This window comes from Papio anubis, chromosome 6, assembly GCF_008728515.1.
Source record: "Papio anubis isolate 15944 chromosome 6, Panubis1.0, whole genome shotgun sequence".
NCBI classification, from domain to species: domain Eukaryota; kingdom Metazoa; phylum Chordata; class Mammalia; order Primates; family Cercopithecidae; genus Papio; species Papio anubis.
Genome location: NC_044981.1, coordinates 13895533 through 14009942, shown reverse-complemented (window position 1 = coordinate 14009942; position 114410 = coordinate 13895533). Strand labels below are relative to the sequence as shown.

At 40.1% G+C, this 114410-nt stretch overlaps 2 protein-coding genes and 1 pseudogene across 5 annotated transcripts; all 3 read right to left on the bottom strand.

Annotated features, from left to right (window-relative positions):
• Positions 1 to 43197: 43197 nt before the first annotated feature.
• On the bottom strand, positions 43198 to 98016 carry RNF182 (ring finger protein 182). Of its 4 annotated transcripts, XM_031666926.1 has the most exons (3): positions 97643 to 98016; positions 48846 to 49000; positions 43198 to 46315 (listed from the first exon to the last, which is right to left on the bottom strand). In XM_031666926.1, the coding sequence occupies exon 3, from the start codon at positions 46102 to 46104 to the stop codon at positions 45361 to 45363; it is 744 nt and encodes a 247-aa protein (XP_031522786.1). In that variant the 5' UTR covers positions 46105 to 46315; positions 48846 to 49000; positions 97643 to 98016; the 3' UTR covers positions 43198 to 45360. The 4 variants fall into 4 exon arrangements, with proteins under 4 accessions (XP_031522786.1, XP_017813080.1, XP_031522787.1 ...); XM_017957591.3 differs by lacking the exon at positions 48846 to 49000; XM_031666927.1 differs by lacking the exons at positions 48846 to 49000; positions 97643 to 98016 and adding an exon at positions 97175 to 97254.
• LOC116275347 (skin secretory protein xP2-like) lies at positions 48842 to 97804 on the bottom strand. Its single transcript, XM_031667366.1, has 3 exons — positions 97643 to 97804; positions 97176 to 97566; positions 48842 to 49002 (listed from the first exon to the last, which is right to left on the bottom strand). The coding sequence occupies exons 1-3, from the start codon at positions 97802 to 97804 to the stop codon at positions 48842 to 48844; spliced, it is 714 nt and encodes a 237-aa protein (XP_031523226.1).
• On the bottom strand, positions 73216 to 76824 carry LOC108585361 (annotated as a pseudogene).
• Positions 98017 to 114410: the final 16394 nt, after the last annotated feature.

Genomic DNA, 114410 nt, shown 5'->3' with positions numbered 1-114410 from the left:
ACACTGCTGTACAGATACTACCTGAGACTGGGTGGTTTATAAACAGAAGAGATTTAATTGACTTACAGTTCTGCATGGCCGGGGAGGCCTCAGGAAACGTAAAATCATAACAGAAGGTGAAGGGGAAGCAAGGCACGTCTTACATGGTGGCAGGAGACAGACAGCATAGGGGAAGCTGCCACTTTTAAACCATCAGATCTCGTGAGAACTCCCTTACTATCACAAGAACAGCATGGGGGAAACTGCCCCCATGACCCAATCACCTCCCACCAGGTCCCTCCCTCCAAACGTGGGGATTCCAATTCGAAATGAGATTTGGGTGGGAACACAGCGTCAAACCATATCAATGATTATCTCCATTCTTCAGATAAGAAAACAGAAGTCCAGAGAGGTTAAGTAACCTGTCCAAGCTCACACAGCTAGTATAATTTGAAGTCAGGCTTGTCTGAGACCAAGACTTGAGGCTCTGACCTCAAGCCCTGCCAGTTGCTCACTTCAGGGTGAGGGACCAAGGGGAGGAATATCAAAAGCCAGAGCCTAAGTATTGGGGGAAAGCATGGACACAACCCATATCCTACCCACCGTTCCAGAGACATCCCAACCCTAACCTCACCTCTCCCAGAACTCCCAGGAATGATCCCACATCCTATAGATCCATCCAGCCATGGATGAACTTTTGCCCCAATATTCTGGATTATTACAAATATAAAAGAGAAACATCAGGCCTCATAAATAGCAGCTAAGACAACCAAATTAATCTTCATGGTTTCTTCCTTTCCCTCCTTTTTGGTCTGTATTAGAACGGGCAGGAGGAAAGGCAAGCATTATTTACCAACGATGGTGTGTTTCTTCACCTACTCTATTATCCTGTATTCAGCTACCTGGAAGGTTAAAAGGGTGGGAAATGTCAGGGACAAAGTAAGTATAAGAGGATGGCAATTTCAAATGTCTAATCATTTTTGAAAACCAGTTGCCATGTCCAGTGCATAGACCTACATGCCTTTGCTACACTGCACCACACGCTCCATTCCTGGTAACCTCTACCCAGAGAGTGGCAAAGCTTGGTCTCAGCTTGGTGACCTACTGGGCTGCCCCAAGAGGGAGAGACATCTTCTCCCACATTGCACAAAATACTCACTGTCAATGGGGTGCCCAATTTGACACAAAAGATTTATGTAAGAAATCAGGCTTAATGGCTGGGTGTGGTGGCTTACACCTGTAATACCTGCAGTTTGGGAGGCTGAGGTGGGCAGATTTCTTGAGCGTAGGAGTTCAAGACCAGCCTGGGCAACATAGCGAAACCCCATCTTTACAAAAAAAATACAAAATATTAACTGGGTGTGATGGTGTGTGCCTGTGGTCCCAGCTACTTGGGAGGCTGAGATAGGAGGATCACTGAAGCCCAGGAAGTGGAGGCTACAGTGAGCTGTGATTGTGCCACTGTACTCCAGCCTGAGTGACAGAGTGAGAAAGGAAGGAAGGAAGGAAGGGAGGGAGGGAGGGAGGGAGGGAGGGAGGGAGGGGAAGGGAGGGTTAACTAACACAAGGTCTCACACTTAGCATTTTTTTTTCATTCGTCGAAGGAGTAATGAAACACTATTTCCTCATTTGTGTGATTAAACCCTAGCAAGACTTCTTTGTAATCTGTCTCTTGTATGACTTCCCAAAAGCTTTGAGAGAAGGCTCCAGTGAAGCCAAACCTTTCATCAACTGTCTCGGGCATTGGTTATACAGATTGGTTATACAGTGCTTGGCAGGCTTCGTGCGGCAGGGTGGGTGGGAAGACAAACAGTGGCTTCTCCTTCCTGGGGCCAGTGGAGTGTCAGGATGGTTCAGTAGCTGGCTGTACTTCCACCAAAGACCAAAGCCATAAAAAGTCACCTTGCCTCTATATGCCATTGACCTCAAATGAGGAAACATAGGCTCTGGGAAAACCAACTGCAGAAAAGCCCTCTGAATGCACAGAACCAAGCAAGATACCTCCTTCTGAGCAGCCATGTCTTATCTGGTGGTAAACTCAGCTGCTCCTGCAGTCCTGCACGCTGCCTCTGCTTCTTTCCAGTGAAAACATACTAGGACACAGTGATGCTCTCTCCCTGCTATACATTCAAAAAATTAAAAGAGCACCAAAGAAAGGAGAATTTTGGAAAGGAAGTAAGCAGCTGTCAGAATAAATTTATATGAGACAAACACTCAAATATTGATCTACTCCCAAGATTTCCAAAACCTATCTATAAGCCCACAGTTGAATTGCTTGTGAAAGCTTTTTGCACAAATAAGCGCTGAGTAGGAATGTCAGTTGGCAGTAGAAAAAGATTCTTAAGAGACAAATGATGATCTACAGATAGACAGAAATAATTCACAGCACTATTTTTATTAGAACTTACCCTACGCAGCCCTCCTTGAGTCGGTTTGTGAGGAAGTGGATTGCAGTATTTATTTGTAGCAGACATGCACTTTTGGATTGTACTGCATGACCTTGTTTTTGGGACATGCCCCTCTCCACCCTCTGTGATTTCCTGGAGCTGTTATTCCTGGGACTTTACCCTCTATGTCCAGCAGTGAGCACAGACTGCGTCCTTGTTGTCTAAGGGAGGCAGCTTCTGAGAGTGCCCCACAGGGGTCCTGCCTCCTCGCATTCACACCCTTGTGGAGCCCTTGCCTACAGTTGACCACAGCTGCTCTAATGTGACCAATAATGGCAGAAAGGATGGTATGCCATTTTCAAGGTTAGGTTTTACAAGACTGCAGCTTCTATAATGGGTTCTCCTTGTCCCTTCTTTTCTTTTCTCTTTCTCTCTTGGATGTGTCATTCTGGAAAAAGCCAGTTGCCATTTGAAGAGGACACTGAAACAGCCTGTGAAGAGGCCACATGGCAAGGTGCCCAACAGCCAGTGAGGAACTGAGGCCTGAAAGCAGCCATGTGGGTGAGTATGGACGAGATCCTCCAGCCCCCATTGAGCCTTGAGAAGAAGCCCTGGCCAACAGTTTGACTGCAGCCTCATGAGAGGCCCTGAGCCAGAACCACCCAACTAAGCTGCTCACAAATTCCCGACCAGAGAAATTGGTTTAGGTAATACATATTTTAAGTTGCTAAGTTTTGGAGTAATTCGTTCAGTAGCAATAACTATACATTGACCAATCAGACTCTGGCAAAGCCCTAAACACATTAAAGACTGTGATTGGCCCAGGGGTGGAAACATAAGCCAAGCAGAGCTCATCAGAATCCTTTTCAGGAACTGATATGGATAGTAGGTGATAGAGAATCAGGCCATCTTCTCTGGGATTATGACCGTGGGTACAAAGTCAGCCTAGATTTGTGGTTCTCAATCAGAGGCCATACTGCCTCCCTAAGGGGCATTTGGAAATGTAGGGGGATGTATTTAGTAGTCACAATGTATGGAGGCACTGCTGGCATTTGATAACTTGAAGCCAGGGATGCTAAATATCCTGCAATGTATGGGACAGTCCCGCAAAACAAAGAACTATCCATTCCACGTTGTCACTAGCACTCACAATGAGAAACCCTGGTGTAGGACCCTCTGTGGCTTTATTATTATTATTATTCCATATGGAGAGAGTTTTCATGAGAATGACACAAGTCTAGGTGACAGAAGAACCGAGACACACTGAAAGAGAAAGAAAGATCAAGTCCCAGTGATAGAATTTCAATCCCTGCATATATATCCCAGGCATATAGGAAAACAGAGGGAAAGGGACACAGTCCTTGTTCTCAAGGAAGCTACAGTCTAATTAAGGAGACACTCAAGAAGTGACAAGAATTCACTGTCAGAGAGCTGGCTGAACTGCAACAGAAAACTGAACAGGAGGCGGTTCACAGATGCCTGCCTGGGCCCTGCACTGGGCCTGCAGAATGGGTAGTGTTTGATCAAGAAGAGAGAAGGAAGAATGTTTTCCTTAATGGAAGTGAATAGAATTCCTTAATAGAATGAGCAGATAGATAGAATCTCAATCTAGCTTCATGCCTGAAGCTAGAAGAACCCTTAGAATGTCCCAATTACATGAGCCCATGTATTTTCTCTTATGCTTAAAACCAGTTAAACTGGTGCAGTGGACTGAATATTTATTCCTTCCCAAATTCATATGTTGAAATCCTAATGCCCATGGTAATGGCGTTAGAAGGGTCTTTGGGAGGTGATTAGGTCATGAGATTGGAGCTCTCAGGAATGGGATACATGCTCTTATAAAAGAGGCTGCAGAGAGTTCCTTGCCTCTTCCACCACATGAGGGTATGGTGGAGAAGAAGGTCATCTATGAACCGAGGAGGTGGCCTTCCCTAGACGCCAAACCTGCTGGCACTTTGACCTTGGACTCCTAAGCTTCCAGAACTGTGAGGAATAAATTTGCATTGTTGATAAGCCACCCAGTCTATGTGATTTTGCTATAGTAGCCCAAACAGACTAAGACACTTGGGTTATTGATGTTTGCCACCCAAAGAACCATGACTATTTATTTCATCATCCAACCATCCATCCATTCAAACAATGTTTATTGAGCCTTGACTATGTGTAAGGCACTAGTTTAAATCCTGAGAATACATGGTTAAAAAGGAACAGTCCAGAATGACAAAGAGTTAACTAGCAATTACAATACAAGATACATACTCTCCCTGCTGCCCTTTCATGCTTTGGAAATACAAAAGAGGAACATCAGCTCAGTCTAATGGTAGGAGGTAGTCAGGGCAGATCTCACTCAGATAAAAAAAAAAAAAAAGGAAATATGTAACTCATAAAAGATTGTCCAGAAATGCCAGCAAAAAGAGTAGAGGAGCCTTGTTTGATAAGTGACTCACTGACCAGGCCAAAGCTTTTAATATATCCTACTTCTGGCTATTGAGACTGAGATCACAGTGATTCAAGAATCACTTAGAGGCCATTTGGGAAAACACAAATTAATAAGACAAAGAGGCATTGATTCAATAAACTGTCCCTTATAAAGCACTAGGGTCATTTTCCTTCTCTACTTCCTTACGATGTCTGGTATTTCATCACAAGAAATAAGTCTCTATTATGAAAGGAACTCTGCTTTTTAAAAGTGATGAGAGAGGAAGATATTTTTCCCCAACCAGACTCAGGTCAGCGCAGTTAAAATCATTTTAATTTGCTCCTAAAATTTTTACATCTCCTTCACCAGTACACAGAGTTACAGGAGGGAACTCCACACTATTAATTAGTGCTATTGCAATCACACTATTTCATAGCACCAGAAAGGATATAAACAGTCCTCTGTGTCAGGGAGGCTCTCAGTCTCCAGTGAGCACTGGGGTCTAGGGTATATGTGGAGAAAGGAGTAGCCACCGAATTTCTTTCCAGATATCTGTAAACATTCCCCAACTAGCTCCCCTAACCCTGAAATTCACACGCCATCAATCAATCACATTGTAATATCGACTGGAGGTCCACGGAGAATAAGGCATGATTCCAGGCATGTACGAAAACAGAGGGAAAGGGACACAGTCCTTGTTCTCAAGGAAGCTACAATCTAATTAAGGAGACACTCAAGAAGTGACAAGAATTCACTGTCATAGAGCTGGCTGAACTGCAACAGAAGACTGAACAGGAGGCGGTTCCCAGATGTCTGCCTGGGCCCTGCACTGGGCCTGCAGAATGGGTAGTGTTTGATCAAGAAGAGAGAAGAAAGAATGCTTTCCTTAATGGAAGTGAATAGAATTCCTTAATAGAATGAGCAGAGCCTGGAGGGAGCCAGCCGAAGCAGCCAGACTGACAGGCCAGAGGGCGAGTGCTGGAAAACAGAATCCAGGAGGTGGGGTAAGCCAGACTGGGGACACAGGGAAAGGCCGGTGTCCAGCTAGCAATCCATTTATCCCTTGCCTCTCAGCCCCAAACCTTTCCCTCTGCACCTGCTCTGTGACAAGGGAGTTCAGGCGTTTCTCCTTTGCACCAAACAATATTCAGCTTTGTCAGTAGCGTGCTCTGAGTCAATGCAGGAGGAAGGGGCTTCTCCTCCTGGGTCTGTCTTGCTGCTGTCTTCTTCTGCCTCCAGCTGCATGGCTCTTATCACTGCCCCAGCTGTGTGTCGAGTGTGCAGTCTTCAGGCTCATGGCCCGGCCCCACCTCTTGGCCACTCATGGTGACCACCTTACCACGATGTTCCTAATGCAGGTCTGGCATGTCCCAGTCTTCACTACGCTGCTGGAGAGCAGGCCCCTGACACCCGTAGCCCTCCATGCACTCTTGCACCAGCCTTAACCTCTATCCAAGACTGTTGTTTTCTCCTTGCCCAGCAACCATGGGCAACCCAGGGAGCCTTTCTGCCACCCAGTGGGCTACAAGCACACCTCTGATGCAGTCCAAATCTCAGCCTTGAAGAGGGGTCTTCTTTAAGCTCATCCTTCCCCAGGTGCTCTCCATCAGCCTCAGGGTCACCTTCAGAGTTTTCCTTACATCTTCTCATTACTTCCCTGTTACAGTTAACTAAGCCTTATATTAAACATCCCACATTCAAATTATTGTGTGGTTTCTGTTTCCTGATTGGACCCTGAATGACACAGCCAGGTAGAGAAATCCAGATGATGTGGTAAAGGGGCCAGGCAAGTGGAAGTGTGGATGTGTGTGCTAAAGGCTGGAGTGGAGGTGCTGGACTAGGAGAGCAACAGCTGTCAGAGCTGTTTTGTTCCTGGTCTATCTGATAATCTCAGGAAAATGAAGAAGAGTGGGAGGGATGAGAAAAGAAGAGGAGGAGAGAGAGCAGAGGAGCAGAGGAAGAGCTAGAACCATAGTAGTGGAGATCTCCTCCATCCAGCATCCCAGGCACCCGTCTCGGTAGATGTCCCCGATCCTGCTGACTCCCAGCCTGAGAGCCAGCACAGTGATGTGTTTGAGAATGATGAGCCTGGGAGGAGCTTGGGGAATGGACTGGAGTGGGTGGCTGATATGGTCTGAATGTGTTTCCCAAAGTTTATGTGTTGGAAACTTAATCCCCAATGCAACAATGACAGGAGGTGGGGCCTAATGGAGGTTGTGAGGGTTCCACCCTCATGACTGGATCAACGCTGCTATAAAAAGAGCTTGGAGGAGTGGGTTCACTCACTCTTCTACCATGTGAGGACACATTTGTCCCCTGTTACTCTTCCACCTTCCACTATGTGAGGACACAGCAAAATGGTCCCCACCAGATGTCAACACCTTGATCTTGGATTTATCCCATCCTCCAGAACTGTGGGTATATAAATTCCTGTTCTTTATAAATTAGTCAGTCTGTGATGGTTTATGATAGCAACACAAAATGGACTAAGATCGTGGCAAAGAGGGTGGAGGAAAAAATACAGAAGTGAGGTTGACTGTCTGTGGGAACGGACAGTCCAAAAGAATGGACGGGGATTGGTAACAGGCTAGGTCTAAGTAACAAAGGATTCTGGAAACAAATAAGCAAAACAAAGCAGCAGTTATTTCCAGGAAACCTCCCTTAAGAAAAGAAGAAAGGAGAAGATTGGCCTCTTCCATGTGTGCATTCCTTGGCCAAGTCATTGGCGTTTCTCATCTCAGCTTCCTACATACACAGTAGGGATACTAACACCTGTGGCAAAGGATGGTCTTGGGATTAAATGGAATGCACTTGGTACTACATCTGGAACGTGGAAATTCTCATCGTGTTGGAAAGTGGAGAGCGAGGGCTGGGAGTCCCAATGGGTGAGCTTAGATCCCAGTGTGGGGCATGTGAAGTTGGGAGGGGCTGCTTACATGAACAGGGACCCTCACATTCTGGAAGATGAGGGAGCAGCAGGAAAGCATCTGGCTCCTAACACAGGGCAGGAGAATTCCCTGAGTGAAGAGAAGAATTCAAAAAGAAAGAGGGAGAAAATCACACCTTCTCACAACTTTGCTGGAACTGGGGCTTTTAAATTTTCAACTAATCATTCTGTCACATTTATTGATGTTCCTCACTGGTTTCAGCAGGACAGATATGTATTGGGCCATTTAAAGTGTATGAGTAGGCTGGGCACAGTGGCTCACACCTGTAATCCCAGCACTTTGGGAGGCCAAGGCAGGCAGATCACCTGAGGTCAGGAGTTCAAGATCAGCCTGGCCAACATGGTGAAACCCCATCTCTACTAAAAATACAAAAATTAGCCAGGTGTGGTGGTGGCCACCTGTAATCCCAGCCACTTGGGAGGCTGAAGCAGGAGAATCACCTGAACCCAGAAGGCAGATGTTGCAGTGAGCTAAGATGGCCCCACTGCACTCCAGCCTGGGTGACAAGAGCAAGACTCCATCTCAAAAAATAATAAATAAATAAATAAATAAATAATAAAATAAAATGTATGAGTACATTTTTTTCTTGGAACTGACATTCCCTGAATACATTTTTAAATGGATAATCTACTGCCTTATGCAGGTACATCAGCGGGGCCTTGCTCTGTGGGCACATCAAAAAGTCAGGAGAAAATGCATGTATTACCTTTGTCAGGGACCTTCCCACCTCTAATTTTTTTAAACCTCTGATCTTAGAAAATCCTCTAAAGGTTAATTAAAAGCTTTACTTTCCAGCCTCTGATGTATTATGCTAAATTTATTTGTTGGTGCGGATGTCAACAGCAACTGATATTTGTGAATAGCTTATGCAATATCAAAGAGTTCAGTAAAAGAAGAGAAGAAACCCACAAGTACTGTATGTCAGAGCTGAATAATTGTCTCACCTTCAATTCTTATTAAAATCATCTAATTCGACATAAGAAGTACTTTATTAGAAGGCTGTAGGTAAATAAACACATTCAAATGATGTAAAATTTCCATTTAAATCACCCACTCCAGTATTATTTATATTTATTAGAATATGATTGTGAATCGGTTGGGTCAAGAGTAATTGACAAATGTAATGGGATAAAAATGGTTTTATCTTAAAAGTCTGATGAAACCTCTCTCTCACACACACACACATACACACACATACACACAAACACACACACCCCATCACCACCACCACCACCTGCCTTCAGATGGGAGGCAGAGCGGACTCATTCATCATACTCCATTATATACATTAACAAAAATGGCCAAGGTATTGGTCAAGAGCTTTAATCTCTTGAACCAGAATTCTGACCTTTATTCAGATTCTAGATCCAATGATGAAGACGAGGAAAAGGATGATAATGATAATAATTTTTCAAAGGTTTAAAAACAAAACCAGGAATTTTTGGAAAAATGCACTCTTAGAATGATTTTCCCTTTGAGAGATAGCCCAATTCAAATTTATTCTAAAAAGAACACCTAATTTCTCAGGAAGAGGTTTATACTAACTAGAGTCAACACCTTTGGATTATCCATAATCCGTTACCATTAAAAGCAAATTTCATTAAATTCCTTCTCCATCGTTCTGAACTCTCTGCTTCTATTAATTACTTAACGATTGTGCAGTGTATTAGAGACCCACTTGGAAACAACAGAAGGAATGCAAGAGCCATTTAGCACTTGCTTGCTTGGCTTCTAAGCAGTAGATGAAGTACTTCCCTACAGCAGCATGGGGAAGTAGAACTCAGCTTAGTGGTGGTGTTGGGAAATCAGGGCTAGGCATCTCTTGTAGGTAACTCTTTCAAAGGCACCTTGATCCACTGATTCCACCATCCCTGCCCAGTCTCCACTTTGGGCCCTGGAGTCTGCTCTGTCAAACTCCATCTGTAATCACCATGTCCTGAGGCTGTGTCACCCCTGTTCCCAGGTTGGGATTTGTTCTGTGCACTCAGCCTAGGCCCTGGACCCATGTAGCAAACCACAGCAGGCTGAATGCATGCCCGATAAACATGCTTGCTTTCAAACTGGTCCAATGGCTAATTTAATGTGTCAGCTTGATTGGGCTAAGGGATGCCCAGATAGCTGGTCAAACATTCTTTCTGGGTATGACTGTGAGGGTTTCCAGCAGAGATTAGCATTTGAATCAGCAGACTGAGCAAAGAAGATCACCCTCCTCAATGTGGAAGGGCATTATCCAATCCTTTGAGGGTCTGCACAGAACAAAAAGACAGAGGAGAGGCTAACTCACTTTCTCCTTTTGAGCTGGGACATCCGTCTTCTCCTGTCCTCTGACACAGGCACTCAGATAGGCCTTCAGAGTCTATCTGAGATTTATACTATTAGGCTCCCACACCACTCCTGTTTCTCAGCTCTTTGGACTTGGACCAGGACTGATATGCTTTCGCTGTGTCCTCACCCAAATCTCATCTTGAACTGTAGCTCCCATAATTCCCACTTGTTGTGGGAGGGACCCAGTGGGAGATAATTGAACCATGGAGGTGGTTTCCCCCATACTGTTCTCATGGGAGTGAATAAGTCTCATGAGATCTGATGGTTTGAGAAGAGGTTTCTGCTTTCACTTGCCTCTCATTCTCTCTTGTCTGCTGCCACATTAAACATGTCTTTCACCTTCTGCCATGATTGTGAGGTCTCCCAAGCCACGTGGAACTGTGAGTCGATTAAACCTCTTTTTCTTTATAATTTACCCAGTCTCAGGTATGTCTTTATCAGCAGCGTGAAAACAGACGAATACAAGGACTTACATCACCAGCTTCCCTGGTTCTCAGACTTACAGACTGAGACTGAAGTACCCCACTGGCTTTTCTGGTTCTCCAGCTTGCAGATAGCACATCATGGAACTTCTTGGCTTCCACGGTCCCATGGGACAATTCCCATGATAAATCTCTCTCTCTCTCTCTCTCTGTGTGTGTGTGTGTGTCTGTGTGTGTGTGTGTGTGTCTGTGTCCTATTGGTTCTGTTTCTCTGAAGAACCTTGACTCCCTGACTAATATAGCTGGGTAACTGGATAGGCTAAACCCACCATTAGCCACCTCCCTGTCCATAAGTGAATCTGAGGCTTTATAAAAATGGAAAGGGGGTAAACAGATACCCTGTGGAGAGAGAAGAGGAGAAAAACAAAAGAAGAACCAACTATAAGCGGGGAGAAAGTCAAAGGGAATCATAACTGAGTCTTGTCTGTCAAGATTTATCACCTTAAGGCATAGTGGCTCACACTTGCAATTCCCATACTTTGGGAGGCTGAGGAGGGAGGATCACTTGAACCCAGGAGTTGGAGACCAGCCTGGGCAACATAGTGAGACTCTGTCTCTACGAAATATATATATTTTTAAAAGCTGGGTGTGGTGGCACATTCCTATAGGCCCAGCTACTTGGGAGGCTGAGGTGGGAGGATCATTTCAGCATGGAAGGTCAAGGATGCAGTGAGCACTGCACCCCAGCCTGGGTAACACAGAAAAAACTCATCTTAAAAAAAGAAAGAAAGAAACAGATTTATAATCCTAGACTCTGCTTGGATGGAACCTTAAAGGTTACTGTATTAGCTGAGGTAACTGCTAGCTGCTAAAACAAGTAAATACAGAAAGCTCTGTGACTTCACAAAATAAGAGTTTAAAACTGCAAGGGAGTTTGGGAACGGTGATCGAGTTGATGCCCAAGAAGAAAAGAAAACAGCAACGAGCCAAGTTTAACCACAGTTTCCCAGTACAACCTTTTACACTTCCCCTTAACATCTACACAAGCATTACATACCTACCCTTGAACACCCCCAGTGATGGGCACCTCATCCCCAGTTGGCCACCCTGGAGCATATTCAGGGCCCAAACAAATGAGCCAGTGGAAAATCTGACACTTGGGCAGGTCCCACCAGGTCCTAAATGGCTCTATTCATCCTGTATTAGAAGAGACACACCAACTAGGGCTTAATTCTAAACTGATTCCAGTATTATTGGAAATGCAGGCTCTATAACCATAAGACAACTGGAAACTTTGAAAGCCTGCCCAACAAGCTTCTGAAATAGTTAGAGCAACAGAGATTCAACAGTGATAAAAAAAAAAAAATGACTTAGAATGTTTGTTGAGTATCTAAGACTGAGTAAATAGTGGCAGGTCATTGTTAAAAATCATCGCATAATCAGTTATTCTCTACTCATTTGGTTGACAGGGGTGTTGGGATGTTTTGTAACCTCTGAAACTCTATATACAGGTAAGAAATTGTTACTGCTCATTCGCACTAACAGGTATGTATTAATTCAAATATTTTGCACAACAAGTTAGTAGTGTCATCACTATTCCTTGAGAACACTGAAGAAAGAAGTGCAACACACACATACACAAACACTCTGTGTGTCCTATTTATTACCACTTCTGTGGACATGTATTTCTGCCCCTTTAGGTGTTTTGCATGCTATACATCAGTCTTAAGCACATATACACAAATGCTGATTCCTCATACAGGTCACAATAGTTCAGTGTGATTGTACTGTTGTGCCTTGTTCAGAGCCGGGTTGATCTGTAATAGAAGATGTGGTAATTCCTGATGACATCTGCAGTTTGTCAAACACTAGCAAATAGTAAAACACTGTGAAAGGACACGAGGAGAAATTTTTAACCATCAATAATCGGTTGTGGGCAGCAAGAAATAAAAATGGAATAAAGGGCTTTGGTGTAAAGAGGGCAGAGTGTACTAGCCAGAATCTATTCTCATAAGATGCTTTTTTCTGTCCTAAATTCAGGGTAGTCTCTAAACCTTGCTCTGCAGAGCCCCATTTTCTAGAGGACATTCAAAGACGGTCAGTGTTTGTGAGAGGGCAACAGCAATGCTTGTATTTGAGTGGACTCTCTGTCCCTGAAGTCTCTGCATGTTTCCATTGTGTGCAGGAGCTTAACCGAGAAAGGCCCAGCAGGAGCTTTGGAAATGAAGCTGATGGCATCTGTGGGGTGGAGACAGCAAACTCATACAAGCCCTAAGAAGGGAACAGCAATGAGAGGAGTTGGGATTGGACATGTTGCTGGCGGGGAACTGTGTCTTCCAGAAGCAGCCGATAGGAATGACGGCAGCCCTGCCAGCAGATGCAGGAAAAGAGCTGAGACCGTCACACTCAAAATTAGCCCATGCTATCTTCTGTAGCACTTAGCAGGTTGCAGAGAGGCAATGGTCTTAAGAGTAATGTCATCGTGAACATCTCTCGGTGTTACTGATAGATTTTTCTCTCCTCAAAAAATAGATTCCAGCATTTATTTCTCTAGCTTGCAATGCGGTATATTCCATGAAACCAGAAGTGTCTTTAGCATGCTATTTAGGCTGATGGCTACTTCAAAGATCTCGTTAATGCCAGTGTTGTAAGATTCATATTGAGTGCAGAGGCATAAGGGAATGCATTTGTTCTTATCAGATCCACAAGAATTTGTAAAATAGGAAAACAGAAAATTTGTTTCCTCTAATGAGCTCAGAGCATTTTAAAGCACTCCCAGGTAGCCTAATAACAGATTCATAAGGCAAGGGAGGTAGAAATTAACATGTACAATTTATAAATGGTGAAAGGGGTACTCACAAGGGAGTTGTGCAATAACATAAAGCTTGCAATTTATAATAGCATACAACATGTGCAATTTATAACATACATAATGTGCAATTTATAATAACATGTTTATAACATATAATCCATAACATGTATAATTTATAACATAACATACAACATGTGCAATTTATAACATACGACATGTGCAATTTATAATAACATATGACATATGCAATGCATTATAACATATAACATGTGCAATTTATAATAACATATAACATGTGCAATTTATAAATGGTGAAAGAGAAACCCATAAAAGACTTCCTAAAGCCCTAGAGAAATGGGGACAGTAGCCCAGGGTCCACCACAAATGAGTCCCTAACAAATGTTTGTGAGTGATGATGGAAAATCAGGCCTCTGACACAAGGCGGAGACAGTTAACATCCCTAATTTTCTTTTCGACTCCCTAACTTTATCTGACTATCTCAGAGAGATGATTGAAGGAGCTTGCTATTAAGTAAAAAATGGGCATGGAGCAAACATCCTGTTAGAAAAGGACCTTAATGAGTATTTTACAGGCAGGGAAACTGAGATAGAGAAGGCCAAGGGCTTCCTCTGAACACAGAAGTCGTAAGTGACAGTGCCGGATAAGAGCTCAGACCTAATACCTCTGCCATGCTATGCCCCGGTAGAGACTTAAAGCTTAAGCCATCTTTTAAGTCCCCTTTCCACAGAAAACAGACAGGCAAGACTAATCGCTATTTTGGTAAAGTCTGTGTAATAACTGATCCAACTCCGCCAGGAGATCATCTCAGTGACATTTCGATTTCTAGAACGTCAAAACATATAAAGGATCATGAAGTTAAAATTAGATCTCAGGTGGGTTGGAGAAAATTGTCAGATTTTTAAAAAGAATATAGAAGAAAGAAAGAGAAAAAAAAAAACAACTTCATCTCTCTCCCATAACAGTAGGAATCACAGTCAGCAGTATACTGTTTTCAATGAGAAGATCAACGGAGCCACCCTGAAAAAGCTTCCGCTGGCTTTCCAGCCACCAACAAAGCATCAGCGTTCTGTGAGGAAAGTTACCAGCGACAGGCTCTGAAAAATGTCTGCAGAGGATGCAGAGAGAGAGGAAGAGTCCTCGAAATGAAACTTTTTTGTCTTTTTTTTTTAAGATGCGACTCACTTTGTTGCCCAAGCTGGAGTGCAGGGGCGGGATCTCGGTTCAATGCAACATCTGCCTCCTGGGTTCAAGCAATTCTCCTGTCCCAGCCTCCTGAGCAGCTGGGGCTACAGTCACATGCCACCATGCCTGGCTAATTTTGGTATTTTTAGTAGAGACGGGGTTTCACCATATTTGTCAGGCTGGTCTCGAATTCCTGATCTCAGGTGATCTGCCTCGGCCTCCAAGAGTGCTGGGATTATAGGCATGAGCCACCTCGCCCAGCCAAAAAGAAACTTCTACATTGGGAAAATTCAAATGAGAGTACAGACAAGATAAGGATAAATCTATAGAAATTCAAGCTCAGTACAGTAGCTCATACCTGTAACCCCAGCACTGTGGGAGGCCAAGGCAGGAGGACCACTTGAGCCCAGGAGTTCAAGACCAGCCTGGGCAACATAGGGAGACCCCCATCTCTACAAAAAAATTAAAAATTAGCTGGGTGTGATGGCACATGCTTGTACTCCTAGTTACTTGGGAGGCTGAGGTGGGAGGTTCACTTGGGCCTAGGAGGCTGAGGGTGCAGTGAGCTATGATCATGCCACTGCACTCCAGCCTGGGCAACATAAGGAGACCCCATCTCTACAAAAAATTTAAAAATTAGCTGGGTGTGATGGCACATGCTTATAGCCCTAGTTACTTGGGAGGCTGAAGTGGGAGGTTACTTGGGCCTGGGAGGCTGAGGGTGCAGTGAGCTATGATCACACCACTGCACTTCAGCCTGGGCAACAGAGCAAGACCCTGTCTCAAAAAAAAAAAAAGAGAGAGAGAGAAAGAGAAAAGAAATGTATTCCCTCCATCCTAAGGGAGCCATGAATTCTGAGAAGTAGTTATTACTTGGAAGAAAGGAAGAAAGAGAGTGAAGTAGGGAGTGGGGGAAGGGAAAAAAGAGAAAGGGGAGGGATGCAGAGGGATGGGATGAGAATTCACTCTAAATGATAGACTCGATATTTTGCTAGAAGCACCTTCCCAAGGTAACTGCCACACCTGTTCTTTTTTTTTTTTTGAGATGGAGTCTCGCTTTGTCACCAAGGCTGGAGTGCAGTGGCACGATCTCGGCTCACTGCAAGCTCCACCTCCCGGGTTTACGCCATTCTCCTGCCTCAGCCTCCCAAGTAGCTGGGACTACAGGTGCCCGCCACCACATCCAGCTAATTTTTTTGTATTTTTTTTTTTTAATAGAGACTGGGTTTCACTATGTTAGCCAGGATGGTCTCGATTTTCTGACCTCGTGATCTCCCCGCCTTGGCCTCCCAAAGTGCTGGGATTACAGGCGTGAGTCACTGCACCCAGCCCCTGTTCCGACTTTAAAATGTGGCTTAGACACAGGTGTAATAATCCCAAAGAACAAATCAGCAAATCTTTTTGTATTAGAAGAAAAACAATAGACAAGCAAAACGAATTTTGACAACCTGTTAACAAGGTGTGAGTTCTGAACTCTGTTTCAGTAGGGAGCAAACATCCTCACTGTCAGAAGAGCACATGAGGCATATTTGGGTGTGGAAATGCCCATGTCAAGTTGATAGCAGGACAAGTGAAAGGGGGTGTGCAAAGGAGGGTATCAATGTGCGGCAGGTCCAGAAGGCGCCTCTTCTGAAACTACATGCAGGACCAGTGTTGACTTCCACTCTGGTCCTAAATTTTCGGATCAGTTTAAAGATAGAAATGGATATTTTCCTGTGTGAGAAAAGTAAATGGTATTATTCAATAAAATCTCAACGCTAAGGTGCAAATTACCTCCTCTACTCTAGGCTTTAACTCCTTGACTGTGTAGTCAAAGTGGGATACACCCCTCACTTGGGACGAAAAAAGTCAATTCTGTGACATTCTGTGTTCTACAGAAAAGTCCTCATTGGAGTGATTCAAGAGAAGAACCCAGCCGGGCGCAGTGGCTCACGCCTGTAATCCCAGCACTTTGCGAGCCCGAGGTGGGCGGATCACGAGGTCAGAAGATCGAGACCATCCTGGCCAACATGGTGAAACACCGTCTCTACTAAAAATACAAAAATTAGTTGGGTGTTGTGACGTGTTCCTGTAGTCTCAGCTACTCGGCAGGCTGAGGCAGGAGAATCACTTGAACCCAGGAGGCGGAGGTTGCAGTGAGCCAAGATTGTGCCACTGCACTCCAGCCTGGGCAACAGAGCGAGACTCCGTCTCAAAAAAAAAAAAGAGAAGAATCCAATTCTCTACTGGAAATGCTTTCCTCAAATTTAGGGCAGCAGATGTGTGTGGTCCTTATTTTTATGCTGTGTAAAAGGATGCATTCAAGTAGAACGAGGAGCATGGCCACGTGCCCATCATCATTAATGGAAACACCTGCGTCTCTCTTAGCTCTACTCTGAGACTTCATCACTAGAAAGCTCTTGGCTACCCATCTAGATGCATTCTTGGAAGTAGCCTGGGGTCCTCTGTTTAGGTCATAAAACAAAAATCTTGAGAAGATGAATTTCCATTTTCCTTGTGTTCAGAACAGTTTACTGTGGAGTTCCTCGCTGAGGGCAGGAACAGAAGGTTTTTCTGAGAAAAGTCGTGGCAGCTGGGTAGTGTCTTAATGCCCTCAATGGCTCTTCATCATTCACACCGGGGAGGCCCACCTATTTCTCTTGCTATGAAGATTTGCAGTGGGTTGAAGGAATGCATTGTCTCTTGTTTTTCTGCTGGAATTTGAAATAATAAAATGTATTCCAATCTGGGCCTTAGTTATCACACAGCTCTACATAAATCAAGCAAGAGGGCTGGTCAGGCAACTAGGCTCAGTCCTCACATCTCCCTCCGTTCATGTTCCCCCAGTTTGTTGGTTTCCGGTACCCAAATTCACAAGTTTCTTTTATTGAGACAATTTAGAAGACTGCAGCTGTGCAACTGGCTTCCATCACTAGCAGCTTTCTGGCCCTCACCTAAACTCCCATTTTCATCTAACCTTGGGCTCCTGAGCACAACGGCATCATGATGTATGGCATATGACATGCATCGGAAGTGTAATTAGATGAGAAAATGAAATAAATGGCCATTCTACATTATTTCTCATACGAAACTCCACAGCTCAAACCATCTTTGTTCTACAGCTATTCAACCAGTATTGAGAGAACATCGTCAGTTATTGGAGAGCTGAGCCTGACAGGTTATATGACACACAGCTCTGCCTTGGAGGGGCAGAAACTTCTATCCTTGTGCCTTCATCAACAAAAGAAAGAGAAAGGATAAAAGAAACACAGGCAATGGAAAGACATCTGGAAAATACTGTCAAGTAGAAAGAAAAAAATTAAAATCACCTGCATTCTGAGATCCGCTGTTCACATGTTCCTTGGAGTCACTACAGCCCTTTTTATGTTTTGTCCCCACGGTTGAAATTATACTGGATATATGAATTTTCCTTGTAACATGATAAGAATATTTCCATTACTACCAGAGAAACTCCGTGGACAAGATTTTTTCCTAATTAGCTGTCTTGCCTTTGTTCTCCTGTGATGGAATCATTCATCGCATTTGAAAAGCTTTTGTTTCAAAATTTCATTACGTTCTGATTAAGGAGGGATTGGAAAGCGATGTTCTAGTGTTGCTGAGGTTTGTGGGGGTTTGTTTTAAATCCTGAGGGATCATCCACACACACTCGAGGTTCAAAGGAAAAAAAGTGAATGTTGACGGGGGAAGCATCCTCCCTTCAGATGGGAAAAAGTCAGCTCTAGACCCAGCTGGCAAATGCAGAGACAGAGAGCAAAGGGATTACTGGGAAAATCAAATGAACGGGTGATCTGAAGGCCAGATAATACTTCTATTAAGTGCAATCAAGGCAAGGAATCTCTTATGGGAGGCAAGCAGAGGCTGCAGGCAGTGAGTCCTCCATGGAGCTAATGGAACATAGACAGTGAAGGCTCTTCTGAAAGGAATTCAGGATAAGAAAAAACACATGTTCTCTTTCAGACCAGACATGTGAATGCCAAGTTTAGATGCGCAATAACTAAAAACGGTTACGAATAGTGTAAATGGGTGCTTATTTTAGTTATATTTGTGTATGTCTTTAATCTGGTCAATCAAATTGCAGAGTTGGAAGGTGTTATGGGTTAAACTGTGTCCCCTGAAAATTCGTATGTTCAAGTCCTAACCCCTAGTACCTCAGGATGTGGCCTTATTTGAAAATAGGGTTGTTGGAGATGTAATTAGTTAAGATGAGGTCACACCAGAGGAAAGCTAATCCGACAGGACTTGTGTCCTTGTAAGCAGAAATTTGGACCCAGACACGCATGCAGGGAGAAGGCTACGTGAAGGCTGGAGTGACACCACCACAAGCCACGGAACTAGCAGAAGCTGGGAGAGAGGGTGGAGCAGAGCCTTCCTTGGGGCCATCAGAGGGAACTTGTCCCTGCCAAAAGGTTAATTTCAGCCCTCGAGACTCCAGAAGTGAGAGAAAATAAATTTCTGTTGTTTAAGCCCTGGGTTTATGGTACTTTGTTACAGCAACTTCAGGAAACCAATATAGAAGGGGTCCTGGACGCTATTTGGTCCAACTTCCTCCGTAACACAGATCTCCTTCCCAACGTGGATAGATGCTCCCTTCAGCCAGCCTCCGTGGGACACTTCCAGTGATGGGAGCTCACTGTTCTCGGGGCAACACCCTCTGTTACTGAATAGCTCCAATTATTACATTGCATGGAGTACCAAGCTTTTGTAATATAATTATTAGTAAAACTGACTAACGTTAAACTTCACCATTTTTGTTTTTTTCTTTAAAGCTCCACTTTACATTCAATAAAAGGGTGCTGTGTGGAAAAGCATGCAAGCATCTGCCTCTTAGCGCATAATCAAGGCACCATCGTTCACCCAGAGGCAGCAAAAGCATGAGGCACTTGGATGGAAATAAACAGCCTGTGAGTTCTGACCTTGCTGATAGAAAAGTGAACGCACACTTCACCCTCACGTCTGTAGTTAGCAGGGCCTTCTGCCCAACGGTGCCCACCAAGAACAAATCAATGCTAAAAGGCTGGCCGACTGAGTCATAAGAAGCACAATTCACGAGTGAGAAGCACAGCATCTTCCCTTCCTGTCACAAAGGGTGGGGAAGGAAGCGGAGCTGTGAGTCATACAGCAGCGCTGGTCATGGGAAGATCCCACCAGTCGTCAAGCGGCCGGGAGAGACATCTTTGATATGTTCCCTTACATTCCTTTTTCTCCAACCAGCCATATTTGAGGAGAAATTGACAGCTAGACTCCCTTCAGTCCAATTCAACAAGCATTTGTTGCGTATACACTGACCATTTTCCCCGAAGGGAATGACTACAGTGATAAAGCTGATTAATTCTTATGAGCCAGCTGGGAGGAGGTGCTTGGGGGCTAATGACTCATGATCAGAGATCAATGCTTTGGGGAGAGGTGGCAAACAGACCTCATTTCTAGAATGCCTGGCTCCGGATGTGGATGAGAAATTCAGTCTCTGCACTGTAACGTGGCCTCCTTCCAATATTTAGTGACGAGATCAGGCCACTTCATTGGAGGAAGCAGATTCTGTGTTTCCACCCAGCGGGGCTATTAATATTCTGAGACCCTCTCTGCTGGGTGCCTCTAGACTTCTTGTCTCACACATTCACATTTAGTTAAGCCCAATAAATGTCTACCAAGTGCTGCTTCCTCTGGGCAGCCCCATGCTAGGAGCTGTAGAAGTTACAAAAGGAAGACCCAATGCACTAAAGGAGCTTGGGGAGAACACAAGACAATCACGCTCTCCTGGCTTGCTGGCAGCAGCTCAGAGGCAATGCTGCTGCTTTTCCCCATGGGAATCTGTATCCTAGGCTCGTATCTTGGCACTGGTAAGTGCTTGCTGTGGAGCACTAGACCAACTTCTAAGATGGACTTCATAAAACTCGACAAATTGATTTAGAAATTCATAGCAAAAGCAAAAATTTGGGATGAGCAGAGACAAATTTACTCTTTGCAGTTTTGTCTTGTTTTTTGAGACAGGGTCTTATGATGTTGCTCAGAACTCCGGGGCTCAAGCGATTCTCCCATCTCAGCCTCCTGAATAGCTGGGACTACAGGAGCATGCCACCAAGCCCAGGTAACATCGTTTTAAAGGAGACAGTCAGGTTAGGGGTCTCTTACTGCAAGATATCAGATTAATAGCTGCACGAAGCTCCTGTGATTAAAACTGGGGAGTCATCACGGAACTGAATGAGTAGAACAATGACACAGAAGAGAAAGCCAGAAAAAAACTCACACCAACTTGAAAACTTGGTGACAGGTGATGTTACAAACCAAGAAGTAGGAGATTCCAAAAATAGCTGACACTATTGATTATTTCCATGAAAATTAATTTCTGACTTCAAAGTTATGAGTCATCATTAGGGCTGTTCACCAAATGCACCAACTGTATCTGCCTTCTGGGCCCAGGATGGGGTTGTACCTCTTTGTCCCCTCTGAAGCTAGACCTGGTCCCATGACTTGCTTTGGCTGCTGAAACTGATCTGAAGAAATGTGTGTTACCTGCAAGCAGAACCAAAGCGCCATGTATGACTCTCCACATCCCCTCCTTGCTGCAGGCATTTCAGATGCCCCTGTCTAGAAAAGCATCCTTCAACCTGCATCCCTCAGGGACTCTGATGAGCAGAGACCCATGCAAACCCACAGTGGATATGCAGTTTGTGTAAATGAGACACAACTTGGGGTTAAACCTCTGCAATTTGGGGTTGTTTCTTTGGTATAACCTAGCCTCTCTACCTAATACAAAATAAACAACCCCAGGTGATTAAAGACCTGCATATAGAAATGTTTAAAATTTGAGGAAATGATAGAGGCAAATTTGATAATCTCAGAGTATAGCAGGATTTCTTTTAAAGTTTTTAAAATTATAAACCATGGCCGGGCGCGGTGGCTCAAGCCTGTAATCCCAGCACTTTGGGAGGCCGAGACGGGCGGATCACGAGGTCAGGAGATCGAGACCATCCTGGCTAACACGGTGAAACCCCGTCTCTACTAAAAAATACAAAAAACTAGCCGGGCGAGGTTGCGGGCGCCTGTAGTCCCAGCTACTCGGGAGGCTGAGGCAGGAGAATGGTCTAAACCCGGGAGGCGGAGCTTGCAGTGAGCTGAGATCCGGCCACTGCACCCCAGCCTGGGCGACAGAGCAAGACTCTGTCTCAAAAAAAAAAAAAAAAAAAAAAAAAAAAAATTATAAACCATGAAGGAAAAGATGAATGCATTTGACTATGTCAAATTTGAAGTCTTCATTTCACCAATAAACACTACAAATTGAAAAGATAAGCCACAAGCTGGAAATGATATTTGCAGTGTGTCTAACTGACAAAAGATGAGCAAATAGCTTACACAACAATACCCTAAAGACCAATAAGGAAAAGACAAACAAGCCAAAAGAAAAATGAGCAAATTACATGAAAAGACAAGAAACATACGGAAAAGCTGCTGAAACCACTTAATAATTGGGGAAATGCAAATTAAAGCAATTTAAACCATTCCACACTCATCAGTTTGGTAAAAATTTAAAATTTGATAATACCCAGGATTGTCAAGAACATAAAGAAACAGAAACTGGTTTTGGGTGTTTGTTTGAGACAGGATCTCGCTCTGTCACCAGGGCTGATGATCTTGGCTCACTGCAGCCTTAACATCCCAGGCTCAGGCCATCCCCATGCCTCAGCCCCCTGAGTAGCTGGGACTACAGGTGTGAGCCACCACACCAGGCTAATTTTTGTATTTTTTGTAGAGCCAGGATTTTGGCATGTTTCCAAGACTGGTCTTAAACTCCTGGGCTCAAGCAATCATCCCACTTGGGCCTCCAAAAGTGCTGGGATTACAGGTGTGAACTGCCGCACCTGGCCCGGAAACTCTTTTGATAACATTAGTGGAAGTGAAAGGTTGGAAAAACCACATTTGTGGTATATGCAATGGAATACTACACAGTTACTTGTGTCAACATGGATAAATCTCAAAAACATAACATAACATGAAACAACAACAAACACAATCATGTTACAGAAAGTTGTGTGGTATATGTACCATTTACACAAAGTTAGAAATCATCTACACTTTAGTAAATACATACATAGTAAGGCAATACAGTGCACAGAAGAATGATAAACAACTCTGAAGAGAGAGGATAACAGGGTCAGAAAGGGGTACAAAGTTAATTATTAAGAAAAACAAACTAATATAGCACAACTTTGGACTGAGATTGGATATAGCTGGGAGGTAAACTCATTATGCTGTTTTCTGTAATTTTCCATTTATATAGTTTTTTCATTTATGATTTCCCAAGTCCTCTGGTATATTAATAGTTTGGGTATTTGTCCCCTCCAAGCCTCATATTGAAATCTGAGCCCTGATATTGGAGGTGGAGCGCTGTAGGAGGTAGTTGGGTCATGAGATGGATCCTTATAATGGCTTCATGCCACTCTTGTGGCATTGAGTGAGCTCTCACTCTTAGTTCCTGTGAGATCTGGACGTTGAAGAGTCTGGCACCTCCCTCCCCTATCTCTTTTCCTTCCTCTCTTGACACGTGATGCCCGCCCCCTTTCTTCTCTGTCAGAGTGGAAGCTCCCTGAAGCCCTCCCCAGAAGCCAATGCCGGCAAAATGCTTCTTGTACAGCCTGCAGAACTATGAGCCAAATAAACCTCTTTTCTTTATAAATTATCCAGCCTCAGGTATTTCCCTTATAGCAACAAAAACAAACTAAGCTTCATAATGAGCAAATTGCAAGATGAACCCCAGATATTCTAATTAAATTGGTCTAGTGTGTGGCCTGGGTAGGAAGAGTATTTAAAGCTTCTAAGTGATTCTTGTCTGCAGCCAAGGCGAAAAACCACTGCATTAGGAGAAACGCAGGGAAGAACCCAGGTTTTAGAATCTGCCAGCCGTGGGGAAAAAATCCCAGGTCGGCCACTGTTTTGTAACCCTGGCCAATTGCACAATGTTTCCATCAGTACAATGGGGTAATAATACCTATTTTGTTGGATTGCTAGAAGAATTACAAAATAATGATGTGTATGAATTACCCAGCGTAGTATCTGACTTATCACACTAACAAGTAATTTTTCTCCGTGGGGTTGATGTATACAATTCTGATGTCTTTTCTTGAAGTAAAACTTCATTATTCTATGGTATGATCTTAAAAGAAATGAACAACAAGCAGATTGCTTAGGCCCTAGGAGTGGGTTGAACATCTCAACACCGTCTCCCACCCGATGTCCCAGTCTCCCTTCTCTCTTCTTCTCCAACCTACTTACTATGCTCTAGATCTAACAGTTTATAATCCTGCTGCTTTCCCAGTCCATCTTATTGAAATGTGTGCTTGTTATTTTGAAAGCCATAATTGCATGTTTACACCCAAAACATAGCTCTTCATCCAACGATTTGGTCTGTTGGATTCTCAATATTTCTTTTTAACTGATATCATTATCTCAATGTGTCAAATAATACCACTGAAGTGATGAATGGAAAATGCTTTCTTTTTATTTTTTTAATTCTTCACAATAGAAGGAAAGATGCCATATTACCAAGCCACAGTCTTTTAAATTACTTTGCTCATAAATTAGACTTCTCTTAACCTCAGAAGAACAGATTCTGTTTTCAAAGTCTACTGATGTTGCATATCATGTATTACAAAAATAATTTTAGGCTGGGAGTGGTGGCTCACGCCTGTAATCCCAGCACGTTGGGAGGCTAAGATGGGCAGATCATGAGGTCAGGAGTTCGAGACCAGCCTGGCCAACATAATGAAACTCCATCTCTACTAAAAATACAAAAAAATTAGCTGGGCACAGTGGTGGGCACTGCAATCCCAGCTACTCAGGAGGCTGAGGCAGGAGAATCGCCTGAACCCAGGAGGCGGAGGTTGCTGTGAGCTGAGATAGCACCACTGCACTCCAGCCCAGGTGACAGTGCAAGGATCCGTCTCAAAAACTAATAATAAATAACTAAATAAAAATAATTTTAAATATTCATCATTTTCAAAACAACCTACTAATTGTTCATATCTCCCCTTTATGTGTTTGAGAAAAGGGGTGATGAGGAGTTTAGGTATCTGAGAGAGAGAGGACTGTAACCATATAGCCTATCGGGGGACTGTGCTGACCAGGTGCCATTCTGTGTCTTAAGCAAACATTCACTGTGTGTCTACCTTATACTAGATGTGAGAGACAAGCAATGCATAAGACATAGCTTCTACACACAAGACACGCGCAATAGATTGCTGATGAAAAAATACAGGCTTGAAAACTCATAAGACAGTAAATTATTTAAGGCTAGTAAATCATTTACAATTTACAAATCATTACATAGAGGCAATTCCTGTGGGAATTCTGTGGAGAGAGAGACCACGGCAGTTGGTGTGGTGAGGAGAGAGCTGGGGCAGGGGATGGTGCCTGATCTGAGCATCGAAGGATGAATGGTCTGCGCTGTGGTTTGAGTGCTTGTCCTCTCTCAAACTACTGTTGAAACTTAATCCCCAGTGTGGCCGTATTGAGAGGTGGGGCCTTTAAGAGGTAATTGGGTCATGAGGGCTCAGCCCTTATGAATAGATTGATCCATTCATGGACTAACGGGTTAATGAATGAATGGGTTATCATGGGAGTGGGACTGGTGGCTTTAAAGAAGAGGAAGACAGACCTGAGCCAGTACGCTCAGCACCCCCACCATGTGATGCTCTGCACCATCTTGGGACTCTGGAGAGAGTGCCCACCAGCAAGAAGGTCCTAGCCAAATATGGCACCTTGACCTTGGACTCAGCCCTCATAATGTAAGAAATAAATTCCTTTTCTTTACAAATTACCCAGTTTCTAACACAGGAACAGGAAACCAAACACTACATGTTCTCACTCTTAAGTGGGAGTTGAACAATGAGAACACATGGACACAGAGAGGGGAACGACATACACCGGGGTCTGTCGGGGGACGGGGAGGGGAGAGACAGCATCAGGACAAACAGCTAATGCATACAAGGCTTAAAACCTAGATGACGGGTTGATGGGTGCAGCAAACCACCATGGCACACGTATGCCTACGTAACAAACCTGCACGTTCTGCACATGTATCCCGGAACTAAAAGTAAAATAAAAATAAAAATAAATTTAAAAAACACAAATTACCCAGTTTCAGGTATTATGTTATAAGGAACAAAAAACAAAGTCTGGCAGACCCTGAAGTTTCCCCCCAAAATCATTCCCCCATTCCTGACTGCTTTCAGATCCCCAATTTTGTTTAGACATCAATGTGCCCACTTCTGGAAATAAAGCATGTCTATAGCAACCCCGATGCCTGCAACTGATGGACCTGGGGATGGGTTTAAGGTCTACTTTTGCCCACTTGAATTCTGGGAAATATTTTCTTGCCTTTTGCTCCCACTCCCTTTCTTTCTGCCTGGATTCCTGTCCTCTGAAGACACAACTTTTTTTTTTGAGACGGAGTCTCGCTCTATTGCCAGGCTGGAGTGCAGTGGCACCATCTCAGTTCACTGCAACATCCGACTCCCTGGTTCAAGCGATTCTCCTGCCTCAGTCTCCTATGTAGCTGGAATTACAGGCACACGCCACCACGCTCAGCTAATTTTTGTATTTTTAGGAGAGACGGGGTTTCACCATGTTGGCCAGGGTGGTCTCAATCTCCTGACCTTCTGATCCACCCGCCTCAGCCTCCCAAAGTACTGAGGTTACAGGTGTAAGCTACCTTGCCCGGCCAAGACATGACTCTTAAAGCTGAATCAGCCTTCTAGTGAACATATGGGAGATATCATCAAAACTATGAAGATGACAGAATACAAAAAGGAACAAGTGTGGGCCGTTGGTAACACTGAAGAGCCATTCTGTCCATCCTACGACTGTCCACTACCAAATTTTCTGTTATGTGAAATAACTATGTCTTTAAGTTGCTTTAGTTGGCTATTTCGTTATTAATGCAGGTGAGTCAGGCATTCCAAGGATAACAGCGAAAGCTGGTAGCATGTTTGGGGGACAATGAATAGACAAATTTGACTGGGCTGGAATACAGGGCTTGATAAAGGAAATATACATTAATCTAAGGAATAAAGCAGTCAACCAGACAGACCTGGGATCCAATCCTGGCTTAGTCATTTCTTATCTGTGTGATTGTGGGCAAGTTACTCCAGTTCTCCACATCTAGTATTCACATCTGAAAAAATGGAGAAACCTCTACCTTGTATTGTTATTGTCACACACTTGTAAATAGTAGGTGCTCAATAAATGATAGCACTATTATTTGAAGAGAAAGCTAAGAAGTTAGGTTGAAGCCAAAATCTGGAGGCCTTTGTCTACCAGGCTAAAGAGCTCAAACTCAATCTTATTGATAATAGGAAGTCCCTGAAGGTTTGCATTTTGCAGCTTTTAATATTATATATATGTTTATTTTAAAATTATTAATGTTCACTAGATTAACACAAATTCCCACACTAAAGGCCTATTTAGCCCAGTTCTTATCACATAATATAAAATGTCCAGCTTCCAACTGAACTACCAAAATTCACTTGAGAAAACCTAGATAACCTGAATAACTCTATATCTACTAAAGAAATTGTATCAATAATGATAGCCTCCCAATAAAGAAAGCACTAGGTTCAGATGGTTTTCTGGTTAATTCTACAAAACATTTAAAGAAGAAATTATACCAGTTATCTACAATCTCCAGCAGAGAACAGAAGCAGAGGGAACACTTCCTAAGTCATTCAGTGAGGCCAGTATTACCCAAATAACAGAACCAGATAAAGATGTTACAAGAAAGAAAAACTACAGACCAATATCTCTCATGAACATAGATGGAAAAACCCTCAACAAAATATTAGCAGATCAAATCCAACAATACATAAAAATTATATACCATAACCAAGTGGGATTCACTCCAGGTATACAAGACTGGTTCAGCATTTGGAAATCAATCAATGTAATCCGCTATATTAACAGGCAAGAGAAAGAAAATCATATGATACTATCAATTGAATTGGAAAAAGCATTTGACAAAATCCAACACTCATTTATGATAAAAACTCAGGAAATAAGGAAAAAGGGGAATTACCTTAGCTTGATAATGAGCGTTATAAGGCAAAATCCTATGGAGCATCACACCTGATGCTGAAAGCCTGAATGCTTTCTCCTGCAAACAAAGGTAACAAATACAGACAACCAATCTTTCACAAAGGAACAGAGGCAATTCAGTGGAGAAAAGGATAGTCTCCTCCATGATGTTGGAACAATTGGATGTCCATATATCAAAAACTGAACCTATATACAGACCTCAAACTTCTCCCAATAATTAACTTAAAATGGATCATAGACTTAACTGTAAAGAAAGGGAAGAGAACAAAGGAGAAAGAAAGAAAGAAAGAAAGAAAGAAAGAAAGAAAGAAAGAAAGAAAGAAAGAAAGAAAGAAAGAAAGAAAGAAAGAAAGAAAGAAAGAAAGAAAGAAAAGAAAGAAAGGAGAGAGAGAGAGAAAGAGAAAGAAAGAGAAAGAAAGAGAAAGAGAGAAGGAGAGAGAGAAAGAAAGAAGAGAGAAAGAGAGAGAAAGGAAGGAAAGAAGGAAGGGAGGAAGGAAGGAAGAAAAGAAGGAAGGAAGTAAGGGAGGGTGGGAGGAAGGAAGGAAAGAAGGAAGGAAGGAAGGAAGGAAGGAAGGAAGGAAGGAAGGAAGGAAGGAAGGAAGGAAGGAAGGAAGGAAGAAAACAAGAGCGAAAACCTAGGCGACCTTAAGTTTGGTGATAAATTTCAGATACAACACAAAAACCAAAATCCACAAAAAACGTTGATAAATTTGATTTCATTAAAAAATTGATAAATTGGACTTTGATCTTTTCTTCTCTGAAAAATACATTGTTAAGTAAATGAAATGATCAGCCACGGTCTAGGAGAAGATACTTGCAAAACATATCTCTGATAAAAGGCTTGCATCTAGAATATATAAAGAACTCTTAAAACTCAATAAAAATCAAACAACCTGATAACAAATAGGCAAAATATCTGAACAGACACCTCACCAAAGGAGATCTTTATCTCTGTCTGTCTATCTATCTATCTATCTATCTATCTATCTATCTATCTATCTATCTATAACTTCTTGTAGTTCTTTCTATCTATCTATCTATCTATCTATCTATCTATCTATCTATCTATCTATCTATCTATAACTTCTTGTAGTTCCCAAAGTAAGAAAGTGCTCAAAAAGAAAAACAATATAAAAATCCACCATAATTAGCACATGTCAAAAGGAAATACAAGCCAACTGAAAAACTTCTCAATGGCCAAAGCTGGAAGAATTTCAGCAACAAAATAAATAAAGTAGTACTGGATTATATCCCAAAGTATAAAATGTGTACCCATGAGTCCATGTTGAAATAACTAAAGATTGAAAACATGAATAAATGAAGGAGAAGAGACAAATATCCCATATGGAAATATTCCAAATAATTGACTAGATGCTCTATGCTCAAGAAAATGGAGCACAACCCACACTCCTTAAGTGCGGGCTGCTCATAGCGACTTCCTTCCAAAGAGTACAGTGCAAAAAGTGGGAAAAGAGTAGCCTCACAGAGGAGAAACATGATAAACACTGTGTCAGCCAGATGACCCAGGCCATCAACCATGATGACTCATGTTGATAGTCTGTATCATGATATAATGCAAGAAAATGGCACTTAATCTCTGTGGTCTTGCTCACCAAAACCCATAGGCCCTGTCTAATGATGAGAAAAACATCAGACAAGTTGAGAGACATTTTGTAAAATACCTGACCAAATCTGTCAAAGTCATCAAAAACAAGAAAAACTGGCTGGGCATGATGACTCACACTTGTAGTCCCAGCACTTTGGGAGGCCAAGGTGGGTGGATCACTTGAGGTCAGGAGTTTTGGGACCAGCCTGGTCAACATGGTGAAACCCTGTCTCTACTAAAAATACAAAAACTAGCCAGGTGTAGTGGTACTCGCCTGTAATCCCAGCTACTTGTAAGGCTGAGGCAGGAGAATTGCTTGAACCCAGGAAGCGGAGGTTGCAGTGAGGCAGAGGTTGCAGTAAGCCAAGATTGCACCATTGCACTCCAGCCTGGGCAACAAGAGCGAAATTCCAACTAAAACAAAACAAAACAAAACAAAAAAAACAAGAAAAGAAAAGTCTAACAAACTGTCACAGCCAACAGGTACCTAAGGAGACAGGACAACTAAATGTAATGTAATTTCCTAGATGGGATCCCGGGACATAAAAAAGACATTAGAACAAAACTAAGGAAATCCAAATAGAGTATGAACTTGACTCGATAATAATTTATTAATTCAGGTTCATTAATTGTAACAAGCATACCCCATCAATATGAGATGCTAAGAAGAAGAGAAACTGGGTATAGGGTATATGAGGATTCTCTCTACTGTCTTCTGAATTTTTCTGTAAGTGTAAAGCTTTTTTTAAATAAAAAAGTTTATTTAAAAAATATTTACTTCAGGCTGCTCACAAACATAGCATTTGGCCTTTTTCGGAGTTTCCATCCCAAATCAAAAAAAAGCTGAGATCTCAGAATCAGAGTTTAGGGAACAAAGAGAGGCATCCAACCATGGAGAAATTAGATCAAAGTTGAAGCATATGACCTATTTGGTAGAATTACAGAAAACGTAATCGACAAAATTTAAGAGAAGAGAAAGTGGAAAGTAATGTGAGTTAAGTACCTCCACTCTCAAAGAGGGGAATCTACAGGTACTATGTAAAGCAGATACCTTTTGATAATAATAATAAACAGCTTGAAGGAAAGAGCTGTGTTTGGGAAAAGACAACTTTTCTTTTTCACCTGGTAGCATCCTGAATTTAGTCTCTAGATGAGCACAACAGGGTTGCTCTGGTGATTGACTGAAATAATGCATTTTAAGACAGTTACCCCAGGCCGGGTGTGGTGGCTGTAATCCCAGCACTTTGGGAGGCAGAGGCAGGTGGATCATTTGAGGTCAGGAGTTTGACACCAGTCTGGCCGACATGGTGAAACCCTGTCTCCACTAACGGGCACCTGTAATCCCAGCTACTAGAGGAGGCTGAAGCAAGAGCATCACTTGAAACCGGGAGGTGGAGGTTGCAGTGAGCTGAGATCGCACCACTGCACTCCAACTTGGGCGATAAGAGTGAGACTCCATCTCAAAAAAAAAAAAAAAAAAAAGGCAGTTAGCCCAGAACCAAATATATGTAAGTGCTCAGTAATTTGACAGTGCTATCATTTGCAAGTCTCCCATGCTACAGATGCTACAGGAAGAGGGAACAAGGCCTTACATTTCTCAGAGGACTTATAATTCATAACCACAATGTAACTTTAAAAGTTCAGAAAAATACTTTGTTGCTCAGCAGAGTACATCACTTCAGGTTTGTTACTTCTTAATATATAGCGTGTTATAATTTCACAACCCAAAGTTATGTAGTTGTCTGATGTACCAATGTCAGATGCTTGTACAGACACAACAGACTCTAGTCCCACATTTACCTGCACAATTGAAAACAAATGATGCCTGACAAATGTTTAATTATTTCTGAATTTTATATTAGAACAATGTCAGCATGTTGCAAAATAGATTTTGATGAATAACTTGGCCACAATAAACCTTTTCAAAGAAAAACGCTGGCTTTTATGATCTGAGATTTTCAGATTATGAGATCATTAATCACTCCAAGTGTTATGTCTCATTTCTACCCGAGAGTTATTTTATACCCGTAGGACCATGACATGTTTATTAGACTGAAGTTAAAAAAGAGAATGATTTCTGCTCATGGTTATTCAAATTCTATTAAAAATAACTTCTAAGTCAGTGACCATTTTTCCATGTCTCCATTAAATATAGGGAATGTTGGAGTGAGTTGGAAAACAAAGCTACCAGACTCCTCTGTGCATTTTTCACACCCTAATGCAGTGAGATGATATTAACACCCATTGATAAAGAAGCTTTCTCTTTGGTAAGATTGCTACTGAGGATGTGTATCTCTTTTGCAATTCTGAACTCCAAGTGAACCCATCCATGCTCCAAGTAGAATGGGTATGCAGCATTGTATGTGCTTTGGGAACATTTTTAACCCTCACTGCTTTGTGTGTATACATTATAAGAAAAAGTTCCAACATTTCTGGAACCCATGGGAGCTCATTTTGAATCACTACAGCCAGTAAAGGTAGTAAGCATACATTTTACTGAAAGTTGCCCCCAAGCCTGCAGCAGGAGCAAGTGGAAAAGTACGGAGGAGAGGAAGGATACCAGAAAGAGGTAAGCTAATTCTTGCAGAAGAACCTTGGAAAAGCTGGAGAATTAAAGACACCAGCTACCTGTGAACCTGGAGAGGACCGGGCTATTGAGAGTTGGCACCCAGAAAATTCACCTTGCAGATCCCCTTATCTACTCCTCCATGAAGCCTGGCAACTGCTCCTCCCCTGCCCTCCTGAAGACCAGAGAATGTCTGTCCTCAGAGACACCAGATGCACCTGAGGGTGGAATGAGCCCTGCTGAAAACAAAGGTATTCAACGACAGGCTGCCTATTGAGACGGGAGTCTGACACCCTCCTTCCTTCAGCTTCCAAGACACTGGCAGCCAGGATTATCCTCTGTGGGGAGACGCGTCAATTTAAAAGAAAGATCTACATGGATTGAGAATTGGGCATCTGCCAATAAAACGAAGACACCTCCCAGGAGGCCCATCAGTTGACAAGCCCCAGCCATGCATACACAGCTTCCAACTAGTTTGTTTAGCTCCTCACTAAACTGAAAAGACAGCTAAAGATCAGATACTTGAGGGATTGTCTCCATGAAAAATAGAGACCAAAATAAACAGACAATATGAGGAAATAGCGCAGGGAGCAAAAGAACACGTAAAAACTCTAAAATTAATATTGTCACAAAAGAATGAGAAGAAACAAGAAGAGAGTATCACTCAAAAAAAAAACAAAAAACAAAAAACAAAAAAAACAAAAGAAACATTCAGAGGACAAGAAAGCACTCTAAGAAATTAAAAATGATGGCAAGCATGATAAAATTAAAGACAAATGCTGAAGATAAATTTGAGGTAAATTCTCTGAAATTAGATTAAACATGAAAGAGATGAGAAACAGGATAAGAAAATCAGAGGATCAACTCAGAAGGTTCAGAAGCTGACCGGCAGGAGTTCCAGAAACAAGAAGAAAGAAAACATAAAGAAAGCTATTTTGGGGCCGGGCGCGGTGGATCAAGCCTGTAATCCCAGCACTTTGGGAGGCCGAGACGGGTGGATCACGAGGTCAGGAGATCGAGACCATCCTGGCTAACACGGTGAAACCCCGTCTCTACTAAAAAATACAACAAAAAACTAGCTGGGCGAGGTGGCTGGCGCTTGTAGTCCCAGCTACTCGGGAGGCTGAGGCAGGAGAATGGCGTGAACCCGGGAGGCGGAGTTTGCAGTGAGCTGAGATCTCGCCACTGCACTCCAGCCTGGGCAACAGAGCCAGACTCCGTCTCAAAAAAAAAAAAAAAGCTATTTTGTAAAAAAAATTAAAATTTTTTGAAACTGCAAGAACATTTCTAGAACTGAGGGACATGAGCTTTCCAATGGAAAGGGCCTACTGAGTCCCTAGTAAAAGAAATGGGGGAAAGCAGCTGCACAGTAATTTTTTTATTGTGACATTGTGGAACACTGTGGATAAAAAAGAAGACCCTAATGGTTTTCAAAATGGAAAAGAAAATGACATATGAAGAATCAGAGATGAGAATGTTAAATCACTCCTCCGCAGCAAAGTGGGGACTGAAAGGCAACAGAGCAATGAGGAAAGATCATTTCTAACCAAATCATCGATCAAGCTTAGGGCTATAGGAAAAACGTTTTCAGACGAGATCAGGCACGTTCAGATTGGTATGGCTGTAGACGGAAAGATATTTTCAGACACGCAGGGTCTTAGCATTGTTACCTCCATGCATCTTTTTCTCCCAGCAAGCTAGTAGAGAATGTGCTTTGTTGTCAAAAAGTGAATAAACCTAGCAAAAGACGGCAAGGGACTCAAGAAAAGGGGATCAGAGAATTCTCACGATGCCTGGCTGGCAGCTGTGCAGAAAGTAACTAATCTGGATTAAATCAAGAGAGGGAAGGGCTCCAGGAGGGCTGTCCCATGAGGGTAAACTGGCACATTATCTATCATGTTTGACAGAAAGGAAAGGTTTTTTCAATAATCATAGACTCTGGGGATGCTTCAGTTATACATACAAAGAAAACTAAGCAAATTCTAAAATGAGGCAATTAATTCCAGGGAAAACAAAAAGTTGTATATGAAAGAAAATGTATTCACAATACACTAGAACCTCAGCTATGAGTGATGTTACATAGTCATAACAATCTAAGCACCAAATGTTGATTTTACCACAAATTGTGATATAATTATATTGGGAAGATGTAAGAAGCGAAAAAGTGTGTGTGTGTGTGTGTGTGTGTGTGTGTAGGGAAGATCATAAGAAAATTAAGTCATTTTCCACAATAGAATATCAATAGATAATGGCTAAAACTGAAAAAGAAATTAAGAAATTATCATATAAGTACAATTTTCAGAAATATGGAAGTAAAGAGAAAAAAATATTTAAGAGTAGAAAGTGGTTGCCCTTAGGAGGACAGGGAAGGATGTTCAGAGGCACCTGGTTTTCATTAAAAGTGCTTAATACTATGTAACTTTTAATACCATGAACATGTATAATTTTAATAAAAATAGACGTTACTTTTTAAAAGAGCTATCAGTCCCTCTGAGAAAGCAGTTTCAGTGCAGTTGTAGTGGTAAAAGCCAAAACGCAAGCCACTCGAGAGCATGCATGGGTGATGAGAGCGAGAGCGTGAGAGGATGGCATCGGGACCCATCACCAGAGTGGAGGTCCGCGCACTGAGGGAGCAGAGCATGCGCACAGCATCTTCCCAGGTCTGATCATGATCCCGGGTACCGAGGAGGTCAGAATGGCATAGGTTGCTCTTTACACGATGCAGTAAAATTGCCTCAAAGATGATTGCAACTATACAGGTAAGGGTCTAGATTAGGGAGGTGCACAGGGTAAGGAAAGATTACGCGAAAGCTTCCTGGTTCTGATCATTTGTCACTCACATACTGACCTCTCACCTCAACGCTCTTCCTTTCTCTAATGACTACAGCTGTCTGCTTGTATATGATAAAGCTCTGTGTCTGTTTATGAATAAGTTTTCTGTTCTCACATGCTTTGACCTTACTTCTCGAGAACAAAATGAAGAAGGTAGGTGATTATTTCATATCTTCATGACATATTTTTGTAGCTAGACATAGCTTCTAGGCATAAAATAATCTCTGTCCCGCTGCATATTTTGTCCATAATTCAGTAATCCACGTGGAAAAAATAAATTGACGGCTAACGACAAAGAGGGGAATGTAGGGTAGAAAGCAGACTGGGACTTCAGTGGCCCTTATTAGAACCTATCTCTCGCCTTTGTGAGAGGGATCATTTCTAAGTGTTGGTTTTGTCATTTAAAACAAGGCAGTTCTATGTGTTGGTTTTATAACGTAAAACAAGGCAGTTGGACTCTGACATATAAAACCTTTCCAGCCCTAACATTCAATGATCAAAACTTTAAAAATCTGGTACACGTTTTCCAACAGTTGGAATATTAGGTCTACTCTGAGAATTAGCTGTGGAAGTTTCATAGGCTCAAAAAATAACTAGCACTTAATTATTCCACTTGAAATCCCCTTCCACATATATTTAGATATTTAGTAGGGGCTAGAGACAAAGTTTGAATATGTCATTCCATGAAAGTCTGACAAAAATTGTTCATTGTAAATTGTTTTATGTTGGGAACAAGTGAAGTGATCAACATTCCTTCACTATCCATGCTCCTGGTGGTCCGTTCCTTTGCCCCTTTGCACTTTGCCACTCTACTGGGAGGCACTGCCTAATTGTGACTTTTTGACTGCCTTTTAGATTCATGCACTGGTTTAGTGATTTATGTCTGCTGTCAGATTCTATATTATGACAGTTTTATCAATTCTCGATTTCACAAAATATGCTCCACAGAACACTAATTCCACAAAATATTAATAGATGTTTTGAGAAAGATTTCCATGGTTACATAAGTTTGGGGAAACATTAATCGATTAGACTGCTAACTAAGTTTCTTTAACCAAATTACTTCTCAGGCCCTTTCCTGTAGCAACACTCATGAGAACCTCTAAAAGAAAGATGCATAGGCACACCTTCTGAGCAGGCACAGCCAGGAAGTCCTCCCTTCCTGGGCCAGCTACTGAGACATGTTTTATGTCATATATTTTGAAACTACTGCTTTAATGAGATACACCTTGGAAACATTATAATTGTCTTTATATCCTTCCAATGCATTGTGACATGTATGGATATCTTGTCAAAGAATCAAGAAATATTTGTATGCTATGTATCATAAGTAGTCAATAGTTTGAATTAAAATAATGAAAGTTTAGGTTTTGTATCAAAAACTCTGGCAAGGTTCCCATTTGGGATATAAAGCTGTAAGTAGGCAAGAGGGTTGTCTTCATCCATTTTTGCATTACTATAAAGGAATACATGAGGCTGGGTAATGTATAAGGAAAAGAGATGTGTTTGGCTCACAGTTCTGTAGGCTGTACAAGAAGAATGGCACCAGTGTTTGCTCAGCTACTGGTGAAGTCCTCAGGCTGCTTCCACTCATGACAGAAGGCAAAGGGGAGCCTGCGTGTGCAGAGATCACATGGCCAGAGAGGAAGCAAGGGAGAGAGGGGAAGTGCCAGACTCCTTTAACAACCAGCTCTGGGGGAACCTAACAGAGCAAGAACTCACTCTCTAGCAGGTGAAGGACTGCACCAAACCATTCATGAAGAATCCACCCCATGACTCCAGCCTTTTGTTAGGCTCCACCTCCAACATTGGGATCAAATTTTAACATGAGGTTTCAGGGGACAAGTAAGTATCCAAACTATATCAAAAGTTAGGTAATTAGCAGTGCCACCTTCCTCCCCAGTTTCAAGGACAGAATTTAATATTCTTTGGTCTCCCGATGACCACTTCTCCATTCTCCACTCTAGCAGCAGAAAAATCCCACAAAATTAGGGCATGTTGTTTACTCCCTCTTAACTGGTGATTAAGAGTTGGTCAAATTATAGGCTAGAAATAATTTCATAATTTATAAAACTCTAACCAACAATAAAATTTGTAATGACAGTAAATTTAATCATAGAAGCATATAGTTCAAACTGGAATCTCTTGAAAAAAAAAAAATCGTATCAGGCTGGGCGCAGTGGCTCACACCTGTAGTCCCAGCACTTTGGGAGGCCAAGGCAGGCGGATCATGAGGTCAGGGGATTGAGACCATCCTGGCTAACACGATGAAACCCTGTCTCTACCAAAAATATAAAAATTAGCTGGATGTAGTGGCGCATGCCTGTAGTCCCAGCTACTCAGGAGGCTGAGGCAAGAGAATTGCTTGAACCCAGGTGGCAGAGGTTGCAGTGAGCCTAGATCGCACCACTGTGCTCCAGCCTGGTGACAGAGTGAAACTCCGTCTCAAAAAAAAAAAAAAAAAAAAAATCAAATGGAAGCAGTGTCAACAACCATTCCATCATTTAGCTAGGAATAATCTCCATTGCTCAGCTATGGTGAATATTGCAAAAGAGGGCATAATTACCTCTGAGACAAGCAGCTGAATCCATTGTTCTACAAGAATTCATAAATGTAGTTGTTAGTCATCACAACAATATTTTAAAATAGTACTTAAATGGATAATCCCCAGCTAGTGGAAGACTAATGTGGTTCTCTTTCACAGAGCTTTGTTTCCTGAAATATAAAGCGTGTGTGCACAGGAGGTGTGGAGGAAGGTGGCAGTGACTGTGCTAGGTCACTAATGTCCTAAATGACATTAAAGAAATCAGAGGAAATGGGGGAAAAAGCAAAGAGCGCAGGAGGTTTTGGCTCAGCACATAGCAAAAACAGATGTTCATTTATTGACTAATGATGTTATGTGGCATTAAAAATAACATTTCATAGCTAAAGTGTTACTTTAACTCTTTTGAAACTCTATGTTAAAAGATGAGCTCTCTTATTTGTAGGCATGGAACAATAAAAAGTTTAACTTATTCTTAACTACTGAGAAGGATTTACCATTAAGCCAACTCAGAATTATCTGACTTTAGTCCAGTATACATCTGTTAACCAAGAGCTGCTAGAGTGGAGAATGGAGAAGTGGTCATCGGGAGACCAAAGAATATTAAATTCTGTCCTTGAAACTGGGGAGGAAGGTGGCGCTGCTCATTACTTAACTTTTGATATAGTTTGGATACTTACTTGTCATGTTAAAATTTGATCCCAATGTTGGAGGTGGAGCCTAACAAAAGGTTTGAGTCATAGGGTGGATCCCTCATTTGTGATTGGCTCAACCAAATTGGGACTGTATTAGCAAGAATTAGGGGCAAATGTTAAGTTTAGAATTACACAGCATATATGTACTAAAAAATAATGCTTACTAAAAGTTTGAAAACATTATCTAAAGACTACAGTATTGTGTGACTTGATAGGCGTCCTGCACGCATTCTACTTGCTGCTAGAAAGAATGAAAAAGGGCCGGGAGCGGTGGCTCACGCTTGTAATCCCAGCACTTTGGGAGGCCGAGGCGGGCGGATCACGAGGTCAGGCGATCTAGACCACGGTGAAACTCCGTCTCTACTAAAAATACAAAAAATTAGACGGGCCCGGTGGCGGGTGCCTGTAGTCCCAGCTACTCAGGAGGCTGAGGCAGGAGAAGGCGTGAACCTGGGAGGCGGAGCTTGGAGTGAGCCGCGGTCGACTCCAGCCTGGGCTACAGAGCGAGACTCTGTCTCAAAAAAAAAAAAAGAAAAAGATCTAAAAAGAGGGAGTACATATACAGAAAAGTTCCAGGATAGTATAACACACAGTGGATGCTGCGGAGGAACCCACTGCCTGGCAGGGATTTTAAGAAGAGATGAAATGGTCAGACAATAGGCAAGAGGTTACTCTGTGCAAACAGGATCACTCTGAGAAACAGAATAAGGAGTGAACTAATTACTACAGTAACAAGGAAAAAGAGCTGTCTAAAGCAAAGAATTTAAATTTGACAAAGACTGAGAATAAGGAGTACATAGTCTTCAAGGAAGTAATGATTCAGCAGATGACCAGAGAGCTGCTTATGAAATGTCAACAAGAGAGTGGTTGAGAGCGGACAGTTCAAGGCTAGAGTTCAGTGAATTATTTAAAGGTTAAAAAAAAAGTTACTTCACAGATGATTTGGGCTTCTTTCTCCTCTGAGATCATAGAAAGTACATTGGAAGATAAAAGTGATTTTCATTCCAGTTCATTAACTAGAACGATGCATTCAAACCTTAAGATTTACTGAAGCTTTAGACAGGGGTTGGTTTCTATGGTCCCATTTCCTCCACTACACAGCTGACGGTCAGTAACTGGATCACCCTTACTTAAAACCCTCCAGTGAGGCAGGAGTTAGTTCTCACCAGAATAACACTCCAAATCTTTGGAAAATGAAGTACCTGTAGTTGATTCATGCAAGGATCATAATAGGCTGTTAAATCCATCGGGTGAAAATTGTTAGGGAAGAGAATACTGGCATGGATCCAAAGTGTCATCTCATGGATTTTTTTTTCACAGTTGCACAGGGGCAGTAGAGAGACCACCTTAACTGAGGGCTCAAACTGAGTTTTGATCAGTTTCAATGGGAGGACAACCTTTCATTTTATGCCTCCAAATGTGATGCGATACAAAGGTGACTAAGACAACTTGTTGCCCAAAATCTGAGTCCAATCAAGCTTCTAGATTTTCGGCTTACAGAAAATACAGGTAACAGAAATTAAACACCACCAAACACAGAATGTGGGACATTGCACAAGGTAACTGGCTTACTTTCTTCAAGAAGTCAAGGTCATGGGGAAAACAAGGTGGGGTGACTATTCCAGAATAAGAGAATAAAGATATAAAACAACCAAAGGCAACGTGCCAGACTTGACCAGATCCTGGTATTTTAAAAAAATTTTTGTTGGTTGGTTTTTTTTTTTCAGTTACAAAACATATTTGAGAATAGAAAATTTTGAGAAAAATGCATATTAAATATTAGAAAAGTATTTTAATTGTCTGAGATAATATAATGTTTTAGTCAAATTAGAGGGAAGTTCTTTATTTTTAAGGGCGACAGAAAACAATATTGCAAAAGATTAACTGTTGACTCTAAGTGGTACGTGTACAGGTGATAATTATTCTATTTTCTCAACTTTTCTGTATCTTTGCAAATCTTCATGAAATAAGCCTGAAGAACCTTTCTTTCACCAACCTGAATCTGCTTGTTGTGTTCACCTGATCATCCTAACTCCACGCCCTATCCTTGCCCCCATCACCACTGCGTCTGGTGTCCATTCCCCCCTCTGGCTGCACCATGACAGGGGCTGTGCCCACTGCCCTACTAAGCATTCAGAGTTATAGCCTGGAGAGCTCAGCCTCTCAGTCCTCTCTGGGCCTCACCATTTCTCTACCCCCTCACCTTCCACTGCTATTGAAATACACTGTTGGTGGAAATATAAACTAGTACAGTCACAAGGGAGAATAGTACAGTCACTATGGAGAATAGGGTCCTCAAAAAACTAATAAGAACTGTGATCCAGCAATCCAGAGCATTTATCCAAAGGAATCAGTGTATGGAAGAGACATCTGCACCCCATGTTTACTGCAGCACTGTTCACAATAGCCAAGATATGGAATCAGCCTAGGTATCTAAGAACAAATGAATGGATAAAGAAAATGTGGTATAGTACACAATGGAATACTATTCAGACATAAAACATAATGAAATCCTATCATTTGTGGCAACATGGATGGAACTGGAGGACCTTATGTTAAATGAAATAAACCAGGAACAGAAAGTTAAATACCATGTGTTCTCACTCATATATAGAAGCTAAAAAAAACGTTGATCTCATAGAAGTAAAAAGTAGAACAGAATACTAGAGGCTAGGCAGGGTAGAGAAAAGGGAGAGATGCAGAGAAATTTGTTAAAGGATACAGAATTACAGCTCGATGGGAGGAGTAAGTTCTAGTGTTCTATAACACTGTAGGATGACCCTAGTTAATAATAGAGTATATAGATTTAAATAGCTAGAAGGAGGATAGTGAATGTTCCCAACAAAGAAACGAAAAATGTGTGAGATGGTTATCCTAATTGCCCGGATCTGATCACTATATATTATTATGTATCAAAACACTACTATGTACAACATATATACAATTGTATTTCAATTTAAAAAATTTTTTAAATACAGACTATAAAAAAGAAGAAAGAATTGCTAAAGACTCCCAAAGCTGTCTTCAGGCCCGATCTCTTATCTGAGGTAATAAGAATGTAAATATAATGTGAATGTGAATGTTTCTTAAAACTTTCCTTGGCCGGGCGCGGTGGCTCAAGCCTGTAATCCCAGCACTTTGGGAGGCCGAGACGGGCGGATCACGAGGTCAGAAGATCGAGACCATCCTGGCTAACACGGTGAAACCCCGTCTCTACTAAAAAATACAAAACATTAGCCGGGCGAGGTGGCGGGTGCCTGTAGTCCCATCTACTCGGGAGGCTGAGGCAGGAGAATGGCGTAAACCCGGGAGGCGGAGCTTGCAGTGAGCTGAGACCCGGCCACTGCACCCCACCCGAAAAAACAAACAAAAACACCCAAAAAAAAAAAAAAAAAAAAAAAAAAAAAAAAAAAAAAAACTTTCCTTACACTTAATGGGAAAAACAAGATCTAAAATCACCTACAATCAGAGCATATTCTTTTCTCCTATGAAATTCCAACCCTCTCAATTTAAAGTGTTAATATGTTACAAATCTAATAAACTCAATTAAAATGCTTGTGACTTTTCGGTTAATTGATGTTGTAATTAAATCAAGGTTTAACCACTTTTAAAAATACATTAGCACAGATCCGTACTTAGTATACACAGTACTCAGGATGTAATTTAATTTTTGATTCTTTTATTCATAAGCTTAAAGCACCTTCATGTCAGAACCATAAATGTACACTGAGTATATGCAGATTTGGAGTCTACCACAGTATGAAATAATATCAGGAACTGGGCTGAATCTGTTTTACCTCCGGGACTCATTTGGAATTTACTCAAATTTCAACATTTATTCACATTTTTTAAATCTCTTTTACACAAAAGTAAACGTGTAAGGAAAGACCCAATACTAAGCCTATAGCTCCTCACAAAGGAGTAAAAATTCATGAAGGGTACTGAAGTAGAGAGAATAATTTAATAAAAGGGCAAAGATGTAGAAAGCACCCCAAACTCTAACTTGGAGAGCAAATGGTTAAACTCTTTCAGGGACCTCACCAAGACTCTCACAGGTTTTGAGTAAAGCTCTGGAATAATATGTGGTGTTTCTGTGGCATTTCCAAGGAATCAAAGCAAGTGGAGGTATTTTTTACCAAGAAGAGTAGACAAAAAGAGCAAGTGTCAAAAAATGCAGAAACACATAAAATCATAGTTTGCTTGCATTATACTCTCAAGTTAACTCAATTGCAGCTCATCTGTATCCCATGAACTATAAATATGACCTACTGCAGAGCTCATACTTACAATGGCTATATCAGTTCGCCTATCAATACCAGGATTCATTTGGCTTTGGGACTACTTGGTTGACATATTAAGAAATTTCTGGCCGGGCGCGGTGGCTCAAGCCTGTAATCCCAGCACTTTGGGAGGCCGAGGCGGGTGGATCACGAGGTCAGGAGATCGAGACTATCCTGGCTAACATGGTGAAACCCCGTCTCTACTAAAAATACAAAAAAAACTAGCCGGGCGTGGTGGCGGGCGCCTGTAGTCTCAGCTACTTGGGAGGCTGAGGCGGGAGAATGGCGTGAACCCGGGAGGCGGAGCTTGCAGTGAGCCGAGATCACGCCACTGCACTCCAGCCTGGGAGACACAGCGAGACTCCGTCTCAAAAAAAAAAAAAAAAAAAGAAATTTCTTCAAGGTGTCTTCGAAGCCTAGTATCTGTTTACAATCTGGAAAACACACATCATTCTCAGGTCTCCCGGGAGATATGCATGAATTCACTCCATAAGTTATGACCAATACAGGTAACTGCTTTCTTTAAGCTGATTCTTTGCTCATTTACATAAACATTTCAGAAGTGAATGAAGCCATTATTCTTGATTAACATATGGTGCCAATTCACTAATTATCATAAGCATAGAACTGTTGCATATTCCCAAATTATTTCTACTTTGCCTAACAATGGTCAAATTTAGATACCATGTAATTTTTTAATTTTTCCCAGACCATACAAGGTAAGTGATTTCCCAACTAAATTGGATTCTATTTTGTTGAGCAGTTAGACAAAAACCTGGAAATGAAATCAAACAAACTAAAACCGAAGAATTTATTTATAAAGATGGTATTTTTATTTCATCTCCCCTAATTCCTCTCCCCTGCTAAAAACAAAACAAACAAAAACAAAAACAAAACAAAACAAACTATGAAGGCCTTTTAGAAGTGTGATGGGTTAGGTCCCCGTTGTTGGAAAGTTCTGAAGTCTTCATGGGCATGATAAAGACATTAGCTGAACCAACGTTTCTGAAAGTTCATGTTTGCCATTATCTAAAACTAACAGAGGTGCAAAGTCATAACTGAAATTTAACCGTAAGTCAGAGAAATCAAACTTCTAAATTTGGAAATAATAACAATTTAATAGACAAACAAAACAGTATCACAGTGAATAAAATATTAAAGCATTATCTTTTTTTCATTCAACAGCATGAAGAGTTTTCTGGTGTCATACAAAGATTGCTCTTTAAAGCCAAATTAACTAGAAAAAAGACTGCCACAATACATGGAGACACAAATTTATCACTGTAGACATTATACAGATAAGCAAAACACACAGTACCCATGTCCAGAGCTTTCTAGAAATCTCATTATATAACTCATCAATTTACTCAATGTTACAATTCAGAAAAAACGAACATTTTTTTAAAAAACCTTATAAATATATAAATCCGAACCACAAAACATCTTCTAAATATGATATTTACTCTAAACACAAATGGATTTCTGGAAATTGCATCACAATGCTATCTAAACTAGATTTTATGAAATCATAAATGTATTTAGCTGTATCTTGGGGCTTTTATTCATTGGACCATATCCCATGTATACTTTTCTCATCCTACTTAACTTTGGGCATACATATTCCCAAAGTTTAGTTTTACAATAAAAATCAAACTGCTATTCCAGTTGGAATGGGTGCACCGTACCTGCATCACACAACAGATTTCATCACGAACAAGTTAAAGTCGTCTTAGTAATGCCCCCTTTCTAAGCTACAAATATTTTAATGTTAATAATTAGTAATGGGTTTTAGAGACTAGAATGCTTTTTCAAATTTTTGCCTAGTTTCTGTGAACATTCTATTCTATTCTGCCAACTTGTAATCTGCTAAACAAGTTCTTCTCAGAAATATATACATTCAACTTTCCCTACATCATGAAAATAAGTTCATTAACTCAAATCACCTAGGTTATGCTTGTATTCAAAATAAATTGTGTAAGAACTTGAATTCATTCCAAAACCAACTCAAAGACAACAGGAATAGCAACATGTTAAGCTCCACTCTGTCCCTGCCATTTACTTCCTTGAAGGGTCTTTTCAAGTAGGGCATCAGCTTTGCATGTCTCTTGCCCACCCCTTTGTCTAGACTACAACATAAAGTCTTGCACATAAACCTAAACCATCATATTTTGGTACAACTCAGTACTGTACAGCAAAATACTTAGGTTCTTAGCACTTCAAACTGTAAACTGAAGCATCTCATTAACTGTTTCTGATTTTCATTGCCACAGTTCACCTCTAATTGTTGTAAGATTCAGTAAAGTAAATCCTAATAGAACCAAAAATACAATGGGGGAAAAAGTCTTTATGAATTTATAGCAACTAATTTAAACGTAACCTTTTCAGGACAAGGGGTGAGGCTGATTGGGCAATGTGGTTTAAAAAAACCAAAACTAAGATGTTATAAGGAAAGAGTCAAATGAAGGTTTTCATGAATAGTAACCACTCTATGAGAAGTTCATTCTCCTCCATTCTTCTCAGAGAAGACTGAGGAGAGAGGAAAATAGACATGGAGGAAAGAGTGTGTCTCTAGGACAAATGGCCACATTCTGCCATGAAGTTGACTGTGATGCAAATTCCTCAGTGCTTTTCATTCTCTTTAGTAATATGGCAAAACAGGTATTCAGTTGAAACCACCCAAGGGAATGGAACTGAGTTTCCTCTTGGCAAGGGAGAATGTGCAGAGGGAACAGGTATCTCAATGGGAATGCTGACTATAGAGAGTGACTTAAGAGAGAAAACACCTGAAGACAATTCCAGGGTGTTCCAATACCAGGAATATAGGGAGGGGAGGGAGTACACACTTTGTAAATGGATGTGTCTCAGAGCAACTTTCCTCTTGTGTCCAACCGCCATCACAGAATATCCATGAATACGAAAGGAAGGATCCATTCATTCCTAAATCTCCCTACAGCATAACATACCACACCACTACCGTCTGTCTGGCTGTACTGAGTGAAACCCTGCCCTTTCTCTGGGAAGACTCACTGCTGTCAGTGCTCCATGAAGGGTGAGCTTATACAATTGTGCTAACCCCTAAGTAGAAATGAACATTTTTACTTCCGACCTACAGGAAAACCAATCAAGTCAATACATGACCAAGGGCTTTGTTAATGTCATGGACACTAATCATAAAGAACATAAAAGGAAATAAATTATAAAGTATCTAACTTCACACTCAAACATGGCAATGTGTGTCCAATTTCTTATTTTGCATATCAGTCAAGAAGGAGGTGCCATACAGTCTAGAAATTCATGACAAACACACTGGCAAAAACCATACACCATAAGAATAACAAGGCTCGAAGGGACCAAGCTGACAAAGACGACCCCAAGGGTGACTTTCTTAGACACCAATAAGTAGATTCCTAAGGGTAAGGAGCTGAAGTAGAGCAAACCTAGCAACCACACTAACACCCGGATGGATGTCTGAAACAGCAGGGACGTGCAGTTCCACACAGTCCAGTTGTGTGACACAGTGGTGACAGAGTCAAAACTCGCAGGCCTATAAAATTCCACCACAGGAGTGGAGCTCAGGGACGGGGAGCTCTCTCTCTGCACCTCCATGATGGTTATGACCAGGCAGTTGGAGGAGGTGTGAGAAGGACTGACCAGAGAGGCCAGCCTCTTGGGGGTGAGCAGCAGCTCAGTGGGGTTCTCTGGCAGGCACTTCTTCCCTTTGCCTCCACAAGTCAAGTTAACAAGGATGTTGTTGTCATCGGGCAGGCTACTAACTTCATCATCTGGCAGGCACGTCTCAAACCTGCAGAAAGGACAGACAATGACACCTTGTGGGGAGTCCCCAAAGTCTATGATTTTGTAGAGGCATTTGGCACAAACCCTATGACAACACTCCAGCACTTTGGGTTTCCTCTGTTTCAGATTGTATCGATTGTAACAGATTTTGCACTCGAGCTCGTCAGAGGCCTGAGACTCTGCAGGGTCTTCGGGAGGTTGACTAGCCATCTTGAATTATGTGTGTAATCTTCTGCCAGGTGGGTCTTGTTGAAGAATGGCTTTGATTAAGGTGCCCCTCTGAATATCATATCATCCAAATCTGGCAGCAACACAAAAAGGCAGGACAAGTAGTGACAGAAACCAGAAGTCTTCCAGGCATTTTCAACTTCTGCATATAACTCTGTCTCAAATGCATATTTATAAAGGCCACATGAAGAGTCTGTAAAGAAGAAGAGAGATTCTAATATAATGAACAGTTCATTGAAAAGGTGTTTCTGAAAAGTGCTTTATGGAATTTTCTGAGCTTCAAGGATTAGAAGCAATAAACTTAGAAGGTTAAATCCCCTTCATCTTTTCACATACTTCTGTCATCAGAACAGGAAAGTGTTATCTCCATGCTTAGCTGTTTCAGTCAACAAGCATGATAGTGAAGAAAGAGTTAAGAATCCTAATGGGTGTAAAGGACAGTGTAGAGCTAGCTATGTGCTCTAGAACATACTTTAGTCTAGATACAAGAGATTTTCACTTTGAAACTTGTAACAAATTCTGGCCTCTGAAAACAGAATGGGACATGTATTGGAAACAGAAGACTAATTCGAGTATTGCTGGTGTAAATACCAGGTGTCTAAATACCGTCAATAGTGCTCATGAATACACAAAAGGGAATATTAAGGACAAATGTTAAAAATGTGTTTTCAGAGAGTGCTTTGATAGAGATAAGAGCATATTTAAGTAGAGCAGACTGTTCTTACCTTCTCAGTGTAAAGAAATCTGTTATATAAAAGCCTTTATTGTTTGACTATTCCATTTCAATTTTTTTTGTTTCAATGCCAGTCTTGAAAACCACAGCTGTGCATATACATTCACTAAAGGAAGAATGAGGCATGTAACACCCAATATAAGCACTATAAACAAGTCAAGTCTAAGTCCCAAGAAAGAGAAGTAAATACAGATAAAACATGCATAGCTATGTCTCTAGACATGAAGAAATCACTTGTGCATGGCTATCAATAAATACTCAACATTCACTTACTCATCTACTTTATTTCACACAAACTCTTTAGTAAAAGGAAAGTGTAATACAATCTACAGTCCTTACTATTACTATTGCTATTACTGGTTATTACTGGCTTTGGACAAATGGCTGAAGGTTAATTTCATATGCACAGTCAGTTTTCAATTTTCAGTACTAATGGAAGGAAGCAGTGTTAATAGAAAATCTCCAAATTATTTTTAACTAGCTTTAATATATGTGGTATTTTTGGTAGTTGATTCACCTTAAATTATGTTTGGCTTAGAAAAATATCAAAATGTATTTGATTTTCTGAGCACATCTCCAAGCAATAATAGCAAAAAGCTGTCATAACAGCTCTGAGGGCAGAGAGTAACTGCTAGACATTTAAATTTGCTATGGATCATACTGCACGAACAGAGAAAGGCAGGGGGTAGCTGAATCTGGATAATTTTAAAAATCATGAATAGATGACTTATTAATACATATTGTCTTCATTTTAAGACTTTAATTTTTAATTGACTTCCTATTCTACAAGAATGTGTAATGGACAGCAGTGGCAAGATGTATACTTGGTGGCAAAAAGAAGTCAATCTATAGAATCTCTGGTAACCAAAAATGTTGGTAGGATTTTTTAAAATATAGTATATGTATGCCTGTATTTCAAAACTGCTACCACGACCCAATCTCTATGCATCCAGCGTAACACACAAAAAAGATATACAGACACAAACATCAAGTCTTCTCTCTCCTTTCCTTCCATGTGCCCTAATTTTCCTCATTCCTGATGCTGATCCCATTCAGGATATGCAGGTCCATGTCCCTGCAAAACATGACTATGTCCTGCTCACAGTTCCACAAGGCTGGCATTTTTCCTCCTATGGGATGAACATCTTCAGGATGATAGCCAAAGAACAAGAAGGAGTTCTATCCTGGTCAACACACACAGTCCTAGCTCACTTCATGGGACAGCCCCTAGCCCTGGGCAATTCACTGGTGATCTGCCACCTAGAAAGCTCCCATTCATTCCCTGCTGAACACAGGGCTCTTACAACAGTACCCCCGTTAGCCACACACAGACTTCAGCCAACCCAAATGGAACATGTAATTTGTTCTTTGGAGCTACATGCCCACCCAGACATAACGCTCTCCTGAATCCAGAGGTTAGGAAGCTGATGGTCCCAGTAGGATTAGCAGCATTGTCTGTCCCCACTGCCATAGAAAGGACTGAGGTATGTGAAGTCATGTGGAAAAAGGAAAAGAAAGTATGTAAACATATGCATAAAGACATCAGAAAAAAAGAGTAAAACATCCAGTGAGGATAACTAGGCAAAATTACATCTAGAGGCACAGAAAGCTAGAGTAGACACATAAGTGTTTATGAATACGTGAGAACACATTAGAACATCAGCACTTGACAGTCAGCGGGTCACATTCCTCCTTTCGGTACCAAGCTTCCAACCATTAGAAGAGTAGCAATAACACTTTATGTTGAGCCAGCCACAATTTCTATCTGATAATTGTTTGAACCTAAATTATTTCCTTGACAATATTGAGCTATTATTTGAAACAAAGCTTTGTTTTGTCATAGAAATACTCTTTCAGATTACTGAATATGTTAAGATAGAGTGTTATGTGATTATAATGCTTATATTTATAAAAATTTATATAAGGGACTTCTTGGTAACATGCAAAGAAAATACTCAATATTCAAATATCCAATAAAAAATATACCTACTCTAATTCCAAGGCCAGCTCTAGCAAACCTATTCCATCAGCAGGAAAGCCTTCATCAAGTCCTGCCTCTAAGAATGGCTCTTCTGGGCAAGACCAGGTGACAGCCTTGAGCTCTGGCAGCATCCCTGGAAATGCAGCCAACACAAGTATTTCTTCCTGGAACGGCAGAAAACAGCATGGTGATTGTTCCTCTTGAAAAGCCAGGCTACCAACTGCTAGAGTTTAAAAAAAAAAGAGTTTCATCTATGTCATTATGATTTTAAGATCCCTCAAAGAACTTGAATAATAACCAAAAATCTAAACCTTTCTAGGGTTATAATTAGTCAGAGTTGTTCTTTGGGCCTCTAAAATACAGCCATTCCATCCCATCTCCACCCTGTCTTCACTTCTGTCAAAGGCTGTGGACAACAATCATGATGTTCAGTGAAAGCCAGATTCAAAAAGAGTAATACTATATGAGTCCATTTATATAAAGTTCACGAACACGCAAAATCAAGCTGTAGCATTTAGGGGTGCAAGCTTAGGTGGTAAAGTTATTATGAAAAGTCTGGAGGTGATTAGACTACATGTCAGGTTTAGTCCATTCTCATGCTGCTAATAAAGACATACCCAAGACTGAGTAATTTATATAGAAAAAGAGGTTTCATGGACTCACAGTTCCACATTGTGGAGGAGGCTGGGGAGTCCTCACAATCAAGGCAGAAAGTGAAGGAGGAGCAAAGGCATATCTTACATGGCATCAGGCAAGACAGAATGAATGCCAAGCAAAATGGGAAACCGCTTATAAAACCATCAGATCTCGTGAGAATTCACTATCATGAGAACAGTATAGAGGAAACTGCCTCCATGATTCAATTATCTCCACCTGACTCTGCCCTTGACATGTGGGGATTATTACAATTTAAGGTCAGATTTGGGTGGGGACACAGAGCCAAACCATATTATTCTACCTCTAGCCCCTCCCAAATCTCATGTCCTCACATTTCAAAACCAATCATGCCTTCCCAACAGTCCCCCAGTGTCTTAACTCATTTCAGCATTAACTCAAAAGTCTACAGTCCAAAGTCTCATCTGAGACAAGGCAAGTCCCATGCATCTATGAGCCTGTAAAATCAAAGGCAAGTTAGTTAATTCCAAAATATAATGGGGGTACAGACATTAGATAAATACACCCATTCCAAATGGGAGAAATTGGCCAAAACAAAGGGGCTGCAGGCACCATGCAAGTCCAAAATCCAACAGGGCAGCCAAATCTTTGACTCCATGTCTCACATCCAGGTCATGCTAATGCAACAGTTGGGTTCCCAAGGTCTTGGACAGCTCTGCCCGTGTGGCTCTGTAGGGTACAGCCTCCTTCCTGGCTGCTTTCACAGGCTGGTGTTGAATGTCTGCAGCTTTTCCAAATGCATGGTGCAAACTGTCTGTGGATCTATTGCTCTGGGGTCCGGAGGACGGTGGCCCTCTTCTCACAGCTCCACTAGGCAGTGCCCCAGTGGGGACTCAGTGTGGGGGCTCCAACCCCACATTTCCTTCCACACTGCCCTAGCAGAGGTTCTCCATGAGGGCCCCACCCCTGCAGCAAACTTCTGCCTGGACGTCCAGGCATTTCCATACACCCTCTGAAATCTAGGTTCCCAAACCTCAATTCTTGACTTCTGTGCACCCAGAGACTCAACACCACATGGAAGCTGCCAAGGTTTGGGGCTTGCACCCTCTGAAGTCATGGGCTGAGCTGTACACTGACCCCTTTTAGCCATGGCTAGGATATAGGCCACCAAGTCTCGAGACTGCACAAAGCAGTAAGGCCCTAGGTCCAGCTGACAAAACCGTTTTTTCTCTTAGAACTCTGGGTCTGTGATGGGAGGGGCTGCCATGAAGACCTCTGATATGCAGAGACATTTTTCCCATTGTCTTGGCAATTCACATTTGGCTCCTTATTACTTATGCAAATTTCTGCAGCCAGCTTGAATTTCTCCTCAGAAAATGGGTTTTTCTTTTCTATTGCATCGTCAGGCTGCAAATTTTCTGAACTTTTATACTCTGCTTCCCTTTTTTTTGAGACAGAGTCTTGCTCTGCTGCCCAGGCTGGAGTGCAGTGGTGCAATCTCAGCTCACTGCAAGCTCCGCCTCCTGGGTTCATGCCATTCTCCTGCCTCAGCCTCCCGAGTAGCTGGGACTACAGGTACGTACCACCACGCCCAGCTAATTTTTTTTTTTTTGTATTTTTAGTAGAGATGGGGTTTCACCATGTTAGCCAGGATGGTCTCAATCTCCTGACCTCATGATCTGCCCGTCTCGGCCTCCCAAAGTGCTGGGATTACAGGCATGAGCCACTGCACCCGGCCACTTTGCTTCCCTTTTAAACATAAATTCCAATTCCAAACCATATCTTTGTGAATACATAAAACTGAATGCTTTTAATAGCACCCAAATCACCTCTTGAATGCTTTGCTGCTTAGAAATTTCTTCCACCAGATACCCTAAATCATCTCTCTCAAGTTCAAAGTTCCACAGATCTCTAGGGCAGGGGCAAAATGCCACCAATCTCTTTGCTAAAACATAGCAAGAGTTACCTTTATTCCAGTTGTCAACAAGTTTCTCATCTCCATCTGAGACAACCTCAGCCTAGACCTTATTGTCCATATCACTATCAGCATTTTGGTCAAAGGCATTCAAAGTCTCTAGGAAGTTCCAAACTTCCCTGCATCTTCCTGCCTTCTGAGCCCTCCAAGACTCTAGGAAGTTCCAAACTTGCCCACATTTTCCTGTCTTCTTCTGAGCCTTCCAAACTGTTTCAATCTCTGTCTGTTACCCAGTTCCAAAGTTGCTTCCACATTTTCAGGTATCCTTATAGCAGTACCCCACTCCTGGTACTAATTTACTGTATTAGCTCATTCTTATGCTAATAAAGATATACCCAAGACTGAGTCATTTATACAGAAAAAGAGGGTTAATGGACTCACAGTTTCACATGGCTGGGGAGGCCTCACAATCATGACAGAAGGCGAAAAAGGAGCAAAGTCACGTCTTACATGGCAACAGGCAAGGGAGAATGAATGCCAAGTTAAATGAGAAACCCTTTATAAAACCATCAGATTTCATGAGAACTTACTATCATGAGAACAGTATTGGGGAAACTGCCCCCATAATTCAATTATCTCCACCTGGCTCCACCCTTGACATGGGAATTACAATTCAAGATGAGACTTGGGTGGGGACACAGAGCCAAACCATATTATCAGGACAGCCAATGCCTTGAAGGGAAGAAAGGACAATGTCCAAGCAGACTCAGTGCAGGCTACAGAGTGGTTGACAATGCACTCTTCTTGACTGGGGTGGTACTTACAAGGGTTCATTTTGTGCTACTCCATTACACAGTACCATTTTCTGTACTAGTGTTATCTTTCACCATAAAAAAAGAAAGGAAAGGAAAAACAAAAGGAAAAAGGAAAGAAAGGGAATCTATGACTTTTTGGGCTATTTTTATAGATACAGATTTTTCTACATTCAAAATATATAGATGTATATTTTGGATCAACTTACTTTTTCCATATGATCTGTATGTAAGTTCATTAATTTTTTCCACAAAATTGAAATGTCATTTATCTATCATCTTAATTTTCATGAATTACTACGAATCAATACTGCTCGTAAGAATATAAATTAGTACAACCACTATGGAAAACAGTATGAACATTTCTCAAAAAACTAAAAATAGAAATACCTTACAACCCAGCAATTCCTCTACTGGGTATCTACCCAAAGAAAAAGAAATCAATATATCAAAGGGATATATGCACTACCATTTTTATTGCAGGACTATCCACAATAGCAAAGATATGGAATCAAGCTATATGCCCATCAACAGAGGAATAGATAAAAAAAGTGAACTACTATTTGGCAATAACAAAGAATGAAATCCTGTCATTTGCAGCAACATGAATGGAACCAGAAGTGATTATGTTAAGTGCAATAAGCCAGGCACAGAAAGACAAATACCTCATGTTCTCACTCATATGGGAGCTAAACAACTATCTCAGGATGAGGTAGGGGAGGGAGAAAGAAGAGAGGTTGGTTAATGGGTACAAACATACAATTAGATAGAAGTAATAAGTTCTAATATTTGATAGCATACTAGGGTGACTATACTTAGCAACAATAATGTGTATATTTCAAAGTAACCAGAAAGCTTGAAATACCAATATATAAAAATAATAAACAGTTAAGGTGATGAATAACCCAATTACCCTGACTTGACCACTATACATTCTTTGTATGTTACAAACACTCACATGTACCCCATAAATATGTAAATTATTATATATTAAGAAAAGAGGGAAAGTGGATGGAATCTCCAGGATGGACATATCTGTGCATGCCTTGGTGAGAACAAGGGCTAAAGTATGTCTCACCAGACACTGAGTAAAAAATCTGGTATGCTAAAATTGCCTTAAAAATAAATACAAAGTTTTCTTTTCCTAGAAAAATACATACATTTTCAAATATATGAAGCTGGTATACCTAACTAACACTTCACAGTCTTTCATCCTTTTATAAGTCATCTGGGGATAAGACTATACAAATAATTACCTACTATTATTCTCATAAATTAGCTTGAGCTCCTGGACTATTGGGCAAATGATTGTTTTCACAGCCCTAAATGTTTACCACTTATTATCAGACTCAAATCCATCTTACTCTGCTACTTAATTCCCTTGATGGTGAAGATGCAAACTTGGCTTATATTTTAAAGCAAAGTCCCTCCAGTGGACATCTGTTGTTTGTATCTACCTAGGATCTTTTTGCTCCTTTATATCACACTGCTCCCTTCCCAACTGCCCCCACTTCTTTGGCGAAGTGTTCCCTACTTACTCAAATTACAAAATGGTGGGTGGGCTGTGCTAATCATAGTACCTCCCTTCTCTCCAAAGGTGTGGACTTTGGACCAGGCCTGACTGATCACATACTCCACTACTCCCCTATTCACAAGGATTAGTCTAATGGGCATGTGAGCCAAACCAGACTTCTCAAAGCTCCTGCCTGGAACTCTTTTTATTTGAAGCTAGGGAAAAACAGGACAGGACAGGGACCAGGGGAGGGGACACAGAACCAGAAAAAGATGTATCAAGGAACTGCCATGGCAGCAAGAGGGAGAATAAGAAGAACAAAGCCAAAATTATGAAGACAGTAAAGGAAAACAAGAGGCAGAGATAAAAAAAAAAAAAAAAAAAAAAACAGAGACAAACCTGATGAGACCTAAACTGAGTTTCTGAAGTCACTAATGTATGAAGGTTTCTGTGAGCCAATAAATTCCTTTTTATGCTTATGCTAGTTTTCTGGATGGATTTCTGTTACTTACAACCCAAAGGGCCCTAATACAGTTACCATGCTGTACTTGACATTGAGAGTTTATTGTTGTTTTAGATCTAGGTTGCTACTTAGTATTACAGAAATTTATATAAATAATTCAACAAAACAACTCAGAGGCAACAGGCATTCTCTAAGATTTCATTTGCACATGTGTGCACACACGCATGCACATGTACACATAAACACATATTTACATATATAAATACACAAAGGTCACCAGACATATTGTTGCTTATTTATTAGTGGCCTTTGTGTGTGTGCATTCTTTTTTATTTGGTTCTTTTCTCCTCCACAAGTATCAGCCAGAATACCACCCTTCCCTGTTCCACTTCCCCCAGGAACCCATATTAACTACCTGGTATGTCTTCTTCTACATACAGATGGTTCACAACTTCCTATTTTTCTACTTTACACTCATGCAAAAGCCATACACATTCAGTAGAAACCATATTTTGAGTATCCACAAAACCATTGTTTTTCACGTTTATTACAGTATTCAGTAAATGACACGAGATACTCAACACTTCATTATGAAATGGGAAAAGTTCCCTTATCCCTCTCACAGGGCATGTGATGGGGGTGTAGCTCACTTCTTCAGTGCCCCACCGCTCAAACTTCTAGGCAGAGCATGAAGACAGGTAGGTTATGGGGCTCTGACCCCACAGCAGTGTGTAAGGCTGAATGTTTACAGCTCCTGAAGCCCCAGAGGGTGTGTGTTACCACGTGCTCTTTTAGTTTAGCCGTCTGTAGGTGGCTTATGTTAGTCAGCTCAATTAGACCCTCTGCTTTATCGCACGGAAAGAGGGCTTTCTGTATCCTGAGGTTTCTCGCCTTGGTGTACCGGAAGAATCGGATCACACGTGGGCTTAGAGAATGAGTGCAAGGTTTTATTGAGTGGAAGTTCTCAGGAGATGGATGGGGAGCCAGAAGGGAGATGGAGTGGGAAGGGGTTTTCCTCTGGAGTCGGGCAACTCAGCGCCTGGACTCTCCTCCAACTGCCCCGGCCAAACTTCTTGTCATTCTACCGGTTGATGGACTGCCAGCCTGCCAGCGTCTGTCAGTGTGCTCTTGTGTCGCAGTGCTCCTCTCAACGTCCAGTCACTTGTGTGTCTCAGGGTTTTTATAGGTACAGGATGGGGATGTGGTGGGCCAGGGTGGTCTTGGGAAATGGAACATTTGGGTGTGAAGGCAGGAGGGCCTGTCCTCTCTAGGTCTGTGACAGGTCTGAGGGTGAAGCCCTAACCAGGGACCATGCCCTCCTCTACCCAGCACTTCCCTGACCCCCTTCTGTATCAATTATAAGCTTTGTGATAGATGATTTTGCCCAACAGACCAATGTAAGTGTGCTAAGCACATTCAAGGTAGGCTAGGCTAAGCTACGATGTTTGGTAGGTTAGGTATATTAAATGCATTTTCTTCCAACTTAAGTATTTTCAACTTCCAAAGAGTTTATTGGGATGTGACCCCATCATAAGTAGAAAAGCATCTGTATTTCTCCATCTACATATAATTGCAAGGACACAAATAAACACAATCTTTTTGTTTTTTATTAGTAGTATATTATACCAAGTTTTCTGCATCTTGCTTTTCCTACTCAATAATAGCTCATTCAACTGAGATAGCCCTAAATTACTTTTATAATGGCTGCATGATATTTCACCATTTGGATGTACTAGAATATATCCAACCATTCCTCTCCTGGTGGCTATTTATTTGTCTAAATTTTTCCCCCAACACAAACAGTAATGCCGAACACAACCTTGTAATATATATCCCTACATGTGGGTGCTTTTATTTCTTTAGGAGAACAAGGAGTAGAATTTCTGGATCAAACAGATACTACTTGTAATCTATTTTGCCAGACTGCTTTCCAAAAAGGCTGTAACACATACTCGACCAGTAATACGAGTATTCTTTCTCCTGAACATCAATAGTTATCGAACTTCTAAGTTTTGCTAGCCTATGGAGTTTCTTTCCATTGTCTGTTCCAATAGTTTTTATTACTAGCATCTATACATTTTGTTAAATGCTTTTGCAGCATCTATTGATGTGATCATATGATTTTCTACCTTTAAATAGATCACATAATAAACTGCACTGATAGATTTTGACTTTTGTATTCTTGGAATAAACCCCACCTGGTCACAGTTGGGTCCTCAAATACATTCATGGGTTCTATTCGCTAATATTTTATTTAGAAATTTTGCATCTGTACTCAAAATTAAATTGGTCTCTAGAATTTTTTGGTGCTGTTAGGTTGTGACATTAAATGTATGCTTATTTTATAAGTGAAACAGGAGCTATTCATCTTCTGGAACAGTTTAAATACCGATAAAATTATGTGTTCTTTAAAAGTTACATAAAACTCAGCTGTAATTTCATATGATTCCATTGTCATTTGCAATAGTAGATCTTTAACAATTTTTCCATCTCTTTTAGGGTTACTGTCCTATTCAAATGTTCCATTTCTTCCTAGGTTAAATTTAGACATTTATATTTGACAACCTGGGGACAGGTTCCTGATCTGTCACCCAGGATGGAGTGCAGTGGCATGATCTTAGCTCACTGCAACCTCCACCCACCAGGGTCAAGCAACCTTCTCACCTCAGCCTCCCAAGTAGAGATTACAGGTGTGTGCCACCATGCTTAGCTAATTTTTGTATTTTTAGTAGAGACACGGTTTTGTCATGTCGTCCAGGCTGGTCTCAAACTCCTGTACTCAAGCAATCCACCCACCTTGGCCTCCCAAAGTGCTGGGATTAGTTATGAGCCACCATGCCTGACCTGGGTTTTGGTTTTTAACTCAGTCTGACAATTTTGCCATTAAAACATTTAATGAATTATAAAAATTTGTGAATTTTCCAAGTTCATTCACATTTAATGTAAAGGCTGTCATGTATTAACTCATTCTTTCCTTCTCACTTGATTTATTTGATTCAATTCCAAATATTTCCCTCCTGTCATCTTCCTTCACCTCAAGGTATGTGTTTCTGGTTAACTTTTGGTTCAGTTACTTTTTGTTTTGTATTATTATTTTTGTCAGAAAACACGTGATATTTCTGAATGCTTACATAGTAACAAATTTCCTCCTGACAGGGAAATGTATGGGATTTTCGGGCTGCTGTCTTTTTCTCTCTGAAACCAACCCAATAGTCCTATAGACTAATCTTTTTTATAAACATAGATTGCCCTTTCTTATCTTAAAGCTTAAAACTTATATTTGTTTAATCTGAGCTCCTTCCTCAGGAGAGGACTTTCATGCCTCTCAAAAAAAGTATCAAAGAATTGAAACTCACCAGATCACCACACCAGATGAGGGGCCCCTCACTGATCATGATTGCTTCCTTGCCCCTCTCTAGTTCCTGTTTTCTTACACATTGTTACATTTCTTCCCTGCTATATAAACCCCTGGTTTTAGTCTTCAGAGAGATGGATTTGAGAAGGACCTCCCATCTCCTCAGCCACAGCACCCAATTAAAGCCTTCTTCCTTGGCAATACTCATTGTCTCGTGATTGGCTTTCTGTGCGGTGAGCAAGTAGGGCCTAGACCAAACCCTTGGTATTTTGGTAACATCTCCATGGCCTGCAGAAATTGCTATCTCTAGTTTTCTGTGTCACAGATGAGAAATCTGCTGCTAGTCTGATACTTCTTCATGGTAAGTAATTTGCTCTGTCTAGAAGCTTCTAAGATTTTGCCTCTTATTCTTAATATATAGTTCAAGAACTTTTCCAATAAATCCAGAGTGTCTTTTTTCATAAATTTTACCTGGAACTTAATAGGCCACTTGAATTTACAGACTCAAGTGCTGATTTTTAAGCTCAAAAAATTTGTTCCTTATATTTATTTAATTATTGCCTTTCCTCCATCTGTTCCTTTTTCTCTTTCTGGCTCTCTCCTGTTACTCACATGTTATATTTCCTGGATCTATTTTCTTTTGTGGTTTCCATTCCTTTATATTTTCGTTCTATACTTTCATATTCTTCTACTTGACCAACTAGGCTGCCAATTCAAGCCCCAGGAATGATCATTATCACCTTCAGTTCATTTACTAAAATGTTTGATGGGGAAATCATGCATTTCATCTCTAGAAAGTCTTCTTGTGCTGCATCTGCATCTCCTTATGTGCTCTTTCTATTTTTTGTCAGGTTGTCATCTGTCTCTGGCTGCCGCTCCATCTCATTCAGCGTGAGTTGTCTTTTATCATAGACTGTCTTCCCTTTGGCTACAGTGCCAATATTTTTGTTTGTTATATCACTGGGGTTCAGGTCTGATTGTTGAAGGACTCGTGGAACTGAAGTTCTATGAGTAGGGGAAACACAACGATCTCTTCTCCTGCGATCTAGCAGTGTGACAGGTGGGCTGCCAGGACCCTTCCAAGGCCTCCTGCTCCAAAGGACGCCCCCAACTACTGATTTTTCTCCTTGGTCTCTTGTGGAACACACACACCATGGGGTGAGGGCAAGTTTCAGTTTTCCTCCCAGGATTCCCCATCCTCTGTAGGTCAAGCTCATCACAGTATCCAATGCATCCTGATCTTCTGGTGGGACTCATCCAACAGATGCCAGCCCTCGGTACCAGCCAAGCCTAGAAGGGAATCCCCCATCTGCTCCCCACTCCCCTACCCTCAGCTTTCACAAAGCTTGGGGTTTCACTTGCACTCAGGGGTCTGCTGGCTCCAGAAGTAGTTGGGATCAGGAAAGGCAGACAGAGTAGAATTGAGAGAGCAAGATAGCAAGCCACTTTAGCTTATTATCTTTCAAGAATCCTTGCCAACTATAATTCCTGGAGTTTTTCCCAAATAGTTACCTAGATGGAAAAATGGAAATTTGTGATAAAAGTTTAATTTGGGGAGAACACTGGCAATACTAATCATGTTCAGTGACTATTACATAAAGATATATACCAAACTGATACTCATCCCTAAGTTAACTGTTTTTGAAATTCACTTTTTAGAATTCTCCTTTTTGCACATTATTTTGTTTTACTTCCTCGATAGTAAACTGTCTCATTCTAAGAATCCATAAACTGGACACTCAATGGCATGAGAATCATTTTCCTTTGCCTTTGGCTATCTTTCTTAAGTAATGCCTTTCAAGTTCTACCTTTTAATTCAAAGAGCTATATTGCTATATACTAGTTAGATAATAATTCTTTTTTTTACATTTTAAAAACATTTGTGTTTTTTTAACTGAAATTGTCTTGAGTCTTTGCTGTTTGGATCTTGAACTGTTTTTGGGTCTTCTTCCCCACTTTTTCATGATACTACCCTTCTATTTCAATTTTTAAAATTTATTAGTAGACCATCTCCCCTAAATACTCTTTGCCCTAGCCCCTATCATGTGTGGCAACTTGTCTGCAAATATGGCTGCAATAATTCTCCACAGACCTGTACAAACACTTTCTACAATGCGACCTTCTTTTCATCAGATCAACAGTAATCTGTTTTTCCCCACCCCTTAAATCTTGGCCTTGTGACTTGCTTTGACCAACATTAAGAGTTTGAAGCAAATTTGTGACCTCAGGGTGTCTTGAAGCTTCTGCTTTGCTCTCCTGGAATTCTGAGACCACCATCAAAGAAGCCCAGGCTAGCCTCTCCAAAGATGAGAAACCACAGAGAGAAAGGCCCAGACAAAAGCCAGCACCAAATCCAGTCATGTGACACCATTAGAGACCATCCAGCCTCAACTAACCACCAGGGACAACACCCATTTGAATGAGTGTCACCATCAAAGAACAGCTGAAGAATGTGCCCCACTGAGCCCAGTAGAAAATGCTGAGCCACAGACTCATGAACCAATAAAATGGTTGTTGTTTCCAGCCACTAGTTTTGAGGTGCTTTTGTAACAATAGATAAGCAAAATAGCATGCTAAACTATTTATTTCCAAACTAATCCAAAGCCAATCTCTGCCCAAAGAAATTATTTCCCTCATTTATCAATGAGTGTCATGCCTACCTAGAAGACTCTTTTATGAACTTTGAAGCTGTCCAATCCATACATCTTGCAAGTTTTGTCAGTCAAAATACAGTTTCTATGTATTCTTCCATGCATAAACTTCAATAATTTGTATTATAATAACTTCTACTAATTCAAGTCTTTTTAAAAAGCTCAAAAATTTTAGAAACACTGCATAAGCTCTACTACAGTAAGTGGAAATTATAATTCCCACTTAATAGGTATATGAACATCCATTGAAGTTAAGTACCTTTCCTAAGATTACATGAGAAGTCAGGACAAAAAAAGTCAAAATAAGTAGAGCTCAAAACAAAAAAACAAAAAACAAAACAGAGCTGTCACTGTGATCCTATTATTTGTCTATCCAGGGCTCTATGCTGTGTTACTCCACTGTCCATATGAATTAATTGTATAGGTCTTAGGGTGAGTTGAGTTTCTTCAAAATATTTCATATACAGTTTCATGTAGCCTGAATTATTCTTATAGAATCCATCAACCATTTTAATTTGGCATCAACAGGAGATATATTTTTCCCCTTATGAAAAGACAACTTTCAAATTTCAACTCTCATTTCCAAAAATACTCCTCCCATCCTGGAAAATAAATGTTGTAAACATTGCTCTCTAGATGATGAGAAAATATATTTTAAATGGCTCTGTAACAAGAAAACTGATACAAGTTAAGGTATTGCCATTTTCATTAACTATGGTTTCTGTTTTTATAAATGGTGCTAAATACCTGCTTCTATGTTCAATTTATTTTTGTGCAAAATGGAGAATCACTCTTCAAACACTTTGACTTCTTGATCATCAGTTTTTATGACGTCTTAAATTCTTTGACTAATAACTCTATCTTCAAAAACATATGAGAGATTCTGGCACTTGTAGCATCATTTTTCTTTGTGACTATCAAGGCAGAACATTGGTTTTTACGCTCAGCTATTGATAAAGTACACACGCTTGCCATCTCTCTGACACCCAATTGCTCATTCACAAAACCTGATGTTCCTAACCTCATTATTTATGGAGCCTGAGTCTCAAATTAAGCTTAAACCACACATGTGGCATCTACCTCCAAGGAAGTCCAGTTTTTCCACCTAGAGATTCAGAAGCTGGATTCTAGTTAGAGCTTGAAAGACCCGCATTACTGTTAATAATTACTAACAATAATATGCTGGTCTCAGTCCCAATTTTCACAGTTATGCCTTAGGGAACATTAATAATAGTTGAACTTTGTAGAGATTATGGTCTCAGAATTAAGGGTTTTAGTACACCTTTCATTAAAAACAATCCTTCTCACTATAATAAAAGTCTCCAAAACTCAAAAACCTAAAAAGAATAGGCTCAACGAATGCCAAGCTCTCGTTCTGGAAGGACCGTCAGCTGACTCTAGAAGAATTTAACCCACAATACTCATAACCCCTAATGGTGGTTTGGCAGCATAAGGAGCAATTCCAGAAAGCCTCCCTCGACAATTAAAACTCTTACCTCCCCCCTCTCCAAGAACAAGCAATTTAATTTGATGGAGAGTCATAATCTATTTATTAGGATACAGCCAAGTTAATAACCTAGCAATCTAAGTTATTAATTTTGGAAGAGAGGCCACTATTTTTATATATGGAGTTGTGATTTATGCTGTGCTGTTTGCCAGCAGTTTTAAACGAATAAATGTTCAGGAATAAGAGAGAAAAAAACAGGTACTCCGCACCCTATATTTAGGTATCCACATCTGCTTTCTTCTTCAAGACTCTGGAAGTGCAGCCAGGAGCATGACCATCCCTTGCGGGCAGTCTACAATGGAAGCACATAGCATCTAGAGTCAGGAGACCGAGATTTGGGACCTGGCTCTGACACTGCCATCTTAGACTAAAAGATAACACCTGCCTCACAAAGTGGTTGTGAGGATTCAATGAAATCATTTAGGTGTAAATATTTTACATACATAAGCACTATATGGATGCGACTAGAAATTTAGAAATAATGGATCCAATGATATGGTACTTCAGCATTCTAAACTGGTAGTGGATAGAATATGCATTGAACACAGTATCAGAAGGTACACAGGTTTTCTGTCTATAGATAGAGCAGGTAATAAGTAAAGCAAGCAAAGCACAATTTATCAATGTTGTAATAACTTCCACTACCTGATGAATGGAGAGGGAAATGTCATTATTTCTCTTTTGTTTATACTATCTATATGGAACACTAACAAATAACACATAAAGCTCGTAAGTTTAGATTTTTTGCTTAGTACCTTACTCTTTATTTGGAAGAGGCAAAGATATAAGATCATGGTTAATAAGAATATGGCCGGAAAATTACATTATTAAGAATGACTGAATCCTGTTCCATTAGACTAATTTCTTTCCTATTAATTTCTTCCTTCATAATTTCCTTTGGCCAAAGTGTAATAAAACTCTCTAACCTTATCAAGAGAAACTAAAATGTCTAAAGAAATTAGCATAGATTACATGTACCATTTCTACAATTTCAAACTTAAGTAGATTATTTTGATGCCTATTTCACTAAATGGAACTAATAGTGTATATAACATGCGCGCATGCGCGCACACACACACTCACTCTCTCTCTCCCTCCGTCAAAAAAAGTGCATAATACTCCCAAAGCCATGGCTGAAAATCACCAACTGTCCTTCATCAATACATTTGTGATTGACAGAAAAGTCATCTTCAACTGCTATAGAACTCACTTAAAAGAGTAACAGCTGGGTTTGGTTTTTGATTTGTTTGTTTTTTGTAGAGATGGGGTCTTGGTATATTGCCCAGACTGGTCTCAAATTCCTGGCCTCAAGCAATCCTCCTGCCTTGGCCTCCCAATGTGCTGGGACTACAGGCATGAGCCACTGTACCTGGCCAAGATAGATTTTAATTCTTGATGGACTCATGATGTAGCCCTCTTTTGATATATTATCACTTTCATTTAATAATTCAGCAAGCATTTACTTAATATCTTTTAAGTGTCATACCATGTGCAAGATGCTGGGGATTCAAAGACAATCAAGACAAGGTTCCTGAAAGCAGAGGCTGATTGTAAAGGCAAATGGATCCTTTCCTGCCTTTACCTTGTCTCATTTGTTCTTCACCTTCTTCCCAGTGACTATACCCTTACTCTTGAAACTATCTATTCTCACAGTTCCATGACATCACAGTCTTCCAGTTTTCCTCCTAGTTCACTGATCACTGACCACTATTCTCAATCTTTTCTTCTAGCTCCTCTTCTATCAAATCTCTACATGTTAGAACTCCGTAGCCCTTGCTTACACTCTTTCCCTTGGATTGTTCCATCTCCTCTAGTAGCTTTGAATACCATGACATGATGACTGCCCCCCAATTTGTGTCTGCAGCCTATCCCTTCCCTCTGAGTTCCAGAGTGCTTACAGCACCTCCACTTGTATTAAAAAAAACATTTCAAATTTAACAGGTCTAAGACAAATTTTAATCCTCACCTCTCACTACCACCCAATTGTTTCCTGCAGTTTTCCCCATTTTAATAAATGGCACCATCATTCTCTTAGTTTTTCAAAAACTAGGAGTCACCTTTGATTCTACATTATACCTTACTCCTCATGTCCAATCCACTGGCAAGTCAGTCAATTCAACCGAAGTATGTTTCCAATCTTCCAATATCATTCCATCTTCATCATGAACATCCTAATCCAGGCTTTGACCCTGTTCATTGCAGAACCTTACTAATTTATCTTCATGCTTCTAATCTTGCCCTGTTATAAATTATTTTCATTGCAATAACCAAAGTAAGCTTCTAAAAATGTAAATGGGATTATATCTACCATCTGTTTATTACACTTAAATTGTTTTTCATTACATAGAGATTAAAATCCAAACTCTACGCAGCAAGGTACTGTATGACCTGGCCTCTGCCTTCCCTCCAACCCTGTCTTGAACATATGTTTTCTTGGCACACTGGCCTTTGTTAAGTTCCATGAACAGTCCAAAGTCTTTCATGTTTTAGGCTGTTTGCTCAATGTGAAATGTCATACTAATCTCATTCCTTCTTAGAGATCTTGCCTTAGTCTGTTTTGTGTTGCTATAAAGGCATACCTTGACGCTGGGTAAATCATAAAGAAAAGAGGTTTATTTGATTCAAAATTCTGACTGGTTGGCAAGTTCAGGACTGGACATCTGCATCTGATGAGGCTCTCAGGCTGCTTCTAACCATGGGAAGTAATGAAAGGGAGCTGATATGTGCAGATATCACATGGCAAGACAGGAAGCAAGAGAGAGGGGAGGTGCCAGGCTCTTTGTAACAATTAGTTATCAAGGGAACTAACAGAGTAAGAATTCATTCACCTCCAAAGAAGAGCATTAATCTATTCATGAGAGATCTGGTCAAATTTCAACATGAGGTCTGGAAGTAACAAATATCCAAAACCACAGCAGGTCTCAATATAAAGTCCTCAAGGAGGTCCTCCCCAATTACTTGTTTTCAAAATCACTTACCCCTTGTTTTCTGTTATGGCACTCTGTTTACTTCCTTCAACAAACTTCAAGAAGCCCAATTTAACTAATTTGTCTGTTCTAAATTTCTACTACTGCAATGTAAATTGTAAGAATACAAGAACCACTAATATGTTGCTTACCATTCTAGTACAAGCACCTATCATAAGCTAGCACAGAGTAGATACTCAATAAATACCTGCCATATAAATATATTGAAATGTTTCCAAGACTCCTCCCACCTCTTCCTATCCGTGAATGGTATACCATACCCTTCTGAATGTGGTGAAGTCAGCACTTTGTCTTGATAAATATTCTTGAATGTGGCACATTTTATAATGTAGATTTTCAGATTATAGATTTTATATTATTATTATTACTATTATTATTATTTTGAGATGAAGTCTTGCTCTGTCGCCAGGTTGGAATGCAGTGGAGCAATCTCGGCTCACTGCAACCTCCGCCTCCCAGGTTCAGGCAACTCCCGAGTAGCAAGGACGACAGGCATGCACCACCACACCCAGCTAATTTTTGTATTTTTAGTAGAGACAGGATTTCACCATGTTGGCCAGGATGGTCTCGATCTCTTGATCTCATGATCCGCCTGCCTCGGCCTCCCAACAGATTATAAATTTAACAATCTAAAATGTCCATGAAAATATCAAATCAGCTGAACTTCCCAAAAAATCTATAAACATTAAAAAACACATTAAAGACTTATAGCATCTAGGAAGCTCTCAATACATGTCGAAAAAATAAAAGAATTCCATTATTTGTCTTTATCATTTAAAATCTCCAATTTGATAAATATTTGTCCACAATCAGCTTCAGGTTTAGGCTCACCGAAAGTATCTATTAATACAATTCAGAGAATAAAATTCCCATAGGATTGTTTCTCTGTAAATGTTCAGATATGTACCTGAAGAAGTATACTTTGTGCTTAAGGCGTTTAAATTTTCTACAAATGTTTCTTTACATACTAAGCAAAATAGTTATCACTACAATATTTCAATATTCACAATGTTCTAAAAATTATAAATACAGTTAAAGCTAGAAAGGTATTATTTTTATAATATTATCATAAAATAAAAACAAAGTCACAATCCAAAACGTTTTGCTCACTTTCTGTAATTCTAAAGAATACACCATCTCTTTTTCAGCATTAATAAAAATGGCTACAACATCTCATGAGATGAAGTAGATTTCTGTTTACCAAGGTCCAGTTGTACTTGGACTCAGCAAAAATGTCACCAATCCAATTAATGAAATGCCTCAATTAATAATGGGCAAAAGGTTTTAAAAGGAAATAAAAACATTCTATATTCTACCACATTTAATATATGCCTTGATCCAAGCTTGACAAGAAAAAAAGAACTCTATAGATTAAATTTTATTGAATTTATTTGCCCTCAGTGGCTTTTCTCAATAGGCCTTTTAGAATCAATCTTAATGAATGTGTCACTTTGCAACACAGCTACATAATGTGGCATTATTGATTGACATATATTCAACTGTGAAGATTAGGATAAGGATAAAGTAAAAGCCTGTAGTGTTTTTTAAATGAGACAAAATGATACTTACATAAAAAGAAGATTGCTAGGAAAGATAGTTTTATATTTATTGTATACTAAGATTGTTTTGTCGTGTGACAGACATTCTAAATACTCTATTCCTAAAAGGCCCCTATGCAAGATGGAGTCTCTCTAGTTTGAACACCTCTGACAGATCCCTTGGTGTGGAAACTGTGTGACATTTCATTCCAGTCACACAGTGGACAGGTGAGTTACTAGTGAAGATGTAGAACAAAGGGATTAGTACTGCCCTGGGTGTGTGTGTATGGTGGGGGCAGGGGGTAGTGCTTGTTACTGACTATAGAGCAGGAAGAAAGTAGAGCATGGCTTCCTTTCATATCAGCCCAGGAAATGATGAATTTGGGGAAGCTTTTAAATTATAAATAAATTCTTCCTATATTTGTGGTTGAGAGAAAAAGAGCTCAGCCGTTGGTATCCTTGAAGATGGTCACAATTAGTCTGGAAAACCTCCATGGAAAGAAGTGAAACTTAGGAAACTTTTGTAGTGAGCCAAGATACATTAAGCAGAGAACAGGCCGGGCGCGGTGGCTCAAGCCTGTAATCCCAGCACTTTGGGAGGCTGAGACGGGCGGATCACGAGGTCAGGAGATCGAGACCATCCTGGCTAACACGGTGAAACCCCGTCTGTACTAAAAAATACAAAAAACTAGCCGGGCGAGGTGGTGGGCGCCTGTAGTCCCAGCTACTCGGGAGGCTGAGGCAGGAGAATGGCGTAAACCCGGGAGGCGGAGCTTGCAGTGAGCTGAGATCCGGCCACTGCACTCCAGCCTGGGTGACAGAGTAAGACTCCGTCTCAAAAAAAAAAAAAAAAAAAGAAAAACAAAAGCAGAGAAAGAACATTATAGAGTAGTCTAATGCGAAGGACAGGCTGGGAGCAGTGGCTCACGCAGGTGATCCCAGCACTCTGGGAGGCCAAGACGGGTGGATCACCTGAGGTCAGGAGTTTGAGACCAACCTGGCCAACACAGTGAATGCCCGTCTCTACTGAAAATACAAAAAATAGCCGGGTGTGGTGGCATGCATCTGTAATCCCAGCTAGTAGGGAGGCTGAGGCAGGAGAATCGACTGAACCCGGGAGGTGGAGGTTGCAGTGAGCGTAGATCACACCATTGCACTTCAGCCTGGATGACAAGAGCAAGACTCCATCTCAAAAAAAAAAAAGCAAAGAACAGTCAGGATATATTAGGCCAAAGCAGAGAGAGTATGCAGCAGAAGATAAAAATAGACAGCTGGTCACTATTACAACAGCTAATATTTGGAATCAAGTGGCCATCAACAGATGAATGGATTTAAAAATGTGGTAGGTATACACAATGAAATACTATTCAGCCCTAAGAAAGAATGAAATCTTGTCATCTGCAGCAATATGAATAAGTCTGAAGGACATTATGTGAAGTGAAATAAGCCAGGCACAGAAAGAGAAGTACTGCATGTTCTCACTCAAATGTGGGAGCAAAATAAAGTTTTAGCTCATGGAAATTTTAAATATTATGTAGAACTGTTAGAAAGAATCAAATTTCTGAATTTGAAAACAATATATTTTCATACCTAATAAAGGTATGAAAATGGGGAGGGCACAGAGATAAGATCTTGCTATGTTGCCCAGGCTGGTCTTGAACTCCTGGCCTCAAGCAGTCCTCCCACCTCAACCTCCCAAAGTGCTGCGATTACAGATGTGAGCCACACTGCACCTGGCCTAATAAAACTTTTTAAAAATGGCACCATCATGGATCGTAAAGCTGCAGACAGAGACCACTCATAGAATTTACAGTAACAGTACAACTGAGACATGGAAACCATTCTGCCATGCAGCACATAACGCATCAAAGGCCCTGTGGTTGCAGTGCAACTGTTAACCAACACCAGCCATGGGGCTCCTCCTGTGTACCCACAGGACCTAAGTCTAGAAAGACTGAAACACCAAGTATGTCAAAAAGCCATGATTTCATGATGATACTTTAAAAACAAAATGAACTCCTTTGGAAGATGTGAGGAAAATAACCCACTCTGAAACCAAATAACCAAGGGAAAGACACAAGAATTTATTCTGCCTTTTCTTTATATGCAGCTTCCTTTCTGTTATGCCTTTAAAGTAACCAAATAATTGATGAGGTAAAATTCTTTATAGAAGCATTCCAACCAATGATGATGGAACTGTATTATTTTGTAATCCTCAGTAAAATAATCTAGATCAGGAGTTGGCAGATAACTCCCAGTAAGTCAAATCTAATCTGGTAAATGTTTTATAGGCACGCAGTTGTGCCCATTCATGCACATACTGTCCAAGGCTGCATTCCTACCACAATGACAGAGACCATATTGACCCTCAAAGCCAAAACTATTTACTATCTGGCCCTTTACATAAAAAGTTTACTAACCCCTAACCTAGAAATTAATTACCAATGGCTGCCAAAATCACAAAGCAAAAAGCAGATAAGGAGGCGGATGACACACGGGTCAGGCTTACAACACCTGTGCTCACTGATGGGGCTTCACACAACAAAGGGAGGGACAAGGCAACAGGTGCCTCCCGATGCCATTAAGTGGGAAGCGTACGGCACCCCCACCTTCATAGGCCTTCTTGCCAAAAATCTGAAAATACGATCAAACCTCAGGTTCTTATTACCTGTTCATAGCAAATACAGCGGACAGAAAAATGAATTAAAGTACATGGGGATGTAGTTAGTTAAAATTCTGACTGTGGGAAATTCTACAGGACAAAGGATCCAGTTTCTTCAATGAATAAATTGCAAGGAAAAAAAGAGGGGTGAACCCACAGACCAAGGATGCCCAATCTTTCAGTTTCCTGTGCCACACTGTAAGGAGAATTGTCTTGGGCAACACATAAAATACACTAATGCTAATGATACCCAAAGAGCTACAAAAAGTTAAATTTAAATTTTGAAATCTCATAATGTTTTCAGAAAGTTTATGAATTTGTGTTGAACAACATTCAAAGCTGTCCTGGCAGCATGTGGCCCACAGGCCACAGGTTAGACAAGCTTGCTATAGACTAAAAGAAGCCTAAGAGATTTATTAGCTAAATACATGAGTAGTCCTTGTTTGGATTCTAATTCTAACTGACCAATGGGGAAGGAGGGAATTTACAGGACAATAAGGGAAATTTGAATACCAATATTTCATGACAGTAAGGAATTACTCTGCAATTGTTTTCTGGTGTGATAATGACATTGTGGTCATATTATTTAAAGGCAAGTCTCTTCAATGTTTTGAAGATACATACTGGGGTTTCACAGATGAAATAATATGACATCTGGGCTTTGTTTCAAAATAATCCAATGGGGAGGGGGGCAGATAAATGAAGCAAGATTGGCCATGTGTTGATCACTGTTGAGGCTGAATGATAAGTAAAAAGGGATTCATTATACCATTTTCTCTACTTTTGAATATGCTTAAACTTTTTCCATAATAAAAAGATAAAAATAAAATCATTAGCAAAGCTTTCTCTCTACTTTCCAACATCTGTGCTCATGGATGCTTTGTTTCTCCCCCTGCCCATCTACCACGTATATTCATTCATTAAACAAATGCCTACTGAATGTTTAGTACAGCATAAGCCCTGGGCTAGGTGCTGGCGATGGCCTCACCTTCAAGAAGTGTACATTCTAGAGGGGGAGCCCAATAAGGAACTCAGCCTAACCACACTTGATGGTCAATGCTGCGTGAGCAGGACCCACAGGGTGCTAAGGAATGCAAAGAAGGGGCATCTATGCCTTCCCATGTTCCTCATTCCCATCCCTTAATATTCTTTAACAGTATGGCTAATCTCTCCTGATTGTCTACTTTGCTCTTCTGAGGAGAGATTTCCTTTCTTTAAGTGGCCGTGACTTATAAGCCAGAGGCTTCACATTGCCTATTCCATGACTTATTAATATAAAACACTGGACTCTTCCTCCACTCTGTCCCCCACATGCCTTTGACTTCTGTGGTAAGTACCCTGACAGCCCCAAAATCCCATCCTCACCCAGTGCTATCCTACTTACTTCCTGCTCCATAGTCAGTAACAAGTGACACCCCACCCCCACCCCCCGCCATACACATACACCCAGGGCGGTACTAATCCCTTTGTTCTACATATTTACTACTAACTCACCTGTCCACTGTGTGACTGAATGGAATGAAACGCCACACAGTTTCCACACCAAGAGATCTGTCAGAGGTGTTCAAACTAGAGTGACTCCATCTTGCACAGGGGATGGGTAAAATGACGCTGTGAGACCTACTGGCTGCATTCCTAGGAGACTAGGCATTCTTAGTCACAGGATATTAACAGTTAAGGGAAGAAGTTAATAATGTTTATTGAACAGACCCAGGACTTAACAAACCCAGGAAATAACAGACCCAAGAAATGTCCTGATGTCCTGTCTTACGAACAAAAGCAGTCTTAGTTTAAGAATAAGTTTTGCAATAAGACTCTGTCTCAAAAAGAAAAAAGAATAAGTTTTGCTTTAAAAATAATATTCTTGTGAAAGTAGTTACACAGAGATTAACAATCCTTTGTCACAAGTCCTTGTAGTAGAGCACATCTCCCCATGACTTTTTGCTTTGTTATCTTATATAAACGAGCATTGTACCTAACTAAGGCAGATGTGTTCCTCCTCTCGCTCTTGGGAATGCCCTGGTCTCTCTACGGAGTAGTCACCCTTTTATTCCCTTACTTTCTTAGTGAACTTGCTTTCACTTTATTCCGTGGACTCACCTCAAATTCTTTCCTACGCAAGATCTGAGAACCCTCTCTTGGGGTCTGGACTGGGACCCCCTTTTCAGTAACATATTCTGTGATGAGCCATGAAGGGATGATACTGGAGAGACCCCCACTTAACCAAAGGAAAATCGTCTGCACAGCACCAATTGGCCGACTTTGGATAAGTGGTAGGATACATTTCATCCCAGGTGAAGGACAAAGTTGGGTTAAAGGCCCAGCTCAGAAGGGTTAGCATCCCTCCTGAGACATAAGGGGTTAGAGAATCCTCTCAGTAAGGCCTCTTTTGGTCAAAAATGGATTTGACACTATGGGATGTTGACCGCTTTTCTCTTTGGATTAATCTGCCTTGAACTCTTTGCTGACGGCTGTGGGTGACAGGATTAGGCATGTACAGGATTGTCAGACACTGGGAAGCTTTCTCTCCCACAAAGGGGGAAATGTGAGAGCTGATGGGCCTGCTGGAGAAGATCTCTTCACAATTGACAAGCAGCTGCCTAGACTTCTGATTCAGTGTTGCTGCACTGGGTGGGTCTTTCCCTGGCCTCCCTGAGCTCCTTGCCTCCCTGCCCCACCACAGGCAATGCTTTTCGCCCTTCCCTTTCCTCTCTCTCTTTCTCTCCTTTCTCTTTACTATCTTTTCTGTCATGCAGGGCAACTGTCCGCTTCTCTATCTTGCCCAGAGACCACATGTTGAAACTCCTGGTTAGAGGTCATTCCACCCCACTTTAAGTGGATCAAAGATGACAGGGGTTGACAGGGGCCAACAGGGGAAAGTTTGAGCCTTGCCAGGTTGATGCTGGGTGCTGACTGGGGTGACTGGTATCTATGTTTGTCATGTGTATTTTGCTCCGGACAAAATGGAAAATGTTCATTTGTTTCCCCCACAGAGCCTGTTGGGTGGAATCTTGCAAAACTAAGAGGCTTTGCCTACGCATCCATGAAATGGAAGAAGATGATTTTCTTTTGTAACGTGGCTTGGACCCCACAGCTATGGGGCAACAAGCAAGACTATCGAAGCCACTCAGAGAAAGGTAACTCAGAAACCTATCACGCTGGCAAAAAAGTAAGAATTTCCTACCACTCAGGCTTCTGGTCTCTCTGTCTGTGAAAACTGGTTAAACGAATGGTCAAAATCACTTGCATTTTGAGAGTTTTAGCCTTGGTGTCTAATAACCAGGTAGGACATATACTTTTAGGGATAGCTAATGGCAGCTGTGAGGGAGGAATACTGTGCACTTGGCACACTGGGATCAGAGAAGCATGTTCTTGACCACCTGGAAGGTATGGAAATGTCCCAGCCCTACTGAGAGATAAGACTCCCATAGGGGATGGGCTAATTCTCTCTTTTTGGGGATCAAGGATCCAGTATAAAAATGGGTCTTTTAATTTTGGAGGATCTGTTTTGACTTCCAACTGTGCCTGCTTATTAGGCCCTAGAAATTACATGCCTTTCTGGTCCTGTTCCTTGAAGGGCTTCAGCCTGAAGCCAGTAATCCAATTAAGAAACTTAAAACTGGCAAATAAAAAAAATTATAACTATTAGATCTTCTTCCATCTGTGTATTTATATGTGTTATGTGTGTGATGTTTACATATGAAAGAGCTCTGGTTAACTGACTTAAAGAAAAATAAGTGGCTGGGTACAGTGGCTCACACCTGTAATCTCAGCACTTTGGAAGGCTGAGGTGGGCAGATCACCTGAGGCCAGGTGTTCAAGACCAGCTTGGTCAACGTGGTGAAACTCCATCTTTACTAAAAATACAAAAGTTAGCCAGGTGTGGTGGCACACGCCTATAGTCCCAGCTACTCAGGAGGCTGAGGCAGGAGAATCACTTGAACTCAAGAGCCGGCAATTGCAGTGAGCTGAGATTGCACCACTGCACTCCAGCCTGGGCAACAGAACAAGATTCTATCTCAAAAAAAATAAAGGGGGGTGCAGGTGTGGTGGCTCATGCCTGTAATCTCAGCACTTTGGGAAGCCAAGGCAGGCGGATCACCTGAGGTCAGGAGTTCAAGACCAGCCTGAACAACATGGTGAAACTCCATCTCTACTAAAAATACAAAAATTAGCCACGTGTGGTGGTGTGTGCTTGTAATCCCAGGTGCTTGGGAGGTTGAGGCACGAGAATTGTTTGAACCCAGGAGGTGGAGGTTGCAGTGAGCCAAGACTGCACCATCACACTCCAGCCTGGGAGACAGAGCAGAACTCTGTCAAAAAAAAAAAAAAAAAAAAAAGAAGAAAAGAAAAGAGGGCTGAATAATTATTTTAAGTTACATAGAATAAAGCTAAAAATTTGAGCAAATGGTGGAAGGTTTGTAAAAAAATTAATCTTGTAAAAGAAATTCTGTGTGTGAACAAAGTGACTAAAATTAAAAGGATATTGTTTAGTTTTTCCATAAATTGAATATTGGAAAAACGCACAACAGGGTTAGATTAGAGCACTGACCTACTCTTCAGCAAAAAATTGTTTAAGTTTTAAAACTTTTATAAGTTTAACATTGGCACTGTATGTTTACCTATTCGTAGGTACAATTTACATGAAGTTTTATATTTACCCATTTTTGCGAAGATATCATGTACACAAAGATACATATTCAATACTGAGAAACAAGTGAAACTTCTGATCTATACTTTCAGGTTTGTTCAATCATAATACTTTGATAAGGATCATCATCATACCAGTTTTTCGTCTCTTCCAGAAGGAAGTCATCATTTTATCTAAGAGTTTACTCTGGGTTTTACTGCAGAACACAGATTCCCTCAATCGCTTTTTTTTCTTGCAAGTGTCTTTTTCTATAATTTTTTCTTATAACCAGCCTTTCTCTTCAACCAAAGGCCAGAATGAAGTCGAAGAAACCTATAGATGACAGCTTTCACAGTCTTTCCCTTGCCTTTTTGTGTACAGACGAATGTTAGAGATCTGACTGGCCGCTTCAGGACACTTGGAAGCAAAGGGGCCGCTCTATTAAAGATCACTGCAGGATGCCCACATGTCAGGTTTCTGACAGATGTGGTAAGTCTGGGAGTGGAGGAAACAACTGGTGTCTGAATATGACTAAAACGTCCAGTAGACAATGCAGAAATAAGAGAGGCATTCTTGACACAATTTTGGTAGGCTGAAGATGCCAAAACATTTGGGGCTATAAGATTCCTGAAGCTGCTCTCACTACACTGGCAAAAGCAAAGGCAGCCATCTTGCCATCAACAAAAAATGTAAAGGATTATAAAAGGTTTATGAGAATCTTACTTTACAGTCAAACTGATTCGGAGTGAGTAGGTTTGGCTCGTATGATTTTATTAAAAATTGGATTTGACATTAATAGTACATCAACACAAAAGCGAAATTTGGCTTTCTCTTTTGAACAAGATTTTCATGTAATATTTAAATATAAAATATTTTTGCCTTTTGAATAAAGAAAAAAAAGAAAGGCGAGAAAAGAGACATTATTTGGAAAGCTAACTCTTCCCTCTATCAATGGGTAAAAAAGTTTTTTAAATCTTTAAGTTATCATTTTGGCTAAATAAATGACTTATGGTGACCTGAGATTCTATTTTATAACATAACGTGTTTTACACCTTTGCTATTTAACAAACTTTCCAAAATCAAATTATAAATTAAGTCTTTCCTGACTTGATAATCCTTTTAGATATGAGGTCCCCTGAAGTTAAATAATGGCATATTTGACTTATTTGACATACTAAAATCATATACAAAGTATTGTCAAATACAAAATGGCATCGGACATTCTTTGGGTTATTTATATGTGTCATTGGTATGTGTTCCAAAATTATGCACAACTACAATAATTCTTGTATAACTTAGTATATGTTATCATTAATAGTTATAATTGTTATCTTAAATTATTGTGTGCCACAAGGGTAGCCAAATTTCCTTGTCAATTGTGTCTGACTATAGCTGCCCTAAGACTTTTTGTCATCCACAAGCAATTGTCTTGTTTTGATTCTCTTCAAAAGGCAGTTTATAATCAGCTATAGGACTCTGACAAGTACTCTTATAAAGCAGGACTTTGACAGCTTTGAAATGTATGCCATTAAAATAGAAGAAAACTTCCAAGACTCTTGGAAAACTAATGTATTCATAAATATTGAGAAAAACAGGAATTGCATAGACAACTAATAAAAGACCAAAATAATCTATTTATGACTTTTTGCCTTTCTGTTTTGTTTTTCAGAGTCAAGAAAACTTTTATTTTGAGCTATTTACAGCTTTTAACAATTGAGTATAATATACTACTGTAAACAGAATTTAGAGCACGTTTCGTTCTCTCTACCTGATTTCTCCCAAATTTGGAAACTATTTGTGAGTATTTTTAACTTACAGTGATATAGCTATTTACATAAGTCCAGTAAGACTTTTTCCTTTGTGACAAGACACAATTGGAGACACTAGTTATTTTGCCAAGGCTTTGACTGGAATGACTGACATGCTTTCAAATGTAAACAGACTGCTTTAAGGAATCAAAATTCATTTATAGAGCCAATTAAAGCCCCTAAGAAAACTGACCTCATATCTTGAGCCTTGTACAGGACTCTTGAGCCTTGTACAGGGCTCCTGACCTGTGGTAAGTAAAGAATGTCACTTTCTGACAGGCCCTGGAGCCCCAAATATCTTGGGACCCCCCAGAGGAGAGAAACTTACCCAACTCATATTTGCACATATAAATCCATGACTGGTCTCAAGGCTTTAAAAAGTCTAACCTAAGATTAGATTATAGAACACAGTTCCATCAAAGTCAAAAGACTATATGGCAAATTATTATTCTTGCTTCACTTTATACAAACAACCAGGCCACATACAATAAGACTAAAATTTATTTTGCAAACAAATCAGTCCTACCATGGTTTGTTTTAATAAAAATAGGGACTGGAGATAGAAAAATTACGTTTCACAAACTATGGAACACCTGTTATTAGACTCTAGTCTTGTCCATTGTTTTTGAGTTTTTTCTGCAATTTAGACTGACCCTGCTTATTCCTGTGAACCAACCAGTGATCTCTGGTTGCTGCTCAAAAGAAACAAGCGGCATAAGTAACATAAAAATCTGAATTAATATTCTAATTCTGGACACATAATGAAATCAGCTAGCAACCCCATATCACCTTGGTTCCCACAATTCCCCAGTTCATAGAGAGCTGTCTTATTTAGTTTATTTGAGACAATTTTACTGATTTCGCTTTACAGTTCTAGAATATATTGCTGTGGTACTCTTTGTCTATAATTTAGAAGAAGCTTATTCAGTGTTTTCTTAAATACTTATTAATCTTCCAGGTATCATCTTTCATCAGGACTCAGAGTTTTGAATGATCTTCACCATACTAACACTTTCTGACTAAACTCCTCCCAACTCTAAATACAAGAGACCCTAAATATTGTTAGGCAGGAACATCATAGCCCCTGTTCAGCCTGAAGAAGCTACAGAAGATAAATTTCTATCCCTCTGCAACCTTTAGGATTAAGGCTCCCCTTATAAATGGGAGGTGGGAAATGTGCCAGAGGCATTCAAACCAGAGTGACTCCATCTTGAATTAGGGCTGGGTAAAATGAGGCTGAGACCTACTGTGCTGCATTCCCAGGAGGCTAGACTTTTTAGTCATAGGATATTTACAGTTAAGGGAAGAAGTGAGTAATGTTTACTGAATAGACCCAGGACATAACAAACCCAGGAAATAACAGACCCAGGAAATGTGCTGATGTCCCAATATCTTATGAACAAAAGCATTCTTAGTTTAAGAATAAGTTTTGCAGTCAGGCACGGTGGCTCATGCCTGGAATCTTAACACTTTGGGAGATCAAGGCAGGTGGATCACCTGAGGTCAGGAGTTTGAGACTAGCCTGGTCAACATGGTGAAACCCCGTTTCTACTAAAAATATAAAAATTAGCCAGGCGTAATAATGCACATGCCTGTAGTCCCAGCTGCTCAGGAGGCTGAGACAGGAGAATTGCTTCAACCTAGGAGGCAGAGGTTGCAGTGAGTTGAGATCGTGCCATTGCACTCTAGCCTGGGCAACAGAGTGGGACTCCATCTCAAAAAAAAAAAATAAATAATAATAATAATAATATTTTGCTTTAAAGATAATATAGATTCTTTCCAAAGTAGTTACACAAAGATTAACAATACTTTGTCACAAACCCTTGCAGTAAAGTACATCTCCCCATGACTTTTTCCTTTGTTATATAGAAATAAGCACTGTACCTAAGGCAGACGTGTTTCTCCTCTTGCTTTTGAGAATGCCCTAGTCTGTCTATGAAATAGCCACCCTTTAATTCCTTTACTTTCTTAAAGTACTTGTTTTCACTTTACTCTGTGGACTCACCTTGAATTCTTTCTTGCACAAGATCCAAGAACCCTCTCTTGAGGTCTGGTTGGGACCCCTTTCTGGTAACAGATTCACTGGTGTAATCAGAATGAATGGGAGGCCAAAAAGCCAGAGGAAAACTGTCAAGATGAAATTAAGGCACAGCAGTAATGGACTACAACAAGGGAATAAACATTTTACCGTTTAACACTAAAAACAGCATAAACTAATAGGTATTAACATAAGTAAGGGAAGAGGTCTATGTCAATCTTTGAAATTGTTAAAACATTGTAGTGACAAAAAATTTTTAAGGTTCGTTTGTTTATCCACGTTGGTTGTTTTGTTGTTGTTGTCATGTTGCTGTTACTATATTTTTGCCTGACCTATAGCATCACACAAAACACTTTAGACAGAAGTGTTTAAAACAGAAAGCTCTGCAAAATCACCTGATTGGGCTCTGAGGGGCACTGCTGAGGTACCATCATCTCCCCATAAGGGCAATTCCAACGTTTAAGGTTATTTGCTAAAAGAATGCACTGGCAACGAAGTGGCAATTTCACGTTTGATACATTTTGTGATGACAACATCTGAGGGTAAATCCCCAAAGTGGGCCACAATAATTTTTGGCTAAATCAAGCCCAGCTCTCTCTAATGCACAGACTGAGATCTTGAGTAAATCACTTGGGTAAATCACTTAAACTTTCTGGGTCATGGCTTTTTTATCTGAGAAATTAAGATTCTGGGCTTGATGGCTAAAGACCTTCCAGCTCCAACATTATAGGGTGATCATTATATATATAGATCATTATATATATCATACATAATTAAGAGTAACCTTTCCACATGTATTGGGGTGTTAGCAGGAATTCAAGTGACAACAGAGGGCATTTCCACCCTAAGAAAGCAAAGCTCTACTAACATTCTTATGTTCTCACTCCTCAATGTTTATTAAGCCCGGCTAAATGTTCTTCTTAGGATCAGCCACTTAGTAAGCAGCTTAGCAATCTTAACTGTTATTAATGTAAATCACTTCTGAGGAAAGCAAATTGCTATATAACAATATTAAAATAAATACTGATGATCAGAGTCATTTGAAGTAAAAAACAATCTGAGTTGGAATCCCAACTCCACTGATCACTAACTATATGACCCTGAACATGTTATTTAAAATATCTGTGCTTCTGTCTCTTGATTGTAACACACAGACAGTACTGACCTCACAAGTGTATTGAAACGATTAAGTAGAAATAACAGATATAGCAGACCTGGTTAACTAAACACTAGTTCTTTCTCGGCCAGTGCTGGACGTTAAATTCTTATAGGTATGCCTGATTTCCACCCCCTTTCTGGTTTCATCCTGAATTTCCATGCATAAATTACCTTTCCTTGCCCTGCATTATTGACAAAGACCCTCTCCTTGACCAAACTTTAGTCAGGCTCCTCTGAGTCCTCTTTTCAACTAGGCCTCCACTTTGGCCTATACAAACTGCAACTTTCAGCACAACCCATTTCATCAACCCTCCATACTAAGACATTTGAACAAACACTTGCTCAGGTTCTGTCAGCTCAAGGCCATGTTCCTACGATGACAACACCACCTCCTGAACGTGCCTAGCTGAGAAAGCTCAGAGCTTTCTCAAATTATTTCTAAAGCCAAAATAACTTTCTGTTCATTCTAGCCAACACCTGATAATAGGTCCCTGACCTTCCTTTTCTAGAGCGTTTACTCTTGAAAGCTTGCAACTGTAAATCTTTTCCTTGTACCTTTGAGATGTAAATCCTCTACCACCCAGAAACAGCTCCTCAAGGACCTGGGAGCCACCTCTTTGAAACGTAAACATCCAGAGAGATACCTCTCCTGTTGCCCAGTTCTTGTAGGAGGGCAAGAGCCTAACTGGTGGGCATCTTGTCCCAAATTGCAAAGCTATATTTCCTGTCCTAAAGACACAAGAACCAATTGCTTCTCCAGATAAACACCAATTAACAAACCCACATTGCCTAACTACACACAGAAATCACCCTTAATGTCTTTTAGTACCTTTTGTTTAGTATATCCCAGCATTTAAAAGGGCTCCTGTCTTTTGTTCAGTTCAGTTAAGCTCTGGTAACGCTTAGGTCTCCCCTGCTGAAGTAGTACTGAATAAAATATGTCTTATCATTTTTTTAAAGTGTCAGCTGCAAAACTTCATTCACTTAGCAAACATTTGTTGAATACTTCCCATGTTCGAGGTACCATACAGCGATACTAACAATGAGCAAGACATTGTCACCTTCCTCAAAAAATTTGTAATTCATAGGGGGGGACAGGCATGTATGCAAAATATAGGAGTTCCAAGGCAGTAAGGTAAGTACCAATGGTACAGAGTTCTACTAGCACCTCAATATTCACTTACCCAGTAGCCTACATGATTTACTGCTAAAAAAAAAAAAAAAAAAAAAAAAAAAAAAGTCCTATTTTTATATCTCCATCAAAAAAACATAGACTTCAGCCAGGCACAGTGACTCAGGCCTCTAATGCTATCACTTTGGAAGGCTGAGGCAAGAGGATCACTTGAGCCCAGCAGTTCAAGAACAACTTGGACAACATAGTGAGACCCTATTTCTAAAAAAAGAAAAAAAAAAAAAACCAGCAGGAACCACCTCTACGCACATGGTAATAACACCTTACATTGTATAGCATTTTAGCATTTTATTTTTACCAAGGGTTTAGATATATATGTTATTAAATATAATTTTTTATTTGGATGAGTAAAAGTATATATTAATAGTACTTTATAATTTAGAAACTACTTTCACCATTTAGATAAGGTAGCCATTAGTATTCCCTGATATTCCCTGAATGTAATTGAATAATTATAGCTCTATCAGGGCTGTTTGTATCTACTAATCTACCAAATAAGAATTTTAGAAAAGACAAAGAATAAGGTAAGATTTTCTTTCTCTGGTTGCAGAACTCTGCGAATTTAACTAACATCATTGAATGCTACACCTGCAATGGCTGAATTTTATGGTGTATAAGTTATACTTCCATAAAGCCCTAACAAAATAAAATAAAAATAAGAACAGAAGATGAGAACATTAGTGAATTGAAACATATGTCATTAGAAAATGTCCAAACTAAAGAGGAAAAAATACAATGGAAAATAGGAAAAAGAGTTTAGGAGTCAAATAGAACAGGGTGAAAGATCTAAAGGATATAAAATTGTACTTCTAGGAGGGGAGGAAAGTGATCAGACCAGAAGAAATACTATTTGATGAGACAGCTGCTAAGAATATTCTAAAACTGGCCAGGAGTGGTGGCTCACACCTGTAATCCCAGCACTCTGGTAGGCTGAGGCAGGTGGATCAGTTGAGGTCAGGAGTTTGAGATCAGCCTGGCCAAAATGGTAAAATCTTATCTCTACTGAAAATAAAAAAAATCAGCCAGGTGTGGTGGCACATGTAGACAGTCCCAGCTACTCAGAAGGCTGAGGAAGGAGGATCACCTGAGCCCAGGAGGCAGAGGTTGCAGTGAGCTGAGATCACACCACTTCACTCCAGCCTGGGCCACAGAGCAAGATTTTGTCTCAAAAAAAAAAAAATTGTAATTAAAGAATATTCTAAAACTGATTCAAGAACCTCTATGATCCTCAAACAAGATAAATAGTAAAGAAAAAGTGCCTCAGCACATCATAATAGAACTCCTCGATACCAAAGACAAAGAAAAAAATTTTAACACACAGAGGAAAAAGGCACATCACCTCTAAAGGACTAAAGTGAGACTGACAGCCGATTTCTCAACAAAAATAATGGAAAACAGAGGACAATGAAATTACACCTTTAAAGTACTGAAAGAAACTGTCAATCTAGAATTCCACATGCAACAAAAATATGCTTCAAAAATTAAGACAAAATACTTTCAAACAGGTAAAAATAGAAATACTAAAGGGAGTTCTTTCAGCAAAAAGAAAATAATCCCAAAGGGAAACACAGACTTACATGAAGGAATGAAAATAAATGATAAATATAGATAAATACTGTATAAAACAGCAATAATAATGTATCAGGTTATTTTATTCATGTGTGGAATTAAAATGATACAACCATTCCAAAAAGAGGAAGGGGTTTATAGAGTCAAAGTATTCTAATAACACTACATCATCATGGAAGGATTAAAATACTAATTTAAAGTATATCCATAAGTGAAAATAGATGCTATAATCTCTAGGATAACAGCCAAAAGAGTAAAACACAATGTATAACTATCAAGAAAAGAGAGAAGAAAACTGAATTAAAATTGCTTTATTAATTTTTTTAAAAGCAAGAAAGAAGAAAAGAAGAACAAAGAACGGATAGGACAGTTAGAAAACAAATAGTACAATGGGAAGTTTAAACTCAATTATATTATCAAGTACTTTACATGTAAATGAACTATTAGCTGCTCCAAAGATTGTCAGGTGAGATAAGTAAACAAAAGCCAGCTATATGCGGCTTATAAAACAAACAACTAAAAATAGAGTCAGGAAATTTAAAGTATATAAAAAGATATACCATGCAACACTAACCAACTAACAAAGGAGAGTTGGTATATACTACTATAAGACCTGTAAACAGTAAGTCAAGAACCATTATGAGAGGTACAGAGAGGAAAGGGGTACAATACACCAAGGAATTATAACAATTATAAGTTTGTATGTATTTAATAACATATCCTCAAAATATATATTTAAAAAGTGACAGAATGAAAAGTAGAAAAATTCATCATCACAGTGAGAGATTTTGCTTATCCATCCCAATAATTGACAGAATAAGCAGACTGAAAAACTGTAGATAGAAACTTTGATCAATACAATTAATGAATTTGACCCAATCTATGTGCACCAAATTCTGCAACTACAACTACAGAATATGTTGTGTAGTCTATTCAAGTGCATGTCTATCACTCAGCAAAAATGATCATATCCAGGCCATAAGAATAGTCTCAAAAATATCAAAAGACTAAAATGTTAATAGCATGTTCTTTGACAATAGCTGGATTAAGCTAGAAATCAACAAGATTTTTAGAATATCCTAAACCATTGTAAATTAAGCAATAAATGTCTAATAACTTGTGGTCAAAGAAAAAAACACATGGCTATTTTTAAATATTTTGAGCAGAAAAAATGTGACAGAATTTAAGAGGATACTATTAAAGCCATGCTTAAGGAAAATGCAGAGCTTTGAATGCATATGTTAGAAAAGTTGAAAATCAATAATCTAAGTATCATTTTCACAAAGTTAGAAAAAACAGAAAACCCAAAGCCAAAAATATTAGGAAAGTACTAACTATGAACAGAAATTAATAAATTAGAAAATAAGCATACAATAGCAAAAAAAAAAAGTCAAAGTAAGTTCACTGATAAAATAATAAATTTGATAAACCCCAGGCAAGGGGGGAAGAAAGGCACAGATCGTAAATATCAAGAATGATAAGGGAGGCACTATTCAGATACTTACACCAATCTCTCTCCTAAACAAATTCTTAAACAAAATATCACCAAACTGAGTCCAACAAAACACTAAAATAATAGCACATCAGCTGAATTTATGATAGAAACGCAAAACTGTTCTAACACTTTAAAAAATGTGATTACCATATTGACAAAATAAAGGAGAAACAAATCATATGATCATCTCAATAAATGCAGAAAATCATTTGCTAAAACTCAACACATGTTCATGATTAAAATAACCATTAATTAGAAATGAGAATTTTCTTAATTGATAAAAAGGTTTCAACACTTCTAAGCAAGAGCCATATTTTAAATATTGAATGCTTTCCCCCTGAAATTGGGAATAAGACAAAGTACATACTATCACCATTTCTATTCAAAATTATAATTGAGGTCCTAGATAGAGCAATGAGGCAATAAAAAAAGTGAAAGAGATAAGAATCAGACAAGAAAGAAACAAAGCTCTTTATCCATCACATACAGTGATTATGCACATAGAAAATCCAAATAATTCTACAAATAAGTTATTAAGATTAAGAACTGAATACAGCAAAATCCCTGGAATCAAGGTCAAGATACAAAAATGTATTTATATACACAAGAAACAAAAAATTACAAGGTGAAATTTTAAAAGATGGCATTTGCAATAACAATAAAAAGAACAAATCTAATGAAAGAAGTACAAGAATACTACAGAGAGAACTTCCAAACATTACTTAGAGAAATTAAAGACAACAAATGGAGAGCTATATTGTGTTCATTGATTAGAAGACTCAATATTACAAAAATGTCAACTCTCCCAAATTGATCTACAGAGTCAATGCAAATTCCGACCAAAATCTATCAGGTTGTTTGTGGAAACTGACAGGATGATCCTAAAATCTGTATGTAAATGCCAAACACTAAAAATGGGCTAAAAGAAAATCAAGACAAAAAACAAAACGGAAGAACTTATACTACCTGATATCAGGATTACATCAATGTAAGATGCTTTTTTGTTTTTGTTTTTGTTTTTTTGAGATGGAGTCTTGCTCTTGTCGCCCAGGCTGGAGTGCAGTGATGTAATCTTGGCTCACTATAACCTCTGCCTCCTGGGTTCAAGCAATTCACATGCCTCAGCCACCCAAGTAGCTGGGATTACAGGTGTGAACCACCACACCTGGCTAATTTTTGTATTTTTAGTAGAGACGGGGTTTCACCATGTTGGCCAGGCTGGTCTCAAACTCCTGACCTCAAGTGATCCACCCACCTTGGCCTCCCAAAGTGCTGGGATTATGTAAGGCACTTTATTAGACAAATGCATCATAAGGACAAAATACAGAATCCAGACAGAGATTCATAAGCATATGATTACTTATTTTTATGAAAAGGATGCCACTGCAATTTAATGGAGAAGGAATAATCTTTTCAATAAATAATGCTGGGTCAACAAGATATTTACATAGATAAAAATCATTTTGACCCTTACCTCACACCATACACAAAAATCAATTCAAAGGAGTTATAAATCTAAATGTGAAAAGTAAAACAATAAAACTTCTTGGTAGCATAGGAGAATATCTTCATGATCTTGGAGCAGGCAAAAAATTCTTAAGACACAAAAAGCACTAACATTAAAAGAAAATATATATAAATGAGTTCATTAAAATTAAACGCTTCTGATTGAAAAATTATAAGAGTTAAAAGCAAGCTATAATGTGGAAGAATTCCACAACAAATATATCACACAAAGGACTTCTATCTAGAAAATATAAAGAACTCCATAAAAATCAGTAAGAAAAAGATAATCTTTTTTAATGGACAAAAATATTTGAACTGGCATTTCATCAAAGAGGCTATCCAAATGGCTAATAAAACATGAAAAAATGCTCAACATCACTTATTAGGAAAGTACAAACAAAAACTACAGTGAGGTATCATTTTTCATCTGCCACTATGGCAATACAACTATGAGCAAGAATGAGAAACAACTAGAACTTTCATACACTGATGTTGAGAATGTCACTGATATAACCACCTGGACAACTGTTTGGCAAAAGTTTGATAGCAATATCACAGCTAAATCATACATATAACCCATGACCTTTCTACTTCTAAAGAGATGCACAACAGAATTGCTCACATACACATGTATGAGAATGTTTGTAGCAGCACTATTTGTAATAGCTGAAAATAGGAACATCCCAAATGTCTATGAACAGTACGATTTTAAAAAGTGTGCTACAGGCAACAATGAAATACTACACCAAAATGACAGAGACAAAAAACAAACTATTACTACATCCAGCAGCAAGGATGAATATCCCAAATAGTTGGTGAAAGCTATCATACAAACACACATAAAGTACACACTGCCTGATTCCATTTGTATAAAGTTCTAAAACGGGCAAAACTAATCAACAGTGTTAGAATTCAGACTATGGGTCACCTTTGGGGGCAGGTAATAACTGAAAAAAAGGCAAAGGAAGGATTTGGGGGTGATAGTAATCTTCTATTTTTTGATGTGAGTAGGTAGTTACACAGGGGACTCACTTGAAAATGCATGAAAGCTGTATACCCTTATGATTCGTGCACTTTCCTATATGTACGTTAACCTTCAATAACAAGTGTATCTAAAAATAAAAGTAATGCTTCCTATGTCTATACAGGATACATACAACACAAAACAGGTAATGTTGTGATTGTGAAAAGTCTACACGTAACACCATGAGAGATTTTCTAAAACTCAAATCTGATCATTTACTCCCCTGCTTAAAATATTTTACCGTCTTCCTCATCTGGCCTCTGTCTACCTCACCAGCCACATCTCTTACTCCTTTCTCCTCCCCGACCCCACTCCATCCCCTCCCCAGTTCCTTTTACTCTCCAAAAGAAGCCATATTATCTCAAATGGATTCTAAGCTTTTACGATGCCCAGTTCCCTCTTTATAGCTCTTTTACCCACTCTTACCACCCCAAACTGTCCCATATTTGCCTGCTTTCCTGGGTCATCCTTCATCCAGTATAGACATCAATTATTCCCAAATCCCAAATCTTGCTTGGATGCCTCTCCTACAGATCCCACAGGCATCATATATATGCCCTATCATGATACACACTTGTGTAACGACCAGACACTTACCTGTAATTTCTTCTGTTCGCATCAGCAGGGTAGGGCTACACTTGATTTGTTCATCTTTGAGTCATTAGAGAGCCTAGCACAGTGTTACTTAAGAAATTTCCCACTCTACAATGTGAGATTTTTACAAGAGCTGTCTAAATTTTCCCCTTTTAAAACTGTCTGTGAAAGAAAAATTTATATTTATAGACCAACCACGACCATTTAAATTTACTGCAGATCAAAGAATAACTGAATCTCAACAGAGCTATTATCCTGAGTTCTAAAATGCTTTAAGCTTCTCCTAATTATGTGTCCATTTGTCTACATAAAGCTGTTTAAGGATTTCTAACTCTTCCATCATTGTCTATAAAGACAGGGAAAAGGAAAACATTAATTTTTCTATGATGTTAGTTCCTTACTGATATGGTTTGGCTCTGTGTCCCCACCCAAATCTCATGTTGAATTTTAATTCCCAAAGTTGCAGGTGGGGCCTGGTGGTAGGTGATTAGATAAAGAGGCGGTTTCTAATGGTTTAGCACCATACCCATAGTGCTGTCTCGTGACAGAGTTCTCAGGAGATCTGGTTCTTTGAAAGTGTGTGGCACCTCTCCCATCTCTCTTCCTCCTTCCTGCTCTGGCCATGTAAAATGTGCCTCCTTAACCTTCGCCTTGTGCCATGATTGTTAAGTTTCCTGAGGCCTCCCCAGCCATGCTTCCTGCACAGCCTGCAGAACTGTGACTCAATTAAATCTCTTTTCTTCATAAATTACCCACTCTCAAGTAGTTCCTTATAACAATGTGAGAATGGACTAATACATTCACCCAACAAAACTGTATCAACAGCATAGCGCATTTCTAGTACCCCATTATGATAAGTGTTGTCTATCTCAAATGAATCATAGCAAGATGTATTATTTTTAAACATCTTTTGTATATATTCAATGTAAGATACATTGCTGAGTAAATTTTCTATCCATACATTATCATGATTAAGAGATCATAACAATTTCAAAAGTTTCAGTGACATCATACGGTTATAACTAATGTGCTATCTTTTGGGATCATCAAATGTTCTGATTTCCTGTGAAAATATCTTCTACTTGTTAATAAGTGGTTTGTAAGTCATTTCACTGTCAGAATCAGAGTGAAGGACTTCCAACTCTAATCTGAACATCTGAATAAAGGCCTTGATATTCTGACTTTAGGAATACTTTCCTGCTAGCTATAGTAATTTATTTGGTCATGATACATACACATATCTTCTATGTGTGAAATATGGAAAATGCTGAATTGACAGTTAAGTCAACATACGGGGACTACATCTGGGAATACTACACTGGGATTACAACTTTAGGCAAAAAAAAAAAAAAAAAAAAAGACATTGTTTCTGCCCTGTTGGAGCTTACAGTCTACTGAGGATGGTATAAATCTATCACATAAATAAATGTAAAATTAAAATTGTGGTAAATACACCATCTCTCACCTGAACTATTGAAATTGGCTCCTAACAAGTCTCCCTGGTACCAATCTTGTCCCCTTACATCTTCCATGTAGATTCGTTCTCTACATGGAATAATATTTCTAAAATGTTAACCAAATTACTCCCATCTTTCCCGGACCACCTCTACAAAAAGTCCTCCAATGGCTTCCTATTCCACATAGAATAAAACTCAAGTCCTTACCATGAATAACAAAGTCTGGAGCAATCTGGCCACCCCTTTTCTTTCTAACCTCATTTCATATGACTCTCCTGCCTTCTCTCTCTGCCTCAGGGCCTTTGCACTGACTGATTCTGTCTGAAATGCTCTGCTCTTGAGCAGATCTTCTCTTGTCACTCAAATCCCTATTTAAATGTTACCTTACCTTTTAATCTAAGGTACTCATCCACTCATTTGCATTATTTTAATTATCTCAATTTTATTTATCTCTGCTAATATTCTTGTTTATTTGGATTTTGTTTGTCCAGGACAGAAGAATAATGAACAGACTAGAAAAAAGGAGTGGGGCTGCCAGCCAGCATTACGAGCTCATGCTTGGATCACAGTTCAGTCTTCATAATCCTATCTAAATGGCAAACTACCTATGAAGAAACAGAGATGGCATAAGCCTACCCCACTGCACTACCTTTGGAAGTACAATTGTTATAAACAAATCAAAAAAACATTGTTGGAGAAGTCACTCAGAAAAATAGGCAAAAGTATAGAATATTTGGATCTAATGAAATCACATTAAAATGCCTTTCAAACCAAGAGATGTCATTAAAACGACTAACATAACTGTGAGCAAGGGAAATGAAGAATCCAACAGAATGAAAGAAGATATCTCAAATATTGGTGGGCAAAGCCTAAAGCTGATATAGACAGACAGGCTTGGCCCTCCTGTATAGTCATCATAACAACAAGGGACTCCATAACAATGAGAGACAGGGTGAGGAGTGACTCTGAATCAAGTCTAGGACTATACTATTCAACATGGCAGCCACTAGTCATGTTTGGCTATTGAGCACTTGAAATGTGGCTGGTGCAACTAAGAAGCTGAAATCTACGTCGCATTTAATTTCAATTAATTTAAATTTAGAAACTGAACCAATGAAAAATATTTTTCCTGCAAATACAACATTACTCTTTTGGTAAGACCACATTTCTTTTCTTTTTTTTTCTTTTTCCTTTTTTTTTGAGACAGAGTCTCCACCTGTTGCCCAGGCTGGAGTGCAGCGGTGCAATCTTGGCTCACTGCAACCTCCGCCTCCCAGATTCAAGCGATTCTCCTGCCTCGGCTTCCTGAGTAGTTGAGACTACAGGCACGTGCCACCAGGTCTAGCTAATTTTTGTATTTTTAGTGGAGACGGGGTTTCACCACGTTGGCCAGTCTGGTCTCAAACTCCCAACCTCAGGTGATCTGTCCACTTCAGCCTTCCGAAGTGCTGGGATTACAGGAGTGAGCCACCATGCCCGGCCTCACTTTAATTGCTGAAAATTTACCATCCAAATTGAGATGTTCTCTAAGTGTAAAATGCACACCAGATTCCAAATAGTTTGTGCAAAATGAAAATGTTTAATATCTCATTAATAATTTTTTTATTGATTACATGTTGAAATTATGGTAATTTTGATATATTAGGTTAAATAAAATCTACTACTAAAAATAATTACTTTTTACTTTTTCTTTTTTTTTTTAAGGGGCAGAGTCTCGCGCCATACTGGAGTGCAGTGGAATAATCATGGCTCATGGAAACCTGAATTCCTGAGCTCAAGCAATCCTCCTGCATCCTACCTCAGCCTTCAGAGCTGCTGGGACTACACATGCGCACCACTGTGCCCAGCTAATTTTAGCATTTTTTGTAGAGGTGGGAATCTCACTATGTTGCCCAAGCTGGTCTTGAACTCCTGGCCTCAAGTGATCTTCCTGCTTCGGCCTCCAGGTGTGAGTCACGCACCTGGCCAAATCTTACTTTTTAATATCACTACCCATAACTTAGAAGTACATATTGGACAGCACTGGTCTAAGGATTAAAAAACCAACACTACCTGAAAAGAAGGGTTTGGAGTCTCCTATTGTTATGATGACTACACAGGAGGGCCAAGCCTGTCCATCTATGTCATAGGAAGAATTCTCCAGAATGTGTGCCGTCCAGTTGCAGCATTCGAGCCTTAAATGAGTGATCAATAAGCAACCATATTTTAATTAAAAAATGGTCAGACAGCAATTTCAAATCAATATGGGATGGTAAGATAACTAAAGTTCACCTAGAATGGCATCTTCAGTTAGTTTATCTGAGATTATAAACTTCCTTCTAGTGGGTAACTAACTCCCATCTAGAGAAGGTTTAGAATTAAATGTAGAGATGAGGAAAATCAGACTTGTATTATTACTTTTTAGAAAAGCTTAGAAATACGTCTTATATTAATTGGAACAGCCTGTGCACAATTTAAAAGAATCTGACATCAAACTGACAGATGAGCCTTGTGATTCTAGTTCAAAATGTGTAATAGATTTTAGATAAGATTTATTTTGATTGAAATGTTTAGGAGTATTTGACTATGTCTATACAATATTAATTTTGTAAGTGACAAAATATTCAAAGGAACTTCACCTAAGTATTTGGTAAGGTTTTACTTACTTGAGTCATAAATTTGCCCAATAAGCATATGATTTATCTAAATAGAACAATCAATAAAGTAACATGTGCAATTTACAATATTTAAGGTTTGAAATTTAAGTTCATAAATGAGGCTGATAATTTAAGAAATCCAATATGTTCAATTTGAATTAAAGTTTAGTCAAAGAAAAAGTGAAGATGATTGCTCATATTCACCAGATATATAAACAGAGCATTAAGATATGCAAGTTGAACTTAAAGGCCCAAAGAAAATGAGATTTTTGTTTCTACCTGAAATAAATTAAATATTAATTTTCCTTTCTCCACACAAAACTTACCCTTAATAACTATTAAGTACATTAGAAATGTTAATTCATTTAATCCTTACAATCACCAAGTGAAGTAATATTATTGTCTCCGCTTTAAACGTAATTGTCTTAGTTTGTTCAGATTGCTATAACAAAATACCATATGCTGAATGGCTTATAAACAACACAAATTTCTTTATTACTGTTCTGGGAACTGGGAAGTCCAGGATTAAGGTGCTGGCAGATTAGGTATCTGGTAAAAGACCACTTATTGGTTTACAGATGGTGCCTTCTCACTGTGTTCTCACATGGCAGAAGGGGCCAATGATCTCTCTGGGGTCTCTTTTATAAGGGCACTAATACTATTTATGAGGGCTCCACCCTCATGGCCTAATCACCTCACAAAGGCCCTACCTCCTAATATGATCACCTTGGGGGTTAGAATTTCAACATACTAATTTGGAGGGCACATAAGAATGCTGTCCATTGCAGTAATGAAATGAAGGCACAGAGAGATTAAGCAGCTACCTCAAGGTCATATCACTAAAAGGTGGCAGAGCCAGTATTCAAATCCAGGATGTCTGGCTTCTCATATTGGCATTGAACATTTAAAAAAAAAAAAAAAAAAGGTCATAGTGATCTAAATAATTAGATGATCATAAAAGTGGTTTTATTCCATAGTAGGTCATAGTGATCTAAATAATTAGATGATCATAAAAGTGGTTTTATTCCATAGTATTAAGATTCTAAGTCTCTTATTCCTTTTTTTCCCCCAGGAGTTATCAAGTATGCACCAGGAATTCCAGGAAAACCCCACGCCATGCAGGGGAATGACCCAAATGAAAACATCTTTCCAAGCTTCTAACTTCATCCCTTATACCACGCTCCAGACCTTCAGCATCCTAAAACAAGGAAATCTCCCACTGTAACAAAGAGCATGTTGCTCTGACCCTCAGAGAATTTAGCCTGCGGTATATGACATTTATTGAGTTACTTTTCATTTCATTTCATCCTATACCACTCAGGTAGCCCTTGCCCTTGTTCATTTCCAATCCGGAACACAGTATAAAACAAAACACAAATTCAGGAGACAGAAAATAACTCCATTTAATTTTGTTGGTTTTTTTTCCAAAATTCGACTTGAGGATAGGGGTTCTCTCCCTCCTTCTACTCCAAAAGCCCATCTGAGGGCTGCAGCAATAATTGTAAACAACAATGTCTTTTTCTTGGCTACCTCCAGAGAACTACCTCCTCCTTCTCAGCCATCCATACCTGCCACTCTGAATTTGCTCCACCAGGCAGTCCTCAACTGCCACTCTTTCCAAAGTAACATAATCCCAAAAGCATCTTCACTGCAGCACGAAGGCATTCTTTGTCTGCTGGTAATTAACAACGCAATCATAGTCAAATTCAGATTGTGGTTTATCCACACAAATCATGTTTTTAAATCTACCAACTCTGTACCATCTTGGATAAGCTATTTATTAGCCTTTTATAGATAAGGAAACAAGAATTATGGTGATGATCAAAAGAGACAGCTTGTGTGGAATACTTAGTAGCGTACCTGGCACCAAGTAAATGCTTAATAAATAGTAGTTATTACAAAATTTACTATTAAATGAACCTACAGAACTATGTTTACTCACTTGCTTTTATGAACACCTGTCTCTTATTTAGTACTACTTTTCACATAGCTTAAATAAGGCTCCTGAAATTAAAATGCTTACTCATTCTTCTATGGAGACAGTAAGAACATGTGTTATTTCAGAGGAGGGACATGCACAGAGTTCCACTGGGAGAGAGTGAGAAGGGAGTATCACTTAGTCCTTAGCACATGTAAGAGGTAGCCTAGGGAAGAGCAGGTGAGCCCATATTGAGGATAACCCCGTGAGGCAATGCAAATGGATCAACATTTCCAAGATAGATTTACATGTATATAGCACGGCCAATACCACAGAAAATATGTAGTCACCCCTCAATATCTGCAGGGGGGTTGGCTTCAGGACCCCCAAGGATACCAAAATCTGAGGATGCTCAAGTCCCTGGTATAACATGGCATAGTATTTGCATGTAACCTATGTACATCCTGCATGTACTTTAAATCATCTGTAGATTACTTATAATACCTAATACAATGTAAATATCATGTAAATAGTTCTTAGACTGGGTTTCTTATTTGTATTATTTTTTATCATTGTATTGTTATTTTTTTCCAAATATTTCCAATCCATAATTGATAGAATCTGCAGATATGCAAGGCTGACTATATTCTTTAAATATATGAATACAAATAATAAATTAAAGAACAACCACCTTTGGAAAATATCTTTTTCATAAATTATTCTAGTTTCTATGTACAGAAAAAAATACTGGTACATGTCACAATGTGTTATGAAGAAATGCTTCTTGTTTTATGACTTTAGGTTTTAGTTTTAGCAAAAAGAAAATATAAGATGGGGGAGGAAAGCCCAAGCATAATAATTAGTGTCATTATTTCTACACTTAGTAGATATCAGTAAATAGAAAATAAAGCTTGCTGCATTCCTTGACACAAAGCCAGGATTCTGGTATATTTTGTGTACCTTTGGGTTAACATAACAGAAAGAGATCATATCAGTTTCCTCATTCATAAAATGGGGATAATAGTACCTACTTCAAAGGGTTGTTGTGAGGATTAAATGAGTTGGTATTTCTGAAGTGCTTGGAAAAGTGGCCCATAGGGAAGAATTCATAAGCGTCTGATTGACAGAGAAGAGCTGGAAGTCAAAATTACTGCAATCAGACTAAACAAGGTCTCAGGAAACCAATATACAGGAAGGAAAAAAGGCCAGAGAAGACCACACAGAAACCTTTTATTGTAGATTTAAAATTCAAGAGTTTTGAGTAAACAACAATTCTTCAGTATAACTATGCCTGACACATCACATGGTGATCAACTTATGTAAAACACCATGTCTGCCTTGAATGACCATAGCTATAGAAGAGGGAAGATGGTTCACAATAGACTGCTCGGAAACACAACTTCTCACTCAAATACATCAAATATGTTAGCCAAACACACACAGTTTTATTTTACAGTTCCATTGCTATCTTGATTATCTAAATCATGTACCTGACCAATTAGATAACATTACTCATGTGGAAACATTTTATTATTGGGCCTTAATTTGTGGTTTACAATATTTAAAGTGCACTTAAATCACAATTTGAGAGAGTCATGTTTTAGTTAATTGGGAGGAAAAACAGAGGCAAGTGACCAGGACCAGCACCCGCACCTCTTTTGTAGGACTGGCCAGCCTTTGGAAATGGTCACTAGGTAAAGACCTCAGGTAATTTGCTTTAGAGTCTGGACCATAAAGTGTTAAAGAGATTATTAGAGCCATCACTGTCTCCCAGCTTCCAACCCCAGACTCCCTGACCCTGCCCTCCCAACCACCAGCACTGCACCCCCACCCCCGCACCACTTTTGGCCACTACACCCGCAGACTCTCAGTGTGTACTGATCTCTTTAACACCTTTTAACTCACTGCTGCCTCCACCTCCTAGTTCTTTGGTTTTCACTTCAAACGACTGTAAGATAAAGAAGCAAGGATCAAGTTCAAAACATGTATGGAAATAAGCCATCACCTAAGAGGATCCCAAATTCTACTCTCCAACATACAATGTCTATAAATACTCAAAACGCAAAATATAAAGATTATAATGTGTTTTTTTATGCACACTATTTTCTGATCAAATTACACATTAACCAAATCATTTTTAAAATAAGCTCTGGAAATACAAAACGTTTTTTAAAAACATTACAAAATTAACGACTTCTGAAAAAAGGAAGGCTGAAAACAAGACCAAAGGAGAATATCTGGGTATCATACATAAAGAATTACATATAAAATAAATAACCCTAATAGTTGAAAAACAAGTAAGTCCCCAACTATAAGAGGTCAGTTGACTTTCATCAAGCAACACAGAATATATAGAAGGAAACATTTGATAAACATTTGATGACTGATGTCCAAAACCATACTATATAACTGCTACAAACAATTGGCACATAAGGAAAACAATCATTTACCTTGAACTATGTTTATATCACTTAAATTATGTACAATACTGTATAAAAGTATATATTTTCCCCAAGCACTTGTGGCTTACCAGCTTAAGACATCTTATCTTCATTTGAACTGAAAACATGAAAAACGAAACACATGCTCACAAAAGTTTTTCAGCTTCTATCAATCACTATTAATAATCCATGTTACTAAACAGCACATCCTATCACCATGACCATGTGTCTCCTGTGCCTTTTCGCAGTACAGTAGTTCTGATCAATACCCACTGTGCACAGCAGGTCAGTTAACAATATCTTATATTTATAGCATTTTGTCTTGAGGTCTCAGGGTCACATTATTCTCCCCAGCCACAAATCTAAACCTAAGTGTTTTGGTAATGAAGAAATCATTTAAAAACTACCATCCTTCACAAATGTGCTTTTATAAATGCTACGACACATTGCACTACATACTAAATTACCAACCAGTAATCATGTTATCACAGTGCAACTAGAAATCGCAAGAGAATGTTGACCCAGAAACAGCTAATAAAGGCTTCAGTGGTTTTAGGCTGCCCATGCAGGCTTATGTGGTTACAAACAACTGACTTTCAATGGCACAAATATAATGTTAATCCTAACTTAGGAACATTTGTGGTTCATTCTTTTTTCTTTGGATATGCTTCATAAACTAAATTACAGAATTCTTTCAGGTAGAATACAGCTATGGTAACGATCATCAAGCCATATTTTACAGCTTATACCAAAAATTAGGGCCAGTTTTACTTCATAAAATTAAAACTCGGAAGCTAGAAATGCAGGAAAAGTCCCGTGAATCAGCAAGAGTGATGACTAGTATTTTACACCTGGGGATATGCAGCGCTGTTGCCTGCTTCCACCAGGTGGCTACACCATGGACAGAAAGCACATTTTCTGTTTGCATTTTCTAAGGACATATTGCAGATATCATAGTATTTTTTGTTTCATTATCTGGTTATGCACATACCTCAGAACACTAGTAACACATATAATCATGCCAGATTATTGTTTTCCACTGCACTGACACAAGCTTCATTTCATGCTTCAGAGCTCTTATAACTACAACCAAGCAGTGCATGCAATACGTGATTGTTGATTTCTGTATACTGACTTTATATTTTGGCAGAAAATGATGCAGTTTTGAAGAAGCCAAACTATACTGAATGTTGTGCTTGCGTGAGCTAGCAGGAAAGGCAAAGTACCAGTTCTTACTGTGCTAAATTCACCATGGATATCTCCATTCTTCGTCACTCAGATTAAGGGCCTCAACATAAATGTTGAGGCTAGAATTCACAGTGTGGATTTCATCTGGCTGAAAGCATGGACCAAGTCCTTTAACTTGAATGCTCATTTTGCTAACAAAGATCTGAATAAAGCTGTTTTCTTGGTCCCTTAGGAAAAACACACACATACACACACACACACACAAATAATTTATTTTTAGTACAAAACATAAAGCTACATTCTCTGTCTATATAATGTGCCTAGGCTTCAATATCCTGTTTGCTGTTCACGTTTAAGTGAGAAAATACTTATTTTTCTCTCCTGTTTATCTTCTCAAAACAGATCTACTTCGTTTTAATCAATGTACCATTTCATTACCGTCATGAAAGAGTATTTAGCAGAGCATCTGTGAATCTTCCACAGGTAAAATTCAGTTTAAAAACAAGCCCAATTGTGAAATAACCTGCAAACTGTTATTGCAACTTCAATCCTTTAGTTTCCAATACAATCTTCTAATGAAGCGACATTACTTAAAGTTGCTGGCAAATATGAACAGACTGAGAAACCTAGTAATCAGCAGGCTAACAGGTGTTGAAATCCCAAAAGAGGGAAGAGGAATATTAGATAATCACTCTTTGCCTGACACTTCAAATAGCTGTAATATCCAGAATTCCAATCAACTTAACTGCAATTCAAAATGATCACTGGTACTGTTTGTTTTCATTAATTACTTTTTAGCAAAAATATAACTTCTTGCATTCCATATAGAGTTCTTTAACTGACCTATTCCAACTTATACATTATTTTACTAAGTTGGATATACAATTTTATATGTTAGATAATTTTCCAGTTATCAATATGACATCTCATATTAAATATGATTTAAAACAGATCTTATTAACATATATACAAGTTCCTTCTGAATTGATCAACTGTATTTCTGAAAATGTATGTTTTCTTTCATATTACTACATGTAAGATGATGTCTAAGTACCAAAAAAATAAGTCTTCACAGTCACAATTTAAATCTGTGCTTCGCGTCTGCAACAAACTAATTATCACGAAATGATTGTAAGGCTTGGGGCCACTGAGAAAGGGCAGGGGTACCTTTAATATATCCAGTGCCCCAATGGCAACCGCATCGTGGTCCTTATCATCACACTCACAAACACCGAGGCAAACACCGCCCAGCTACCTGCCTCCAGAGGTGCTTTGGATTGCCTCCCTACACATAAAAAAACACAAGGCACTTCCCAGTTCCTTACAGCATGAACACAATACCTTCCAGAAACAAAAGCAATGACCTGGGTGCCAAGTATCTCCTCGACAAAGTATCGGTACAGCTCTACACTCTGGTCTCGCCAGCCGGGGAAACTCGGGCTACCCTTACTATCTAGTTATAGGTGCAACTGCACCGTCCAAAGAAAAAGGTCTTTCGATTCAATATCCAAACGAACTTCAGAAGTCCCCTCAAAATGCTTCAGCCACAGGCATAAAAATGGGCTCGCTTTTCAGAGATTTGTAAAAATCTTTCGCTTGTCCCTCCATGCCCTCCTCAAAGAGAATACCATGAAACACGAAAATCCAAAGGTAAATATTTTCATACCTTTTTTCCCCTAAAAGCCTCGATGGCACGCCAAGAAGGAAAAACAACAACAACAACAGAGGGGCAGCTCCCTGAGCAGGTGCAGCCCGCGCGGGCGCTCCGGAACCGCCCTCCGCCGCGCAGCCCCTCAAGTTGGTGCCAGGACGGCGGCCTCCGCGGTGCCCAGAGGGAGACTCCGCGCACCGGCCCCGGCGCCGCTCGGCCTGAAGTTTGCCGCCCCCTCTCCTCGGCGCGCTCAGGCGGCCCGGCGCGGTCCAGGACTGCGGGGCTGGCGACTGCCCCGGCGTGGGGGAGGCCGCGGCGGCAGCGGCGTCGGGGGCGGCCGCCGGCCGTTTCCTCGGTGGGGACGCGCCCCCGGGGACTCGGGCGCAGCTGGACGCGGGCACCCCTCCCTCCGCGCGCCAGGCATGCCCCACCCCACCCGGCGTCCAACCGACCCCTCCCCGGCCGCGGGCGCGCTCGCCTTACCTGGCCGGCGGCGGCCCAGGGCCCGGGAGCCGCTCCGGCTGCGGCGGCTCTTGGGAGGGGAGGGAGGTTCCCGCGGAGGAGGAGCTCGCGCGAGGAGCTAGCGGGCTGGCGGGCGGGCTGCTTTGTCTCCACTGCGCGGAGCCGCCGACCCTGCGTCACCATGGCAACCGCCGGGGCCCCCCAGCTCTTCCCCTCAGCAGTCCGGGTATTCGGAGGGGACAAGGACCCCCGATGGGCCGCCACCAACACAAACACGGCCCTCTCTCAGTCTCCCTCACACACCGCCCGTTTCTCCCCAGCGAGAGCGGAAGGCTAAAGCGGAGCGAGCCCAGGGCCAAGTGGTATTCGCATCCTAGTAGGCACTCCTTTGCTTTCCCACACTGGACATTCCAACTGCCGTCGCACCACCATCCCCCCACACACACCCTCCACCACCACCACCACCACTACCACGACACCTTTCTCCTGTGGAGCTGTACCCTCAAAATGGAAATTAACTTAAGGAAGGAGAAAGAGCAAGGCAAAGTGATGAAGTGTTGAGCAACTGTGACTCGGTGCTCCTGTTGCAACTGCCGCAGCATGCACGGAGCTGCCAAGGGACGCCGTGCCGCCTTCTCCCTCTCCCCCTCCTTCTCCTCCCTCTTTTACCAAGCTTTGCCTCTGCTGGATCTGGTCTCACTCCACCCAAACCGTATATCTGTCTTGTTGAGGGCCCCCCTAGGAGAGAGGGGAAAGGGGGCTTTATCTCTGATGTAAACACAGGATACACTTGTAACCTCACAAGCTGAAACATAACTTTCAGGCTGCAGTATGGATCTCAGCTGCTGCCACAATGCGCAGCTACTGGCCATGACTGCCTAAGCATCTACCATGAACCCTGAGTGACTCTGTGCCAAGGACCGGTCACGTACTGCAGGCCACCGCACTCAGGAGCAGAGAAAAGAAAGCTAACTTTTTCCCCTCCTGAGGAAATTCTTAGGGAGAGAAAAGTACTAGCAGACCCTTGGTCATGCTTCCTCTAAAGGACGAGCTAGAGGACAGCCTCCATGGGGGGAGTGAGTCATCCCCTCCATACTGTTTTCTTGAAAGATCCGTTGCTGAATCCAAAAGCTACAGTGTCTTTCTTTAAACCCTGGGGAACATGACATTTATTTTTTGGCTTTCGTGAATCACCAAAGGAATGTCAATAACTTATAATACAATCCACAGTAGCTGATGTTTTCTGGGTTTCCTACTTATCTGAGAAGTCACAAAGCAGAACAATGTGATTGCTATTTGAAAGTACACATATATTAACTAATGAAAAGGTAAGATCTATTTCATGGTGGAAAAAGAAAACAGTTTATTCCTCGGAGAGACTGGCCACTTTCTTGTAATGAGAATATTCTGAATGAAGTCAAAAATATTCCAGATGAAGTCAAAAGACAAGCCTTTTTGGCAGGCCCTTAAGCATTTGGCAATACCTGCCGAAATTCAAAATGCACATACATTTCTCCCAGCTATCTCAACTCTAGAGATCTGTCATACAGAAACACACAGATGTGTAACGATAGATATAAAAGGATATGCATTGCAAAAGTTTTGTAATAGTAAACGTTTGAAGCAACTGATATGACCATCAATCGTGATATGGTTAAATATTGTGGCACATTCATACCATGTAATACTATGCATCCATTAATAAGAATAATATATATAAAATTCATAGATATTGATTTTTTATTAAATGGAAAAGGGGGACTCAGAACAGTATGTGTGGGTGATCCCATTCTGTACAAAAGAAAAAAACTAGATAGATAGAAATGGAACAAAAACATAGAGATAAAGGTTTATAAGAATGCCTACCTAATTGCTACCGGTGGTAACGTATTAACTACAAAAAAAACTGAAGGGATAGTTACCTGTTACGATGCACAATTTGGTACACATATTTGGTTGGTTTGGCTTTTTAAAATGAGCATTTATTAGTAATTTATCAATGAAGAATCAAAAACAAAGAGCTTTAATAAATGTTTGTTGACCTATATGCACATTACTGCCTGATCAAAAACTGAATACGGAACAGGGAGGGACCATTATCTTGGCCATCCCTGCCCTCAGCTGAAGGCTTGGAAAAGTCCACATTGCGTCCGCACTTAGAGAATTGCTTAGTGACCTGGTCCTGCCTTATTCTGTGAGACATTCTTCCAGACATTCACTTTTCCAAAAGAGGTTTCGCTTTATCTTAAGATCTGCTTCCATTCTGCCTCTTGGAGAAAATTAAAAGACTTGTCAAGAAACCATCTTAAAATGTGCCACCTTACTTACCAGGGCATATCATTTGAATAGGTTAAGTGGCAGCTTTTAGTCTATTTAGCCAAACTGAAAATGAAGGTACTAAAGCTTAAAAATTAATGTATGAATACATAACTAGTCTTTCTTATTCTCACCATTTTTGAAATGAGGTTAAAATAATGAATTTGCTTTCCTAAAAAGATCTAGAGCTGCACAGTCTAATTCAGTAACTGCTAGCCACATATGAATTAGCTACTGAATTGACATGTTCAGTAAGTGCAAAATACACACCAAATTTTAAAGACTTGGAACAATAACTTTAAAAAAATAATATAGTATTAATAGTATTTATATTGGTTACATGTTAAAATATATTTTGAATTTATTGAGTTAAATAAAATATGTTATTAAAATCACTAACATTTATTCCTTTTCACTTTTTTAACATGATTATTAGAAATTTTTAAATTATATATGTTGACATTTTGGACAGCTCTGTTTTAGAATTAGTGTTTATAGCAAAATATCATTAAGAAATCTAAAGTTAGCTATTCTTCTTAACCTTCAATGAAAATGTAATTACCTCATTAATGCTCCCCAACTCATAAATATGCCACAGTATGGCAATTTCTGTTAAATAATTTCAACTTATTAGAATACTATTATATGCAAGCATTAGCTTATGCGTTTATATTTTAGAAAGATTTTAGCACAGACACTAAAGTTGGATTACCTGGACCTGAATCCCAGCTCTGTTTATCAACTACATGACCTCAGCAAGCAATTTAATACATCTGTTCCTCAGTTTCCTTACCTATAAAATAGGGTTTATAATAGTATAATAGTACTTACCTCCTTGAGTTGTAAAAAGTAGATACCTGATTGTGTACAATGCTGAATAAATGTTAACTATTATTACTTTTATTATTATACTTTGCTGGGTCTCTCACTTTTTTTTTTTTTTTTTTTGAGACGGAGTCACACTCTGTTGCCTGGGCTGGAGTGCAGTGGCATGATCTCAGCTCACTGCAACCTCCGCCTCCTGGTTCAAGCAATTCTCCTGTCTCAGCCTCCTGAGTAGCTGGAACTACAGGCGCGTGCCACCATGCGCAGCTAATTTTTTGTATTTTTAGTGGAAATGGGATTTCACCATGTTAGCCAGGATGGTCTCAATCTCCTGACCTCATGATCGGCCCGCCTCGGCCTCCCAAAGTGCTGGAGTGAGCCACTGTGCCTGGCCAGCTCTCTCACTTATTCTATTAACCTTCAATTCAGGTTAGTCTATATACGTATATATAAATCTATATATATTCATCTATATATATAGATAAATCTCTCATCTTCCTTTAAATGGTCTGATTGGAACTGTAACTGAAACATCAAAAGTTCATTCTCTTTACCCTTGAACTAACTGTAAAGTTATCAAAATTAAAGAGATATTTTGATTCAAGTTAGTAAAATAAACCAGAAATTTCAATAACCAGATCAGCATCTATAATAATTTCATTTTGATAAATATTAAATTTTTTAGGTTTAACAAAATGCAGCAAATGTTATCAAGTGATTTAAAGTCAGTTTATTGTAGTCAAATTTCTAATATTTAAAGTAAATAATACATCCCTACTAAAACATTTGTATAAAAATTTTCCTATTCCCTAACTTGAAATTTGTCTATCCAAATCCTTATTTTTTCCTCAATTATACATCATAATCATAACTGGCATTTATTGCACACTGTGTCCAAGGTTGCACAGTTATTTAGTAGCAGAATTACCAGACTATTAACCACTACATCCTACAGCTTCAAAAAAGGGGAAAAGAACATTTCTTAACCTTTACTTCTTGACACAATCAAACACTAAAAGGAAAAGCAACTATCCTAAGAAATATCTTAAAATTATTTAAGAGCTTGAGCTCAATTATCTTATCCCACTAAGTCATGCATTTTGGAATAAGCAGAAGGAAAATGCAAGCTTTGATGTTTGCTCATTACTATCTCATTAAGCAACAACTCCTTCAACCCCTGCCTTCTGGCCATGTTCTGACATTGTTTAATGAGGTGGTATCAATACATTCAAAACACATTTAAAAATACTTGTTTATGTCTTAGATTTTTTGTTAAAATACTTGTTTATGTCTTAAAATTAGTTTTCTTCATGGATAGCTTTTGAATTTGACTGGAAAAACCTAGCCCCAGCCATTTAGAAGGGTTGAAAAAGAAAAATACATCTCAGCTGAGTCTATAGAAGCCAGAAACTTAGAACTCACAATTTCCTATCTTCCCAATAGCCACCCTTAGGGCACTGGGCAAATCTGTTCTAAAAGGCAAATATTGACTAAGATATGCCTGTAAGTAGAGAAAAATGTACTTTTTAATACACTGCTCCTAAGTGGTTTGAACATCCTTGTTCCAAGGAGTTATGTTGGTCCCTCAAATTCAACAACCTGTGGCCATAGTGGGGAGTTTAAATCAAATTTTTTTCAAAGGCTCCAAGGGGTGCCCAATTAACCTTCTCAATTCCTTAATCATAGGTGAATCTCTTCGAGAAATTAAAGATTCAGCCAAATGACAAGAATTCTACCCAACTTGAAATGAGTTCTGTGTATGATGCCTTGGTTTACAAAGACTATGGTCTACCCTACTGGCTTTAGCAATAAAGAAATTAAAGAACACCCAGCTTTCTTATCAATGCCAAACAGTCCCATAATTGCTGATAGAAGCGAAGGAGACTATCTTCTCATTTCAGTCCATTCCACAGAGATAAGATAAATTTTGAAATATCCTTGCTACTAAACCAAGTATTGTGAAAAATTTTGTCAATAATTGATAGTGGTGATACGTTTAACCACCAAACTATCTGGCACATCAGTAATTGCCACTGATTGCAGAAGTGTATCCTCTGAGAATCTTGGAAAATATAGCCAAAAGTAAATGGGATTGAGAAGCACTGTCTTACTCATCATTTCTTATGCCCTTGTGTTTGTTGTATAGGTCATTTAAAAATATATATGTTATTAACAAAGGGGAAAACGGCATGGAAACAGAGAGTTAAAAAACTGCAGGTCATCAAATTTTAGCAAAAGAAAAGAAAAGAAAGCAACTAATACATTGCAGCTCTCTGCCAAGAGCTCTCTACAGAGAGATCCAACATAATATCTCAACTGAACGTATAATTTGATATTGATAAGATCAGATGAAAGTAAACTTTTTATGTACTTTAACCTGATTTTAAGTAAATTTTGTTTTAAATAAATTAACTTTTGGCTATCTTGAAAAATGTTGTATTTAGAGAGTTAGTGTAAAGATATTATTTCTTTTCTTGGGTCATTAAGTAGAGACATCTGTTTTCACGGCCCCTCCACATCCCATCTTCCCCACACTCACAGTTTATCTCATCTCAGTGGCAAAAATGTGTCAGAATATAACCTAGTTCCAATAGTATCTGTTTTAAATTTCATTATCTGTTTACTCACTTATTGATCTCTGACACAGCTGCAAATTAGCTCTTAGCAGAATGGAAATGATTTGTTTCTAGTTTCCTCATCTATAAAATGAGGGTGGTGAGGTCTGTTCTTATCTCCAGGAAAGAATTAGATCGTTCAGTAAAGCTCACTGATCAAAGGCTCTTTGAGACTAATGTTGCAATACTATTAGAGTGAGAGACTAGAAGGGTTATCAAAGGAAATTTGTATATGATACACATCATCATTATAATAGTAAAACTATTTTAAAGGCCCTCTTTGTGACTAGATCTTTTGAACATTATAAATGAAGAAGTCTGCACCATCAAAGGCAAGCCAAGGGTGTTGTGACCAGACAGGCTCTTCATGGATGAGGTACTCAGTGTGTCAAGGGAAAGATGCAACACAGCATTTTCCACTGACACCTGGCCACCCAGCTGAGAATGTACCTTGCTTTGCTGGATAGCTACAGATCACAGGAAATACCCAGACACAGGCTTGTAAACTGCAGCCAGATGTGGCAGATTAGGCCAGAGTGAAGATCTGGAACAAGCTCCGCTCACTGGGGTGGGGTGGATCTAGAAAGGGGGAGAGTAGAGTTGCCAGATGAAATACAATTCATGCAATATTTGGAACATAGAGACACTAAACCATCTATTCTTTGTGTTTATCTGAAATTCAAATCTAACTGGGCATCCTGTATTATTATTTGCTAAATCAACTAACCCTTGACAGGGAGCTCAGCGAAGATTTTAATATTTGTAGATGTGGCTCCTAGGAAGATCCTATTCTAGTGAGCAGAACCAGATCAACACAATATTAGTCAATGGCCAATAAGAGATAAGCAGTCAGCAAAGTAAGTAGGGAGGCTGAGGGAGAGGAAGAGCAAGTTATTAGAAATGGCACAAGATTAAGGTCACATTAACCAAAGCAAACTGACAGTGAGGCCCAAAACAATAGGCTCAAGGGGTGGCCTCTGCCCCTGTACCATTCACAAAACCAAACCCTCCCATCAGAGACACCTCACTTCTATTTCCCTGGAGATGTATCAGATTGCCCAACAAGGAGGTAGAGTCTAAGAAATTCACCCCAAATATGCACCACCACCATGAATGCGACCTTCCCCCTAATTAATGGTTTAAAGACCACTCTATTTTATGGAGAGTGGATTTGTGGGGAGCAAGATGAAGTCAAGAAGACCCATGAGCAGAATAGTTCAGGAGGTTAGGTAAAAGAAAATAGTGGATGGGACGGGGTCAAGGTGTGTAGCGGTGGAGGCAGAGAGAGGTAAAAACTCTAAAGAAGCATTTTGGAGGAAGAACAGAGAGGACTCAGTAAGGGGCCTCCTCCAAGACATAAGGGAGAGGAAAGTGCCAAGAATCCCCCACAGGTTTCTGGCCTTCCATGAAGGATTCTGTGTTATGGGAGAAAGGCTGAGCCAATTTGATGATCTTTCCTGAAAGAAGAGACTGGGATCAGTTGGTAGAAGTGGATATAGCTGAGATGTCATGATACATGACTAAGACTAACCGCTGTACTGATCCCTGGGTAGGGGGAAGATAAGCAACTGCAAAGAGAAACAGAGAGGCCGAGGCAGGTGGATCTCCTGAGGTCAGGAGTTCGAGACCAGCCTGACCAACATCGTGAAACCCCATCTCCACTAAAAATACAAAAATTAGCTGAGCGTGGTGGCACATGCCTGTAATTCCAGCTACTCAGGAGACTGAGGCAGGAGAATCGCTTGAACCTGGGAGGCAGAGGTTGCAGTGTACCAAGATCATGCCATTGTACTCCAGCCTGGGCAACAAGAGTGAAACTCTGTCTCAAAAAAAAGAGAGAAACAGAGACAAGAGCTTTGTGGCTCCTATGAGTCACAAAGGGTAGCCTTTCTTTCTTTCTGGTCTTGGAACTCATCAAATGCATTCCTTTCTGGGCCCTCTGCCCTTCTGTTCGTTCCCCAGCCTGGAATGCTTTTCCTCCCAGCTTCTCACAAGACTGTCTCACAAGACTTGTGCCTCTCAGCTCTCAGCTTTCCACTCAAATGTTACCTACTCAAAGAGAACTTCCCTGACAACCTAATCTGAAATAGTCCTTAGTTTCTCATTATCACATTGCCCTCTTTTATTGTTTTCAAAATATTTACCATTTTCTGACATTGTCATGATGCTCACATGTGTATTGTCCTTCTCTGCCACCACACCCTCTAGAATGTGAGTCCAAGGGGACTTGCCTGTTTTTTTCATGCTGACAACTCAGCTTCTAGAACAGTACCAGGTACAATGATCACTCAGTAAACACCTGACGAAGGGCAAACAGACAGCTTCCCAGTGCCCGGTTCTAGTTCACAGGGAGCCAGCTTTCATTTCTTTCCTGCCCTCGGATGCTATAAAATAGCCATGTCCTTAAAATAACTTTTTTCAAAAATATCCTTTGAGTGGCTTCTTTTTCATACCAACAAAAGGGCTGAACCAGAACACACATAGGAGTCTAAGCGAGCAGAAGGGCTGGATGAAGGCCAGGGAATGTGTCAACTAGGTCAGCCTCTAATACCTCTAATAAGAAGAGCTATAGGTTTGTAAATGTTAGAACAGGTATGTCAAGAGAAGGAAAATCCATCATGTGAGATGCTAACTTACTACCTGTTGATGGACATTGGCCAATTCAAAGATTTTATTTCTTCATGCAATATTATGTGCTGCCTTCCTTCTTCCTTCTCTGTACAATCTCTGGGCTGGGCCAGAGATCCAGAGATGAATAACGGGTGGCCCCAGCCCTGAGGAAAGGCTGTCTGCAGATAAGGAAAGGGTGACAGTTAATAACAGCCTAGGTGGTATGTGCTATGTAACCGTTGAAGATCATGCTTGGGGCCCTGCAGGGTATTATGAAGGTAATGTTGGCACTGGCCTCTGAGGCAACAGAAGAAGGGAGGTCATTACAGGTAGAGGAAGCAACAAATGCAAGGCGTGGAGACACTGAGCCAGCATATCAAGTTCTGAGGCTCAATTCCACAGGGACAGAATTCAGGGTGTTCATGGGCTGACGGCAGGAAATGACACCAGGCCAGTAGCAAGGTCCCAGATTGTATGGACCTGTGTGCAGAAAACTCATTTTCTTTAGTAACATTAAAATCCAGAATAGTAAAATCTAACCCTGGAAAAATGCTTTCCTGGTTACCAAGACCTCACTGGTGACCAGAATATGGCACTGCTTCTTCCCAGATTTTACCTCCCCTTGGAACTCTCAATGCTTATGCTGTCATTCTTGGGCTGGCCTGAGGGTTCCCTTGTCCTGCGCACTGAGGAGCTGGGACTTTATCCGTTAGTGACCACACATATGCACACACCCTTTCTTGCAGGCTCTTTGGCATTATTTATGAAACTGCATTCAAATGAGTTTAGCAAATTTAAAAGCCCAATGTGATTAATAATGAAGTATATTGGAAGTTAACAGGCCTGTTGGTTTCGGTCCTGGTTTCCATGGACAGTTTCAGTCCTGGTTTCCATGGACAGATATACAGTGTCGCCAAGACCAGCACCATTGTTAGCCTCATCAATGACAGCTTGCCAGAGACAGGCAGGGGACCAGGAATCCCCCAAAGCTGCCTGTTGATTTGGCTGATGGAGACCTTAGACTCACAAGGGGCTTCAGTTAACTTATTTAACAGAAAAGACATTCACTAGAACTGTTGGATTTTAATGAAAACAAATCTTTAGTCTGGAAGGGTACCCTGTTCTTTCAGAAACTCACACTACAGATGCAAGCTGGGGTGAAACTTCTCTCCTGGCTCTTGCCATTTGCTGCATTCTATCAACTCCATATTCAGGTTTCAGATTGACCTTCCTACTCCCTTTCATTTCCACTATCCTGGTAAGGACTTTCTGTATTTTATCTGAAATATCCTAATAGTTTCTTAACTGGTCATGTGGTCTTCCATCTCTCCCATCTTTGGTCATCCCACTCTTTGCTGCTGGCTTAACCTTCACATAGCTTTGAACATGTCATACCTTGCCCCTAAATACTCCATGACTCCCCATTGCCTACAGAACGACAATCTTACCCAACTCTTTTGCTGTCTCCGTTTTTCCCATTGTAACACCCATTATATTGTCTTCATGCCCTGCCTAAACTAAGATACAGTATTCTTCTGTAACAACATGTTCATTCAGCTTTGGAGTGCCCTTTTCCTCCCACTCTCCCAGGTTCAAATAGTACCCACCCTTCAATGCTCACTTCAAATGCCCTCACTGGCAGGAAACAATCTCTCATTCTTTGGGTGGGATGGATTCTGTCTCATCTATCATCACCTGTAGCATATAACCTTGTATCTCTCTTGCAGAGCTTACAACCTTACATTTTTTTGCTCAAGTGGCATTTGCATACGTCAAGAACAAAAGTTTGGTGCCTTATCTTTGAATCCCACGTAGCCCCTAGTGTGGCGTCTTGCCCTCCCTTGGTAGTTATTTTGCTGAATTAACGAGTTACGTATTTTGTTCGACATAGAATTCCCACCCCAGGTGTAACTTCCATCAGGGGTCACTGCTGTGGCATTATGTTTAGCTGACCAGTGAACGTGCACATCAAAGGTTTGTTTTGTCTTTCTATTTTGTATGGGAAGTGGTGGTTGGTTGTTTGGGGTTTTGTTTGTTTTGGGGTTAAGGCAAACTGAAGAGATGCCAGTTTGTAAAATGTGGCCTGGAAATTAACTTGCCTCATTGCTCCGAAAGCACTCTTATTGGCACAAAAGCACAGCTTTGGAATTGCAGTCTGAGCTTCCTTTCCCCAGTCCCTAATTACTCATGGGTGCTTCTTTTGTGGGACGGTCTTTTTCCTTTCTTGGACTTTTGCCCTGTTTAACAGCCCTGAACACCCTAGTACTGGAGACACATTTGTTTTCATCAGCTTTTACTCCAAAAGGATTTTACAGGATCAATTTGCTTAAGCAAACTTTTAATTTGGTTTTGTTTTTCTCTTCAGGGACTTTATTTGTAAAACTGTAATGCACGTGCACAAAATCAGATGACTAAGATGATTGAAGTGCTGGGGAGAAGAAAGCCAGCTCACCTCAGGGGACATGGGGACAAACTCACTGCATACACCTCAGATGGATGCACTGGTTGTTTTCACGCTTGTGGCAGCAAATGTTAAATTATTAAAGTTCTCCTGTCAGGTAGGATGCTTTTAACTATGAGGAGGGAAATAACTGAATAAAAGCAGTCCAAATGATAGGTGTTTATTTCACAAAACAAGACATCCAGAGGTAGGCGATTCCAGCAGCTCATGGTGTCAGCAAAGGCTGGGCTTTTGTGATCTCTGCTCTGTTTACCCAGTTGGTTGGCAGGAGCTTCCCTTACGAGAACAAAATGGCTGGCATGGCTGCGAACTTCATGTCTTCACACAAATACATCCAAACAGGAGGAAATGGAAGGTGACAAATGCATTTCTCATCCTCCTACTCCCTTTAATCAGGGAGCAACATTTTTCCCAGAAACCCTCAGTGGCTGAAGTCTCAATATATTGAATGGGGTCACGTGCTCATCCCTGAGCCAATCATAGTCAAAGGGAATTTCTGAAACTGTGATTGGCATGGGCCAATCAAATCATTCCCTGGGGCTGGACACACTGGCAGGTTAAAAAAAAAAAAAAAGGACTTCTAAGAGTATGAAAAAGGAAACGGTTGTTGAGCAACACCTGCCAAATGCTTGCTACTGCTCTCCATCTAGTTCAATGCCAAGGTTCTTATAAACAGTAAATCAGCACTTTTGTGAGCGAATGAAGAATTTCCTATGTAAATGAATCCAAACCCAGTCATATAACAATAATAACCTACATTGGTATCATCATCATCATCATCATCATCAACAGGGATCATGATGAAAGGTTGAATGTAAAAGACCAGGATTGTCCACTTGATTTAAGCTGTAGCTTGTTTTATTGTCCTGGACATTTTTATACACAGTTACCGAAAACACTTATCTTATATTCACCTAAATTAAGCTGAAAGGCTATCACTATTCATTGTTTTCATGTTGACTGCTAAATTAAATAGGGGCTTATGTATAATTATTTGACGTGGAGGCTTGTCTTGACTTGTGGGAAAATTCCTCTCAATCTGTCCATGACCATCAGCTTTCATTCATTCAAACTGAGTCACCCAACCTTTATCACTTCCTGCTAGCCTGACTATAGCTGTCATTTATCTCTTATCACTGCTTCACAGTATGCCTCCTTGTGTCCTTCGTTTTTGTGTTGTTCTTTCTCGCCTCAAATTTATTTTATTTACTTTTGCATGGATTTACTCATCCCCCATGTCTTGGCGTTCACACGTTTACTGCAATGTTCTTTCTGAACACGTTGTAATCTAACATTGCCCACAGATATATAAATTCCTCCATGGGAAGCCTTCAAGGTTACAAATCACATGTAAGACTACAAATATCAGAGTGCTCTTTGAAGCTGTGCTCCATTTTGAGCCATTTAAGAGACTGCAGTGGGAATGAACAGCGCAATTGAGCAATTCAAGAAGGATGACTGAAATGCCAGGGAACAGAAAGATAGCTCAGCCTCAAAGAAAACTCAGAGGACCTCGGGGCAAACTAGCTGCCAATACTGTAAAGAGACAGGAGGAGCACAAATGCTGACGGAGGACGGTTGTGGAAAGCTGATTTAAGGAAGATAACGTTGCAAGAAGGATAACTACTGGCCAGGCGCAGTGGCTCACGCCTGTAATCCCAGCACTTTGGGAGGCTGAGGTGGGCTGATCATGTGAGGCCAGGAGTTCAAAACCAGCCTCGCCAACATGGAAAAATACCATCTCTACTAAAAATACAAAATTATCCAGGCATGGTGGCAGGCACCTGTAATCTCAGCTACTCAGGAGGCTGAGGCAGGAGAATTGCTTGAACCCGGGAGGTGGAGGTTGCAGTGAGCTGAGGTCGTGCCACTGCACTCCAGCCTGGGCAACAGAGCAAGACTCTGTCTCACAAAAAAGAAAAAAAGAAGAAAAAAGATAACTACGAGGAGAAACAATGGTAGAGAATGTGATTATATGCTAATTCAGGCTTTCTTTGATACTCTGTAACTTTAAGTCACTTAATAGAATGCCAAGGCTTGTTTCTACTTCCCCATCTTTCTCCATAGCCTGGGATCCACTCCCTTCCTCCTTAGACACAACCGTGACACAGAAGAGGAATGTGGAACACCTAATAGTTTCTCACAGAAAAAGAACCATTCTGACTTCAAGCAAGATCTTTCTGCAGATTTAGTTCCCTTGAAATCTTCTGATAATACATAATGAAAAATGAAACAGGCAGTATTTCATGGACATGCTTGCATATTATTTCACTTTACTTCTATAAACTCCCAAATCCCCAACCAATTTTATTGCCTGCACCCTCATTTTCTTCTTTTTAACAGCCCCACCACCACCATCTGTGCATTTTGACCTGACTCATCTCCCAGGTTCAAAAATAATAATAATAAATTCTAAGAAAAAATGATCCCCTGTGTAAGTGGATGACTCTGAGTTTGTCCTGGCTAATCCTTTAGCGCCTAGCTAACATGATACCACCGAGTCTCAAACCGGGTGCAGTAGCCTTGGCTCTATGGCAGCTCCACCCTAAGCCTGCCTTGTTTTTCTGTATATAAAATGAAGGGGGTTTAACTAGGTAATCGCACACACAGATCTCCTCTCTCACAAGCAGTATGGCCTATGATTAAGAGCAGAATTTCTGAAGTCCCTCCAGTTTTACACAAGAGATTCTAATGTGGCCTTTCTTGTAAACTAAGAAATCTTAGGCAATTACAATGGTAATTATAATACCATACCCAGGCTTAGGTAAGAAGAAATCTTCATACCCCTGTGTCTTGAGTTTTCCATCTGTAAAATGGGCAAGATTAAATTACCTACCTGGTGAGATTGTGCTAAAGATTTAAAGAGTTAACATATGCAAAGTGCTTAGAATACTACCTGGCAAATAAGTTCTACATAAGTAGCTGTAGCTGATTATGGATTCTTTTTTAAAAAACAGCTTTCTCGAGATATAATTCAAATGCCACACAATTCACTCACTTTAAGTGTATAACTCAATGGTTTTCAGTATATTTACAGAGTTGGAAGACCATTAGCACAATCAATTTCTGAACGTTTCTATCACCTCAAAAAAATACCCTATACCCTTAAGCTATTACCTTCTGATCCTCCTACACTTTGTCCCCAGCCCGAGGCAATCACTAATCTGCTTTCCGTGTCTACAGATTTGCATACTCTGGAGATTTCGTATAAATGGAATGATACAATATATGGCCTCTTGTGGCTGGCTTCTTTCACTCAGCATCATGTTTTCAAGGTTCATATGTGCTGTAGTGTGAATCAGTACTTCATGCATTACATTGTATGAATATACCCATTTATCAGTTGATGGACATTTGAGTCGTTCCCACATTTTAGCTATTATGAGTAATCCTGCTATGAACAGTCATGTACAAGTTTTGTGTGGACCTGGTTTTTCATTTTCTTTGGGTATAAACCTAGAAATAGAATTTCATAGGTAATTCTACGTTAAATCATTTGAGGAACCACTAGACTGTTTTCCAAACTGGCTGCATTATTTTTCATTCTCACCAGCAGCGTATGAGGGTTCCAATTTTCTACATCTTTACCAACATTTGTTTTCTGACTTTTTGACTCTAGCCATCTTAGTTGGTGTGAAGTAGTACCTCATTTTGGTTTTGATTTGCATTTCTCCAGTGACTAATGATGTTGAACATTTTTGCATGCGCTTATTGGCCATTTGTAAGCTTTGGATTCTTATAAACGATCTATTTCTGTTGCTTCAGGAGACTTTATACAGCTGGAGACACCCAGAGTAGATCCAGATCCTAGATTTCCATGAGAGTTTGAGGATCCAGTCCACTACATCTTGGTCCTTACAATATGAGGCTATTAGCCAAGTTCTTTTTATTTTATTTTAAGTTCCAGGGTACATGTGCAGGATGTGCAGGTTTGTTACATAGGTAAATGTGTGCCATGGTAGTTTGCTGCACCTATCAACCCATCACCTAAGTATTAAGCCCAGCATGTATTAGCTCTTTTTTCTGTGCTCTCCGTCTCCCTGCCCCCTACCATACAGGCCCCAGTGTGTGTTGTTCCCCTCCCTATGCCCGTGTGTTCTCATTGTTCAGCCCCCACTTATGAGTGAGAACATGCGATGTTTGGTTTTCTGTTCCTGCGTTAGTTTGCTGAGGATAATGATTAGCCAAATTCTTGATGTTACACCACTCCAAGCGAAACTGGAAGAGTAGGATATTCCATCTTGAATTTAATCAGGCCCTTGTTTAGCTTCCATTTCTATTCTGGCTTCTTTCATTTCTATGAAAACCTGAAAACCCTAAGACATCCCTTTTAGCCCAGGGTCTTCCAGAAGTTCCAATTATCATAACTTGAATTTCTTAAATTCTTCTGCTGTTTTCTATCTTTTTCCTATGTGTAGAACCTCTCACTGTAAAGTCTTCAAGGTTATGGAACATGTGCATCACTCATTACGCACACGGTAGTAATCTGTACCTACTGGCTGAGAATGTGATCCAAGTCTTACCACGTTCTAAGAAGCAGCTTCCTTAAAGTAGCTAAAGCCGTTTACACTGGGTTTGTGACTTTGAACAAATTAATTTACTTTTATTTCCTCATTGACCAAATGAGATTCATAACTAGTTTGTAGAGCTCTTGTGAGGAGCAAATAGGATGATGTATATAAAGTATTTGGCACGGTGCTAAAGAAATAACAAAACACAAAATAAATGTATGTATACCTGTCAACCAGTTTATACCTACCTTAGGTTATCCTGTTTAAAGTCACCTGCAGGTTGACCCTCCAACCCCATGGGGCCAATGGTGCACAGCAGGACTCAAGATACGAGCTGCCCAAGAATACAATTTGCTGAGAGGTTGAAAAACAAGAGCGAGGAACTCCAGACTCCTAGGGACCATGTAGGCAAGGCTGAATTTTCAGTGGAATTTCCATTTCATCATGCTCAGAGATAAAGAAGCCAAGGCAGAAGGCACTGAGCAGTTCAGAGAAGCCCTCAGCCTCATGCCCTTTCTGATGGGCCTTAGCCATTCCTTCAGTGCTACGAGGACACTTCTCCTAAGCCTCAGAAGAAGAATCCAAACACAGCAAAGTTCTCCACATCTGAAGAGAAGAGCCATCTAAGACGACTGAATGAAACATTCTCCAGAGATGGGATCTGTTCTCAGCCATGGCTTTCCTTTCCTGTGGCTTTACAACAGATCCACCTGATAAAGACTGGCTAGAAGGCCCGGGGCTTTAGCTGCCTGGTCACTTGCTGCCATCTATGGGTAGAAATTTAAAAGTGACCTAAGGGGAAATTAAAATTTCACACATCCATTCCTGCATTACATTTAAATGTCGCTCCACAGAAAGTAGCTTGTTGTTTATTCACACTGTTTTTCCTAATTTGCAGAAATATCAGAAGGAAGCTTCAGGATATCTAGAAACCCTACTATAAATATCAAATCTGACTGAGAACTGTGATTCAGATTGTGCTACTGGTTTGAAAAATAAATGGATTCTGATTTCGAGCTCAGTATAGACTTTAACTGGGAGCAAATATTGAAAAATAGAGATCAAATTAAGAGTTTTTTTAGTAACAAAAGTTACTGTTTTAACTAAAAATAAGCTCATCAAAACCTAATAGAGCAGAAAAGGTCCATTTGTCACAGTTGCCATAGAATTAGGATCTTCACAATTATTTTAAATAGTATTTTCTCTCCACAGCTAGAAACTTCTGCATATAGAGACAGAAAAATGGGCTTTAATGAGAAAAGCTCAGTTGTGTCCTGAAATATTTATACCAGCTTTGCAAACAGGAATAAAACATTTACCAATGCTGCCTAGAAACACTCTCTAGAAAGGGATACAAAATGTAATCTCTGATTCACCAACACACACACACAAAGTTGTTTGATTTATCTGGTGTGCCAATTTTACATAAATTTAGATAAAGTCTAGGGCAG

Coding starts and splice junctions, on each gene's coding strand:
- LOC116275347 (XM_031667366.1), bottom strand. CDS start 97,804: ATGGTGACGCAGGGTCGGCGGCTCCGCGCAGTGGAGACAAAGCAGCCC. Junction 97,567..97,642: donor CCTGGGCCGCCGCCGGCCAG/GTAAGGCGAGCG, acceptor TGGCGCGCGGAG/GGAGGGGTGCCCGCGTCCAG. Junction 49,003..97,175: donor GAGGCTTTTAGGGGAAAAAA/GGTATGAAAATA, acceptor TTCTGCCGTTCC/AGGAAGAAATACTTGTGTTG.
- RNF182 (XM_031666926.1), bottom strand. CDS start 46,104: ATGGCTAGTCAACCTCCCGAAGACCCTGCAGAGTCTCAGGCCTCTGAC.